The 144,179-nt window shown below is 46.6% G+C and overlaps 3 protein-coding genes across 4 annotated transcripts; 1 reads left to right on the top strand and 2 right to left on the bottom strand.

Annotated features, from left to right (window-relative positions):
* Nucleotides 1-3,277: 3,277 nt before the first annotated feature.
* Nucleotides 3,278-32,139, top strand: CUNH8orf74 (chromosome unknown C8orf74 homolog). Its single transcript, XM_040234815.1, has 4 exons — nt 3,278-3,325; nt 4,830-5,022; nt 30,773-31,176; nt 31,903-32,139. The coding sequence occupies exons 1-4, from the start codon at nt 3,278-3,280 to the stop codon at nt 32,137-32,139; spliced, it is 882 nt and encodes a 293-aa protein (XP_040090749.1).
* Nucleotides 32,140-53,303: 21,164 nt separating this feature from the next.
* Nucleotides 53,304-60,309, bottom strand: SOX7 (SRY-box transcription factor 7). Of its 2 annotated transcripts, XR_005719899.1 has the most exons (3): nt 60,009-60,309; nt 55,075-56,393; nt 53,304-54,912 (listed from the first exon to the last, which is right to left on the bottom strand). XR_005719899.1 is itself a non-coding variant. In XM_040234658.1 (2 exons), the coding sequence occupies exons 1-2, from the start codon at nt 60,244-60,246 to the stop codon at nt 55,462-55,464; spliced, it is 1,170 nt and encodes a 389-aa protein (XP_040090592.1). In that variant the 5' UTR covers nt 60,247-60,309; the 3' UTR covers nt 53,304-55,461. The 2 variants fall into 2 exon arrangements, 1 of the variants encoding a protein (XP_040090592.1); XM_040234658.1 differs by having other exon boundaries at nt 53,304-56,393.
* Nucleotides 60,310-76,426: 16,117 nt separating this feature from the next.
* On the bottom strand, nt 76,427-142,119 carry PINX1 (PIN2 (TERF1) interacting telomerase inhibitor 1). The gene is made up of 7 exons (XM_040234545.1): nt 141,946-142,119; nt 137,326-137,435; nt 134,952-135,044; nt 133,001-133,079; nt 124,959-125,051; nt 118,714-118,787; nt 76,427-77,283 (listed from the first exon to the last, which is right to left on the bottom strand). Exons 1-7 carry the CDS (start codon nt 141,962-141,964, stop codon nt 76,813-76,815), a joined length of 939 nt encoding a protein of 312 aa, XP_040090479.1. The 5' UTR covers nt 141,965-142,119; the 3' UTR covers nt 76,427-76,812.
* Nucleotides 142,120-144,179: the final 2,060 nt, after the last annotated feature.

Below are 144,179 nucleotides of genomic sequence, written 5' to 3'. Positions count from 1 at the left end.
AAGAAAGTCAAACTCATAGAAACAGAGAATAGGAAGTGTTACCAGGGGCCGGGGAGTGGGGGAGACAGGGAGAGGTTGGTAAAGGGTTCAGACTTTAAGTTGTATGATAAGTTCTGAGAGTCTAATGGTGACGGTAAAATAAAAAATAGAAAAATAAAACCAAGGTTGATGATGCTGATAAAGGATAAAAAAAGAAAAAATAATGGCCAAATCTGCCCTGAATCATTCAAGGATAGTCAAAAATCTCTTGGTGGTGATTATGTGTATTGTAGACTGAAGCAAGCAGTTAGGTCAGTTCTACTTGAGCACTAACTAGAGTCTATGAAGCCTGAATGTTCTGAACTTATCTAGAAGACTCTTGAAGTCTGCAGTAGCATTCAGTATGGCCAACTATGGTTTTCTTTTTTGGGGCTGCGCTGCACATGGATCTCAGTTCCCCTACCAGGGATCCAACCAGCACCCTCTGCAGTGGAAGCACAGAGTCTTACCCACTGCACCACTAGGGAAGCCCCATTATGACCAGTTATTAAGACCAAGCTTCCAGCAGTAGTTTTGTGATCTTATGCAAGATACATAATCGCACTAGGACCCAGTCTTCTCATATGTCAAATGGGAATGATAATCATTATTATATCTATCTCATGGAATTGTTGTGAGGATTAAAAGAGGTAATGCATTTAAAACTCCTGGAATATAACTTACATTATTTACTAACTAAAAACACTCTTTAGCATTGTTTGGTAATCCTATGAGATTTTTGTTTTGTTTCTATGACTAAACAGGCCTTTAGGATAAGTAAGCTGAGATATATATATTCATTCCACAAATGGTAAATAAAAAAGACACCTTAAAGGTTAATAAGTTCAAAGCCAGACCATGTGGCTTTTGTATGGATCTCTAGCAATATTCAAGGATGTCCATTTTAATAAAAGAACCCTGAAGGTGTTAGTCACTCATTCCTGTCTGATTCGTTGTGACCTCATGAACTGTACTCCGCCAGGCTCTTCTGTCCATGGGATTCTCCAGGCAAGAATACTGGAGTGGGTTGCTATGCCCTTCTCCAGGGGATCTTCCTGACTCAGGGGTTGAACTCTAGTCTCCCACATTGCAGGCAGATTCTTTACTCTTTGAGCCACAAAGGAAGCCTCCTGGGTGTCGGCAAAATGGGTCAAGTGCCTAGGTAGACTCTGTCCATAGCTTGTCTTCATTCTATCGATATCACTTTATGATGCTTCCAATTATTCACCTAACAAAAATTTACTGAGTGCCAGCTACCATCCAGGCTGTCCACTAGGCCCCAGGGCCCCAGGAGTGAAAAAGACATTGTCCACACCCTCAAGGGACAAGTAGGCTGGACAGGAAGGCATCCATTCAGTAGAAAGTTGAAATGTTACATCATAGCGTCATGATAAAGATAGCCACAGCCACTCAGCAATTTCCCTGGTGGTCCAGTGGCTAAGACTGCACACTCCCAATGCCAGGGGCCTGGGTTCAACCCCTGGTCAGGGAACTAGATCCCACATGCTGCATCTAAGAGTTACAGGCCGTAGCTAAGACCCAGTGAAGCCAAATAGATAAATATATATATATATATTTTTTAAGGTGAAATGCCACATCATAAGGTCATGATAAAGACAGTCACAGGCATTCAACATACAGTGGATCATACCACAGCATGTTAAGTGGTAAGTAAAAGTCATCAATAAGAGGAAATGCCCTCGTGCCTCACAACGTAGAGGAAACAGGCATCAAAACAAATCATCAAAAGGATTAAATGAACACTTACAAAGTGTGAAGTGCTGCCGATGATGCATTCAGGGCTATGGACCCTGTTACAGGGACCCGGAAATGTTTTCCTGGGAAAGAGATGATTAAGCTGAGACCCGAGGCACTTCAAGGATGAAGGCAGAGAGAGGTTAGAAGAGCTTCCAGGAAAAGAAGCAGTAAATGTAATGTTCTGGAAGGGGGAGAGGAAGGGGCTGGAGAAGAAAGAATGGCTCAAATTACAGAAGGCCTTGTAAGCCCCATGGAGTCTTCTATAAGGGGCTGCTCCACGAACAACCATGGAAGGTTTTGAAGCAAGAAACTGACATAGTCCATTTTTTTCCCCTCTATTGTAAATGTTTAATTGCATTTTGAAATTGTGTATCAGTAAAAATAATAAAGAATAGAATTTTTAAAGCATGGACAGTATGACCCTATTTTAAATTTTTAAAAAATGTTCAATTTTAATTAAGTTATTTCATATTATCTATCAATTATCTTTCCATCTATCTATATACTCATAGACAATTGCCTGAATATTTATGACATAGTTAATTTTTAAGTGCATGTGTATGTGTGTGTGCAGAGAGAGGGGACAATATAACTCACATAAAATACTCAGAGATCCTAGGTGAGTTGCCCACAGGGTCAAGGAAGGTAGAGTCCCATGGCCAAAGGGGATGATGGCTCTGTGTGGTTGGGACCTTTGGGAGCGCTCACGTCTGGCCAGGACCCCCTCTCAGCCCCCAAAGAGCCAAGGGAACTGGGCAGGTACCAGTGCGGGTGGCCCCAGGACCCGAGGGCTCAACCACCAACTCCCCACAGCATCCCAGGCTTTCCCCAGGACGCTCCTGTGCACGGAGTCAGGGCTTACAGGCAGGGAGGCAGGGGAAGCGGGGAGCAGGACTCGACCCGCGGGTCACCAGCTGGGCTTCCAGGAGAGAGCGAGGTGAGGCTAACCAGGAAAGAGACTGGATCCCCACGGGTCTCCACATGTGGGGGGTTTGGGCAGTACACAGGAACACCCCTGCGGAGCTGTATTCTGTACCCAAAACTGGGTTGCACAAAACCGAAAGTCACAATTCCACTGGCCAGTGCAGAAGTGGGTAGAAGCCAGATCCTGGAGGGACGAGAGTCAGTGAGGAAGCCAGCTTCTCTATGGAGAAAAATCCCCGACTATGGAAGGAAGGAGAAAAGTCGGGCTTGGGTTAGAAAGATGTAGCATCTGAGGGGCCATGTGTATGTGTACAGGAAAGCCTGAGAAGGCTCCCTGCCTGAAGGAGAACAACTTTCAAGGAGAGGGGCTAATAATAGGAAAGGGCTCCAGGTCGCTGAGCAGCTGTGGGGGGCTGAGACCCAGAGCCCACTGGAGAATAGGGACCAAAGGAGGGAAGCTGGGAGGGCCACCCCCAAGTGGGTCTTCATGACCTCACAAAGCAGGCATCCTCAGCCCAGCATTCCCGAAGCTCCAAGGCAGTCCTGGCTAGGTGTCCTAGCAACTGGATGCAGGGCCATGGCACTCTTAACAGCCCAAGGAGTGAAAAGAGTCTTCCAATCTCAGGTGAAGAGAACACACGACTTTTAAGAGAAAGTGTGCTCCGATTGGTCTAAGAGGGAGGGGTGTCCTCCCAGGGACCCCTGGACAGCTCTCCTGTCCCCGCGTGTCAGCTCAGAGGCCCGAGACAGACGGGTGTGTGCCCAGGGAATGTGTGTGCCAGGTGTGTGCCAGGCCAAAGTTGGCTCAGACTTTGGAGCTGGAGGGCTGTCTTCCAGGCCTGCGGTGACAGCCCCTGATGCAGCAGAGCCCGCATGGAAGGACAGAGGAGGTGGGCGTGGAGGTGCTGTGCCCGCCTACACTCCAGGGAGGGCCTGGGAGACCCCTGCAGCCGGTCACAGGGGTGCCACCTTCAGCGGAGCCCTCAGGCCCTGTGAGCCCATCAGGATCGCAGGCCAATGTGTGGAGGGAATATGTGTGTGGTTGTGGGTGTGGTGGGAGCTGGGGGGTCTGTGTCTTTTGGGCAGAGAAGGGGACAGATTTCAACGGTTGCTCAGAATCGTTTCTGAGGCCAAAATGCATGAGCAATGTGAACACCTGTGGACAGAGGAGAATCTAGCCTGCAGGGCCCGGGCCTCTGGTCCGTCCACAGAGGCTCTGCTGTAGAACGCAGGCAAGACCACCCTGGGCCAGCAGCGTGCACAGGTCAGCCTCTGACCGGCACTCTCGAGCTGATGGGAGGCAGCGGGCAAGGTGCCTCATGCTGAGGCTTCCTTCCCTGGCCCAGGACGGGTGCTTTCATCATCTTTCCTGGATTTTCCAGTCAGCTGTCCTTTCAGATGCTGACCTAGGGGTCCACAAGGGCTGTGGGGGAAGGGAGAGGATTCCCCGGGGCTGAGACAAGGCTCTGGGCTTCCTTCAAGCACTGCCATCACTTCCCCACTCCCCTCCCCGCAGGGGAGCAACACTCCTGTGTTCAGTGAATCCCCATTCATGCCACACCTTTTCTTACTCCCTCCTTGAAAGGGACTTGATTCTCCTACATGGGTTGGTGATCTCTAAGAAACTTTCTAGAAAGGCCAGGTGAACTCTCAAGTAAAACGAATTCTAACCTAAAGAAAGGAATAAAAGGTACCTTAACCAGTCTTAATGTCCTAGCTTTACCAAGCAAGATGCATTCCTTCTGCTAAAGCATTGCTTCATCAAGCTTCTTCTTGGCTAGTCGTTTACACTTTAGTATGAATTTCATGGTCACATCACTATCTCCAGAGCAGTCTCAGAGGGAAGTTAAATTTTGTTTGAGGGGAGAGGATCATACTAATTCAGGACTTGAGGGCTGCTGGTGGGGTAGAAACCTGGAGCTGCAGCTGCTAGGATGAAAACTCCCAGAGGAAGGAGCAGGGCTAGAAAGGTGAGGGAAAGCTGTCCAGAAATGAAAGACTAATTCTGCCCAAGTGTACCCCTAGTCCTGGTCACTCTTCAGGATCCGGGGGTGCAGTATGGGCTCCCAGTGATGATGATGTCCCGATTCCTCAGTCTCACCCTCCACCCCTCATATCACACCATGCAGAAACCAGAAGGTCGGGAGCACCTGCGGAGACTGCTGAATTGGGAAGAGTTTGACGAGCTCAGGGACTCCCGCAGAAGCATCCTGCTGGACACCCTCTATGAAAGCATCATCTTCGCTGTGGGCAAAGGCTTCCCATGGGGGGAGGTGGCACAGGTGGTCAAGTTCACGGAAGAGCTGCTCAAGGAAACCAAAGGTACAGGGCAGGCAGGGCAGGAGTCAGTGAGGCCTGGGGAGGGCTCACAGCCGTAGGGGCCCTCCAAAGAGCCTGGAGCTACTTGCTTTCTTTCCCTGGTGTTTAGCCTCTTCATATGGCCCCAAAGAGGGCCCTGTCCAGAATTTCTGGAAAGTGGAACAAACAGAATGCCCTTGCTGAGTCTTGTTCCTGATCACTCTGGTGGGAACTCACGCCAAGCTATTCACAAAACAACCAGGGGTGTTTGTTTTTTCGGTCAGTCATTTACACTTTAGTATGAACTACATTGGGTTTCCCTGGAGGCTCAGTGGTAAAGAATCCACCTGCCAATGCAAGAGACATAAGAGACACAGGTTCGATCCTTGAGTTGGGAAGACTCCTGCAGATGGAAGTTTCAAGCCAGTCCAATATTCTTGCCTGGGAAATCCCATGGACAGAGGAGCCTGGTGGGCTACAGTCCATGGGGTTGCAAAGAGTCAGTTACAACTTAGCAAATAAACAACAACAATGAATTTCGTCATTAAACCTATATCTCTGGGGCAGCTAGTTGAGAGTAGGGTCCAAGAGAAGTCAATTTTTGTTTTAGAAAAGAAAGAAGAAATAATAACTCAGAATTTTTGTTTTGGTCTTGCTTAACTTAAATGTGTCACTCTTCTGTTTAAAATTCTTCACTGAATTTCCATTGTACTCCTGAGACTGCAAATTGTTCCCAGTGTCCGTTTTTGCTCTGCTGAATGTCTTGGAGGAATCCTCTACAGATGTCAGCTTGCTGGCAGGGATGGGGGAACCAGAGTCAGGTTGTGGAAAGAGCATCTCTCCCACCCCTACCCTGTGCTGGGTTTCAGAAGAAGAGGGTAAGCATCTCTTGCTGTGATCCACAGCACGAGGCAGTGTGGCCACAACTTCCCACTCCTTGTCTGAGATGCAGATTCATTCATTAAGCAGATACATGGAGCATCCCCTCCATGACCACCATTGTAGTAATACTCAACCAAGAATCATCAGTAGTTGCTAAAGTCAGTGGCTGAATGCTTGATGCGAAATGGGATATTTACACGCTTACTCAGAGTCTCCCCACAATGTCATTACTGATGGTAAAGGGGAAAAGAATACTTTTAGGGTGAGGGAGCCTGGTGGACACCTCCTTAATCAATGTTCCATCAGTAAGAGGACACAGTTCACCATGCCACCCAATGGGATGCAAAAGAAGCAGCCAGCATCCTTCTGTGATGTTCTAGCAGAGACACAGGGCCTGACATCATCGGAAAAAACTTAAAATTAAGAGCACTACACAGTCCCTCTCCTGTAAGCTTCAAAGCACAGAGGGCATGAGAACCAAGGACAGACAGAGGAGCTGCTCCAAACTGAAAGACACTGAGGGAACGTGTCCACTAAACATGACCGGTGGACCCGATTTGGGTCCTTTTGCTGTAAAAAATGTCACGGGGACAACTGGAGAACCTTGGGTCAGGTCTGGGTATTGGACACTAGTGTGTTGAGGGTGATCTCTGGACTCTAGTGGTTGTGATTGTGAGTGTCCTTGTGTAGGAAATGGACACAAAAAGAGCCTGGTTGATGGGGCATTAAGTGGATCACTTGTTCTTTAAGTAGTTCAGGAAATTTTTCTTTGTGCTATTTTTTTCTAGCTTCATTGAGATATAATTGACATACAATATTGTATAAGGTATGCAACATGGTTTGATATATGTATATATTGTGAAATAATTAACACAATAAGTTTAATGAACACCACCTCACCTAGTTTTTTTTCTTGGGATGAGAATTTTTAAGGTCTACTCTCTTGGCAACGTTCAAATACACAATATGATATTGTTAATTATAGTCATCATGTTTCACATTATATCCTCAGGTCTTAGTTATCTTATAACTGGAAGTTTGTACCTTTGGCTGCCTTCACCTGTTTCACCCATGCACTAACCAATGGCTTCTAGCAACCACCTATCTTTACTATGTCCATGATGAAATTCAGGGTTTTTCTGATTCCACATGTAAGTAAAATTACCGTATTCGTCTTTTTCTTTATTTTTTTTAATTAAATTTTTATTTTTACTTTATTTTACTTTACAATACTGTATTGGTTTTGCCATACATTGACATGGATCCACCATGGGTGTACATGCGTTCCCAAACATGAACCCCCCTCCCCACCGTATTTGTCTTTCTCTGACTTTTCTCACTTGATACATAATGACCTCAAAGTTCGTCACGTTGTTACAAATGCTATGATTTCCTTCTTTTATGGCTGAATAATATTCATTTATGTATGTGCATACATGTATACTTATGTATGCAAATATGTATATATACCCACATATATAGAGTGTATATTCACATTTTCTTTATCCATTTGTCTGTCATTTGATGCATGGGTTATTTCTGTATCTTCTATATCTGTATCGGCATTACTGTGAATAATGCCACAGTGAATATGTGTAAGTGTTAGTCAATCATGTCCAGCTCTTTGTTACCCCATGGACTGTAGCCCACGAGGTGATTCTCCAGAATTTTCCAGGCAAGAATATTGGAGTGGGTAGTCACTCCCTTCTCCAGGGGATCTTCCTGATCCAGGAATCGAACCCAGGTCTCCTGCATTGCAGGCAGCTTCTTTACCATCTGGGCCACCAGGGAAGCCCACAGCAAACATGAGGGTCAGGCATCTCTTCGAGAGTGATTTCATTTCCTTTGAATATGTACCCGGAAATGGGACCACTGTATCGTGTGGCACCTTTATCTGTAATTTGTTGGAGAATAGATTCAAGGGATTAGATCCGATAGACAGAGTGCCTGACGATCTATGGACGGGGGTTCGTGACATTGTACAGGAGACAGGGATCAAGACCATCCCCAAGAAAAAGAAATGCAAAACAGCAAAATGGCTGTCTGAGGAGGCCTTATCAATAGCTGTGAAAGGACGAGAAGCGAAAAGCAAAGGAGAAAAGGAAAGATATACACATTTGAATGCAGAGTTCCAAGGAATAACAGGAGAGATAAGAAAGCCTTCCTCAGTGATCAGTGCAAAGAAATAGAGGGAAACAGTAGAATGGGAAATACTAGAGATCTCTTCAAGAAAATTAGAGATACCAAGGGAACATTTCATGCAAAGATGGGCTCAATAAAGGACAGAAACGGTATGCACCTAAGAGAAGCAGAAGATATTAAGAAGAGGTGGCAAGAATACACAGAAGAACTGTACAAAAAGATCTTCATGACCCAGATAATCACAATGGTGTGATCACTCATCTAGAGCCAGACATCCTGGAATGTGAAGTCAAGTGGACCTTAGGAAGCATCACTACGAACAAAGCTAGTGGAGGTGATGGAATTTCAGGTGAGCTATTTCAAATCCTGAAAGATGGTGCTGTGAAAGTGCTGCACTCAATATGCCAGCAAATTTGCAAAACTCAGCAGTGGGCACGGGACTGGAAAAGGGCAGTTTTCATCCCAATCCCAAAGAAAGGCAATGCCAAAGAACGTTCAAACTACCGCACATCGCACTCATCTCACATGCTAGTAAAGTAATGCTCAAAATTCTCCAAGCCAGGCTTCAACAGTACATGGATCAAGAAATTCCAGATGTTCAAGCTGGATTTAGAAAAGGCAGAGGACCAGAGATCTAATTGTCAACATCTGTTGGTTTATGAAAAAAGCAAGAGAGCTCCAGAAAAACATCTATTTCTGCTTTATTAACTATGCCGAAGACTTTGACTGTGTAGATCACAACAAACTCTGGAAAATTCTTCAAGAGATGGGGATACTAGACCACCTGACCTGCCTCCTGAGAAATGTATATGCAGGTCAAGAAGCAACAGTTAGAACTGGACATGAAAATGGACTGCTTCCAAATCAGGAAAGGAGTATGTCAAGGCTGTATATTGTCACCCTGCTTATTTAACTTATATGCAGAGTACATCATGAGAAACGCTGGGCTGAAGGAAGCTCATACTGGAATCTAGATTGCCAGGAGAAATATCACTAACCTCAGATATGCAGATGACACCACCCTTATGGCAGAAATCAAGGAAGAACTAAAGAGCCTCTTGATGAAAGTAAAAGAGGAGAGTGAAAAAGTTGGCTTAAAGCTCAACGTTCAGGAAACTAAGATCATGGCATCTGGTCCCATCACTTCATGACAAATAGATGGGGAAACAATGGACACAGTGGCTGACTTTATTTTGGGGGGCTCCAAAATCACCGCAGATGGTGACTGCAGCCATGAAATTAAAAGACACTTGCTCTTTGGAAGAAAAGATATGACCAACCTAGATAGTATATTCAAAAGCAGAGACATTACTTTGTCAACAAAGGTCCATCTTGTCAAAGCTATGGTTTTTCCAGTAGTTTTGTATGGATGTGAGAGTTGGACTATAAAGAAAGCTCAGTGTTAACGAATTGATGCTTTTGAACTGTGGTGTTGGAGGAGACTCTTGAGAGTCCCTTGGACTGCAAGGAAATCCAACCAATCCATCCTAAAGGAAATCACTCCTGGGTGTTCATTGGAAGAACTGATGCTGAAGCTGAAACTCCAATACTCTGGCCATCTGATGTGAAGAACTGACTCATTTGAAAAGACCCTGATGCTGGAAAGACTGAAGGTGGGAAGAGAAGGGGACGACAGAGGATTAAATGGTTGGATGGCATCACCAACTCAGTAGACATGAGTTTGAGTAAACTCCAGGAGTTGGTGATGGACAGGGAGCCCTGGTGTGCTGTGGTTCATGGGGTTGCAAAGAGTCGGACACAACTGAGCAACTGAACTGACTGAACTGACTGATGGTAGGTATGCTGAACAACTGTTCAGGTACTTGTTGGCCACCTGTATGTTTTGTTTGGGAAAAAGTATATTCAAGTACTTTCCCCATTTTTACTTGGATTATTTGAGTGTTTACTGTTGAGTTGTATGATTTCTCAATATATTTTGGGTGCTAACTCCTTATCAGACATATGATTTGCAAATATTTTTCCCATTCTGTAGGTTGCTTTTATTTATTTAAATATTTATTGTGATGATATTGGCTTTTTTTTTTTTTTGGCGGATCTTAGTTCCCCCGCCAGGAATCAAACCCATGCCCCTACATTGAAAGCACAGTCTTAACCACTGGACCACCAGGGAAGTCTCTTTAGGTGGCCCTTTTCATTTTGTTGATCATTTCTTTTACCGTGCAGAAGCTTTCAGTTTGATGAAGTCCCCCTTGTTGGTTTTTGCTCTTGTTGCCTTTACTTTTGGTGTCATACTCCAAAAATTATTTGTTAAGATTAATGTCAAGGGGCTTTCACCTGTTTTCTTTTAGGAGTTTTATGATTTCAGGTTGTACTATTTTTTAATAGACTTTCTTTTTAGAGTAGTTTTATGTTCCCAGTAAGATAGAGCAGGAGGTACAGAGATTCCCCACAGAAACCCTGCCTTCCCCAACCCACACTCACAGCATTTCCCATTATCAACACCCCCCTCCAGAGAGGGTACATGTGTTCTAATTGATGAACTGATATTGATACGTGATTATCACTTCAAGTTCATACTTTACATTACGGTTCGCACCTGGTGTTATTTCTCCCGGCAATCTTGATTCCAGCTTGTGCTTCCTCCAGCCCAGCGTTTCTCATGATGTACTCTGCATATAAGTTAAATAAGCAGGGTGACAATACACAGCCTTGACGTACTCCTTTTCCTATTTGGAACCAGTCTGTTGTTCCATGTCTAGTTCTAACTGTTGCTTCCTGACCTGCATACAGGTTTCTCAAGAGGCAGGTCAGGTGGTCTGGTATTCCCATCTCTTGAAGAATTTTCCAGTTTATTGTGATCCACACAGTCAAAGGCTTTGGCATAGTCAATAAAGCAGAAATAGATGTTTTTCTGGAACTCTCTTGCTTTTTCAGTGATCCAGCAGATGTTGGCAATTTTATATTTGGTATCTCTGCCTTTTCTAAAACCAGCTTGAACATCTGGAAGTTCATGGTTCACGTATTGCTGAAGCCTGGCTTAGAGAATTTTGAGCATTACTTTACTAGCATGTAAGATGAGTGCAATTGTAGTAGTAGTTTGAGCATTCTTTGGCATTGCCTTTCTTTGGGATTGGAATGAAAACTGACCTTTTCCAGTCCTGTGGCCACTGCTGAGTTTTCTAAATTTGCTGGCATATTGAGTGCAGCACTTTCACAGCATCATCTTTTAGGATTTGATGAAATTCAAATACTCAGATGACACCACCTTTGTGGCAGAAAGTGAAGAACTAAAGAGCCTCTTGATGAAAGTGAAAGAAGAGAGTGAAAAAGTTGGCTTAAAGCTCAACATTCAGAAAACTAAGATCATGGCATCTGGTCCCATCACTTCATGGCAAATAGATGGGGAAATAGTGGACGCAGTGGCTGACTTTATTTTTCTGGGCTCCAAAATCACTGCAGATGGTGATTGCAGCCATGAAATTAAAAAACGCTTACTGCTTGAAAGGAAAGTTATGACCAACCTAGACAGCATATTAAAAACCAGAGACATTACTTTGTCAACAAATGTCCGTCTAGTCAAGGCTATGGTTTTTCCAGTGGTCATGTATGGATGTGAGAGTTGGACTGTCAAGAAAGCTGAGCACCCAAGAATTGATGCTTTTGAACTGTGATGTTGGAGAAGACTCTTGAGAGTCCCTTGGACTGCAAGGAGATCCAACCAGTCCATCCTAAATGAGATCAGTCCTGGGTGTTCATTGGAAGGACTGATGTTGAAGCTGAAACTCCAATACTTTGGCCACTTGATGCGAAGAACTGACTCATTTGAAAAGACCCTGATGCTAGAAAGATTGAAGGCAGGAAGAGAAGGGGATGACAGAGGATGAGATGGTTGGATGGTATCACCAACTCGATGGACATGGGTTTGGGTGGACTCCGGGAGTTGGTGATGGACAGGGAGGCCTGGTGTGCTGCAGTTCTTGGAGTCGCAAAGAGTGGGACACGACTGAGCAACTGAACTGAACTGAACTGGTGTTATGCATTCTTGGGTTTTGACAAATATGTCGTGGCATGTATCCATCATTACAGTATCATAGAGAATGCTTTCACTACCCTAGGAATTCTCCAAGTCCAATCATCCTCCTTCCCTCCCCCTAACCAGTAGAAAGTAGATGTTTCCACTGCCTCTGTAGTTTTTGCCTTTTGTCATTTAGTTGGAATCCTACAGTTTGTCGCCTTTTCAGATTAACAACTTTCACAAGTAATACGCATTTTAGTTTCCTCCATGTCTTTACATGGCAGGATAGTTCATTTAAGGACTGACTAATATTCCATTGTCTGGATATATCACAGCTGATGTGTCCATTCACCTACTGAAGGATGTCTTGCACCTCAGCATCCATTCCTAGCCACTTTTCACCACCTCCTTGTCCACCACCCTTCCTAACCTATCTCCATCTCTCAACCAGTTCACTGCTTTCACATCGTGCATCCGTTCACCAAACCACACCGTGATTCTTTTCAGACACAAATAAAATCCCATCATTCCTCTACTTCAAGCCCACTCAGTGTTCCTACTGTACATCTTACGTGCACTTGCTTCAGCCCTTTCTTTTTATTTCTGGGGCTGTCAGGTGAGCACCCTTCCATGTCTGTCCTCCAGGCCAGCATTCCAACCCAGTGATCACAGCCCAAAGGCTGAAGCAAGACGTGTAGTGCTCAGGGGCTGCTTTCAGGGATCCTTAGGAAATTTCATCCCACCACAGACAACCCCCTGCCCTTTGGAGGCTTCTTGGCATCCCTCTGGATCCCACTCCCCGCTGCTCACCGCGATGCCTGGGTACCAGGTTCAGCCTTGTGGTTTGAGCTCTGCCGTGGCTCAAGGCCAGAACAAACACTGATGAGCAGGAGAAGAATGTCAGCCCCAAGCACGTGGGAACTCGGGCTCTTTCAAGTTTCCATCAGAGCCTTCCACAGGCTGAGCCCTTGAGAAACAGTCGACGATGATGCAAACCCAACTTCAAACCGAGGAGATTAGATCGCTCTGGCGCTTTCAGTATTTCTGGCTATTGCATACCTTGCCAATACACGATCTATCTACGTCTCTAGACTCCTAAACCTCAGAGTTACTAGGAGACTTAGTGATCAGAAAACTCAACTCTCCTTACTGAAGGGACTCCCCCTCAACAAGCCAGCAAGGCTTTCCTAGCTTCTGATGGCACTGTAAAGCAACAGGGAGCTCCTTCCTTCTGAGGAAGTTCATTCCTTTGTACAGCCACTCTCGTTATTAGAAATTCCCCCTCATAGTTACACCCTCCTCTCACAACTTCTATTAATACTCACATGCCCAAAGCCTGTCCTCTAGAAGCAGTGGGTGGGCCCTGCAAATACTTAACGGCCTTCATATACTCTGATCATCATGTCTTCACAAGTCGACTGGACAACCCCAAGTGCATTTTATCATTTTTATCATTCTTACCACGATGTCATTTCTATAGACCCTTCCACCCCATGGGTGTCCCCGGTGTCTCGGATGGTAAAGAATCTTCCTGCAATGCAGGAGACCTGGGTTTGATCCGTGGGTCAGGAAGATTCCCTGGTGAAGGGAATGGCTACCCACTCTAGTATTCTTACCTGGAGAATCCCATGGACAAAGGAGCCTGGCGGACTACAGTCCATGGGGTCACAAAGAGTTGGACAGGACTGAGTGACTAACACTTTCACTTTCCTTCCTCTACCTCTTCATCCTGCACCCTCTCTTGCTTCCCTTCTCTGAGCATCCTTGGGTTTGTTAATGTCTTTCTCAAAATATGGCATCCAGATCCCAACACAATACAACCTGAGATTTGATCGATGCAGTGATGAGGGATTTTATCATCATCCTTATCCTGGTGGTGATGCTCCTGTTTCTATAGCTTATGGGCACATTTACTTTGTCAGCATCAATGTCACGGTCATATTGGGCAGGCAGTGCACCACCCATGGTCGTGTTCCCCTTCCTGCCCTTGCACTTGGCGATATGGAATACACGTGCAGGACTTTACAATCATCCCCACTGATTCCATTTGTCACTGTTGACCCGTCTTTTCCTCCTTCTGGCAGCTTTTAAATCTTGATCCCGGGACATCCAGCTTACAAGATCTTCCTCTTACTTTTAAATCCGCTCAAAGTTTGTGAAACTTGGTTGTTACAAATATCAAGTAGGGACAAGCTCTTGGGAGGGCTCCCAGAACCTGAAATTGGACTCGTTGAAGCTATAATTCATCTGGAGGCTCTGAGCCCAGACAGAAGACTCAAATCCTAGTTCAGTCCCTTGTAGGATGCATGGTCCTAGGCAGCCACACCACCACTGAGCCTCTGATTACACATCAAAAGGAAAAAACAAAAAAGAGCACCCAATTCGTAGGATTGATGTTATGAAGATGAAGCCCCCAGCATGGCTCTTGGTGCATGGAGGGGCTCAGTGAGGACTGGCTCTTATTTTCAGGAGGGACCACAGGGACAAAGACCCAGAGACTCGAGGTGGGTGATGTGATTCTGAGATGTCCTGATCAAGCGCGGCCAGGCATGCTTCATGCAGAACCTGCTTCTCATCAGCCTCCAAACATACCGAAGTCGTCAGCCCTTTCTCAGGAGCAGCAGAGATGGCCCTGAGACCCTTTCTCCTCAGATGCATCAGAAGAAAAGCGGCAGGCCAATGGGCAGAGGACCTAGAGGTAAAGCAAACGGCAGACTCACCCCTGAAGTGGGGGTGCAAGGAAGGAGGCAGAAAAGACGGTCCCGGGTAACTGACCCACCAGGAGTGTCGACTTGGCTGGCTCCGGGCTTGGAGGGTGCAGACAGTGGGGTGCAGCAGGGAACCCCACAGGTGGGAGCCACCCTAAAACTCTGCCCCCTGAGCTGGGCCCATGCACTCGAGCCCTGCCACAGCACCAACCAGATGATATCTGCCACTCCAGAAGGCAGCCAGGCCAGCCCAGACATCAGCTATGTCCGTACTGCCTCCCAGAACCCCATCCCCAGGACACTCAAGGGCGTGAACAAGCACCTCAATCCTCCGAATCAGGGAGTGCCTTCCACCCCAGGGCACTCCTTCTCACTCTGCATCAGCTCCAGGCCCAAGGCCACACAGCAGAACCAGAAGGCACCGAACTCTTCAGTCCATAGACCTGGGTTTGAGTCCATCTCCAACATGTATTACTGTGCAACTTTGAAAACATCACTTTACCTCTCTGGGCTTGCAGTTCCTAATCTCTAAAATGAGGGCCATAAGAGTTCTAACTCACAGTGGGGTTGGAAAAAGACACAGGCCTGCAGAGGATGATAGTGTGACAGACAGGAAGTGCTTGGCAAAGGTCAGCCCCCCAACCAGGCGTGGAGGTGAAGCGGGTCACACAGCAGAGACTGGTGGTCCGGGACCAGAGGTTGTTGCACGCTTCCCCCCCCTCCCTACCCCTGAGAGTCGGGGGCTTGCTGCCTGGCCCATTTCTTGTCTCTTCCTTCCCTGCAGGCAGGGCTGCAGCTAGGTTCAAGTCAGGGGCCGGGGGAAGGGAGGTCCAGACTGGCCTGTGAGGCAGCTGCCCTGCCCTCAGTACACAGGCGAGGAGACCCCAGTGCTCACCACTCATTCCCCTTGTTAGGGGACCCAGGCCGTGAGGGGCAGGCAGTTCAGATTCCAGATGAGCTGTAGTCTTTCTCACCTCGTGCCTCATCTCATCTCCTGCCTGCCTCCTGCCCCCAGGCCTGGCCCACCCATCACAGGTTGTGGGTGCGAGATGCCAACAGCCAGGGTTCTCACTGGCTATCAGCTCACCTTCAAACTTCTGTTTCGGCTAAAGTCCACACTGGGCTGTCACTCTTCTTGGAAGGTAGCTTCTCTGCGGGTGATTTTGTTTGTTTGTTTTTGTTTAGTTAATCCGGGGCTGTGGTGGTTGAGTTCTGTTTGCAGACAAGGTAACAAAGTTGGCCGGCAGCCTCTAAGGAGGGTCATGTTTGCACAACAGTGATTCAGAGCTCCGCCAGGCTGGCCGCCAGCTCAGCTTATCTACAGGCCCAATCGGGGCCCCAGAACCGAGAGGGAAAGGGTGGCCCTTTATTCAAAAGCAGAAGCTGATTCCGCTCCGGCAAACGGCTCACCGGCATGTTCGGGTCTCAGCTCCAAGCCAGAAGAAAGAGTCCTTGTGTTGGCCTCTCCTCAACCAGGCTCCGGGAAGCCCCGGGCAGATCCTATCCTGCCGTGTCCTTGGGGCCCAGGGTGAAGTCACCACTCTCAGCGCAGAGGGACAGAAGCCTGCCAGCTCCGGCCCGGTGGGAGGAAATCGCAGGAAGTGGCAGATTTTGCACACTCTACCTCAGCTCCAGGAGAGGCGTGGGGAGAGATACTGGGGCATTTGGGGACCTCAGGGAGCTGCAGAGATGCAGGGTGCTGGGGAGACCCCAAGCTTCCTATCTCCAGTGGGCCCGTAGTAGCAGGAGAGGGGGAGCAGGGAGCAGCCTCCTCCGACTCAGGCTTCGCTCCGTGGGGAACTGAGGGCTGGAGGCACCCAAGCTCACCTGGGACCTGGGAACACCTGCCCTGCACCCCTGAAGTCACTTTGCAGCTTCTGCCTCTTGGCATCATCAACATCTGGTGAGCACTGGCCTCCTCTGCACATCTGGGCTGGGGAACACCTCTTTCCTGCTGACCTGGCCCCCAAATCATGAGTCTGGGAGGCAGTGGGCCTTGATGACCAGTCAGTGGAGGCAAGAGGCAACCAGGCAAGAGCCCAGTGAACTGTTCACGGCCCCGGCATCTGTGATCCCACCCACAGCCACTCCTGACTCTCCAGGAAATGTCATCCAGGCAGCTGTAGGGTTGCGGGAGGGGGCAGTGACTCCCTCAAGCTCCCTGCACGAATGCTCCCTCCCAGCGCACTCACAGCCATGCCCAGGAGCCACCCCACCAGCCCCTGAGCATCCACCCACGTGGGGGGAACCTCCAGTGACTCAGGACCAGCGCCGCAGAGAGCAGGTGCCCTCTGCCTTCCTGAGAGCCTGTCTGTCTAGCGGCTTTCTCCTGGGCAGCCCAAACACCACACCCCTCGGACTAAATCCTTGGAGACAACTTTGCTGATGGAGGATGGAAGTTCCCACAGAGGGCACTAATTGAGATCTTAGGAGACCATCTCTTGGGGCAAAGAGGCAACTCTTTTTTCTTTTAACTTTTTATTTTGTATTGGCATATAGTCGATTAACAATGTTGTGACAGTTTCAGGTGTACAGGGAAGGGACTCAGAAATACATACACGTGTATCCTTTCTCCCCCAACCCCCCTCCCATCCAGGCTGCCATGTAATGTTGAGCAGAGTTCCCTGTGCTCTATACACTAAGTTCTTGTTGGTTATCCATTTTAAATACAGCAGTGTGTACATGTCCATCTCAAACTCCCTATCAAAGGGGCAACTCTTATCCCAGAGATCTTCCCCTGGGTGTATTCGTTTGCTCAGGCTGCTATAACAAAGTTCCCCACACTGGGCGGCTTCAACGACAAAAGCGTATTTTCTCTAGTTCTGGAGGTTGGAAGTCCAACATCAAGGTGTGAGCAAGATTGCGTTCTTCCAAGGCCTCTAGGGCTTTGCGGATGGCCATCTCCTCACTATCTACCGCACGCGGCCTTTCTTATGTGTGTCTGTGCCCTAATCTCTTCTTGTAAACACATCAGTCATAGCCGATTAGGGCCACCCTCATGACCTCATTTAAACTTAATTACCTCTGTAAAGACCCTGTCTCCAAGTACAGTCATATTCTGGGGTCCTGGGGGGTGAGGACTTCCACGAATGGCTAGGGGTGGGGGAGACACTGAGTTAATACAGCCCACGATGCTGAGAGAGGTCACAGACCGCCAGGTGGGGCTGAACCAGTCAGCCAGCCAGAAATGAAGGTGCCACTGGAACATTTCCTGAGAGGCTGCACCTGCTGCAGAGGAAGGTACAGAAATCTCAGCGGTTTCACATGTAGCATCTGTCAGCCTCACTGTGACCTTGTGTCATAGACATTATTTGTTTCAATTGGAGTATAAGTGCTTTACAGTGTTGTGTTAGTTTCTGCTGTATAATGAAGTGAATCAGCTATATATATATATATATCCCCTCTTTCTTGAACCTCCCTCCCACCCACCCCTCCAGGTCATCACAGAGCACTGAGCTGAGTGCTCTGTAGCAGCTTCCCACTAGCTATATGTTTTACACATGGTAGTGTCTATAGTAAATCCTAATCTCCTTATTCATCCCACCCTACCTTTCCCCATCCCGAATCCACACGTCTAGTCTCTACGTCTGTGTCTCCATTCATGGCCTGCAAAAAGGTTCCTCTGTGCCGCTTTTCAAATTCCACACATGTGCGATATCTGTTTTCCTCTTTCTGACTGACTTCACTCTGTGTGACAGTCTCTAGTTCCATCCATGTCTCTACAAATGACCCAATTCCATCCCTCTTTATGGCTGAGTAGTATGCCATTATATATTTGTACTACATTTTCTTTATCCATTCATCTGTCAATGGGCATTTAGGTTGTCCCATGACTTGGCTGCTGTAAGTAGTGCTATGATGAACACTGGGGTGCGTGTGTCTTTTTGAATTATGGTTTTCTCGGGGTATATGTCCAGGAGTGAGACTGCACCCTCAGCATCAGCTGATGTGTTCTGGCATGGACGTGCTCCCTGTGTGGGGTGGGGGGTGGTACTATTGTCCTTGGGACCAGACTTCTGGCCCTTTGGAGTGATCCCCTGCCCTACCTCTAACTTCCCATGCCTTTCCTCCGTTGGTTGGACATTTTGGTTGGTCTCTGGGTCCCCCATTGGCAGAGAGGACAAAGAATGGTATGAAGTCACCAAATATTAGTCTTGGTACAGTGCCCTGTCCCTGAGACAGTGAGATTACATGATCATTTTCACCTTGGGGGTGATAAAGAGTAGGAGGATGAAGATCCAAAGTCAGTGGCCCTTCTCCAAACTTGAGGTGGCTGCAGGAGGCCCCCACCTCACCCTAGAATGTGGGACTGTGAGCTTGGTGGAGATCACCATGGCTGCTTAGAATCAAAAGGACCCTAAAAGTCACCTGATTCAAGCCTCCCTCCCTCCCACCACCACCACACACTCGTTATTCAGGACTTCTCTTCCCAGCTAACTGCCTGCTCACTCCTCCACTGATAAAGCTCTCACTTCTAGAAAGTTCTCCCTGCTGCTGAACTGAAATCTGTCTCTCTGAGGCTTCCATCTGATGGTTCCTGTTCTGACCTCTGAACCTTTCCAAATCAGCTTAATCCTTGCTCTGCTCACTCAGCCATCCTCCAGCCAGCACTGGCAGAGCTCTGCACCAGAGGGTGGAGAAGAGCAAGCATCCACTCGGCAGTCGTGATACCCAAGCTCTCCACATGGATCATCTCATTTAATGTTCACACCGAGCTCGGTTGGGTGGGTACTATTGTCCCCATTTCACAATGATGCAACTGAGGTTCAGAGAGGTTAGGTAACTTGCAAATCATCACACCGCGGAAAATAATACCAGTATTAACCTTGAGATTGCCTGGCACCAGAGTCTGTCCTTTCTGCCAAAGCTATTTAGCAGTAGCCAACTTCTCGAGGACTAGGGGTGAAGGATGGTGAAGGATGTATTTGCTGAGCAGAAAAGGCAAGAGGACCACTACGGACAAAGAGAAGAGCTTAGGCAAAAGTTCATAACAATCTTTAAAATACCTGATCCTGTGTTTGCTCCTTGAGTTGCAAGAAAGTGAACAGGGAAGAAATCTCTAAAAGGACAACAAAATTTTTCTAAATCTTAATGTATGGGTAGATTTTTCCTTTAATGTGGCTATTGGTTTTTCTTTAAGATAAACACAAAAATTTAGTGAATGGGGGGAAACATTAAGGCACTCACTCAAAAAATTAAACATAGAATTACCTATGTTCCAGCAATTCCACTCTGGGGCTACATCCAAAAGAAGTGAAAGCAGGGACTGGAACAGATATTTGTACACCCACGTTCATAGCAGCAGTGACCAGACAGTGGAAATAACCCATCAGCAGACGAATGGATAAACAAAATGTGGTCTATACATAAAATAGAATATTATTCAGCCTTTAAAAGAAAGGAAATTCTGATACAGGCTTCAGTATGGATGAACTTTAAGGACATTCTACTAAAGGAAAGAAACCAATCACAAAAAGACAAATACTATATGATTCCACTTATATAGGTCCCAAGAGCTGACTCACTGGAAAAGACTCTGATGCTGGGAGGGATGGGGGCAGGAGGAGAAGGGGACGACAGAGGATGAGATGGCTGGATGGCATCACGGACTCGATGGATGTGAGTCTGAGTGAACTCTGGGAGTTGGTGATGGACAGGGAGGCCTGGCGTGCTGCGATTCATGGGGTCGCAAAGAGTCGGACACGAATGAGCGACTGAACTGAACTGAACTGAGGGTGATCAAATCTGTAGAGACAGAAAATAGAAAAGGATTTGCGGGCGACTGTGAGCAGGGGAAATTGGGAGGTAGTGTTTAATGGATACAGAGTTTCAGTTTTGCAAGATGAAAAACGCCCTGGAGACGGGTGGTGGAGATCGTTCCACAACAATGACAATAAACTTAATGCCAGTGAACTGTACACATAAAAATGGTTACGAAGGCAAATTTTATGTTGTGTGTATTTTACCACAATAAAATTAAAATTAAGTTCTAGTGGAAGTACTTTAGTTCTGTGGAGTCCATGTCTTCTGTTCACCTTAAAAATACCCCAGTAGCGGAGGCATACTTCTTGGAGCTGTAGAACCTGGGTTTGAGTCCTGATTCTGCTTGCTACACTAAACCTCAATTTCCTCATCTGTTAAATGGCAGCAATTACTTCTTTCATATGTTGATTGTGACCAATGAAATAAATTGATGGATAATTAAATGCTTTAAACCTATAAAGTAGCACAGCCGTGCAGGCTGGTTGTATTATTATTTACTAAGAGCTGAATACTGGGCAGCAACTACATGTCCAGAGCTTTTTGGAAAGATCCTTTGGAAATGAGAAATCTAGTCCTTTCCAGCAGGTACTGAGAAGTTCACAATAGCAGGGAGAGAAGAGAACACTCCAGAGATCTGGGGAGAGCTGTGAACTGTTGGGTCCTCACTACATCGTCTGACCAGAAGGGTTGCCTCTTCTTCTGTTCTCTGCAACCCTCTAGCTGGAGACAGCCAACTCCCAGCCATCCTTTGCCCTTAGCAGCCGGTGTGGCCAGGAGAGAAAGCACATCAGCATCCCATGCCCCACCCCCAGCAAGGAAGAGAGAGTCTCCAGGTAAAGACCTAGGAGAGAGTGGATTGAGGAAAACCAGCCTCTAGGAGTCTGCGGAGTCCTTGGGGAAGATAGGTTTGTCCTGGAACAGCCCCCGGGGAGTGGGGATGCCTGGAATCGTCACGATGACGATGATGACAACCATACGATTTATAGAGTGCCACTGTGTACCAGGGCTTCCCAGGTGGCATTAGTGGCACAGAACACGCCTGCCGGTGCAGGAGACACAGGAGACATTGGTTCGATCCCTGGGTCGGGAAGAGCCCCTGGATGTGGGCATGGCAACCCACTCCAGTGTTCTTGCCTGGGAGAATCCCATGGACAGAGGAGCCTGGCAGGCTACAGTCCATAGGGTTGCAAAGAGCTGGACACAACTGAAGTGAAGTATGCAGGCACGCACTGTGTACCAAGCACGGTGGGAGCTCTGTCCCCTGTGCGCACATCTAACCCTATGAGTTAAATGCTTTTACTGCTTGCATTTTACAGATGAGAACACCGATGGCCATAGAGAGAGGCAAAATAACTCATGCAAGTAGTTAAGAAGCAGAAACAAGCTAGGAGCCCGCAACCACCTGAATTCCCAGTCTGTGCTCTTACAACCACGGAAAGTTCTGAGGCACAGCTCCAGCATCAAGGCCATCTCCAGGCCAGGGGCTGCCCTGGGCTCCCGGGTGGCCTCCTTGCGACTCTGCATGGTGGCTGAGAACAGACACGTGGCGGGCAAGGTGCAGTGTGACCGGATCCTGGGTACTGTGGTCTTGGCGTCCGTCAGGCTGCAGCCATCAGCATCCAGGCAAGACCCTCCACCAGCAAAAAAATGACACCTCCCTGAAGGTTCAGGTGGTGGTTAGCATTTTTAGAAGTAAATATTTTTTTTTAAAAAAGCATTGCACACTATTTTTTAGACAGAGTGCTATTGTACAGTCAAGACTACAGACAATGTAAGTGTAACATTCATGAACACTGGGAAACCAAAAAATTCAGGTGACTCACTTTATTGCAATGTTCACTTCATTGCAGCGGTCTGCAACTGAACTCTATAGACCTCCAAGATCTGTGCGTGTTTGCCTCCAATAAATCTAAGAAATATTGCACAGACTTAACCCTTTCTGGCCATTTGCTGAGCTTATTAGCATACTCTGCTGTGCTCATGAGCATATAAAGGACACCTGTTTAATTTCCCTGGCTCCAACCTATATTCAAGGCCACGCATTTCTATGGAATACCTGTTGCAAAACAACTTTTGGAAAACTGTGACCGAGAGCGTTGGACACTGTGGTCCAGTGGAAGGACACTGTGACCTTCCAGTGTCCATCTCCAGGGTTTACTAAGCAAGTCCAAGCCACTTCAATCTGGACGCTGAAAGAGGCCTCCCCAGGTCAGGCTGGGGTTGGAACTCTGGCTCTGCAACTCTCCAGCTGTGTGTGTGCATGCATGCTAAGTTGCTTCAGTAGTCGGGTTCAACTCTTTGCCACTCTGGACCGTAGCCCACTAGGCTCCTCTGTCCATGGGATTCTCCAGGCAAGAACACTGGAGTGAGTTTCTATGCCCTCCTCCAGGGGATCTTCCGGGCCCAGGGACTGAACTTGCGTTTCTTATGTCTCCTGCGTTGGAGGCAGGTTCTTTACCACTAGGGCCACCTGTGTGCCCTGCAGCATATCCCTTGACCTCTTGGAGCCTCAGTTTCTCTCGAAGGTAAAGTGGGGATGGTGGTTATACCTGCTCACCTTGCCGGGAGGCCTTGGGCAGAGCCTGAGATGACCCAGGGCATGCGGGCCAACAAAGGGAACTCCCTGAACAAGAGCCCTCTCTTGCCCAAAGAAAACACACACCCTCTTCCGAGCTGGCACCAGCACCCTGGGGTGGATGAGTTTGCCAGAACCTTTTCAAGGGCAGAAACGGGGCCGTTGGGGGCAGCATTCGGGACCCCAAATGGGGGTGGGGTGGAGGGTCCTGGCTTTCCTCCGCTTTCCCACTGTCCCAGGCTGCCCTGGCAGGAGCTCAGGTATTGGGAACTGTAAGCCAGGTCAGGCTGCAGCCTGACTGGTTTCCTCCCCTCGCAGCCAAGGTGGGGGCAACCAAACTGGTTTGTCGGGGCCACCAGTGGCACCTGGATTCTCCCCCTCATGCCCACCCAAAAGGAGCAGCTCCTCTTCTCCTTTCCCAACCCCCCCTTCCATGTGCTCCCCCTTGCCCAGCCCCAGATCCTACAGTCTGGGTGGGAGGAAGGGAGGGAGCCCAGCCTGCCTGGTCCAGGCCCCGCACCCCTTTGCCCTGATTCTGGAGCATCTAGGCTGTCATCCCACCCACGCTCTCCACAAGCTCCTCTTCCCACTCCCACCAGCTCCGCGCAGGTGCTGGCCTCCAGGCCCTTGGGGACCGTCTTCAGGAAGTTCCCAGCAGCCAATGCAAATGAAGCCAGCCACTCCCTGTAATTGAAGAGCAACTTGCAAGGACAGATCTGGCCGCCTGGCAGCCGGAGGCTTCTCCGGGAGACTTAATCCTTAGCTTTCTGAGTCATCAGGGGCTTCTCGGCTCGAGACAAAACGGAGGGTGGTCCAGGGGCCAAGCGTGTCTTGTAATCCAGCTTTGGACAACCTCTGCTAAAAACCAGAACTGGTCCAAAGAGTGTCTTGGGGCTGAAAGTTAGAATTCCGCCCAGGACAAGGCCCACGCTTGCGTTTCATGGCTGAGGTCATGGCCAAGACTGTGGAGGACATCTGCCAGGATGCCAGGCAGCTGGGACACCTGTGAGTGTTTGCACGACGGGGCCCAAGGACTTCTCACTTCAAACCTGGGCTCCGTGCTTGGCTGCTGGCCTGGCCGAATGGGACAGTGATGGCTGCCCTCATCGGGAGGGTGTGGGTGATCCCAGCTCCACGCAGGTACTGCCCGGCCAGACAGGAGGAGAGCAGAGCACCCTCCAGCAAGTTCAGCTCTGCAAAGCACAGAAAAACTTCCATAATTCACCTCCTCAAGTCCACAGGTGCCTCCACACAGGCCTGAAGTCCAGCTTTGAGCATCAGAAACCAATGACCTCACACTGCTACCCACCCTCTGGGACACATTCTCTGGCCTTCTCCATCATCCTCCACACACCATCCTTCAGAAATACCCTCCCAGCATCTCACTTCTCAACTTAAGGCCTCTGAGCGGCTTACATGCTGTCCTTCCATAATACCCACCCAGCGTCTCACTTCTCAAGTTAAGGCCTCTGAGTGGCCCGGGGCTCTCAGCTGAGATTCTTAACCTTCCCTTTAGGAATTTGACGTTTCTCTCTATGGACACTCTCCCCAGAAAAAAATATGCATGCAAAATTCCAGATGCAATTCTGGACCCCGGTCAGTACTGAGATCCTTCCTTGGATGTCCTCACGTTTCATGAATTCCAGTTCAAGAGCCCAGCTTCTGTGATGAAGTCCAATGCTCTCACATGATCTATACAGCTTGCCCTCTGCAGACTGAAGCCTTCAAGCCCTCTGTCCCCAAGCTCAGACCCTCAGACTTCAGTTTTGCTTCCCAAAAACTCCAAACCAGGTGTGGTCCCTTTACGCGTCCAGAGTGCACCCCACTTGCCTCTGGTCTCTGCTCTTGCTGACCCTCTGTCAGGACTGCCTATTCCCACCGACTCCCGCCAAACTCCTCCTCGTTGTCCCGCACTGGACTCCACAACCTCCCTGAAGGAAAGCTTCCCCCGCTCCTACACTCAGCATCCTGGGTGAGGACATTTCCCCTGTGTGAACATCTCTCCTGGTGCCTGGTTTTGCCCTAAGCCTGGGCACCTGCCCGCATGTTGCTTTTGCAGGAATCCTCAGTTCTTGCTGTCATTATGTCGTGTACACAAGTGCCATAAAAAAAGTACAGGGACTCCATTCTGGCAGTCCATTGGTTAAGACACCACGCCCCCACTTCAAGGAGCACGGGTTTGACACCTGGTTGGGGAACTAAGATCCCACATGCTGTGCAGTATTATGGTCAAAAAAGTAAAAAAGAATTAAACCAGAGACTGTCATTTTCTATCCATCCCTCCACAAAAGCAAAAAAAAAAGATTAGAACAGATGCACCGAATCCAAGCAGTGAAAACCTCATGTCTTTGCAGGAAGAGACCAGGCGCCAGATGTCAAGGTCTCTCGTCAGAGAAGAGTGTTATGGGGCTTTGGCTCCAGCCTTCTACCAGTTGGTCAACCCGTGATGGTCCCTGGGTATGAAAGTCTGAGTTCTCTGGCTCAATCTTCCTCATAACTCTGATGGAAGTCAGGCAGCAGTTCTCAAGCCAGACCCCATCCTGGAGTCAGTGGTTGTTTTTCTGAGATGGTTGGGAGTATGTGTATATGGGGAGGGAGGAGGTGCTGTATTTTTAGAAAGCTCTGGGTGGTGATGGAACCCAGGGCTCCCGCTGGTTCCTGGGGCACAGGTTCAGGGGTGAAGGGGACCCCAGGATCAGCAGCCAGCTTATTTCCTGGCACAAGAGACACTCCAAGGAATGCATGGGTCACTGGTCTCTGTGACACAGGTGGGAAGCTATGAGGCTCGATTAGAAACAGGAGGAAAGTGTGTTGCTCTGGAGCTGCCGGAGCTGTGTCTCCATCCACGTAGTTTTATCACTATCATTTCCCTGAGAAGCTGTCGTATTTATTTATTTTTCTGGGTGGTGGTTTGTTGTTTAGTTGCTAAGTCATATCCTACTCTTTTGCGACCCCATGGACTGTATCTCTCCAGGCTCCTCTGTCCATGGGATTCTCCAGGCAAGAATACTGCAGCGGGTTGCCATTTCCCTCTCTAGGGGATCTCCCCAACCCAGGGATCGAAACTGAGTCTCCTGACAAATCAAAATGCATCAATTTGTCAATAATTGAGAAATAAGTGCTGAAGTTACACCCCATGATTTCCTCATCCACTACCTTACAGAGTCACCACTCCAGTTTGTAGTGAGAACACTCAAGATAGACTCTTGTAGCACATTTCGAACACACAGAGTAGTGTTGTTAGCTGTGGGGACGTCCTCCGTGGCCCATCTCCAGTACTTTCTCGTCCTGTATAACTGAAGCTCTGTCCTTGACCTACAGCTCCACGCGTCCCCCTCTGCGTCTGCGAGTTCCACCTTTTCAGATTCCAAATACGAGTGAAATCGTGCAGTGTTTGTCCTTCTGTGTCTTGCTTATTTCATTTAGCAAAATGTCCTTCAGGCCCATCCATGTTGTTGAGAATGACAGAATTTCCTTCTTTTTAAGGCTGAGTAGTATTCCATTGTATGTGTGTGAATCACAGTTTATTTAACCATTCATCTGTCAACAGACCTGACCCGACACAGGCTGTTTCCATACCTTGGCTCTTCTGAATAACGTGGGGGTACAGCCCCAGCTTCAAGATCCTGGTTTCATTTCTTTGGATGTATATTCTGAAGTGGGATTGCTGGAGCCTTTTGAGAAGCCGTTTTAGAGATTTTTTTCCCCTAATTGTCCAACCTCATCAAATTTCAATAACATAGGTATCCTGTATGTCTGATCATATACTATATGTATATCTCCTTTATACATTATAAAGCTTACTCTTTATATTCAATGCAAGGTTAAAGATGAGTAAATAACATTTTAAAATTAAATTAAAAATTGAAAAATGATTAACATCAAACTTAATTGTACTTTCTGAGTGACTTTTAATGTAGCTTATTTATGTACCGAATTTGTAATTGTCAAATTATATAAGCAAAGAAAAAATTTATATAAATATATTGTGACAAGAGCAATGCAAACAATTCTTAAAATTCAAAACTGTTATTTTCCTGGGAAAACAGTGGGCAAAATTAATTCCTTAAAATTATTTTCAGTAAATTTAACTTTCAACTTTCGCTTAATACAGTGAGGTAACCAGTTGATAAGGGATGTGGGGTGGGTGGTCTAGGAGGCCTCTGTGAGAACCAGGGGCCCCACTGGCTGCTCTCTAGCCTGCCAGCCTCAAGTCCTCAGCATTCCCATTCCTCAGATGACCCACGTTTTCTCCAACCACTGGGCCTTTGTACATGCTGTTTCTCCTGTCTGCTTCCTCCTTTTCCACCTTTCTTTGCTCAGTGATTCCCTCTGACACAGCCCATCCCAGCCCCTTCCCCACTTCCTCAGGGACCTGCTCCCTGACTTCCTTGAGAAAGTCCCTCCTTTCTACGGTGCGCCCACCCAGCACTAAGTAGCCCTGAGCACAATTATACTGTGTGCGTTTCCCCCAGCACTTCACCACCTTCCTGGACCACAGATGAGTTCCTGACCCATGGAAGGAAGGCCCCCTAATGAATACTTGTTGAAGGGATAAGGGAATAGCTCCATTACTACATTCCATGTCACAGTTTGTCCATTTACTCACTAGATATGTATTGGCCCTCACTGAGCACAGAGCGCTGAGCTGGGGGCTGAGAAAAGAGAAGGGATGTCATCTGTCCACCTATCTCCTCTTCCCCAGACTGGAAGCTCTCTGAGGGCAGGGGTCACAGCAGAGGAACGTCCCCCCTGTGTCACATCCTCTTGGTGGCCCTCCTGCTCCTTAGGGGTCCCCAGGAAAAGGCTGTGAGTCAGGCAGGCCTCCATCCCCCTCCACACCCGACCATCGGTCCTGCCGCTCAAATCTGCCCTTGCTGCCCGTGCCTGCTGACCTGGCACCCTCAGGCCACGGCGACTCCTGCTGGACTGGGCCGAAGTCTCCCCGCAGGCCACTGCATGACCACGGTCTCCCTGGGCAGGCCCTGGGCTGCCTGGAGTACAAAGCCCTGGCTTCTAACACAGCACTCACAGCCCTCCCACCTGCCTTCCTCCCACCTCTCCACTCAACATGCGGTTTTCTGCTCCCCCGACAGGTGCCAACGACAACAAACGCAGTCTTGTATCCCCCCCGTGCCATGTGGTTCCTTGCCCCTTGGATCTTGCTCAGGCTGCACCCACGCCGTGCCTCCCCTGTAATCTTTCCTGGCTCAGTCCCACTCAGCTTCTGAGAGGTTGCTTAAGTCTCGTCCTCTCCAGGAGACCCCATATCCTCAACGGAGCATTCCCCGTCACCTGATTCTGTTCCTTTTTACACATGTGTCAATATCAGCTTGTGTATCTCTCCTGTGAGAACTCTGAAGGCAAGAGATGAGTCTAATAAAACATCCTAATGTTGCTAGAACTTAGCATACTACGACTACTACCAAGTCGCTTCAGTTGTGTCCGACTCTATGCGACCCCATAGACGGTAATTAATAGGCCCTCGGTAACAGCTTGACAAATTAATCGTGGATGGATAAGTGGATGGATGCACACGTATGGATGGAAGGATGGTTGGGTGGAGAGATGAATGACTGAATAATGAGTGAATGGATGGTAGACGAATGGAGAGATGGATGAACGGATGACGAGTGAACATTCGGATGGTGGACAGATGGATGGAGAGAGGGATGGATGAATGAAAAGACCTGTGCAGAGATGCAAAGATGTGGCCTGGAGAGTTTCCTCACAGTGCAGAAACAAACACTTCTTTTCCTATAGCATTCATTGACTACTGCCTTGCAGTGGGCCCTGTATAAGGCACTTGGACACACCATCCCATTTGATCCCCCTAACAATCCTATGAAGTAAACATGACTATTCCCCATTTTACATCTGGGGGAATGGTGGTCCAAGAGTCACAACTAGGAGGAGACAGACCTGTGTCCATCATCCAGGCCCAGGACCCTCCCCTACCCCATGCTGAGACAGGGTACTATCTTGGACCTTGGAGTTGCTGATTTGCCTTGAAAGGAAGGGAAAACACAGCCCACTAACCTTTAATTCTGCAGGATGGAGAGGCTCTCCCCCTTCCCCCAGGAGTTGCTGTTCAGTAGCTCAGTTGTGTCTGACTCTGTGACCCCATGGACTGGAGCACGCCTGGCTTCCCTGCCTTTCTCTATCTCTTGGAGTTTACACAAATTCATGTCCATTGAATGAGTGATGCCATCCAACCATCTCATCCTCTGTCACCCTCTTCTTCTGCCCTCAAATTTTCCTAGCATCAGGGTCTTTTCCAATGAGTTAGCTCTTTGTGTCAGGTGGCCAAAGTATTGGAGCTTCAGCTTCAGCAACAGTCTTTTCAATGAATATTCAGGGTTGATTTCCTTTGGAACAGATGGGCTTGATCTCCCCTGGGAGGCTGAAGCCCACATCCCAGTGACGCTTCACAGCACTTTCTACTGAGGCTCAAAGTGGAGCAGTGTTCCGTGTGCTAATGTTTCTGTAAAGCTCTGCTCTCTCAGACTCCGGGGAGAGTTAAGGTGAAAACACTCACGCAGAGCCAAGACTGAGGAGCCAAAGTGAAGGCAGAATCAGCTGGTGGGGAGGGCTTGAGGAAGAGCCCTATGGGCCGGGCAGAGACAGTCCCTCCTGAAGGCCCAGGGGCACTCTGGCAGGGGGGTGGTCACCGGTTGAGGGAGATCTGCAAGCAGGCTGGCCTCCACCCCAGGAGAAAAGCCAGGCTCCCTGTGTGCAGCACCTGGTCTCTGTCTTCATAGCCGGAGCTGTGGAATCCCCCTGTCTGTGCCCAAGCTCTTGTCCTGCAGAGCTGACACTGAGTCAGGGGGTGAGAGAGACACGGCTGAGCTCACGGTGCCCCTGCGGGTGGCATCTGTGTGAGGGTCCAGGGTCCTTCTCTGTCACTTGTCCTGTCCTCTCCCTGCCAGAGATCTGTCCACAGGGCACACACCTCACTCAGCAAGACCCTTTACTGAACCACCTCTGTCTTGAGATGCAATCATATGCTGGGGAGAGTCCTGCCCTCCTGACCACACTCTTACCCTGAGCCTCTGATGGAGTTGTGAGCAAGAGGCGTGAAAGGCGGACTTCTCTGGTGGTCCAGTGGTTAAGAATCTGTACTTCCATTGCAGGGGCCATGAGTTCAATCCCTGGTCAGGGAACTAAGATCCTGTATGCCACACAGTGCGGCTGAAAAGTAAACAAATTAAAAAGAGAGAGATGTGAAAGGAAGAAGATGGGAGAAGATGGTTTATCCTCCAAGGAGCATTGCTCAGTGCTACCCTCAGGGCTGATCTCTACATGGTCTAAACAATACTTGCCTAAGTCAGTGACCCAAGTGGCCAGTATAATGTCCCTGTCTCTGCAACCATCTCGCACTCCACTCACACTCCCTTTCTGAAGGGTCTGAAGTGGAAATAGCATAAAGCACAGCTGAAATAAGCCTTTAAAACAAGAGCTAAATGTCAAAATATAGGCAGGGAGTGGGATAATCATATAAGAAAAAAATAGGATAAATGTAAGTTACTGCATAAAATTGCCCCCTGAGCTTCCTGGGAGCCAAGGGAAAAAGGGAAACATGATACACTCCATGGCTTTCCCAACCTAAAAAATGGTGGCATACAACAGTTGGTAGGACATGGTCTCTGGGGTCAGCACACATTGATCAGCCATCCCGGCCGCTTTGGTCTGGTTCATACTTGCTACCAGGCCCTTCTGTGCCCCCAGGTTGCTCCATCACCGAGGCCGTGACAATCCTGGGAAACAAGCTCAGAGATTACCAGGGGCAGTTCAACACCACCCACCTGCTGGCCCTGTGCGACTACTTCCACAACACCTTCATCCGCCACTACAAACTCTACCAGTATGTCCTGGGCCAGGACCGGGATGTCAACCTGACTGCTACTAACCTGGAGGTGTGCACGCCGCCCCAGCCGCTCCCACTGGCCGAGGGCAAGGACCGGGAAGTCTGGAAGCATGAGCAGCAGCTGGAGGGGCTGAGCACGGCCGAGGTGCAGAAGCGGACCAACATGCTGCTGCTGAAGGGGGTCCTACACCTAGAGCAGCAGCACCTGCTGCAGGAGACATTCTCCAAGCTGCCTGGGCGGCAGCACCAGACTCTGAACAGAGAAGTGAGAGGGGCCCGTGGGGCAGGGGGAGGCTCTCCTGCCCCAGTCTACGTCCCTTCCCGCCAAGAGAACCTGTGGGTGGGACCCTGGGGTCCCGGGAGGGGACAGGGGGCGCAGGAGGGTGCAGGCTTTGTGCACATGTCTCATGAAAACTCATGTACACCCTCAGGTGTACAATTCATGTCCCCATTTTAGTGATGAGACGGCTGAGGCTCAGAGGGTTTAACTGATCGCCCAAGGTCCCCAAGCTGGCATGTGGATGAGTTTATATTTGGACTGAGGCCTGGTTGACCCCAAAGTCCAAGTTCTTTCTAGCACAGATTCCACCAGAGGAGCCCCCGGTTCCAAACCACCATAGACTCCCACAGTGCCCTGCTTGCCTACAGAGCTGGCATTCATGGAGGCCTGGGGGATGAAGGAAGGGCCATGGAGGTTTCTTCCTCTCCCCGCCTTCTGATCTTCTGCCAGGGCCTCCCACTGGCTGAACCCAGTCAGTAGCGACAGGTCAATGGAGCTGGTTGATGCACCTCTTAGAAGTCAGCCTCCTGGGGCATAGAGTAGGGTGGAGATGGACAGAGAGTAAGTCTGGGGAGCAGGGGATAGAAGGTCCCAGCACACTGAGAAAGGAGGCAGCTGGGTTGAGAAGTGGCACCTGTGGTGGGACTCTGCCTGCAGATGGCCTCAGCTTTCCCCAGACCCTGTTTACCAGCCACATTCTGTTTCTTGCAGGAGCTAGAGAAACTCATCAGTGAGGCCATTCATATCCAGATCGAGTGCCTCAAGGAGCTGTTGCAGTATGAGATACAGATAACCTTTGATATTTTGGACCTGAAACTTCAGAAGAAGACTCTAAACCTCAACGCTCCTATCCCTCCCTTGGTCCCCACTGCTGGTCAGTCAGGCCAAGATGGAACTCTTAAGTTGTCCAAAACCAACAAAGGGAAGAAAGCAAAAGCAAAGAAGTAGAAGGCCCCTGATGTCTGCGGTCTGAAAACTCTGATTGAGGAAGAGCCATTTTCAATTATGAAAGGATTATGTGAGGCGCTCAGCACCCAATAGGTCAGCGATTTCTAGTGATTAAAAGAAACACACAGAAGTCCTGGCTGCGTTACTTGCTGAATGTCTGTTTCATGTGTAACTGAGTTATGTGGGTGAAGGAGGTGGGGACAGGGAAGACACAACATATATTGCATGTTCTGTATCTTCTTGCTGGACACCATCTTTCGCCTCCTGAAAATCCAGTCCAGATAGATTTTCCCTGCAGGGTGGGAGAGGGCTGTCCCATGAGGCCAGTCAGACACCACTGGTGACTAAGTCTGAGCTCAGACAACAGACACGAACAACACAACAGCCCCGAGAAGGTCTCAACAGGTGAGAGGGAGGGTGGTCCTGTCCCTCGGGGAAGACCTGCAGCACCGTCAGGGCAACAGGTGCTGGGACCCCTTCCTCTCTGAGGATCTACCACGTGCAATCTGCTGCACCTATCGGCTTTCCAGCTGGAGGGCGCAGAGCCCACACCTCTGGAAAACACTTCCTTCTGTGAGAATCCATCTTGTTTAGCCTGAGACAGGGGAACGGGCACCATCCCGGAGGCCAGAGGCCCAGCGTTGCACCCAGCACTGTTTGCGTCTGTGACCTTGTCCGCGTCCTTTCTGTCTCTGAGCCCAGCGCTTCCTTCTGTCGGCCTGTAGGTCTAACACTAACACCCTCAGAGAGAGACGAATCACCCCCGAGAGCCCAAGCATAAAGCGCTCCAGAGGTGAGGTGACCATACACTCTGGTTGGTCTGGGACAGTCCTGGTTGACTTTTATTGCCCTGGAGTCCTGCCTGGTGGGTCATTGTTCAGTGGGGTGTTACTCAGAATCTCTATAAGAAGCCAGGACAAGACTGACACCCCTCCTCTTGGACTTCCAGCTCCTGCCAGCTTCCTGGTTTGTGAGTCACATGGGCAGTGAGTGAGTTTTCAGTAAACTTGAGGCTAAAACCGGAAGATGACAAGGCTTGACCTCTGTCTCCTTCCCAAGCTTTTCCTGCCTTGGTGTAACCCTCTCAAAGACAGCATGTGTGGCTCTCCCTGGGATGCTGGAATTCTGGAGGGTACAAGCAACTCAGGAGAGCTGACTCCTGCTCTGGGGTGGGCAAAGGGATGGACTGTTGCTGCTCTAGCCGGTGGTGTCTGGACTGTAAGAGTCACGAGGCCACCTGGCCACCGGAAGGCCAGTGGGGAAGCGGGAGTGGCAGGCGAAGGGTGTATTCGTGACGTGCAGGACCTCGAAGGCAGGAATCTTGTTGAAGGGCTCAGAGGCAGCAGTTGAAGCAGTCTTGCTGCAGCAACTTTGCCACTTACTGGAGGGTGTGAAGCTGCAACTGTTTATCTTGGTGTTTGCAACTGCATTTTCATTTTCCAATACACCTATAGCAGCGATGAGTTCAACAAGAAAGTGGGTGAGTTAGGAAAATGTAAGGATCTAGACTTCCTCTTTTTCAAGAAGGTTAATGCAAACGGTTCTCTGCATTTAGCAACCACCCTGAGAACCATACTGGTGTTAACTGAAAACAAGACAAAAATCTGCTCTAGTATCATCAGCATGTAACTCAAAAGACTGTCTAAAGTCCTGGCCAAACATTAATTCTGCATGTTTCTGACAGGGTGTGTTTTGGATGAGATTAACATTTGAATCTGCAGATGGAGTAAAGCAGATTGCCTTCCCTAATGTGGGTGGGCCTTGTCCAATCAGTTGAAGGCTTAATAAACCAAAACCCTGACCTCTTGAGTAAGAGCAAAATGATTGGAGGGATATAGAGGCTGGAAGAGGGGAGACCAGGAAGGAAGCTATTAAAATAATTCAAGCCAAGTATAATATTAACTATCAGGTATGTAGTACACAAATATTTAGTAAGTACCTACTGTGTGCTAGCAACTATTCTGAGCCTTGAGAACACTGCACCAAACAGTAAAAAAAAGAGCCCCTGCTCATGACATTTATAGTCTGGTGGGATGAGAGAAAGGCAATGAATTAACAAGCAAATATTTGATGTAACATGATGGCAAGTTACATGAGTTGAACATATGCTGTGTGCTAGGCACTCTCATAAGCACTTTATGTGTAGTGACATTTTATTTTCATGACAATCCTATGAAGTGGGTACTATTATTACCATCACCATTTTACAGATGAGAAAGCTGATGGGCAGGGGCTAAGAAACACCAGGGAGTCTAGACATAGATTGTATTCTTCACCTCCCCATTTTACTGCCTTTCAAGTATCAGTGGCCTGGCAATGGCAGGGGGTGGGGAGAAGTCCACAAGCAGGGGCCTTCCTCTCCCCAGACCAGACATCCGGAGTCCCTCAGCCTCCCTGCTCTCCTCCACTCCAACAGCTCCTGAGCACTCATTCTTTTGCGTCGTTCTGCACTCCTGGTACTCATTTGCAACTCCTGCCAGCCTACAACTCCTTTGAGAGCCAGGAGCTTCTTAGACCGTCACATGGTGTTAGGTACATTGTATGTGTGTAGACCTGAGAGCATTGCCAAAAACCACCCGTTCAGCAAAACACGGATGTGTGGATAGAGTAGAAAAAGAAAACCATGATGGGAGAGGTCCTTTAAAGGCACTCACACGGTGTTCTCTGTTTTAAAATGAGAGAACTGTTTTATCAGTAAGACATGGACTTTTCATTAATAGGTGATAAATCAAGTCCTCAACCTTCTTGGCCAGGATACTCAGACTGGAGCAGGGTCTCAGGCCCTGGTCATCCTCACAGAAACTCAGGTACAGGGCTAACAACAGAAATATTGACATTACTTTACAGGGACCTGGCACCTATTGGCTTACAAGGTAGCCCTACGCCTCAGTGCACACATACAGTTTTGACTGCCCAGATCAACAACTTCTTTGAAAAACTGGTCTCCGCTGCCTGCACCAACCAGAGGGTTCTGATGGAGGCTCTCAGCCTTAGTGCCTCCCTCCCCGGCCAAAGCAAGAGCACCTTCCACATGTGGACCAGTACTAGAACACCCTTGTGCTGGGCCACGGTGATTGGGCCAGGCATGGGCACATGACCCAAGCTAGATCAATCAAAATGTTCTATAATCACCCCACCTACCACACCTCCAGCCCTGGTGATTGATTCAGGTGTTTCTCCACTTAGAGCTGTCAGGGTTCCCTCCCTTTTGGCTATAAGGATTCTAGGAGACTGATATTCTAGCAGCTAAGATTCCAGGCTGAGAGAAGGAAGACACCACGCGAAGGGAAGCAGAAGAGACGGAAGAGAGGTTGCTCCTTAATCCAATCGCCTGGGAGGCAGCTCCGCCCTGTCAGTGAGCCAAGGAGCACACACCCATTACTTGATTGATGTCAGGAAGCTGGCAAGGCAGAGAATGCTTCTCCCATGACAGATGAAGAAACTGAGGCTCACACAGGTGAAATGATTACTCAAGGTCACTTGACTAATGAGGTGGGGGTGGAGGTTGAAGTTCATGACAGACGCATCCAGAGCTCCAGCCTCTAGAAGAGAGCTTTTGTCTTCTCTACTGTCTCAAAAGGCAGGGTCCCTATAGCCAAGACCACCACCCTGCCTGCATGTGTGATGGCTCCTGGGTTTAAGCCACACTTTTTGTTCTGGACTCTGAGCCAGACCACAGTATCCACTCTTAGATGGAAGACTATTCAGGGGCTAGGGGACAGAACCTGAATAGTCTCTTCTATGGGAACCTGGACTTTTAAAGTCACTCTGCTTATTTAACTTATATGCAGAGTACATCATGAGAAACGCTGGACTGGAAGAAGCACAAGCTGGAATCAAGATTGCTGGGAGAAATATCAATAACCTCAGATATGCAGATGACACCACCCTTATGGCAGAAAGTGAAGAGGAACTAAAAAGCCTCTTGATAAAAGTGAAAGAGGAGAGTGAGAAAATTGGCTTAAAGCTCAACATTCAGAAAACTAAGATCATGGCATCCAGTCCCATCACTTCATGGCAGATGGACAGGGAAACAGTGGAAACAGTGTCAGACTTAATTTTGGGGGGCTCCAAAATCAGTGCAGATGGTGACTGCAGCCATGAAATTAAAAGACACTTACTCCTTGGAAGGAAAGTTATGACCAACCTAGATAGTATATTGAAAAGCAGAAACATTACTTTGCCAACAAAGGTCCATCTAGTCAAGGCTATGGTTTTTCCTGTGGTCATGTATGGATGTGAGAGTTGGACTGTCAAGAAAGCTGAGTGCCGAAGAATTGATGCTTTTGAACTGTGGTGTTGGAGAAGACTCTTGAGAGTCCCCTGGACTGCAAGGAGATCCAACCAGTCCATCCTAAAGGAGATCAATCCTGGGTGTTCATTGGAAGGACTGATGCTGAAGCTGAAACTCCAGTACTTTGGCCACCTCATGCGAAGAGTTGACTCATTGGAAAAGACCCTGATGCTGGGAGGGATTGGGGGCAGGAGGAGAAGGGGACGACAGAGGATGAGATGGCTGGATGGCATCACTACTCAATGGATGTGAGTCTGAGTGAACTCCGGGAGTTGGTGATGGACAGGGAGGCCTGGTGTGCTGTGATTCATGGGGTCGCAAAGAGTCGGACACGACTGAGCGACTGAAATGAACTGAACTGAACTGGCCTGAGTTTATCCATCATTATCATTCCCTCTTCAGAAAACATTCACCCCAACAACAGTGTCATCATACCCTATTCAGTAATCTCTGCTATAAAATTCATTAAGTCCAAACTTCTGTCAACCATTCATTCTTTATTATTATAACTCCCTGTGATGGTACTTTTAAAATGTCCTCCGAAGGACCCCAGGACTTTCTGACATTTTCTGTAAAGTTCTTTCATACCAGCTCCAAAGGTTGAGGAAACAGAGACCAGCCCCAGTGCCCACATTTCTGAAACGAGGAGCAAGATAACAGTGGTAACCTTTCTGAAAGTGAAAGTGTTAGTCACTCAGTCGTGTCCGACTCTTTGTGACTCCATGGACTGTAGCCTGCCAGGCTCCTCTTTCCATGGGATTCTCCAGGCCAGAATACTGGAGAGGGTTGGCAGGCCCTCCTCCAGGGGATCTTCCCCACCCAGGGATCAAACCCGCATCTCTTATATGTCCTGCATTGGCAGGTGGGTTCTTTATCATCTGAGGATCCCGCCTACTCCAATCTTCTGAGAACTTGGCCGTGTAGTTCCCAGCCTAGGTTCCAAGGCAGAATGAGAGCAGAGACATAGTTTTCTGAACTTGCTACAATATTGACATGTGTACAGTACCATGTGTGACATAGATAGCTAGTGGGAAGCTGCTGTATGGTGCAGGAAGCTCAGCTGGGTGCTCTGTGATGACCTAGAGGGATGGGATGAGAGGTGGGAGGGAGATCCAAGAGGGAGGGTACCTATGTACACTTATGGCTAATTCACATGGTTGTACAGCCGAAACACAACATTGTAAAGCAACTATATTCCAATTGGGAAAAAAAAAGATGGTATTCTCCAGGCACCATCCTCCCAGAAGAGTTTCTTGGGAGGCTGTTCTTCCTGTGGATTTCAGATTTCCAGCACAATATGGAAATGCCACCTCCATGATCCCCGTGCAAAGGAAGTGGTACAGCTAGAAAGAGTCTCTTCTGTAAACCGGCCTTAAGCATTTGCTTCTGGAAGACTCCAAGTGCCTCTAACGTTTTTGTGAATAATTTAGGCCAGATAGGTGAACAAAAGCTTTGGAACTCCCCTAGCAAAAGGATAGAACTGTTGCTGAAAGGTGGACAGCGCTACTCAAGATTCTTTGCAAGAAGTACTAACGTGGGCCAGCAGCTACTGCCTCTAGGACAAAGCCAGTTGGACGTCTTAGTATCCTGAGGAGACGTGCTTTCAAACTCTGAACCAGGAGGTGGCTGGTGATCGGGACTCAAAGCCCAGAATTATCACCACCCTGCAGGTGCAACTGAGAGAAACTCACAGCTTCATGGAGTAGCCGCAGCGCATGCGCTAAGAAGGTCCCCAGCTGTTCAGCTTCTTCTACAGCCGTGTCATCCCAGACGTTTCTTGTGGGGCCACCTCTCATTCTCAGGGCCTCACCTCAGATTCCAGCCAAGCCTACAGTAAGTGCTCCATGCCAACTTTGTCCATTCCATACTGCCTGTCCTTACTCCAGTGTCTGCCAAATGTCCCCTGCTACCTTCCCGGGGACTTTGCGCCTGTCACAGCCTGAGGCACTGTCGGGAACCACGCACATCCTGGAAGTGCGGGGGGCCTATCATAGGACACTGCAGCCAATGTGGGGAGGGGGCCTGTGGCTAAATGCTTCTTCCTTTCATCTCTCAGGCAGACCATTCTGAGACACCATCTATGGGGCTCCTCAGAAGGTCCCATGGGATCAAGCACTAGTTGCCCACAGTAGTGGACAACTCAGAGACACACCTAAATATTGGCTTTCCCGCCTCTGTCTTCCCTCTTTGGGCTTCATTTCTTCTTTTTGAGGTCACTTCTCAAAGAAACTATATGCTACAAGCAAGCCTTTGTCTTAGGTTCTGGTTTTAAAAGGAACATAGGCTAAGACATGAATTTATCTATCTTTGGGTTCCCACATACCAGCACTCCCGGAGAACGAAATGGCTACCGGCTCCATTATTCTTGCCTGGAGAATTCCATGGACAGAGGAGCCTGGCAGGCTATAGTCCATGGGGTCACAAGAGTTGGACACTCCTGAGAAACTGAACCACCACCACCACCACCATACCAGCACTAGCTCTGAAGTTCCAGTGACTATTGCTGGGTAACAAACCATCTCCAAAATCAATGGCTTAAAATAACAACAATCAGGATCGTTCTATTTGGGCAGGGTTCACATGGACTGCTTGTCTCTGCTTCACCTGGAATCAGCTAAAATAGCTCAACTTGAGCTGAAGGAGTCACTTCAAAGATGCTTGACTTGCGTGGCTGGCAGGTATGTTCGTGCTGGTGGCTGGTTGGGAGCTCAGCTGAGACTGTTGACTCGGAGCCCTGACCTTCCATGTGGGTTCTCTGTATGGTTGCTTGGGCTTCCTCACAACATGGCCACCAGGTTCCAAGCGGTAGGAAATAGAAGGTGGCAACCCTCTTAAAGCAGAGCATCACTTCAACTGTGCTCTATTGCTCTATTGGTCAAAGCAGGGCTAGACCCAGCTCAGAATCAAGGGGGTGGGAAAACAGACGTGCCTTTCAGGGCAAGGAGTGACAAAGCATCCTTAACCAACTTTGATCTGCCACACTGACACAGAACACAGGGTAAATCAAGAGTTAAGTAAATTGCTAATTACAGAAGCAAATTCATTAATTAATGCTACCCACCAAAACTCAACAATTACTATCCCTTGCAACCCATATGGCTACTGTCATTCTATCTGAAATCTGAGAATAAACCACTACTTTTATTTGAGATAAGGAGGATTTTTTTTCCTCAGAGATGTGGAACAGCAGAGATGAAGGGATCCTAGGGGTACCCACTTTAGCCACCTTGCAATACAGCTGAGGAGAATGAGTAACAGGGAGAGAAAGGGAATTGCCCAAGGTCACCATTGTGATCTTTGGTGATGACCCCAACTCAGGGCTCAAATACCTGGAATGCTGGGTGGAAGGGTGCCAGAAAGGCTGCCTTCTCCCTGCCATCAAGTCTTTGTCCCCAGAAATCCCACACTCAGATCTATTGTGAACAGCTATTGAAAACTTTTCAAACGTGTAGCACAGGAGAGTCTGTGAAAGCGCTGAGGGTATCAACCCAGGGAAGGAGCTCAGACTGGAACGAAAAAGGCCTCCAGGAACAGCATTGCTTGCTCCATGTTCTTGACCATCACTGGCACACAACCCAGTCAAGCATGCTGGCTGCCACTCCATTCAAGCAGCATTTGTGGAACCCCTGGAATGAATGAGACACAGAGAAGACTTCAAAAAATAGCACAGTGAAGGTCATCTCTAACTTAAGACCAAGTAACTACCAGGCGCCAGACACCTTATTTCAATACCCTCATTTTACACATGAGAACACTGAAGTTCAGAGGAGTCAGAGAACTCAACTACTGCTCCCAAGCTAATAACTGACCTGCTGGGTTTTGAACCTAGGCCCCTCACACCTAACCCTAAGCGTCTACTCTTCTCCCTAAACCAGCCATCACAGCAATGCAACCCCTCCCCTCTTGGAGGCTGGAGCTAGAGGTGAGCCCCAAGGAGTTGGTACCCTGTCCATAGGGCGCTGTGTGACCATGAGTGACAGCCCACAGGCACACAGGTCAGGAGGGCACCAGAAGGGAGGCCTCAGCGACAGGTGGCGCTTGAGTAAGGGCTCCTGCTGGGAGGAGGGTGATGGTTAATGTGGGTGGCAGTGTCAGAGGAAAGGCTGGTTGGTGGATTCTGGAGCTCAGAATGTCTGTGTGTAGGGGGTTGCTGGGGGCCTCCTGGAGTCCAAGTTTAAAGGGAAATAAGGGAGCCTGTCTTGAAGCTGTATTTGCACAGTGACCCTATTGTATTTTGATTGCTGCGTACCCAGGCGCCGTCCACCAGGCCAGATTGGTGCACACCAGGGTTGGGAGGGACTGTGGAAAAGGGGCCCCAGTGTGAGTCGTGTCCCCAGATGGGCAGTAACAGAATGAAACCAAAAGAAAAGCGTGTATTTATTAAGCACCACCTTTGAGTCATTTAATGAGAACCTGGAATCTCGATCCACCCTCCCACCCAGTGAGGGGGGGGCCTCAGGATCCCTGTTCTTCCAGCTAAGGAAACTGAGGCTGGAGGAAGTGAATGACTCACCCCAGGCCCCACAGGCAGCAAGAGGGGGAGCCCTGCCCTCTGGGCACACTCTTCCCCGACATCAGGGAGACAGGAAGACCATGTCCTGCACAGTCACAGCCAAGCTGGACCGAGGGGACATGAACAGGAAAAGGTCACCCCAAAGTCACTGGGCCGTTTCTAGCAGAGGAGGCACCTCTAAGCCCAGGCACCCCTGGGCCTTTACCCTCCTTCCCAGGAAGACAGGTTTCCGCCCTGAGCAAGACGGTGCACGTCAGAGGCCGGGCGGCCGTGCTGGGCCCCGGGCCGGTTCCCAGCACTCAGGGCGGCCGGGCCAAGCTGCTGACTCACCGCGCAGCCATGAACAAGTCACTTCCCTCTGGGTGCCCGGCCTGGCCTTGCAAGTGGGCATCCTTGCAGCCTGCACCTGGGCCCTAGGGGCCTTCCCTTGAGAGCCAGCTGGCAGATGACTCGGGGGAGCAGGGATCACGTCATTTGAGAATAGACGTTCAGTTGCAAACAAAACCCACATTTATTTATTTAGCTCCCCAGCATGTGGGATCTTAGTTCCTGGACCAGGGATCGAAACTGCACCCCCTACATTGGAAGCATAGAGTCTTAACCACTGGACCACTGGGGAAGTCCCAGAACCCACATTTAGAAAGTGAACATGTGCCTCCTTAAGGATCTTTGTGGCAAGAAAGCCCCACACACTCTTTGAGCGATGGGAACATGCTCAGGAGAGAGTCCTGAGGTGGGATGGCTTCTGCAGAGGGGCCCCTGCTGAAGGCTGAGGTACCCCAAAGATTGGGGTTGTACACCTTTCCTCCTCAGTGTGACCAGCAGGTCAACTCTCTGGTCGAGGAAGTGGGTCCTTATACACGGCAGTTCAGGCTTCTTCAGCAAACTGTGGGGGCATTTGTGGGGTTCCGTAACATGGGGATCGGAAATGTGACTTCTAGAAGAGCCTACAACAGAGTTCATCGCCTGTTCAGAGGCCTGCACTGCTGCAGAAATGTATTCAGGCTACATTTTCACTTTTTACAAAAGCGAATTTACAAAACCATGTAATCCCAATATCCTAAAATAAAGTTTAAAAATACATGGGTAAACACATACATAAACCTAGGGGGAGAAAAGTCTAGAAGGACTACAACAAAAAATAATAAAAGGTTTTTAAATTAGGCCTGGAAAAGATAACTTACCAAGGGGCTAAATTTACTTCCAAAGAGAACCTACATCCTTATTACTATAGAATTAGCAGCCAACTCCTTACTTTGAAGGCTGAGCACCACAGAATTGATGCTTTTGAACTGTGGTGTTGGAGAAGACTCGAGAGTCCCTTGGACTGCAAGGAGATCCAACCAGTCCATCCTAAAGGAAATCAACCCTGAATATTCATTGGAAGGACTGACACTGAAGCTGAAGCTCTAATACTTTGGCCACCTGATGTGAAGAGCTGACTCACTGGAAAAGATCCTGATGCTGGGAAAGACTGAGGGCAGAACAAGACAGTGGCAGAGGATGAGATGGTTGGATGGCATCGTCGACTCAATGGACATGAGTTTGAACAAAATCTGGGACATAGTGAGGGATAGGGAAGCCTAGAGGGCTGCAGTCCATGGGGTCACAAACAGCTGGACACGACTGAGCAACTGAACAACAACAGCAACGGGAATCATTACAGTCAGCTGCCTGGATGGGCCCCATTGGGGTGGGAGGATAAGCGGTCCCCAAATCTTTTGTATCAGGCCTTGGAAAGTCATGATATGTGTGCATATGTGTGCAATACGTATTTATGTATAACTGATTATGTGCAATAGATGTGTGTACAGGTGTATATATACATGTACATAATACATATGTGTGTGTAATATATGTATATATATGAGTTTGTGTAATATATATCTGTATGTATCATCTCCTCACGTGTAGCACCAATTTTCTTCCTGACCTGCTCCTCTGGGGACATTACAAATAGCTTTCATTCATGACAGATGGCCAAGGGTGGGGTACAGACGGACTAAAAGGTGGCAGACGGCCAGTGCAGAATTAAAATTTTCCAGTGATCATCGAAAGGTGATTGTGGGACTTCCCTGGTGGTACAGTGGATAGGGATCTGCCTGCCAATGCAGGGGACACAGTTTCGATCCCTGGGTCAGGGCGATTCCACATGCTGAGGAGTAACGAAGCCCGTGCGCCACGATTACTGCCACTAGTTAAGCAGTAGGGAGCCTGCACGCTGCAACCAGTGAAGCCTGTGCTCCATGCCAAGAGGAGCCACCAGAATGAGCAGCCCACTGCACCCCAACTCCAGGGAGCCCCAGCAGCAACGAAGACCCAGCGCAGCCAAATTTAAAAAGAAGAGAGAGATTGCATTATGAATGTAAACCTCACCATCGACCATCTCCTGAGTTTCTATTTTTAATTACCTTAATCTGAAATCTCTCGACATAAGCGAGTACTGACCGATTTACAAGTAGAAAAGCCAAGTCCCAGAGAAAAATGAAGCAACTCGTCTAAGATCAAACACTGAGCAGAGGGCGGACCAGAAGTGTTTGAGCCCTGAGCAGCTTCTATGATCCAGCAGATGCTGATGGGGCATCTACTGTGTACCTGGCATGGATGGAGCAGGCCCCGTGGAATCAAAGATAAAGATGCCTTTCCCAGATAAATCCATTCCTAGACTAGTGGGAGGACACAGGCTGGAAAACAGATTGCATTATCACATGCTCGGTACTGCATGAGAGGCTGGTGGGAACATGCACACACTCTCTGGGGACGCGGGCTGGGAGAGGTGGGTCGGATGGGTGGAGAGTGCGTGGAAGAGGCTTTCTGAGAGGAGAAACATCCGAGCTGTGTCCTGAGACATGAGTAGGAGGAGTCCACCAAGTGAAGATGCGGGGAAGGGCGTTTCAGCCTGAGGGAACAGCCTAAGCAAAGGCATGGGGGAATGAGGAAACAAGCCTCATTTGGAAATCTGCTGTGCCCAGAACACAGAGTGCACTGTGGGCAGTAAGTCAGGGGAGAGGAGGCTGCCAGCTGGGTTGGAGCCTGAGCATCCCCCAGAGAGGTCTGGGCCTCACCTTGCTGGTGGTAGCAGGCAGGCAGAAGCTTGTCCCAAAGGGACATTTGCAGACGTTATGGGCCCCTCTGGCTGGCCTCAGGACCATACTCAAGTGACTGTGGGGAGGCCTGGGAGTGGACAGCACTTGTGGGCTAGGGAGGATGGAGTCCTGGAGTCCCCCTTGGCCATGGAGGGCCCAGTTGCAGCCTTCACTTGGTCCCGCCTGACGGGAGGGATGCTTCTGGGTATCAGGGTTACGTGAGGACCTACCAGCCTGGGCTCTGTCAGCAGAGGCCTCTTGCCTCATTTTGTCAGGCCAAACACCCTCTGTGGATAGGTAGATGGATCAGGTGACTTGGGCAAGGTGAGGCAGAGTTCCAAGGAGGTGGGGCCAAGGCCTGGTGACACATAGAACTGGGGCCCAGCCAGGTGTCTGGGGGCCTTAGGCCGTGGCCTGGTGACAAGGCTTGGCGAGAGCCCAAGGCAGCTGAGGCGAGAAGGAATGATGAGGAAGGATGTGTTCAGGGCCTGAATGTGGGAGCCACATCCCCAGCACAGATGTGTGCAGCTCAGGGAGACCCCATCCAGGGACCCCCCCGTGACTGCCACCTCCCTAGAGACCACTCCCAGGCTGAGGCCAGGAGTAGAGAGGAGGGGAACACCTCTTCTTCTTGCTCCTTTTCACAGGTTCAGAGAACTAGGGTACTCTAGCCTCTAGAAACTCTCAAGTCCAGATTCCTAATTTACATGGGCCCAGAGAGGGAAAGTAACTTGCCCAAGGTCACACAGCAGACAAGTGGCTGAGCCAGCTCTGCAGAGCATAAAATGGAAAGGCTTAGAATACAGTTTTCCTTCCTTCACCCACCTCTCCTATCTACAGGCCTCCCATGACCAGGCAACCCCAGATCAGGGGACGGCACAACCCAGGCAGCTCGTGTGGCCCTGCACCATCAGCCAGGCTGCCAGCCGACGAGCAGCCCAGAGAATTCCCCACCTTCCTCTCCGCTGCCCACCAGCTGTTCAGCGTCAGCTGTGGTGGGTGGACACTCACCCCAGGCACGGCCGAGAGACAGTCCATTCTCTGAGGCAGGAGCTGGGGAGGCACGTTTGTCTCCTGCTCCATGGGCGGGATCCAGCGACGGGACCTGACTCAGCCCTGCTTTGCCTCACCTGAGCATCAGCTCCACCTGTGAAAGGGTATAATCATACCTGCATCGGAAGGTTGCCATGGTCCCAGGAGACACCAAACGCAGGAGCGCTTTGCAGACAGTGCCCCCGAGTGTGAAGGGCAGAGTGCCGCCCACGTGTCCTCATGCGCGTGCCCACTAGGGTCTCCGCCAGTACCTACCTATGCACATGTTTTCTGCTAAGCAAGCGCATGTTCACCTGTACTGGGCATTAAATTCTCCCTTTGTGCATTTTAATGACCAAGAACTGGCTTCCTGATGAGGGTGGAGAGGGTACCTCTATCAGGGGCCTGGGGAGCAGGTCTGGGCTTGAGTGAGGAGGTGCACCTCAGTTTGGGGGCAGAGTGCCCAGAGCAGGGGGCCTGTGAGAAAGCCAGCTGCTGGGTTGGCAGCGGGGGGATGGGGGGGAGAGGAGGGGCGCAGTGCATGCCTGGATGTCGGCAGCCTACAGTCCTGGTGGGATCCCCATTGATGGCTGTGTGTCTGAGCAACCCCCTACCCTCTCCATTACTGGTGTCTCTGGGAAGCCCCCTCTCGCCTGCCTTGGGGTCCTAGGCATAATCCTTGCCCCCAACCTGGAGTCCCAGGTATCCTGGCTCCCAGGGAGTGAGACTGGGCCCAGGGACAGGATGATGGGAGCGAGATCAGAGAGGACGTTCTCTATGGGAGAGGAAAGCAGAGCAGGGGCAAGTCAGCTTGAGGTGACATTAATGAGCAGGCCCTCCTTCCCTCCCTCAGTGGGGATGGGCTGCTCTCTGAGAGCCAGCCCTTCTCAGGGGGGTGGTCACTGCCCATGCGGCTCCCCAAATCCCTGGGAGGGAGACCCTCTGCTCCTGTGTGGCTGCTGCTCCTCACCCTTCCAGTTAGAAGGGAGCAAGGCTCAGAGAGGGTCGAGATCTCACTCCAGCCACACAGCCCATTAGGGCAGAACAGGGCGGCAGCTGGGGCCCCGGGCAGCCCTGGCCCCTCCCTCTGCACCAGCCTGACGTCGGGCCTGCCAAGCCCACCACTGTCCGCCCTCTGCCCTCGGATGGCGGCCAGGTAGGAGGGGGCTGGTGCATGGACTGACACTGAAGAAATGGACCAGCTTTGCAGCCTGAGAGATCTGACAAACATGTAAAAAATTTACACTCCCTGCCCTCCTTGGAATGATTGACTTTGGAGCAGGAAGGCGTCCGCTCTCGAGGGACTTGGCCTCTGAGGCCCCAAGACAGGCCGGAGTCCCTGGGCCTGGAGCCTGAGTGCTCTGAAGGTGGGGACCTCTGGCCGTGCTGGCCCCAGCCCCGTTTCCTGTGGCTGCATCGGGACGGGGCGGGGGAGGAAGGCTCGGCCTGGGCTAGCTAATCTGGAGAAGTGATTTTCCTCCTCGGCCGGCCCCTCCCTGGGCAGGGCTCTGGGCGCGAAGGTAGCCTGGCCGTGGCTCCCAGGGAGGGGCCGGCTTATCAGGCAGGAAACACTGGGCTCAGGCCACATCCTCCTCCTCCTGGTCACAGCAGCTCCCAGGGGCAGGAAAACACTCGGCATCAGGCTGCTCCTCCACCCTCTCCAGGCCCCTCCTACAGCCCTTCGTCCTCCTCTCAGTCCCCCAACCACCAGGGAGGCAGACAATGCTGGGCTGTGATGGCCACTTCGCGGTTCTGCCCCGGCTTCCCAGACCCTCTGCCAACCCTGAACCACCTACTACCTTTTTGGGCGCCTGCAGCCTGGTCACAGGGGGCAGGCGGGGGTGGCAGAAACACAACAAAGGGGCCCAGGCTCCCAGAGACGTCCGGATTCTTCTGTGCCCCCTCCCCCATTCCCAGAAGGGACTGGGAGCCTAGGGCCATGTGCCCACCTCCCACCAGAGCACAGTGAAGCTCTTCCTTCCCAGGACACACATCCCCAGCCCCCCTCTCCTGGGTCAGCACCCGGAGGATGCAGGAATCCAGGAATCCAGACTTTTGGGAAGTCTCCTGGGCATGCCCACTCACAGGCTCCTGCATCCCCTACCGGCTGCATTCCGAGGAACACTTTGTCCCATCACTCGTGTCCTTGTTGTGCCACTAGCCAACCCCCCCAACCCCTGCTCAAGGGTGAGACCCCCCAATCCAGCAGAGAGGCCACGGGAGGTGGAGTTCTCCCCTAGCCCTGTCCCAGCCAGCCTCCTGGGCCAGCACTGCTGAGGATGCCTGACCAGGCTAGGTCCTGAGGGGTGGGGCCCCTCCTGGCCCCTCCCCTTCACAGCTCCGCACTCGAGGCCCTTCACCAGTTTCTGCTCCAAGCTGCTCCCTCTCAAGTGAATCCCTTGACCTCTCCTGGCCTCCAGTTCCTTTTTCATCAAATCTGGGGATTGACAACACGATAACAATTCCTGGGGTTCCCTGGTGGTCCAGTGGATAAGAATCTGCCTGCCAATGCAGGGGACACAGGTTCCTGGTCTAGGAAGATCCCACATGCCAAGGAGCCTATACGCCACAGCTACTGAGCCTGTGCTCTACAACAGGAGAAACCACCACCATGAGAAGCCTCTACACCGTAAGAGAGCAGTCCCCACACGCTGCAACTAGAGAAAGCCTGTGTGCAGCAACATGACCCAGTGCAGCCAAAAGTAAAAAAAAAAAAATTCTTCCAGGTCTGACCTCTGATTTTTTTCAAGGTCACAGAGCTAGGATGAGAATTCTTTCCAGTAAAATTGTACCTGCTTTGTTTACATGAGGACACCTAATTCGATTGATGGTCCACATTGGGACAAATCAATCTATCTTATTATACCCTGTCTTGCAGACCTTAAGGATGTTACACATGTTTTCCTGGACCTTCGCAGCACCCTGAGATGTGGCAGCTGGTGCTTCTACTTTTCAGGAAAGGGGATAAAGAAAAAGGAAGTCGTAAGGCTAGTCAAAATTGGAGCGGAGGAGCTTCACAGCTCTCTTGAGTTCTCTGATGTCACAAGGACAAGCCAGCATGCAGGGACACGTGTGGAGCATGTGGGCGGCTTGGGGCACCCATCCTCGTGGTGGGCCCCCCACCTGTGGAAGTCGACCACGTCTCTCAGGTCCCATCAACAGAACCTCTAAGACACAATGGCCCTGAGGCCCCTGCTGCAAAGATATTTCATTCATCAGAATCCACTGATTTTTCCAGAATCCAGGGGCTTATGTTCCTTGTTTTAAGGTTCCCCACTTTGTCCTAGAACTGTGCCTCCCCAAGGCCTCGTGGATGGATGGAAGGTGAGGGATCAGTGGAAGGACAGTGAGCAGAGCTAGGGGACTCACGTTTTGGCCCAGGTGTGACCCTCTGAGAGATGGCTGCACTCCATGCCTACACGCAGAACATCCCAGAAGTGCCCATTATAGAGTCCTCTCCCAGTCTTGGGTGATCCCCGCCTTCCTTGCCCATTTGTATAACAGGGGGACCTTCCTTGTCACTCCCACGCTAATCCCATGTCCCTCCGGTTCAAGGGAAGGTAGGCCTGAGAGGATCTGGAGGGAATCCAGGCTGCGGCGGGGTGTCTACATGGTCCCAGGAGGAAGAGAGGAAGAGCATGACCACCAGCCTCCAGGGGGAGGACCACTTGGGGACAAGTCCTGTTAATTTCTGCAGATGACATCAAGCACACATGGATTTAAACTGAGCAGGAGGGATTTAGGCGAGGTACAAAAAGGTACAAAATAAAACTTTTTAAAAACTTTCTGGCCGCACTGTGCAGCATACAGGATCTTGTTCCCTGTCTGGCAATTGAATCTGAGCCTCCTGGAGTGGAAACTCAGAGACTTCTCAAGTCAAGGATCTTCCTGAATCGCCAAGTCCTGAGAAAGAACTTTTTGATGATGGAACTCATTAGACTCTCTTAAGAGAGAAAACCCCCTTTCTGTAGAGAACTCAGATCAATTAGAAACCCGTCTGAAGAAGAATGGCTAAGACTCAGTCCTCAGTAAAGACAGGGAAATGGACTCAATGACCCAGATTGTCTCTGTCAATCCCAGCTTGGTGCCAGACAAGGAAACGGAGGGTTCCTCTCTGCAAGCCCCTCTCCCACACCGTGAGGTCTATTGTGCAGTCGGTCTCAGTGTGATAAACTGACAAACACGTGGCTCCAGGCTTTTTAATCTAGTACCAGCCTCCAGCTCTAAAAGTAATAAAAATTGCTTAAAGAGATCTGAAGTAGACAACAGCTATTCTGTACATGTGTATAAAGCCTTGCAATTTCTCACGAGCCCAGAAATTCACTAACTATCTGTTCTGGATGAGAGAACAGGTCCAGAGATTAGCCCAAGTTCCAATCAAAATCCAGGGATGGGGGGAGGTCACTCCTTCCCTGGTTCCCAGCTCTTTCCAGACCCTCTCCTGCTCCCTGGAGCTCTGAGCGCCCTGTGAATGCAGCCAGCTGCCCTGTGTCCTGGGGGACTCTGAGGACCAATTCGGTTCCCACACTGACCGAGGAAGCCTTTCTTCCAGAGAGTAAACTAATGCTTTGGGAAGGGTGTGCTGTCCACTGTGGTGACTGAGGAAAGGAATACCTCCAATGCGTCGGTGAAGCCGGCGGTAAGCTCATCACTGGTCCTCAGGAAGACGAGCTGCTGTGACAGGGGAAGGCCACTGGACATGGGCAGACTGGAATCCGGTAAAAACCGTCCTCAGGAGCCTGCCTTCTTCCTGGTAGGAGAGAGTTCATTCTGGGGACTGCTTGCATGGAGCCATTTTGTGCCTCGATGAAAAGCTGTCAACTCATAGCTCAGACGTGCGATACCTGACTGAATCTAGCCAAGGACAGAAACAAGTAAATGTGCACTGCCGTGCTATTTATAATGGCAAAAAATGAGAACAGAACAACTTAGTTATCTAGTACCAAGTCAATCAAGCCACATTCATACACTGAAGTACTGTGCTGTCATCAAAAGTGACAAACATGAAGACAGCTGTCAGTGTGGCAAAATTTCTATAATAGGATGTTGAAAGGATAGAACCAAATACCAATGGTATCTATATCTTGAATGCTTGAATACAGGACTGGGGAGTTGAGTATACAAAAGTGAACCAGTTATTATCAAGGTCATAGAGTGTGTAATTTTTCTTTTTTTCTAATATTTTTTTATGTTGATTTTTCAACTGCCCTTTTCAACACTCTTAGCAGAAAAATAAAGTTTAAGGATGTAAGAAAATGTCTATTTAATATTAATGACTAAAAATGCCTATCATAAAATACACATGTCTCTATAGAGCTAGACCAACAAAAAAGGACTGGTCTGAGTAAACAAACAAAATACACTGACATGTATAAAAAAAATTGCCAGGAATGTTGCTAAGTTGTAGACAATAGATGACTTTTTTTTTTTTACCTATGGTACTTTTTACTAAACTTTCTACAAAGACTATGTTTCTTTTGAAAATTGAAATATCAGTAGATTATGGGAAGAGTTGACTCACTGGAAAAGACTCTGATGCTGGGAGGGATTGGGGGCAGGAGGAGAAGGGGACGACAGAGGATGAGATGGCTGGATGGCATCACCGACTCGATGGACATGAGTTTGAGTGAACTCTGGGAGTTGGTGATGGACAGGGAGGTCTGGCGTGCTGCAATTCATGGGGTCGCCAAGAGTCGGACACGCCTGAGCGACTGAACTGAACTGATAGCTAGATAGGTGATAAATGGTTAAGTGGGTGGATGGATGGGTAGAAAGATGAAGTAAGTAAAGTAGGTGGATGGGTTCAATGGATGGATAGATGATACACAGATAAATATTTCGTTCCCTTCCTTCCTTCCTTCTGTCCAAATCCCTTTCACGGGGATGAAATCAACAGCAAAGCCTTTTCAAAAAGAAAGGTAGGAAGTTACAAATGCTAGAAATCATCTGCCCTCAGCTCTATTTTGGTACTCTAGGATGAGATGGGAGAGGAGATGCTTGGGTCCCCTGTGTCCACCTCCTGACTCATTTACTCCTGTAACAGGGGAGGCTATAAAGCCATGGCTGCATCACATTCTGTCTCAGAGCTCTGAGAACTGCACACACACGGGCTCCAGGGGCCGGGTTTCCAGAGGGATGAGTGAGGAGATTAGGGGCCCAGAAGATTTCACGTCTTTAGCACCAGGACTCACTGGAATACCTACAGGACTTCTCAGACGTTTACCTTATTCATTTATTCATCCACTTACTTGTTGAGCAGCTACTATTGTCTGCCCTGCTGGGGAAGACTCACACAAATGGATGACATCAACACCAGCTGTAAGAGCTAGATCCCATCAAGTTCCCGCTGGAGCTCAGAGAGTGACCTGCCCACCCCCACTACCCTCCAACCCCGGCCAGCACAAGTGGGAGTGTCTGAGCTGGATTTGGACAGTGGGTCAATGTCATCAGACAGGCCATGAAGGTGAGGGTCTGCCTTGTCGGGGAACAGTGCTGGGAAAAGCACAGAAGCGTGGGGAAAGAAAGCATTTTCAGAGAACACTAGGCTTTCCAGGCTGTGGGTACACTGTGGGGAAGGGGTAGGGGGTGGGGTGGACACAGTACCAGGGCCCCCCCTTGGATCCATGAACCTCGCGGGGTCCCTGGGGACCCTGTGTGCCATGGGCAACGCACAGGCACTGCAGGGTCTTAAGGAAGTGTGTGACGTGGTAACATTTGTGTTTTAGGAAAACAACCCATAAAACGGTGCACGCGCATCAATTCTCATCGGCCACAGCCAAACGTTACGCTTGTCCTGGGAGGGGCAGGCAGGAGAGCTGGGGAACTGGGAGGGGCGGCTAAAACTCTACAATACCCCTGGCTTCCGGGCATGGCCGTTTTACTCACAGCTGAGCAAAAGCGAGAAAGCTCCCTGTCACAGGCCAGTGTCCTGCCCTCCCGATGAAACACGCCCCTCTGGCCCCGTCCAGGGCCGGACACTGACGCATAGATACGGCCAGTGGACGTTGCAGGACAAGCTCTCCTGCCGGGTGATGACGCTGCAGGCGGCAACTGTTGGCTGGCCACAGTGGCGGGCCTAGGCAGCAAGGAATTCGGGTGTCATCTAATGCTAGCCTTGTCATTTCCCCTTTGTCCATCCTTTTCCCCTGGGATGTGAGAGGTAAAAACAGGCCGGATGTAATCCTATGTCTGGTGAGTCTCTATAAAATGCATGAGCCTTCTAACTGGGAGACTGTCAATGCCAGCGAATGTATTTGACAAAGTGCTGAAACTCCAGCCTCCACCAGTTGAGTAGGGTGACCCCAGGGTGCCACCTCCCTCCCTTGGCCTCAGTGTTCCTGACTGTGCAATGGGGTGGAGTGATGACGGGCCCCATCTGGGGCTGGGAATGAGAAACAGATCATAAAACTTGCTGTAAAACTCCCTACATCTATAAAGTGCTATTAAAGTAATGACGAGAGATTACGATCCAATTTGCAGAAAGAACATCTGCCCGATCGGACCCTCCCAAGACCCACTCCTTGGCCCAGAGGCCCTGGAAGAACACAGGGCTTCTATTGACATGAACAAGTTACAACGGCTTTCCCACAGAGAGGAGCCAGATGTAGTGAATGGCCTGGGGACTGAGGAATCATCGCTTTTTTCCGGACACTGTTTGGCTGGGATTTTCATCCTAAACCTTAACAAGATATTACATCCTTTAATTACCCACCCTTGTGTTGCCCTGTTTTCTCTGCAACATTCCAGGGAGCTTTGAGAGCGCATGATTCTTGTAAGACCACATCCCTAGATGCATAGGAGAGGACAATCTAAATAGTCTTCAAAAGATGATTTCAAAAAGAAGGGGAAAATGGAGTTTCCCCTTAAGGAAGCCTTAAGGAAGCCAATACTTGGGCCCCACTTTCCATCTTGAGACAGTCTGACAACCACTGCATTCCACCTTACAAGTGTGAAGTCATCCTTTCTGAGGAGAAAATTGTTTCACAACTAGGCTGTGAATTTGTCTTTTCTTTCAATATCAAGAAGAATGACACTGTTTCTAAGGTGTAAAATTAGGGTTTATCTCTACCGGAATTCATAAAATCAACCAATCAACCACTCCAACAAGATAAGTTTTTTAAAATAAAAAAGATGATGGAGAGAACATTTTGACCAAGACCGGAAGGAGAACTGGCATAATATCTATGCCTCACTTGAAAACCTTTTCCTTCACCAAACTGTATTTCAAATGACAGAATGGTCGTGGTACAAAAATGTTTATTTAAATTAAATATTTTAGGCAAACCAATATCTACAACCATTCCAAAGCATATATAGTTCCTACAGAAAATGGAACAGTTTAGCTTAATGTCTGTGATACTGTTTTATAAGATTATTAATACACATTCTGGACTGCACCAGTCATATTGTCGATTGTTTATTATTTATTACCAAAAGTCACATACAGTAATAGCATAAAGATTAATCATATCTTATAAGTGATTTTACAAGAGAATTCCTTGGAAGGAAAAAAAAAGGAGTTTCAACAATACAAAATATAAGGTGAAAATAATAGGAGAATATATAAAAACACTTACATATTTCATACAGGCAATAAAATGCTGAAATCATAAGACAACTGTCTTTTATGTCTGATAGGTATGTTCCTTCAATGGAGACTTGGAGGAAGGATGGAAATGTTTTTGGGATGGGGTCAGGGCTCAGAAATATTTTCTGAATCACAGTGCATTTCTATTCTTTGGGAAGTAAGTATAACAAAGGGAAGTTGCTTTGATGTGTTGGCTGAAGATGTTACCTGAAGAACCAGAGGGTTGGTGAGGAGAACAAAATCTCATTTCTGCCATAGGAATCACGCCTGGAATTTTAAAGTCAAGGGATCTTTGAATCAGTAGCCAATTCAGGGGTGGAGAAAGAACAGAAAAGAAGAGAAAAAGGAAAGTCCAGGAAAGGAAGATGGAAACAGAGCAAAGGAAGATCTTGTTGCATCTGCAGAAGGTAGCGCATGGTGAAATTTTGCTTAAGAAACCAGCACATTCAGATTGAAAGAAACTGATGCTACGGTGCTAAAACTCTTCCCAGCTCCCTGCTCTTTGGGTCATTAGGAACGGAAGGCTGACAAGAAGTTGCCAAGGTCAGCAAACGGTACCTGATTCAGGCTGAGCGTGAAGGTGTGTATGTTGTGTGTGTCTCACGCACACTGTAAATATTCAGGCATGTATTTTCTTTTGAAATGTATGAAAGTGAAAAGAAAGTGAAAGTCACTCAGTCCTGTCTGACTCTTTGCGACCCCATGGACTATAGAGTCCATGAAATTCTCCAGGCCAGAAATTGGAGTGGGTAGCCTTTCCCTTCTCCAGGGGATCTTCCCAACCCAGGGATCGAACCCAGGTCTCCCACATTGCAGGTGGATTCTTTACCAGCTGTCCAAAAACACTGGAGTGGGTAGTCTATCCCTTCTCCCGCAGATCATCCTGACCCAGAAATCAAACCAGGGTCTCCTGCATTGCAGGCAGATTCTTTACCAACTGAGCTATCAAAGAACTTGTCTTTAAAAAAAAAAAAAAAAAAGGTATGTTTTTTAAAAAGCAGCTTGAATTCAGTTTCGTTGTCAGTGATGCAGTTAACCCCGGCGTTAATTCCCCAAATCACGATGAGTGTTTTTTTTCTCAAACTCTTAAAGGGTCCTTTTGGAAGACTAGGATCATTCATATTGGAAGATGGTGACCAAGTGCAGCAGCCTGGCGTCCTTGGGCCTTAGCAGTGCGCGGAATCCTCACCAGGTTGCACATGAGTGAGTTCACTGAGGCCAGCTTCAGCTTCCTTTGGAGAGAATCCTAAATCGGAAAACCCTGGAGCGGAGGGTACCTAAGATACGGACTCTGTCCCTCACTCCGCAGATGGGGGGATGGGCTGGAAGGGGAGGCGAGGGGAGTCAGGTCTCCCCAGCCCCCGGAGACAGAACTGGGATTGGACCGCCAGTCCCCCGAATCTTAGCCCAGGGCTCTCCTCACCTGGAAGACCAAAGGTCAGGACGACAGGAGCCCTGCGGCTGTGTCAGAAGCGGCAGGGATGCGATTGTTGCTGGGCTTTTCCCGAATTTGTTTCCGGATTGAAGACTGGGAGGAGAGGTCAGTGAAAACTCTACCGGGAAATAGCGTCCTCAGCAACGACCGCGCCTGATTCCCAGGGTGGAGCCAATGGAAATTCTTTTGAAGGAATATACTCAGAACGCCGGCGCGGCGGGGCGGGGCGGCGGGCAAGGGGCGGGGGGAGGGACCCCGGACCCGCAGAGCCGGTCGTCGCGCGGCTCGTGGAAGTGCGTGCCCACCCCGGGGCGCTGCGCTCGGCGCGGGAAGGACCGGCGGCGGCGAGGCCGGGCCGGACGGGCCGCCCGGGCTCTATGACACGCTGTAGCTGTTGTAGTACGTGGCCGTGGCATCAGCCAGCACGGAAATGAGGCTGGTTTCTGTGGGGCCCGTCGGTGTCACCTGAGAGACCGCGCCCTGCCCGCTGAGGGCCCCGGCGGCAGAGTCTGGGTGGCCAGGAGTGTTCAAGTACTGGTCGAATTCATTGCGATCCATGTCCCCCAGGAGTTCCACCTGGCTCAGCTGATCCAGGGCGTCGAAGCCGGGATGCTCGGGAGGCGGGGAGAGCTGGCCCAGGTGGGCGTGCAGGTTGGAGTGGAGAGGCGGGTAGGCGGCCTGGGAGTAATAGGCCGGAGACGGGGGACACCCAGGCACGGTGGGCATCATAGAGACGCCCGAGGACTGACCGAGGGCCAGGGAGCCCAGGGGGTGGCCGCAGTGGAGGGGGTTGGGGGCGTACTCCGGGGAGTAGGGGGGCCCGGGCAGGTGGGCGATGCGGCGGGAGTGCGCATGGTCCTCCTGGCATGGGGAGGAGAAGAAGGTCTGCTCCGGCTCCAGCACGTCCAAGGGTGACATCTCCGGCGGGGTGGGCAGCCCGTAGGGGTACGCGTCCACGCTGCCCGGGGCGCCGCTGCCGCCGCCGCCGCCGCCGCCGGCCGAGCCGTCGTGGAAGCAGCCCCGCAGGCCGGGCAGCGCCGAGCCCGGAGAGTACTCACCCCGGTCCTCCTTCTCCCCCGGGGCCCCTCGGCCGCCGCCCCGCTTCTCGGGCAGGGAGTTCTGGTCGCGGGAGAGCGAGCTGAGCAGGAAGCCCGGGTCCACGCGCTTGCACAGGCGCTTGGCCTGCTTCTTCCGGCGCGGCCGGTACTTGTAGTTGGGGTAGTCCTGCATGTGCTGCAGCCGCAGCCGCTCCGCCTCGTCCACGTAGGGCCTCTTCTGGGACAGCGTCAGTGCCTTCCACGACTTTCCTGCTCACACAAGTCAGACAAGGCCGTGTCAGCCTCTGCGCAGCTCGGCTCGCGGCGCCCGGTGCACCTGTCTACCTGTCTCGACTGGGGCCGCCGAGCGTGGCACACGCCTGCTGCCTCGGGTTCCCCGTCCCTCCCCCCCACCGCAGTGCCCCCTCTTCACACAAGGCGCCCCACACTCCGCACCCTCTCCTCAGCCCACATCCTGCACGCGCAGTAAGGCCAAACCAGCCTCTCCCACTTGCATGCTTCAAGGCACTCATGCAAAAGACACACACACACACACACACACACACACACACACGATCATGGCACCTCTCCTATCAAAGCCACCAGACAACAGGAATGTATAAACAGTGTGAGATTCTCAGCGATGGGTGCACCTAAGCCAGTATCACCCACAGGACAAAAATATGCAGACTACATTGATTCGGGCTCCCTTTTACCTTCTGAGGGTCAGTTCTTATCATTCGCACATCCTAATGAAAACTCTGCCTTCCTAGGTTATCGCTGCCCTTCAGGAAGTGACGCTATATTATTTATTTGTGGCATACATCTATCACAGTCCTTGTGAGGGTACTCAGGATCAGTCAGCAGCTTCACAGATGGAGGTAAAATTACAAGATGCAAATTTCAGGATCTCACTTATGGCAACAGAGGATTAGCCCTTACCTCTGAAGGTCAAACAGAACCTTCAAGAAACACACACACACACACAACCCTTCATGACACAGACACACACACACAGACACACACACAACCCTTCATGCCACACACACACACACACACACACAACCCTTCATGCCACACACACACACAACCTTTCATGACACACACATACACACACACACGCGCGCTATGGCTTCTAACTGTCTGCTGTGACCACGGGAGAGGGCACCTTATCAGTCACTGACCCTCCATACAGAAGTAAACCCCTTACCTTCCCTGGATCTTTGTTTTCCCTGCAGTAAAAAACATACTGTGATGCTCCCCCAAAATGCTCTTCTGAAGAAGCATCCCACACTCGTGTGCCACTGGTGCACAAATGCTGCTCTCGTGTGCATTTTCCATTCATCCTTTTCACTTGTGTGATATTGCGTAATTAGTGTCTCTTTCTTTCTTAGAGCACATTGCCCATCCCGCTGCAGGTTTTCTAAAGGTCACTTCTGGACACCTTAGATGGTTACCTCCTAGGGTACGCTTGGGAACTCAAGTTCCCCTATGACTCTACCGTATCCTGAAGTTTGAGACAAACTAGCCCAGAGGGCAGCCCCCTGCCCCAAATCTTGGAAGGAAAGGGGCTGCATCTCCCACCCAGAGCCCTCGGCACAGGGCCAAGTCCAGAGCGATGTGTGAGGCTGCCCTTCATGGGGGTGCTGGCTGGCCCTGGGTGTCAGGTACACAGAGGGGGCTGGAGGAAGGTGATCATCCAGTACCATTTGGATGAAAGTATATAACACTATTTCAGTGAAGCTGTCAATTAATACAGTTAGCTCTCCTTTGAAAACACAACTTTAAAAGTGTCAGGAACTCCAATTTTAGTATATGTGCTGCCGAAGCGAGCACTGTCAGGAGCTCCAGATTTGGAGTTGGCCATTAGTTTCCAGCCCGTGGTTAAGGCCACAAGTTGTGGCAAGAGGCCCAAGACCCAGACACACCCACACCCTGACTGTGGACTGAATATAAAATGTGACTCAAAGTTTCTGAGTGTACCGAGATATTGTAGTATTCATAAAATATAGGTTCATTTTAAAAACCACTAAATGTATAACTGTCTTTACCTGCTTTCTCATTCATAACATATATGAGTGCTACTGTGTGAAGTTTTTAGAGTCAAAGATTGGAGAGCTAACAGTCAAAAAAGTCTGGGCTCTTGCATTCAGCCCTTTCCCTTTCCTAAGTCAGAAAGGAAAGGGCTGGGCAAGATCACGGGCTTGGGATGGAAATAGATCATCCTGCTGCCCCCTCCGCTTCAGCAGGTGTAGAAAATCCATATTTTTCAAAGCAACACTAGGTCAGTTTCCTTTGCCTAGTGACAGGGGCTGTGTGGTTAAGCAGGAAGGAATCCATATCTTTCCTGCAAATTGCACTGTAACCTCTAGAAGCCTAAGTGCCAACTACCAATAGGAATCAGCTCACAGGAGGCATTTGTCACCCAAGTCCCTTTGCCTGTCCTTTCCCTGGGAGCAGGCAGCCCCAAGCCTGCAAAGCTCTCCAAACTGAGTTTTCCCACCTTTGGCTGGGCCTGCTCTATCCTCCTCACAAGAGCTGTGCTTGGGCAACAGGCATAGCACCTAGGTCACACCAAAAAATTACATTTAGGGGCTCACTGAAAAAAAGTGTTTTCATTGCTTTAGAAATCTCAAGAAAAATATAAACTTTCTGCTTGAAGAAACTGTTTTATTATTATATATCTTAATATATTTGTCTTTATGCCAAAACATTATAAAGTATGATTTTAAGTATTTTTTATCTGGGACAGGGCTCGCTAAAACACACTGGCCCATTAACTCGTCCTGGGAACAGCTAGCCAGGGGGCTGGGCAGAGGGTGGGAGGCTCTTTGAAATCAGCACTCTATCAGCTGCTTTGAAAGGACAATCAAACTGCAAGAGGACCCTTTCTGCCAGAGGGCCTGTGGCTTTAGACAGCAAAAAGAGGGGTGTCAGGCCTCATTCTACCGATCTGGGGAAGGAGCCCCAAGCTCCAGCGGAAAAAGGAAAAAGAAAAGGCTCCAAGATGGGCCGGGTGGGGTTGCTGGGGGCAGGGCCAGCCTCGGGTGACCATACACTGTCCTTTTTTACAGGGCCTGGCGCCTGCTGGACACACAAAGTGCTTTGAAAGGTTCCCATCCGTCAAAGTGAATAAAAACTACCACGAAGGGCAAAGAGGTTAGGCGCTGGCTGGAGCTGATACAGTGCCCAGCTTCAGACAGTGGAGACGGAAGAAGCCCCTGACCTCCAGAACATCCTTTCTCTATTGGCCTGACTTGTCCCCAGCCCCGGTTCGGGGCTGGGACCACAGGGCAGCCCCGGAACTGGCCGGGTTCTCGGACATACCCGCACAGGCCGTCCTAGGCATCCGAATCAAATTTTCTACACTCCTGCGACTGGGAAAGAGGCTTGAATCAAGCCCATTTTGCTGTTGGCTTGATAATTAAGTTAAAGCAGGAATGCGCCACCGCCAGGTCTCTCTTCACGAATATTCGTTAATGAGAGGTACGACCTCCTGTGACTGTGCCCGTGGTGAAGTTCAGCGGATGATGGGTTTTCCTGCTCCCTTACACCCGACCTGTCCGTGCGCGCCAGGCCGCAGCTCAGACCCGCCCGTGCTCCAGGGCCCCTAACTCGGCTCCCGTCCCTTCCAGTGGGCCTCCCCGGCCAGCCCGGCGGGCCGTGCCAGTTCACTCTGGGCCTGGTCCACGCGTCCCTGCTCGGAATCCCAGTTCCCGCGCGCACACCCACGCTCGCCCAGATGCCCAACCTCGCGGGCACGGTGCGTCCCCCACGCCGAGTCTGTCCCACCCTCGCCCCGCGCGCCCTCACTACACCCGCCCGGCCTCCAGCCGCCAGACCCCCGCCCGCCGACTTCGGGCCGCGCCCCGCCCGCTCACTCACCCAGCATCTTGCTGAGCTCGGCGTTGTGCAGGTCCGGGTTCTGCACCGCCAGACGTTTCCTCTCGTCCTTGGCCCACACCATGAAGGCGTTCATGGGCCGCCGGATACGGCTCTCCGAGCCCTTGTCCCCCGGCGGGCGGGGGGCGGCCGGCGGCGACAGCCCGTCCGACAGCTCGGCTTCCAGGGCAGGGCACTCGAGACCCTCGGGCCACGGGTAAGTTCCTAGCAGCGAGGCCATGGCCGCACGGGGGTCGCCTCGCTTCGCGTCGTCGGGCCGGCGCTGACCTGGCCCTCGCACCGGTTGCGGCGTCCAACTTGGCCGGCAGCCGCGGCCCGGCCCCTTATTTATCAGCTTCGAGAGGCCGCGTCCTCCAATGACTCTCGAAGGCGGCGCGGCCCCTCCCTCCTTCAGGGCGCGGGCCCCCCCTGCGTCCCGGGCCGCCGCGTCCCCGCTCCGACCTGCCGGGAGGAGAGGCGGGAGGCGGGCCGCTTCCCCCGCGTGCGCCCGCCCCTGGCCCGCCCCTCCGCCTCCCAGGTGGTTCCCGGGGATCAGAGCCCCGAAGCCCCGAGGCTGCCCCTCGGCCCGCTAGCTCACAGAGCAGGTGCCTCCGGCTTGGGGGAGGGAGCCGCCGGAGATCGCGGGGCCGGGAGCGGGAGCCGGACTCCAGCCCCTCGTCCCGACTGGCCGCGGCCTCCCGGGGCCAGGTTCCGCCAGCTCCTGCCGTGCGTGGAATCCTACGAAGAATAGAAGCCAAACAGGTTTCGCTGGGAATGGCCGGGCACGAGTGACTTTTGGCCGTGACACCCGGCCTGTGAACTCTTCTTGATAGAGCACACTTCGTGCTTTTGTAAATGACCTGGGCGGCGACAATCTCCCCCACCCCCACCCCCAGCCGACTTGGGCAGCCAGAGAGACTGCAGGGGGGCTGGATCCCGTTTCGGGTTCTCTGTGGCACCCACTGGAGGGTCCCCTCGACGCTCAGCAGTTCCCTGGCTCTTCAGAGAGCGCGCCTGCGGCCTCAGTTCTCTCATTCACCCTGGCGGCTGTTGTCTCTCTTTTTATACATTTACCCCCACCCCACCCTGGTCTCTGGCGTCCCAGCCTCCAGCTCCCTCAGAGCAGAGTCCTTCTGTCCCTCCACCCCTGCTGTCTGACCATCCTAGACTTTGGCACAACCCGGGCTCCCGAGTTCCCCTCCTCCTGATTCCCCCCCCACCCCTTACCCCCCCCCGACGAGACTGGGCCTGCCCTCCACTGGAAGGCTTGCGGGCTGGAAGCTCAGGGCTCTCTCCACCGGGCATGGGAAGCCCTGCTCAGAGGACAGCTTCTCATCCTGCTTTATCGTGTGACTAGGGCTGTTCCTCACTTGAGCACTGGCACACAGTAGGTGGTCAGGAAAGGCCGAATAAGTGGGTGAATAAATGAGTGAGCAGATATGGCTCAGACACACGCTACTGCATAAAACAGGGAGTCTCGAGGAATCCAATCCTGGGATCGCATCCACAGTTTATTTACTGAGCAGCCATCCCGTCGGGCTCCGCCGAGGTGACCCTGAAAGCACTGGCATTGGGAGAGGGGACCATGGGTTTGGGTCTGGAGGCAGGACCTGTCTTCAGTTCTGGGTTACTTAATGCATGACTCAGGGCTCTTCTCCCAGTCCAAAATGGGGAGGAGGATAAGACTGACCTCACGGGGCTGTGTGTGAAAGTTGAAACTCCATACATACATGACGGTTGATGTTAATATAACTGCTCACATGCAGCCAGTAAATTCTAAGCCCGGACTTCAGGGTCCCTGCCTGCAGTGATTGAGTTCACAGGCGCCTCTGTGGGCAACATACTGTCCGGAAGCGGCGCCAGGGCTAAGACTTGCTAAGTGGAAGGAAAAATGCAACTTCTCGTTTTCAAGTCCCAGTTTCAGTCTACAACGCCCCGGATTTTGCAGACTGCCTAGTTTTCCTCCCTCCTCCAGCCAGGACCCAGAGTCAGCACCCCAGGCTCGAGCTCTGTGCCCGGGGCAGAGCGGGCGGAGCGGGCTAGCACTGGGGACCCGGAGGGATGGGGCTGATTTGCGTAGTGAACGTGTCGGTGGACTGCCCTATTTGGGGAAGCCTAGGCCGTCTCACTTTTCACTTTCTTGCATTGGAAAAGGAAATGGCAACCCACTCCAGTGTTCTTGCCTGGAGAATCCCAGGGACAGGGAGCCTGGTGGGCTGCCGTCTGTGGGGTCGCACAGAGTCGGACACGACTGAAGCGACTTAGCAGCAGCAGCAGCAGCAGGCCGTTTCCCCTGTTGAACTCCTCTGCCAGAAATCTCAGTTAAAATCCCTAGACCGGAATGCTCCGGGAACTTCGGGGGGCTACGGCCGTACCTGGCCAGGGGTGGCCCTCGTTGTGGAGAGAGAGAAGGGATCCCCGCAGGGGTATTTGCGCGGCAGCCCAGGACCCCTGGAAGGACTCTGCCCTTTCTAACTGCACTGCCTCTCCCGGACAGGACGATGGTCCGCAGGATCAGAAGCCTCTAGGGGACAGCGCCCCCTTCCCGGCCGCGGGAGTCCCCTTCCCCGCCTGCAGCCTCAGGCGCTCTCAGTGCGCGGTTCCGGAGCAGAGTGCACGCCGTCAAGCACCAGGTGAGGAGGATGCTCGGGCGCCGGGGAGCACAGAGCTGTCTAGAAGGATTCCAAAGCCCGACAGCAAGATGGAGAAAACGGCGAGGGTAGAGAGAACAGGTATTGCGGTTGTTGTCTACAGTAATAATTTCTGGCACTTCATCCGGAGAGAGCGCGAGAGCCTGGATTGTGCAGAACCCGGGGGTTAAACGCCGTGTTGCCAGCAGGGTCTCCGCCCCGAGCGCGTGAGCTGTGAGCACGCAGGAACTCGGGCTCTCTCGCTCTCTCCCTTTCTTTATTTCTTCATTGACTTGCATCTACTCATTGATTCACCTGGGCAACTTTATGCAAACGCGCCCTGGTGCAGGCGGCGCTCAGGGGTGCTGGGTAGCTGTGACCCCGGCTGCCTCTCAGACCTTCAGTACCTGAGCTCCGCATGGAGCTCAAGCGTCCCCAAAGCCCGGGGCTCAGAGGGCTGAGCGAGAGGAGCCGGGACTGGCGTCCTCCGAGGCATTCCCATACCTGTCTGGCCAGCGCTGGGGCCCAGGACCTGTCTGGCCAGTTGTTGGCGAGGTGGATTCAGGGCATCTATGCCAAGAAGGACTGAGATGTGTAAGTCTACGGTGCCGGGTCCTGCAGGTGCTTGGACCCGCCTCGGGATGGGATGGGGGTTCCCACAGCCGTGGAGAGTAGAGCCGAGGGTTTGCCATGTGACGATTCAGGGGGACAGTAGACCTGTCTGCTCACACACTGAGCCATACTCTTGCAGCGGGCATTGTGCGAACTCTCCCCTCTCTCAAATGACTTTTTTCCTTCTTCCCTTTTCTATTTCCTTTCCTCCTTTCCTGCTTCACTGCTCACCTCTTTCCCTTTCTAGTCTCCCCCTCTCTCCTCCTTCCCCTTTCTCCCGCTTCCCCTCTCTCCTTCCTCCTCTCTCCTCTCTCTCCCATCTCCCCTCCCTCTCCTCTTCCTTTAGGTTTGTAGCTCACTGAACAGCGTTTACAGGAACACAGGATTTGAAGTCAGAAATGGTTGCTTCAAGTTACTGTTGGTGTGATCATAGTTCATTCACCCGATCTCAGCCCGTTTCTTCGCCAGTAAAATGGGGATAATACAGGATTCCTGACATGGTGTATTTGAAAGAACCTCAGGCATCCAGTCCCGTCACATCATGGCAGATAGATGGGGAAACAGTGGAAACAGTGGCTGGCTTTGTTTTTCTGGGCTCCAAAATCACTGCAGATGGTGATTGCAGCCATGAAATTAAAAGACGCTTACTCCTTGGAAGGAAAGTTATGACCATCCTAGACAGCATATTAAAAAGCAGAGACATCACTTTGCCAACAAAGGTCCATCTAGTCAAGGCTATGGTTTTCCCAGTGGTCATGTACAGGTGTAAGAGTTGGACTATAAAGAAAGCTGAGCGCCAAAGAATTGATGCTTTTGAACTGTGATGTTGGAGAAGACTCTTGAGAGTCCCTTGGATTGCAGGGAGATCCAACCAATCCATCCTAAAGGAGATCAGTCCTGGGTGTTCATTGGAAGGACTGATGTTGAAGCTGAAACTCCAATACTTTGGCCACCTGATGCAAAGAGCTGACTCACTGGAAAAGACCCTGATGAGGGCAGGAGGAGAAGTGGACGACAGAGGATGAGATGGTTGGATGGAATCACTGACTCGATGGACATGAGTTTGGGTGGACTCTGGGAGTTGGTGATGGACAGGGAGGCCTGGCATGCTTCGGTTCATAGGGTCGCAAAGAGTCGGACACAACTGAGCGACTGAACAGAATTGAACGTGCACCTTAAATAACTGTGAAATGTTATACAATAATGAATGGATGGAACCTTAAATATAGAATTAATAGGGTTCAGCCCACAAAACTTTCCCCTTGAGAAGCTTTCCTGATTCTATTCCCAGCTGAAGAGTTTTGGTGATTCTAGAACGAGAGAGAAGGGAGGGGGCACACATTCTTGCCTCGAGGCAGCAGCCCTGGCTCCTGACCCTGGACTCTGCTTAGGACCACATGCTGGTTGGCCACACTGAGCTGGGGCTGCCACGGCTCCCAACCCTACTCTCTGCGGTTTTGTGCACGTGTCTTACCAGGGCTTTCTATCCCTCACACCAGGCTGGAGGTCAAAAGCATCATCACGAGGATGATCACCTTTGCTCACACTGATTTATCTTTACTCCACTGACAATCCTTGCAAAGGTCATTCCCAGCTCATCCTTGCCTCCATACAACCCTCTGAATTAGGCAGCCCAGATGGTAGCATTAATTCCCAGATAAGGCAGATGGCAGAGCAGAGACCTGAACACAGATCTCATCCTCAGGTCTCTACTCCTCAGTTCTGGGGCTCCCTTGTGTCGGATTCCAACTCAGATCAGAGCCCCACACCAGACAAGTGCTTCTCACCAGCACTGATGGTTAGTGCCAGTTCTGGTGCTTCTAATCAGAACATAAGTGCTTCTAACCTCTGCTTGTCTACCCTCTCCAGATGCATCACTCAAGTTCCACTGGACCTTTCCTCCTCCAAAGGGCACTTGAAATTCAAGGTAAGGTGAAAAGCAAATGGGTTAACCCTGTTGGCTACAGGGAAAGTGCATGCTGGAGAGGCTGGAGACCTGGTCCAGGCCTGCTGGCTGCCTTCTCCTTCCTCCTGCTCCCCGCCCCTCCCCGGCCCCAGGCCTGACTTCCCCCTAAGAAACAGAGTTCCTCTCTTTCAGCCAACAGAAATCTCTTCACAGTCAGAAGTTTAGGAGAAGTTCATCACGTTCTTGGATTTAGAATAATTTAGGGGGATTAAACCAGACAGCAGAGATGTGTGATATATCTGGAGGGTCACCTGAGCAGACACAGGACACCTGGCCAGACTTCCACAGCATCCTAGATGTGACGGCTGCTCTACAGGGCATTTACGGGAGGTGGGAGTAGGGTTTTCAGATGACAGTGCTCCTGAGTGTGGGTAGCAGAGACCCCTGGTAACATCAAAACCCTTGATGTTTGGATTTGAGAGTAGAGAAATCCCAGGGGTAGAGAAACTTGGGGTTTCCCAGATCAGACTCTCTGGTTACTACACAATGCCCCTGTACGTGTGTGTTTATCTCTGATCAGTCACGTCTCCCAGTGAATGGGGGACAGTTCCTGACTTAGAGCCAGAAGTCCAGTCCCATCTGTGCACATCTGAGCAAGTCTCTCAGCCAGCATACAGGGTGGAAAGCCCAGGGAAGCATACAGGTGGAGGCCCAGGGAACCGCTGAGGGGCTGGCCTGTGCTGCGTGCGTACCCAAGACAGCGCCCAGGTAAGCGGTGCTCATCCTGGGATCTGTGTTTGCCCCCTCCCTAGCACTGAGGGCCAGGAGAGTTCCATGTCAAGAACAGACATTTTCTATGTTAATTTTCTCTTGCTCCACTCTGAACAATGATCAGGTTTCCTTCTGTAAGGCGGCGTGCGTGTAGAATGACTGCGCTGAAATGATCTTTATTTTTTTAACGTTTATTTATTTATGTGTGTGTGTGTGCTGGTTGCACCGAGTCTACGTTGCAGCAAGCAGGGACCTTTAGTTGCAGCAGGCGAACTCGTAGTTGTGGCACGTGGGACCTAGTTCCCTGGCCAGGGATCGACTCCAGGTCCTCTGCATTGGGAGTGTGGAGTCTTGGCCACTGGACCACCAGGGAAAGTCCCTGAAATGATCTTTAATTGGTCAGAAGCTAAACTCTCAGACCAATTTAAATGGAAAACCAGCAAACGGCAAGGAAAACTAACAACTTGTTCGAGCAGCTATGTTTCCATCTCTTCAATCCTATTGTCTCTTCTTTCCAAATGTCTCAGAGGAAGAGAGGAACTGACTAGGGATGGCCTATAATTAATACAGAATGGGGAATATGTCTTTTCTGAGCCTATGTGTACACATGTCAGGATAATGAGTGACACGCTGAGGCAGGACTGATAGCAATCTCATCGCGGGGCACTCTGTCATCAGCCAGCAATGCTGGTGTGAGAAACCAAGGGTACTTCTTATTTGTTTGGCTCTAGGTGATTGCTTTACTGGGTGGATTTCAAGCTACCATGATTTTATGTTTTGTTTTTTAATCAGATGTTCACTGAGGTTCAGTGTACCCACAGAGAAGTGCACAGACGTGCGTGCTGGCGGAGATTTCCCAGGGACCACAGCTGCGTAAGCAGCGCTCACATCCTGTAAGAGAATGCGGTTTCCACTGCCACTAACTTTGAAACTCCTTTAGGGCAGGGACTGGGTAAAAAAAAAAAAAAAAAAATCAGTTAATCCAATTTATCCAAGACAGGAAAAGAGGAAAAAAGAAACAACAAACAAAAACATATGGGACAAATGGAAAACACAATAAGATGTTAGATTAAAACCCAACCATATCAACGATCACATTAAGCATTTATGACTGAGCTACTCCATTTAAAAGGCAGCAATTGTCAGATTGGATAAAAAGAAGCAAGACTCAACTGCATGGTGACTGTAAACAAATCCACTGTAAAGACACCCACAAAGATACAGATGAATTAAAAGTAAAAGAATGGGAATTCGGGTTTCTGGTTTGCCGTGCGAGAGGCTTAGAAGTTATCAGTCACATTCATGTTGTTTGCTCACTAAGTTATGTCCGAATCTTTGCAACCTCGTGGGCTGCAGTGTGCCAGGCTTACCTGTCCTTCACTATCTCCCGGAGTATGCGCAAATTCATGTCCACCGAGTCAGTAATGCCATCCAACCATCTGATCCTCTGCTGCCCCCTTCTCCTTTTGCCTTCAGTCTTTCCCAGCATCAGGGTCTTTTTCAGTGAGTCAGCTCTCTGTATCAGGTGGCCAAAGTCCTTCCAATGAGGATTCAGGGCTGATTTCCTCTAGGATTGACTGGTTTGATCTCTTTGCAGTCCAAGGGACTCTCAAGAGTCTTCTCCCACACCACAGTTCAAAAGCATCAGTTCTTCGGCGCTCAGCTTTCTTCATGGTCCACGTCTTACATCCATACATGACTACTGGAAAAACTATAGCTTTGACTACACAGATCTTTATTGGCAAAGTGATATCACTGCTTTTAAATACACTGTCTAGATTTGTCATAGCTTTTCTTCCAAGGAGCAAGCATCTTTTAATTTCATAGCTACAGTCACCGTCTGCAGTGATTTGGGAGCCCAAGAGTGTAAAATCAGTCACTGTTTCCACTCTTTCCCCTTCTATTTGCCTGAAGTGATGGGACCAGATGCTGTGATCTTAGTTTTTTGAATGTTGAGTTTTAAACCAGCCAAGTCATATTCTAACAATAAGAAAAAAAGATGAACAAACCAAAAATCAACAATCTTTTTAGATCCATCAGAGAATTAGGTCACAGGATGTGAGATAATAGAAAATATATATTGGTCTCTGCCTCTGGTTCCTGGCACAGAGTTCCCGAAGCCCTTGTAAATTCCTAAGTGATAAGAGCACTAGGGCGTCTTTTGTTCTGTTGAGGTGACTCTGGGTGGGCATCTGGACAGGGGCTGGTCACCAGAAAGACCAAAGCAGAATTAGCAGCTTGGAATGTTCAGCCCCACCCTCCATCCTCCTGAGAAGGGAAAGGGGCTGAAAATAGAGTTGACAATTGATCATCCCTACATGAAAAAACCTCCATAAAAATCCTAAAGTACAGTATTCAGAGAGCCTTCAAGATGGTGAACACAGCCACATCAGGAGGGTGATGTGCCCCCAGCTTCGGGAGACAGAAGTTCCTGTGCTGGGGACCCTCCCAGACCTATGTATCTCTTCATCTGGCTACTCATGGGTATCCTTTATCACATCCTTTAATAAACTGGTAAGCATAAGGAAGAGTTTCCCTGAGTTTTTGCAATTTGATCATACCCGAGGAGGGGGCTTATTGGAACCTCTGATCTGTAGTTTGTTGGTCAGAAGCAGGTGATAACCTGGGCTTGCAGCTGGGGTCTGAAGGGCGGCAGGGGACCCCAGGGGGCCAGTCTTTTGAGACTGAATCCTTAACCTATGGGGTTTGATGCTAACTCTGGGTAGACAGCGTCAGAAGTGAGTTAAATTGTAGAACACCCAGGTGGTATTGCAGAAAATTTCTTGGTGAAAAGCCACACATTTGGTGACCAGAAATTAAGTGTTTTGTGTGAGTTAGTAAAGGAGAGTCATAGGGAAGAAACATACAGTAGGGAAGAACTGGTCTGTTTGCGTCCCCCACCCCCTACCGCCCCGCCTCATTCAGGAGACAAAAACTGAGGTTTTGTCCAACCAAACACAGGACAAACTGACGCCCCTGGGACTGGAGAGACATATAGATGGATATGGAAGAATGGTCCTTTTACCAGCAGACAAACCCTGAGGATGAACCACCTCAGGAAGCAGCACCAGATTCCTTTTTATCCAGTACATCATGTCTGGCTTTCAACAAAAAGTTTACAAATTATACTAAAGGGCAAAACACACAGTTTGAAAAGAAGGAGCAAGTATCAGAGTAAATTCAGATATGGCAGGGATGTTGTGGTTATCAGACTGGGAATTTTAACTGTGATCAGTAATTCCCTGGTAGTCCACTAGTTAGGACTCCTCACTTCCACTGAAAAGGCATGGGTTCAGTCCCCTGATCTGGGAACTAAGGCCCCAAAAGCCTTGCAGTGTGGCCAAAAACCAGAGAAAAGTCTCTATGATTAAATGTGCTGAAGGTCTAGTGGAAAAACTACACAACATGCAAGAATAGATGGGTAATATAAGTAGGGAGATGGGAATTCCAGGAAAGAGTAAAAAAAGAGATGCTCAAAATCAAAACCACAGTCACAGGAGTGAAGAATGCCTTATGGGTCCACAGACTGCACACAGCTGAGCAGAGTCAGTGAGCCTGAGGACATGTCAATAAAAAGGCCCCAAACTGAAAAGCAAAGAGAAAAAAGAAAAAAGAAAGAAACAGTATATTCAAGAACAGTGATTCAAATACAAAAGCTGTGAAGTGTTAAGTCACTCAGCCATGTCTGACTCTTTGCAACCCCATGGACTGTAGCCCGCAGGCTCCTCTGTCCATGGGATTTCCCAGGCAAGAATACAACAGCGGGTTGCCATTTCTTTTTTCAAGGATCTTCCCGACCAAGGCTAACATGCCCAAATGGACTAAGTTATACCTTGAGCAAAATTAATTCAACTATTCAAAACAAAAATCAAATGTGGTACCCATCACCTTTCCAGGATCAAAAAAAGGGTTGGGCCTGGGGAGACACCATTTCAATGGCTAGTTTATGAATGAATGACCTTGGTCAAGGTACTTAGAAACTCTGAGCCTCTTTCTTCCTCTTCAAGACGGGGAATGTAATGCGGAGGCTCTTACGGTGTTGAGGAGAGAGGAATCGCTGTTCTCAGGGACAGATATTTGGAAGGGTCCTCTGGTTTGGAAGCCCGAGTACACTTGTTGCCACTCTGCTGGCACCGGCTCACACTGTGCACTCATCTTAGGTTGGCAGCACCTCACCCCATCATGGCAGGATGTTGTAATCCCTCCAGGCTGAATTACAACAACTTGCTCGACTCAGCCCACCAAAGAGACCCAGGGAGGGCAGGATCTGGAGTCTGTCCCCTGGGAAATCTGAGTCAATGTGACCACACCCGGCCTGCCTCAGGGCCCAGCCCAGAGCTCACCTCCCAGTGGGAGTGCTGAGCCCTCCTGGGACTCATGTCTTCAGGATGATCTGGCCACGCCTTCCTCTGCTGCACCCAGAGCTGGTCACCCACGAAGGGGTTCGGGAGCCCCAGTGACAGGGAGCTGGCTCTGCTGCCAGTACTTCCTCTTCTGAGGGGCCACCAGTGCCTTCCCATGACTGGGGTCCTTAATTCGTGTGGTGATTTAGTTGCTAAAGTGAAGTGAAAGTGATAAGTCACTCAATCATGTCCGAATCTTTGCGACCCCACGGACTATACAGTCCATGGAATTCTCCAGGACATCTTCCCAACCCAGGGAATGAACTCAGGTCTCTCACATTGCAGGCGGATTTTTTGCCAGCTGAGCCACCAGGGAAGCCTGATTTAGTTGCTAAGTTGTGTCCAACTCTTGCGACCCCATGGACTGTAACCCGCCAGGCTCCTCTGTCCATGGGATTTCCTGTAGGCAGCTTACTCTCATTTCTCCTCTTGGGCTTGGAGGAAGAGAGGAACAGCATTGAGGGTCTTCTCCAGGTGTTTCACTAAGTCCTTTTTTTCGTTTAATCCTACAACCACCACTGGAGGAAGGGATCCTTGAGAATGGGGCCCTGAGCTCCCAGTGGCAAGGTGACAAGGAAGGCATAGGGGTAAAGTGGGGAGAAGTTCGTGATCAAGCCCTCAGGCTGGGTGTGGAGGTCTCAGACATAGGGGCTCTCGTATTGAGAATTGGAAGGAATTACCAAGTTGGGGCTGTGGCTACAGCAGTGCAGCCCTGATTAAGCATCTTATTCTTGGGATGCACTTCCGGCCTTCAGAGTGTGGTCCCTGCTGTGGTCTCTTCATTTGCTTCTTCATTTAAGGGTCCTCCTGAACCTGCTGTGCACCAGGCACTGTCCTGGGCGCTCCAGGAATACAAAGATTAACTCTGCCCCCAGAGGCCCTCGACCTGAATGGGGAAAATGATACATCCCAAAGTTGTAACACAGCGCTTCCCAGGTGACTCTCGTGTAAAGAATCTGCCTGCCAATGCAAGAGACATGGGTGCTGTGCCTGGGTCGGGAAGATCCCCTGGAGAAGGAAATGGCAACCCACTCCAGTATTCTTGCCTGGAGAATCCCATGGACAGAGGAGCCTGGCGGGCTACAGTCCATGGGGTCTCATGCAGCCCCTCACCAGGGAAAGCCACAAGGGTGAGGGAGAAGGGCACTCTTCTGCCGGCCAAGGTGCTGGGCATCGCCCCTGAGTTCTCACACCTTCATTTCCCCCGGTTCTGAAGGCTGGATGAAATTGGGATCTGCATTCAGCTGTTTTCCATTTCCTTAACAAATGTTTGTTACTAGGATTTTTTGCTTGTTATTAATTATCTATTTATTTTGCTTTTGACTGTGCTGGGTTTTCGTGGCTTCGCGTAGGCTTTCTCTAGATTCCTTGAGCAGGGCTGTGCTCCAGTTGTGATGCCGACTTCTCATGCGGTGGCTTCTCTTGCTGCAGAGGACTGGCTACAGAGTGTGGGCTCAGGAGTTGCGGCACACGGGTTTAGTTGCCCTGTGGCATGTGGCTCATGCAATCTTCCCGAATCAGGGATCGAATCCATGTTCCCTGTGTTAGCAGGCGGATTCTCATCCACTGCGCCACCAGGGAAGTCCTGTTAATAGGCTTTTGTTCCATCTGGGTTCAAAGGGTGTCCCAGCTGTTAGGTGAAGTGAGGCTACCTGAAGGCCACCCCCCTCTAGTTCTTCCACACCTGGCTCCCTCAGCTGATGCGCAGGTGACAGGAGGGACAAGGGGAAGGGGAGGCTGAGATAGAAGCTGGGGCCTTTCTCACACTCCCCACTTACACAAAACACATTTTTAGATTACTCTGTATGGAGGAATGTGGCTTCCCAGGTGGCATAGTGGTAAAGAATCCACCTGCCAGCGCAGGAAATGCAGCTTCCATCCCTGGGTCGGGAAGATCCCCTGGAGGAGGATATGACGACCCACTCCAGTATCCTTGCCTGGGAAATCCCACAGACATAGGAGCCTGGTGGGCCACAGTCTCTGGGGTCACAAAGAGATACTACTGAGCACGCACACATACGGAGGAATGTGCATATAATTCTGCTTATTTATCACAGAGTTTAAAATGTTGTTAATAAGGGAGATTGTAGGAGAAAGTCACTCTTCAGGTTCAGGTCAAATGAGTCAGCAAAGAATTTCCCAAAGCTCACCACCCAACTTGATAACGCCCGCATAAAAGCTGAGGAAGGTACAGCACCATCAAGCCTGTGTAAACGTAGCCAGGTCTCAGGTATGGCCCACAGAGTGTGTCTGCGCATTCTCAATGACGCAAGTTGGTATGTCTTGAGGGTGGGTGGACCCTGTAGTGAATTTGTTTCTCTGTCCTGAACCGGCCTGGGCTCAGCCTGAGGTTGGGGCTCATTAGATGTTTTCAGAACTAATAAATGTCTTTCAGCAACCATGTACTTTTCTCTGAGGAAACGCGACATGGGACATACTAACAGAAAATTTAAGATGAAACTGATTACGAAATTCTTCCATTGGTCAAATAACTCACTGTACTGTAGTTTTCCTTAAAAGTTGACTACTTATGCAACGGTAAAGAAGACCCCTGCAACGTAGGACACATGGGTTTGATCCCTGGGTCTGGAAGATCTCCTGGAGAAGGAAATGGCAGCCCACTCCAGTATACTGGCCTGGAGAACCCCATGGACAGAGGAGCCTGGCGGGCTCCAGTCCATGAGGTCACAGAGTCGGACACAATTTAGTGATTAGACAGCAACGCTTACGCAAAAATTCAGCTCAGGTGGGAGGAAAGCACCCTGCAGCCACTCCTCGCTGGCAACCTAGATGCGCCCATTCCTACCTACCCTTTCCTACGCACCGCCTCTATCTGCATCCCCTGCTCAGACCCCCTCACAGCTTTGAGCATGACTTTTTTTTTTATTTTTTTTTTATTTTATTTTTTTTTTTTGAGCATGACTTTTGAGTGTGTTCAGGATTTCCTAACTGAACAGCATATTTTCCTCAAGGAGTCTAGTCATCCTCTTTATTAGGACACGATACCAATTTGCTCAGTAATAACTGAGCACTATAAAACCTGATATCAGAGCATCCAATCTGACCTGGCCAGCTCCACGAGCCAGTGCAACAGGCTCCAAACTGCAGTGGCTGCAGAACCTTCGAGACAAACTGGGTGACGGCGGGGAATTTCTTACTAGTAATTTCTTACTAAGCGTCTAAGAAAGGCGCTGCTGGCCGGACCAGAGGCTGCGATCGCTGGGGCAGACGGTGCTGACATATTTCTCTGATGTTGTTCCCAAAAGAGGCAGGTCCCGGCTTGTCCTGCCAGGGTCAGCCAGCAGGTGAGTAGAGAAGAGATATGCACTGTGGTATGAAACAAATGCTCGTTTTGGTTTCATCTTTCAGTAGCGTGAGTATTTTCTACAAATTGGAAGGAATTCCATCTTTGTTTCATAGACTGGCAAACGGATCTTAGGAAGCTGAGTTACACACATAATATCCCATCAACCTCTTGACCACGCTGGAAAAGAAAACCTATTGAGAACTTCTAACGTGCCATGAACCCAAAAGTATTTTCCGCAGTTGGTATAAACAATACTAACTCAAGTTAACTGTAACACTCTTTGCAGTTGGCCAGCTGCTTTCACGTACATTCTCATTTAAAAGTAACTAGGGCATGTGAAGAGCATCAGCCATAGAAAATCTTGCCAAGATCCCGCATGTCACACGGCCATGGCCACAAAAATTAAAAAAAAAAAAAAAAATTTTGCTAGGATAGGTGATGTCACAAGGGTGAGGACTAAATAAAAAATCATGGGTGTGTGGCCAGGGAAGAGAAGGGACTGGAGCATCACTGGTTCCCTGGGAGCAGCATCAACCTAGTGATAAAAATTGAAAGAGGTCCTTTTATAAAATACAGTTTACCCATAAAAGCAGATAACGATAATAGTTATCTTACTGGGTTGTTTGAAGACTAAATGAGTTGATTTATTTAAAGTGCTTGGAACAAGGCCGGGCACACAAGACCACATGTAGTAATAATTATTTTCTATTACAATTAACAGTAAAGGAAAGAAGGGCATTACTGACAACATTTAAGAACCCCTTAATGGCAGAAAGATTTTCCTGGGCACCTACGTTCCCCCTCTTAAAACTGAAGGATGCCAAAGAAAGCATTGACAGCTACAGTATTAATATATTTTCATCTAGTGAGATAACCTAAGGCAAAAAACATGGCTCATATATTAACTGTTTTTAAAGTATCATGCCTATGAAATTCAAGTGTCCAGAGAGCATGCACTTCATTGTTCCAAATTCCACCTTAGATCCAGAAAACTAAGTGACCTGAGAAAGAGATACTTCAGAAAAATGAAAGCTGAGCATTTCTAGAGAAAATCAAAGATTCTGTGTCAGAGCAAATGGTCACGCTGTCTGCTCTTTCCTGCGCGTGTGCCTTTTTCTCAGGCTACCCTCTCGATTATTAAAATCATTTGGTTCTTTCTGTGGCCCATTAAAATAATCATCACCGTCTACAGGTGCTCTGCGAGAGTCACACTTAACTGGTCTCGCGATGTCACTGCCTCGGGTTTCCAACTCCGAGAGCTCCCTGCAGCCCCTCCCTCCTCTGGTCTTCCCACCGCCCCCTGAACCCCAGATGACTGGTGTGCAGCTCCCTGCTCCCTAAATGCCCATTCGCTTCCTCCTCCTGCACAATATTCAGCATATTCTTCTGACTCTTTATTTTTATTGGTAAGGAAGTTAAAGTAAATAAAAGGCAAAAAAGAAACAAACCCACCCCAGTCTATATACATATAAAGATAATTATCTTTAGGTTTTCTACGTGGCCACTCCCTTCTGAAACTCTAGTTTCATGACAAGACAGGACAAGCAGAGATAACTTGGGCCTGTGCCTTCTGGGGAGAAAAGTGACTTTAAAAATCTTTGGTGCTTTATTATACTGGACCTTGCTTGGAATTCTGAATGCTGAGGGCCACAATAAACTCAGAAGCTAGACTTCATAAGAATTTTCCCTGTGGTATGTGTCTGTATACTTTAAAGCAGTTAGCATCATTCGGAGCCTTAGGAGACTAAAATCAAACATACTTCATGCACTTTTTGTGTTTTAAGATTCTCAGGGCCATGCTTCTTCATATATAATGTGTGACCCCAGGGGTTCAAGTCAAGGGCACGAGCTCATCAGGTGGTGGTTGAGTTTTCATTCCTCTTATCCAGGAGCATATCTACAAATCAGGTGGAAGGCAGCACACTGCCAGCCCACGTGCCACAGCTCCACGGCTCCAGACAGGTCTGCAGGATGGGGAGCAGGCATCCAGCAAGGGCTAAGAGGAAAACCGGGAGCTGAAAATAAGAGGGGAGCAGGGAAGAGGGAGTGCAAGGGTGAAAGGATGCAGAAGAGAAGAAAGCAGAGGTCAAGAGAACAAAGAGTGGAAGAGAGGAAACCACATGCTGGGCCTCAAAACCAGCTGCACTTTTCTTTTTCATTCTGTGTCCCAAAGAGGGTGTGATGGTGTCTGCTGTTTTCTGGGGAAACCCGCGTGTAGAGAGTTGAACCATCACACAGGCAGACACGCCAGGGTGTGTCAGGGCGGGTATAAACACAGGAGGTGACACCAGCTGGTGTGAGCAAGACTAAAGGTGTCTTTTACACTTTATGTGATATTCATTTATTAATATTACGGCAGTCTCAATCGCGATGAAATTAACTTCAGAAACTTAAGAGTCTCATTCTTTTGTTTTGTTTTGTTTAGCCTCCTGAGGATCTCCTGATGGTCAGAGGTGAAGAGGAGCCCTCTCTAGGGGATTTGTCCTCAGGGAACCCACCTGGATACGTGTCTGGCCACAGACTCCCGCTGAGGAGCCGCAAGAGGCCTCCTGTGAGAGCTGGGAAGTTAAACTGTGTCCACCGTCACCTCACTGCTTCCAATTTGTGGTCTTGGGGAAGAAGACCTCAAAATACATGGCTGTCACTGCTCAGTGGAAGAGAGAGCATTAAAGCAATTTCCGTATCACCACCACACCAGACCGAAACAACTCTCTGATTTGGGAATGTAATCATATAAAACCGACTTGGCAAAAATGCGGGGGCTGGCTATAGAACAAAAAGAACTCTCTGAATGCCTTTTAATCCTTTAATTAGACTGAGTCCTTCAGAAGTGAGCACAGTTCGTTGTTACTGAAGGAAACCAAGAGCAAATACAGACTGTGAGAGACACACATGTGTGTGTACATATAACGCTGTGCTCACATGAAGGTGAATAAACGTGCCAAAGGACTCAGAGTCCAGTAAGGAATTTGTCTGTGACAGCCATGATTTGGAACATTGAAAAGTTCTGGGAATAGGATTTGGGAAAACGTGGTGTGGGCGAGACGCGGCAGGGGCCAGGCATGTCGGAGGCGGCGCGCACACGGCTCCCTGGGTGAACCCGCCTGACGCCCGGCCAGGGGAGTCTGTCCCGGCAGCGCCTGACAGCGGGGAGCTGGGAGGCACTGCTCCAGAGAACCTATTTGGAGCCTTTCTTCTTTTTCTTCTTTTTCACTGGTGTCTCATCTAGCGCACTATCCACTGCTGCCTCAACTTGCTTTGGCCCCTTTTCCTTTTCTTTCCTGTTTTTGGCCTTTGGCGGGGAGTCCTGGTTGTCGAGTGGCCCCACGTGACCCTCTCCAGCCTCAGCAGAAACCCCAGGATTCTCGTCCCTGCAAGGGTCCCCCAGCTCACATTCCACTTGGTTTCTCTTCTTCTTGGCCTTAGGTTGGATGTCGTTTTCCATATTTTTATCTTTTGCCTCTTTCTTTCTTTTCTTCCCCCTTTTCCTTTCCACTGGGGTCTCTGAAGCCTCCGGCCCTGCAGCCATGCCTTGCGCTTTGCTCTTCCGCTCCGCCAAGCGCCTGGCAAAGTACTCGTGGATGGTGAAGGCACTGGTGGTCGTGGTGGAGGTGTCACTCTCCTCCACGGCAGACGGGCTGGGGTGGTCCTGGGGTGGGGAAGAGTGAAGAACGGTTATTTATCAGCTAATTATGCTTCACCACATCTAGGAGGCCTCCGCCCAGAGCCCCACACGCTTGGCAGCCCGGAGACCTGGCTAGGGGACCAGGTCGCCCCTTGTTTCCTCCTCCTTGCTGGGCAGAGCTGAGCTGCACACAGAACAAGGTGGCCAGATGCACCGGCTGAGGGCTCTACAGGGTGGGAGGCCGGACCGGAAGACGCCCTTCACAAGGTAGACGGCAAGTCTCTCGGTCGGAATTCTGAGTGAACAGCTCCAGGGCAACAACATGATAAATGGCAACAAAAGTCCTAGAGGCTCAGAAACAGAGACCCTGAAAGCCTGGAGCTTTGTGGTGCCATCAAGACACCTCCTTCGGCTCGCTGTGGATTCACAGGCTTTTGTGCCCTGACCCACAAGCTTAGAAACTGTGTATATGTAAACCCCAGAAGCCACGTGCCAGCCTGGACCTTGGTATGTCCAGGCACCTTCTTTTCCTGCTGGCAGCCGCTCGGGGGAAGAGGCGCCAGGGCTGGGAGATGGGAGACGTCCCCTCCCGCCCCTTGACTCTGCCATGACCTAGACACTCATGGCTGTGTCCGTCCTGCTTCTAAATGGAGGAATTACTCACTCGTAACCACCGGGATTAACTGCGGTTTACGTTTTAATTTTAAATAAATACTCCGGTTATAAAGCTTGAGAAGAGGAAAAAAAAAAAAACCCTAACTTAATAGGTTGGGAGAAAAAATGAAATGGCTGGTATCACACCATATAGGTTGTGGCTGGCTGGCAGTAAGGAGGTGAAAAAGTGTGTGTAAAAAAGGAAGCACCTTTGAGTGGAAGAATATAAGGTCTGTGTTTTAAGTAAAGTCAGTGTCTGGAATAATTTTGCTCACAGTCTTTTAAAGTAATCAAGCCATTAAGCAACTAAGCTAAACTTAGGTTTTCATAATTACCTGGGTTCTTCCTTCATATTCACTTATTCGCACAGGAAGAGATTGGTTGTCCGACACTTTACAGGCTGGAAAACAGTTTCTAAATAAATCCACTTCCGATTGGAGTCCACAAATTATTCTGAACTTGGTGGGCAAAATTGCTCGTGCAGCCAACTTTATTACAACCAACACATATAACTGAACCACATATTTTCTTGTTACAGCAGCACTCCAGACCCAGCCCAATGGCCTCCAGCCTGTAGCTTTGACTGACTCTATTATTTCAGTAGGCAATGGGGCTTTGAATGGCCATCGCCCCAGATAGCTGTCACCAAAGGTACCTTACCAACAACATCAAACTTATCCGATCAACACAAACCTAATTTTACTCCAGGGCTAAAACCACAAAATCATGTAGTCAGTTTTTTAAACTTCAAAAGGTCAAATGTAGAACACCTTTTACCAAGGTGGAATAAACCAACTGAGCGTTCTAAATGTTATCTATCAGTATTCGATTTTGCCTGGAAGCCCATGAAATAATTTTGAGGAAAATTTAAAAATAGCTGCACAGAAGCCAAAAACAAGGTCACTTTGTCTTTTGGTTCCTCAAATATTGAAAAAGATCTGAAGTTTTGCAGAACAGGATGAAAAATCTTAAGACTCTCTTGATCCCAGCCAATCCCAGTCTCATGGACAAGAAAGGTCATGCCTTCCATGAAGTAAGGGCACACAGCCACACACAGCAAGTCTGTATGAAGGCGGCCTGTTTATATAAAACAGGGCTCATTTAGCTTCACAGTATTAAAGGAGTTTATCTTATGTGGGCCAACTCCTCTGGAGCGTCTCTGTGTCTTAGGAGCTCAAATTCAAGTTATATCCTATGGCTCCTTACCTTGTTCACCCATTTATTACCTTCTGAATTCCTGCTTTTAACAGTTAAACCACAGGAACTAATTACTGGTATTAATCACACTTTTAGTTACTAGAAAATACAAGATCGTTTTTGAGTCACTTGTTGAATTCAGCGGGCCTTTCTAGGCCCAGAAAATAACTCTGCTCATAATCAACTCCTCTGGTGATAAGGATTTTGATAATCACGGGCCACTGCACACCAAGCTCAGCAGGGCATGGAGACAAGCCAGAGAGGTGCCAGCACCCAAATGCGATTGATCCCAAGGAGAGTACAGGTAAGACAATGACTTTCGGGGAGAGCTGGGGAATGCCAGGGGCAGCCTCCCACACTCCAAGAGTGTATGTGATTTAAAAACCATGGAAACGAAGGAGGTTCAGGTTGCAAATCTGAATGCTGTAGGAGCAAGGAAGGCCCTGGTCTCATATTTTATGATTTTACAAATCCGACACCCAATTTTACTGCAGTGATTACAATTCTTGTTTCTATATTCTCAGCGACAAATGTGAAAAATGTACACTTCTTCAAGAAAACTAATACTTTTCATATCTGGTCATTTCTTCAGAGTAAATAAGTACTGAGAAACGCACTAGATACTTTTTAGTACTGAAATAGAATCCACTCGCTTCTTCCCAGGTTTCCACTAAACACATAATGCAACCTCAAAAAGTAAATTCTGTAATACCAAATGTAACTTACACTACTTCATAAACTTTGAGAATCCCACTTTGCTAGCAGTGTTCTAAAAATGAGTAAAGTAAGTTTACAAATAACTGGAAAACTTCCTGTTCCATACAAAATACTAGCAAGGGAGGTCTGGCTAACTAATGATTTTACCAAATATTTGACTTAACCTCAGGGATTTAGGAAACCTCTTCTTTCAAAATTCCAATTCCTGCTATTAACTAATGGAGAGCCTTAGATAAATCCCATAACTTCTCTGGGTCTCAGTTACTAAGCAAGTCAAATAAGTAGATTAGATTCAGTTTGAAAGTCTAAAAGTCTCTGAACTCTGAAATGATCTTTGGGGCAGCCATTCCTCTGTGACACCGAGAGCAGAGGAGGAAGAGAGAGGCAGGACAAGCAAGCAGCAGGAAGAGCTCGGCTCAGAGAGGACTAGCACCCCAACTGCCAAATCAAGATGTAGAAGCGCTAGCAATGCACTTACAAGTCCATGCACAGAAAAACATTTTATACTAACCACCTGTAGGAACATATTTTATACCAATCATCTGCCAGAGAGCAGATCTAGTAATACCACTTAGGAGAGCAGAAGGGGCCAAATACTATTGGACTGAATAATTTGTAAGAATACATTTAAAAGAACTGACACTATGTATTAGAAGCTAAAATCAATAAAAGCAAGAAACTGGGGTTGACTATTAACTAGAATATGAATCTATTTTAAATATACTTCCTGGAAATCACGTTAATGTTTCTAGAAAAGGTGGTAAGAAGCTGTAACTTTTAAAATAACAATCCAATTTTGTACTTAAGGTTTTTTGTCTTTTCTAAAATTATTATTATTAATTTATTTATTTGGCTGCATATTGTCTTGGTTGTAGGCTTCCTAGGTGGCGCTAGTGGTAAAGAACCCACCTGCCAATGTAAGTAGACATAAGAGATGTGGGTTCAATCCCTGGGTCAGGAAGATCCCCTGGAAGAGGGCACGGCAACCCACTCCAGGATTCTTGCCTGGAGAATCCCATGGACTGAGGAGCCTGGCAGGCCGTAGTCCATAGGGTCGCACAGAGTTGGACACTGAAGCAACTTAGCACGCGCAGTCTTAATAGAGGCACGCAAAGTGTTAGTTGCAGCACGTGGGATCTAGTTCTCTGACCAGGGATCAAACCTGGACCCCCTGCATTGGGAGCGTGAAATCCCATGGACAGAGGAGACTGGCAGGCTACAGTCCGTGGGGTCACAAGGAGTCAGACACGACTGAGCGACTGAGCACACACACATACCGCAGTCACCTCAGGTGCCTGAGAGATGCCTGTCTCCTTTTCTCAGAAGAGGTTGTTCTTTACTTCTGTTAGGTACTCTCTCTAGAGGCTGGGCAGCTCAGTGAGCCTTGTGCTCAAGCTCTCCTGGGTTCCCTGTCCTCCGTGTCACTCAAACATATCTAATCAGATGGAATAACAGTAAAAGGACCAAATAAAGGATTCTCTTTATTATTCTCAGACAACTGTTGTTAGTAACGTTTGAGGCAGGGAAATATAGCAGTCTGGATGGAGAATTTAGAGAGATGTTTATGGCAGATGTACCTTAAACCTAAAATCTTACCACTTGTGATAAGCTTACAGTCCAGGATGAAGTTTAAAGGCAAAACTTAGCAACCTAGCCTTTCTCATGTGTCACTGCTGATCTTAAGTTATAAGATGATTGAAGCCTTTTGATTTCCACTCCAAGACACAGAGATCAGGGTGCAACAGTAATCCTTCAGTGAGCTTTTCTCACTGAAAGGAAAATCAGACACCAGAGGCCCAGGGTGGTAGACTCGGCAGTGGGGGCATGAGCTCTGAGTGCTGTGGCTTGTGATGAACAAAAGCTCACTTCCGCCCTGGCCTGTCATCAGCTTGTGCTGGATCAGTCTGGGAAGAGTTAAGAGAGCTTGGCAAGTGAGGAGTTTGAAAGAACACTTGGCATATTTTCTAAGCTTTCCAGTGGGACAGTTCTGACAAACACAAATTAATTATGTCTTGATGTCATCGTGGGAGGTAGAAATTGCACCCATCCACTTAAGACAGTGATGAATTCAGGTCAGAAGGGATTTCATGTCCCATCAAGAGGAGGGCAGAGCTGAGGTGAGGGCAGTGCCTGACTGCAGGGGCACGAAACACTTTGCCGGCAGAGAGGGCAGAGGATGCTGCTGGGGTCACCCATTGTGTTCGCTTCAGTGCTCTTCAGACCCTCCATATGCAGCCGTGGGCATCACTTCCTTAAAGATCAAGTACAAAAGTGCCTCCCCCCAGAAGCTGGTCCCTTGGGCAACAACCTCTCTTCTTTACTGTCTGTGACTAGCAATTCACTACTTTTACCTTCTGGTCTTCTACAGTCTGTTTTCTAAGCATCTTCCCATGGCAACTGTAAGTTCCCTGAAGGCAGGAACCACTCCTCTTCCATTTGTAGCACAGCCTCTCAAGAGCAAACACGTGGTGAGGACTCCAGGAAAGCACAACAGACAGCAACCCCGGGCAGATCAAGGCTGGGAAGCACTCCCACCACCCCCACTGCACCAGAAGCTCTGTGTTTGCTGGCTCAGATTCCCCTGCAAGCCAGGCAGGGCTAATGACTAGAAGGTGTGTGGAACAGTGGGAAGGAGAGAGCTGGCATTTTGAGGTGGCTGTTCTTCTCACAGGATGAAACCATGTTCCTTTAATCAGATGCCACCTTGCCTCTTGGGGCACTAGCACAGGTACATCCCAGAGCCTTTTTAATGTTATCAGCCGATTACTCCCTGTGGTCCTGAGCGATGCCCAGCTCGCCAAATGGTCCATTTGTGTCTCCTGTGGTCTGTTATTCCACTTGTTATCACACCACCTTCCAGAAGACTAGGTATTAATATATCAGCAAAATGAGGTGGTGTGTTGCAGGGGAACTATCACAGGCATGATGTGTGGTGAGCTGAACACAAGCAATAAAATAAACCTGTACGGGTTAACTGTTCTTGCCATCAAAAGAAGAGGCTGGAAAGCAAGAGAGTTCTAGGGTACATCAGAGGCAAAGGTAGGAGACGTTCTGAGAAGACAGTCGGGTCAAGTTCCACTAGAAGCCCCTCCTTGACAGCAGGGTGTTAAGGTGCAGCCTGCAGGCTGTCTTGAGCTGATCACACAACTGGCGAAGCTGCTGACTGCAGGCAGTCATCAAAATGGTTTGCCTCCAAAGGCTAAGCTCAGAAGTGACCAGCACGCTGCTTAGAAAACACGGATGGTGCAGCTCTGTCGACACCTCTTCTTTTGCCTTCTGTGGCATCTTTTTGGTTTCCACATGACTGAAAACAGTGTTTCACTGACAAAGAGCTATTTCTGCACTCACAAGAAGTTTACTCAAGTGTGAAATCTTGCGTTTTTTTTTTTTTTTCAAGATTATCATTTACTCACATCTGGAGTTAGGCTAAACATACAAAGTCTCAGGAAATAACCAGCCTTGTGGAATCTGCCTGGAAGACATAACCACTTTCAGGTGGGCAAATATCCTAAGAGTTAAAAACAAATACCAGACTCTACTGACCAGAGGGGCGGTTTGATTTGAAGAGGGGTTAAATATAAAAAAGCACAACGGGACTAGAATTACGCAGCACCTCTTAACTTTATGTGTGTGTGTAACGTGTATATGCTCATTCATACAGGTTCTAGGAATCCAGGGTCTGTGCAGGGGTTCCAGGAGGGCCCGAGTTCTCTCTCTCTTTTTTTTTTTTTTGCCACAGCACGCAACATGCAACATACAGACCTCAGTTCCCCAACCAGAGATCAAACCAGTGCCCCTTGCCCCCACGTTGGAAGTGCAGAGTCTTAAGCACTGGACCACCAGGGAAGTCTTCCGGAAGGCTCTGCCTAGAACAGGGCAAGCAGAGAACAGCCCAAGGGCCAAATCCAACCGCTGCAGATCTTTGCATACCTCACAAGCTAAGAACGCTTTTTACATTATAAACAGTTTGGGGGGAGGGGGAGGGGAATCAAAGGATGACTATTTCATGACATGTGAAAATTATGTGAATTTCAAACTTAAATAAAGTTTTGAATTTCATCAGAAAAAAAAAATTGTGGAAATGTGTTTTTTCTCCAGTATATAAGTAAACTAAGTAACTAAGCTAAATAAATACCTGCTCAATGAATGAATAAACTGATTGTGAAATATAATCTGCTATTTGGAAATGTTAGATGCACGTGAAGTACACACACACACACACACACACACACACACACACACACGCACCGAGTCGGAGGGCTTTGGGTTTTGATGAAGTTCTAATCTCAGTAAAGTAGTCTCTTGGTACTTTACTGAATTATACTGGTGAGTCCTAGAGAGGGCTGCTATTTGCCATTTGATTTCTGGCAGACAAGGAAGTTTGGTTATGAAGTGATCTGATGTTAAAGAGAACTCACAACCCCCTGTAGCCTCTCTAATGTTAAAATGCTGGAACACTGCCTGGAACCTACAGACTCAGAGAAATGAACTGGACATCTCAGAGAAGATAATGGGAACTGGAAGGGACAAAATATCTTGCTTTTCCCTGGACAACAGCAGTGAAATACAAATACTGCCAAATTCCTCATAGGAAGGTCAGTGCTAACAAAGCTGTTCATTTTGTTTTTCCACTTGCCTCATCAGCTGCTCGAATGACCACTCATTAAGAAAAGCCAACACAGACATAGCTTAAAAGGCTGGTTCTCGAGGACAACAACTCCTCTCAAGTAACTGACATCAGAGCTCCTGGTAAGAGTCATGCAGCCTCTGGGGAAAGAAGAAAGGAGCAGGTTTCCAGCCTCCCTGAAAGGTCTCAAGGCTTGGAAAGTTGCAGCGATCCGCGAGGCTACAGCTCACAACACACTGGCTGTTACAAGATAAGCAAGGCTGCTCCAGCTAGAAATGATCAATGTGACATAGGTCCCAACTGCTTTGAATGAAGCCTGAAAATAATCCGAGTTGACTGGCTTTAATAACTCTAGGTCAACTGGTTCCATTCCCTGCTCTTTGGAGGCAGGACAAATAGCTTTGATAAGCGGTTGCAGGCTAGCGCCAGCACCTCCAAAAGCAGACGCAGCAGCTAACAAAGGGTCCGTCTCTTCCTTCTTTACTCCACTGACTTGAAAATTGCTTAAGAATCATAAAGCTCAAATTTAGGCCTCTTACTATAGAAACCATAGCATCTTTCGAAGATGTTAGAGAATATGAACAGTTATTTGGAAGAGTCACCATTACTAAGAAGAGAAAGATAATTTAGGTGAACAAAGTTATTATTAAGTCCTCTCCCTCTGTTCTTGTGTATTTATAAAATTAATTATTATATAGGTGTCTTTTTAAATTTTTTATTGGAGTAGAGTTGATTTGCAATGTTATGTTAGTTTCTGGTGTACAGTGAAGTCAGTTTTATCTGTGTGTGCGTATCCACTGTTTTTTAGATTTTCTTCCCATATAGGTTATTACAGAGTACTGAATAAAATTTCCCGTGCTATACCATAGGTTATTATTATCTATTTTAAATATAGTAGTATGTATATGTCATTCCCAATCTCCCAATTTATCCCCTCCACCCCGTAACCACAAATTTGTTTTCTACATCTGTGATTCAACTTCTGTTCTGTAAATAAGTTCATGTGTACCATTTCCTTAGATTCTACATATAAGTGATGTCATTCTTGTCTTTCTCTGATTTACTTCACTCAGTATGACAATCTCTACTATAGACCTCTTTTAAATTGACCAGAAATTAAAATAGCAAATAAAAATTTTCTAAATTTGGAAATTTGGAGTAAATTTGGAAGGGCAAAATAATTCTGTGTTTAAAGGATATTTAAGGTGCCTCAGTGGTAAAGAGTCTTCCTGCCAATGCAAGAGATACAGGAGATGTGGGTTTGATCCTTCGGTTGGGAAGATCCCCTGGAGGAGGAAATGGCAGCCCACTCCAGTCTTCTTGCCTGGGACATCCCATGGACGGAGGAGCCTGGCGGGCTGCGGTCCACGAGGTTGCGAAGAGTCAGGCATGACAACACTCATGCACAAGTTAGTAAGAGTGAATTAGATGGAATTCTGAAGTCACTGAGTCATCAATAAAAGTGAATTATGCAAAAACAGAGACTGAGGGCCCAAAATGTGGCCATCCAGCCCTTCACGGAGCCGTTAGAGTGGCTGCTGTCGACTTGACCAGGCCTGGGGCCCAGAAAGGAGCTCCCACCTGGGGGAGACACACAGTTTTAAAAAAAGGGGGGCAGGATGGTCTGAGATCTCATGTAAGTGTTCTTACCACAATAATTTTTTTTTTAAATAACACATCAGGAGAATTTATTTTTTAGAATAGACAGAAACCAAACAAGAAAACTAACTACAACACAATTCCTTTCAACAAAACCTCTAACCAATTAAACTGAGATTACAATTCCAGAGAGTTCATAAAAAATAAATAAAATTATTACTGCTATTAAATATATAATCTTAGTTTCACATAAGCTATAATTTTATTTTATAAGCAAAAAATTATTAGAGAAAGAACAAGTAATATACTACCTCCCTATCTGCTCAGAACCCAAAAAGTTCCTAAAGCAAGAGGTGCTGCTTGTTTGTAGCCCCCTGACTGGCTCAACTCAATGCCTACAGCATAGCGCTTCCCAAACTATCAAAGGACAATCTTTTACTTTTTTTTCTTTTTTAAAATCTCCAATCTGTTGCGGACCAAGATTTTGGTTTAAAAGAAAATTTAAAATTACTAGGGAAGACAAAATTTCAAAACGACATATAAAACACAAGTTCCAATTTCTAAAAATTAATATCACACTATTATAAAAGTTTCTAAATGCTTACTCTCAATTTCTTGCCCTGTTACAGGCTGGCCATACTTTGAGTGGCACTGGTATTCAAAGGAAAGAAAGAAAGGGGCTGAGTTTGGTACAATAGAAATGGCAATGACCTAAGTGTCAAGAAATCTGTCCTTTTGGACCTCAAAGCAAATCGTTTGCAAAACAAGGCAGGAGGGCTACTCAGTGACTTTTTCAAACACGGTTTTAGCAGTGTGTGCCTTTCTCCAAGCAAAATCTTAAACGGAAGGTTAGTGTGTAACATCTGAGGGGGACTGTGGTCGAGGTGGCACTGGGGGAACCAGAGCTCAAATACCTCCTCCCCTTGTCCGGCCCCTGACAAACCCGGTGCTCTGTGGAATACAGTTTGAAAAGCAACAGCTATTGCTAAGGTCCATGACAATTTTAATGTTCACTGTAGCCTAGATAATTTCACAGCACTCAGTAACAGGAGACTAAGAAGCTTTCAAGAATAAAATTGGACATTTACCGTTACCTAATAAGTACAATTCTTAAGGTGTTACTAACTTTTGGAATTCCAACAATTGGCTGTTTGTGAGCACTGGCCCGTGACCAGTGTCTTCCAAAAGTGGTAGCAAAGTACCAAACCCGGTCTCTTCGATAGTGTAAAGTCTTAAGCTGCAAAGTAGACTCTGAGGGTCTAAGTGATTGAGGATGAAGTCAAGGCTGACTGACTACTACCTAGTGTGGCTCCAAAGAGGACCCAGAGGAGAAATGGTTAACGCGTAGACCTGCGCCGCCAATGTCCCGACAAGTCACTTCAGACTACAGCAAGAGGAGCAGAGCGCCACCTCACCAGCCACTAGCTGTGCTCTAACCCAAAGGAAGGTACCCCTGCATCCTATTTTCATTACAGCACAGGATGGAGATCTGGGAGAGAATGTTATTTCTGCTTTCCAGCCAGAGGGAGCAAAGGAAAAATGTATCAATATTTCATTCTTCTCCTCCAACACTGGGCCATCTATGTGTTGATTTCTTACTATCACAAAAGCTCTTAAACCTTTTGCTTGATCTGTCAACAAACAAAAAGCCAAATCTAATCCTTTCAGGCCAAACCTGGCAAAAGTCTAACCAAACAAAACCGCCCAGGGACTTGCAGCTCTGGCTGTTTCAGTAGCCCTTTCTTTCCCTCAGCCCTTGCTGCTTTTTCTTTCCTTCTGTTTTTTTTTTTTTTTCATTCGTGTCTTATTATGAAGTTATGTTTGTTGATCTGGAAGATGACACACATATTTAGTGGTACTAAAACAACCTTCAAAAAAGTGATGACCCACTTTCTCCTTTCTGGCCTTACAGAAAGTAGAGGCAGGCCCCTGAGCCCTGTTTGAAGTCAGGGCTGCCAGGAGATGGTCGGTTTATGTCTCTTGTCTAAGGACAGGAAAAGGACGCACTCTCGGCACCGTGTGCTGGAGAGAGATAAGACCAGAGATTTCTGTCCTCAGCACCTTATCAGCTCTTCCTGCTACTTTCCAGAGCAGAGAGCACCATGACTGGCAATAAACTAGCCTAAGCAGGGGCTGGGTGGCGGGCAGCTTGGGGATTGGAGGGAGGGAGGTAGGAAAGGGTGCAGAATGAAGAAAAGATGTGAGGTTTTTAATAAATCTCAAAATTGTTCGGTCCAAATAAAACTGTCTTTAAAAAAAGTTAAAAACACCCATATTTTACATCTCACTTTGCTAAAACTGCAGCAACAGAGGTAGACGTTTTTATAAGAACTTCCTCTCTGGTTGGAATGCACTACCACCTTCCTTGCTCTGAGCCCTGCCCCTAACTGCTTTGTGCTACTGGCTTCCGGGCACGTAGCAGGAGTCTGATCTGCCTGTCTGCCTGGCGGTGGGAGGGGCGCGATGAGGGGCACGCGGCAGGAGGCCTGTAAACTAGAGGCTGCAGATAGAATGGTTTCTGTAGGCACACGTGCCTCCACTTATTTGACTTTTAAGTTAATTTTTCTTGGAGTACAGCTGCTTTACACTGTTGTTTAAGTTTCTGCTGTACAGTAGGTGTGCCTTCATTTAGACAACCAGTGTTTTCTTTCGGGGATTATGTGCGAGCAGTAAGGACTGCATAGCCTGACCAGTGGGTAACAAGGTAAAGAAGAAAGATCTTGGAATCAGGCTCCATGCAAAAAGTCTGTGCAGAATTTAAATTACAGAAGTGAATAATTTACAACAGAAGAGAATAAAAATGGAGAATATAATCAGGAATCAGTGGACATATAACAAAAGTAAAATTTAAGAATGCAATTTCTAAAAATAAAATGAAGGCTTCCCTGGTGGGTCAGTGGTAAAGAACCTGCCTGCCAGTGCAGGAGATATGGGTTCTATCCCTGGTCCGGGAGGATCCCATGTGTCGTGGAGTAATTAAGCCCACGCACCACAACTACTGAGCCTGAACTTGAGTCCGGGAGCCACAACAAGCAAAGCCACTGCAATGAGAAGTCTATGCACCCCACTAGAGAATAGCCTCCACTCTCCACAACTAGAGAAAGCCTGTACACAGCAACGAAGACCAAGATGGCCAAAAATAAATAAACAAAATTCTAAAAAAATTAAATGAACTGGATTTTGCAACCAGTCAGTTGAATCATTTTACAGAACAAAATTCCAAACGACTCTGAAACACTGTAATTTGACTGTACATAACCTAATAGATATACCATAAAGGACAAAAAGAATTGGCCAAAAAAAGTTTTTTTTAAAACACCTCAACCTACTTTTTCTTTTTGATAATCAAGTTATTGATGTTATTCTGCGACTACTATATATTCAATGGGAAATAAGCAAATGGATAATGTGGCATTTAAATGCTTTTTATTTCTAGAATTGAGAAATTCCTAGATTTCTTACTGTGGCTAAATAAAAACAAAAGATTAATGACATTAAGTCTTGTGGTCCTGAATTTGAATGAGCAATGTGAATATAAACTCATGATATACTTTATCATTCAAAAAAGGTTGTGTCTTATTTAATCATCTGTCACTCAACAATGCTCTTGGATGGCAAGGAGAAACATCTGACTTAAGAAGAAAAAGGAATTGGAAGGGTCTGGATCAAGGGAACTATAAAGGAAGAAAGCAATTAAAATAACGTTACTCAGAAGAAGAATGATGAAATAACGAGAGACTATACTGCAGCGAGCTGACCATATACCTGGGGCCTCTTTATACATGGCCTGTTACACAGCACTGGCTAAACTATAAGATCCAGGTGGAGCCTAAATGATTGGAAAGTGGGCTCTGAAGTTCACTTGTAACTTCAACTCGAAGACAGCTGCTTTTATCCAATAATTTTAAGAAGGTGCCTCCAAGATATCAGCCTGATAGTCCTAGATTTTTCTTGGGATCTCTAAAAAGGAGTCTAAGATACATGGTAACCAATGATAATGTGTCGCACATCATGATTAATCCAATCCCAAGTAACTGGGGCCCATTAAAAAACAGAATAGTATGAAAGCCAAGCTTTTGCCTCCATAAGAATGTATTTAGCATGGTAACAAGGAGGAAGGGCTGGGATGAAAAAGGGGGTAATGATCTAAAATTAGATGACTGACTTAACTAAACGAATAATGTCACTGTTTTAAAAGGACATTACACATTTTTTAAAAAGAATTTCTTAGGATCACAAAGTAAGCAGGTAAACAGCATCTAATCTGAAACTTTAATAACTTTGGAATAAGAATTAGATGACTGTCTAAAACTGATACTCTATTATAGGCTTCCTTTTCTTTATTTACTTTAATAACTCTATTGATTGATTTTTGGCTGTGCTGGGTCTTCATTGCTGAGCACGGGCTTTCTCTAGTTGTGGGCAGTAGGGGCTACTCTCTAGTTGTGGTGTGCAGGCCTCTCGTTGCAGGGGCTTCTGCTGCTGTGGAGCACGGGCCCTAGACGCACAAGCCTCGGAAGCTGCGGCACGTGGGCTCATAGCTGCAGCTCCTGGGCTCTAGAGCACAGGCTCAGTAGTTGTGGCACACGGGCTTAGTTGCTCCGAGGCATGTGAGATCTTCCTGGACCAGGGATTGAACCTGTGTCTCCTGCACTGATAGGTGGATTTTTACTACTGAGCTTCCAGGGAGGCCTACAGGCTTCCTTTTAGAAAGAGCACCAACAAGAATGTTCTGATTGTACTTAGGGAAGGCAGCTTCCTCAGGTCAGCTTCTCTGTTTGAAACCCCATCTAATCTAGGTTACAGAAATCCAGACATAAAATGCATTTAAGCATTTAAATGCATTTAAGGCTATTTAAAGTTCAGGCCCACAAAATGTTTCAAAACTGGTCAACTAAAACTGAGACCCTCCATATGATTTTAAGAGTTGGAATGAGAATTACAAAAGGAGCCCTGGACAAATGTCAGGGGATGCAAGCGAGCAGGCTGGCTGTCACTATAGCTACTACATTGCTTAAAATGACTCTTTCTAATGCAGAAAACATCAGAAAGGCAACAGATGACAAAACAAAACCCAGCCACTTTGGCCTTGTGCTATTTGCAGAGACTGAGTGCTTTTGAAGAGGAAAAAAAGGCTGAGTGAATTTCCTGGCACCTCACTGGGTTTCAGTTAAGAAGTAGCAGAACTCTGACCAACAGAAGGGCCTGCCATCTTATGGTGGGGTGACAAGGGAGATTAGGACTGACAGACAGCCATCACCACGTTAAAACAGATAGCCAGTGGGAACCCGTGCAATGCACAGGGAGCTCAGCTCAGTGCTCTGTGATGCCCTAGAGAGGTGGGGTGCGGGGGACGGGTGGGAGGGCCAAGAGGGAGGAGACATACATATATGTATAGCTAATTCACCTTGCTGTTCAGCAGAAACTATCACAAAACTGTAAAGCAATTACACTCCGATTAAAATAATAGAATACCATTATCATACCAAAAAAAAAAAGAAAGAAAGACCTACCAGAACTCTGACTCCCAATAAACACAGAGAATTTATCATTTAAACCCTATGGAAGAAAACAATTATCCAGAAAATTCCTGTAAAGCTTTAGGTTAAAGATTTTCTGTTTTATTTATTTATTTATTTATTTATTATTTTTTTTTAGATTTTCTGTTTTAAACAGAATTTTTTGGCTGTTAAAAAGTAGATCCAGTGGAATTACTTACAATTACAATATAATGATGATAAGCATTGAGAATTCTATTAAACTACACTAAGAGTTCCTCGTGAAATCCTACTAATTTAGGGCTGAGTTTAAGCTTCCCACATTATCTCTATGGCCTGGCAAATTAACAAATCAGAATCCTCCTTAATACTTTCCATCCAAAGTCTACAGAAGACAAGATTCTTATGCTTCATCCAATAGTGTTTCAATGATCAATTCTCCAAATGACTTAATCCCAAAATAGTCCAAATTACAAACAGTGCCTAAGAGAAATACTTATTTAAACAACACTGAACAAGCCAGTGTTGAAACAGCAAATTTTAAATAACCAGTTTATGAATGCATGTTGTGGTCTACGACTCTCTATGGCCCTCTAAATATCCATATGTGGGTATACATTCTCCACGTGAGGATGGAGTCATGCATCCTAAAAGGAAGATGGCAATGTACTGTGGATAGCTCTTTCCTCCTTAGCGAAACAAGGAGCGATTTGTTGCCAGGGAAATCGAATTAAACACGAAAGGACTGGTTACCTAAAAGATTCTGGGCTGGTGCTATGGCTAGGAGATGAGGGGCTTTTGTGTGGCTAACCTGGGAGAACTAGGACATGCTGTGTGGAAAGATGAGACTGTCCATTTTACCACTGAAGACGCAGAGATTCCATGGGACACGCAACGTTCAGACTGTTCTTAGGCAAAGTAGCTTCCCTATTTATAGAAACAGAAACCTCACCAAATCCAGGTTACTGAAGTCAGACACATAAAACATGTCTAAGCACGTGTTGAAAAGCTACTTGGAGTTCATGGCACTGGTCATTTTTTTCACATTTTCATTAATCCCAAACACCCTGCAATGCTATAGAATTAGCCCTTCACCACTTGTTTCTTTGTCAACATACGTGAAGAGTCATTGAGAGGAATTAGCCAGCTGAGAACTTTGATGACCAGAGAAACGACTCCTTTCTCAGTTCCTCTGCTGTTCTGTAGTAACTAACCAGGTAAGTCTGTGATGTGACATCTGGTGCGAGAGGATGCCTAAGTCAGGTACAACGGATCACGTGCCGCCGTGGCAGGAGCCTTACATTTCAGGTGAGGGCCATTAAGCCTGATAATATCACCAGGACCAAGTCTGTGGATGGCGACACTTTCTCAAGTCAATGAAAAAGTGAAGAGGCCTTGATATTATTCCTTTTCTCTTCTCTTGCCTAGCTTGTAGTGTGACAACAGCTGTATCTGTAACAACAAGCAGTTTGTTTGGCACAGGTAAACAGTCACAGTAAAACATGGAAGCTGTGTGATTTTTCCTAGGCTAAAATCCCATGGACGGAGGAGCCTGGTGGGCTGCCGTCTATGGGGTCGCGTAGAGTCAGACACGACTGAAGCGACTTAGCAGCAGCAGCAGTGGATCCAGGACAGCGTGAGCAGACACATGCTCCCTGAAGGAAAGGAAAACACCCCCCAAACCTCTCAATTTGGCTATTGCTCAGGCAGAACACTTTCGGCTCTATTTGCAGAAAATTAAAATGAGCTCTGGCAGCAATGGCCGTGCTGCATCCCCAGACCTGCTCTTCAGGACTGAAGGATTCCTGGGTCAGTCCTCCTGGGAGCAGCCACCTGACCTAAGGTCACACTCCCATTCTTGGGGGACAGGGGCCTGGCCCTAGTGACTGCTCACTGCAGGGCCATGAAGGCCCAGCTCCTGCAAAGATCTGGAGGGATTCTGAGGAGGTCCTGGGGAGCCAGCTGAGGACTTGACTACATCATGGAGGCCCAGCTGCTCTCCCTGCCCGATCCTGTTTCCTCCCCCTGAGCACCCCTCAAAGCTAAGTCTCCATGCAGCACCTCGAAATATATTTCCTTCATGCTAATTAATGTCCATTTGAGAGTCTGCTTCCTGGGGAACCAGGCTTAATGGTGTCCCCATAGTTCAGAGCTCCACTTCTGTCCTTAGTAACTTAGCAGCTACAAGCCAATATGTTCATGCTACTGTTTTTGAGTTTTAAAGACCCCCCTGAGTAGACTCCTTGGTCTGAGTGAATTATTTCATGAGGCAACAGTGTGTGTGTGGGGGGGGGGTGGGTGGGGGGGTGGAGGTGCTATGGGGAGGCCAACGTGTGTGGTCTTGGATACAAAACTGCATAGATTTTGGCAGTTTACCTCTTACCTGAGGTTCCCCACAAACTATTATTTTTAACATGGAATTCTGCAAAATATAACATTTTTCAAGAACACACACATTGCGTTTTAACAGAAAGCCTATATTTGACATTATGCTTCATAATATTTATTTATGGACACTGGTACTTTGGAAGAGCTTATGATATTAACTACTGTCTTTCAGAATACACTGAGTCACGTGAAGGCAAGAACCATTCACCTGGTAAAGAGCCAGGCAAGTTGCTCCGTAATGATACAAGATGGGTGTCAGCAGGCACGGTGATTTATGCTGTAAAAGGATTCATTGTAGGACTTAAAAAGTGAATGTAGTCAATATATTAAAGGATGTTGGAGATGAAGTCAACAAGATCTAGCAGACGGAAAAAGCTTGTAGGACAAGGAACTCAAGGTTTCTTCAACAATAAAGTACAAGGAAAAGAGAGAGGAGGAATTAGAACCTATAGGTTATAAGAATCTAAAGACATTATCATTTAACTGCAATATACAAATCTTGCATAGGATTTGTATATAGGATCCTGATTCAAACACACACACTAACTAAAAAATTACAAGGCAACTGGGAACATTTTTGAATACTGACTGGCTCTAATGCCATTTAGAAACCGTGGTTCAATATTTAGGTATGGTAATGGTGCTGGGGTGGTGTGTTTAAGAGTCCTTATCTGTTAGAGAAGTATAATGAAATGCTAAAATCCGATAATAAGATAAAGTGATATGATGTCTAGGAACTGCTTCAATAACTGGAGAGAAAAGTGGGTGGAGTACAGCTGACACGATATTGGCCATTGAACTGATCTCTGAGAATTGAGCTGGGAATGGATAGGTAGGGACTCTGATTAGTCTGCATTTTTACATGTTAAGTTTTCCATAATAAAATGTTTTAAAAAGTGAATGCCGGTATACAAGGAGAATTGACCCTGGAGTAGAGTGAGTAACCCAAGGCATCTACTGGTGAGTGAAAGTGATCACTAACCAAGTGGCCTAACTGAAGCTGGTGGTTCCATTACCCTAAAAGACACACTTAGGACTCCAAGAAGGGAGAAGGCAGAGGGGAACCTGCCCGCGGCCGAGCGGTAATCCCACATGCGCGCTGACTCAGACAGGAACAGAGGCCAGCACGGCGGTGTGCTTCCCATGTGAGATCATGGATTGGCCACCGATAGTCACTACTAATGTTAGAACAGGGTTTTTCCCTGAAAGAGTCACAATTCCTCTTTGCTAGCAAAACAGGAACTGATTCTAACAGGAATATTATGTAATTCCAGGGAACTGAGGAGACTGGGAAAAGCAGGATGAGGGGGAGAGAAGAGCACAGGATGAAGGTGGAGGCGGGGAATGGAAACTGCCCGTGGGCTCGTGAAAGGGGCCCAGCCCAGGACAGCTTCCTGCCTGCCTCACCCCTTCCAGCCAGCTCCTTCAGTCTCTGGATTACCACGCAACTTTCAGGCCGTCATAACATGATAGGGGTGGGGGGATTTTTTTGGGGGGAGGGACATGATGGGGGAGTGAAAAAGCCTCTGTTCTCCATAGCTAACAAGCAGAACTGAGGGGATCCTAGGGAAAGAGAACAGTGGGCTAATGATGGGGAGGCAGGCCACTTTCACTGCAGAAAGAACAGTAGTCCAGTGGGGTGCCTTCAGGAATTGGCCAGGAAGTGTGGGGTCCGTAAGTAGCACGCTTCTCAGGCTCAGTGGCAGAGCTAAAATCACAAGCTCCCAAAGAGACATGTGCACATTTAAAAAAAGCTGCACCAAGGTGTTTACACTGTGATCCTGCTTTTGAGACACCAGGAGGTGGTAGACACCATCTCCAGCATGCCTACACTCCTCCGCACTCCGAGGTTTAATTAGGGTTATCTCTGGGTGTTTGGATCATGGCTTTCTTCCTTTTTCCTTACCCTCAATTTAACAAGAAAGTCTTTTTTTTGGCAACAGAGCATGGTGTATCTTAGTTCCCTGACCAGGGATCAAACCCACACCCTCTGCAGTGAAGGTGCAGAGTCTTAACTACCAGACCACCAGGGAAGTCCCTGGATCATGGCTTTTTTCTGCTTCTAAATACATACCTATAGGCAGTAGTTTTTCTACAGTGAATATTTACTGCTTTTATAATAAAGAGATCATTTGAAATTTACACACACACAAACAGGGAAAAAAAAAAAAACCCACAAGCTTAGGGCAGAGTGCTCTTTCCTCCAGGATAATCACACTTAGGGCAGACTGCTGTCATCTCAAGTGGCAGGTGTAACTTTGACTCTGAACTAATAACTCCAGGAGGCATTTTCTGAATTCCCTCTGCCCTCGCCCAGCCCCTTCCTGCATCCCTGCACCTCCAGGGGAAGTCCCTATGCCTCTCTTAAGGCCCCTCCCCCTCAAACCCACCAGCTTGTGTCTACAGGGACTCTGGGGAGACCCTAGGGAGAACGTCTTCAATCACATGAATTGACAGGAGAAAGGAGCCCAGTGACAAGGAAGGAGGATTAGCAGGAAGACGTGGCTCAAGGGAAGAGAGGCTTTGGGAGATGGGTCCACAGAAAAAGGACATCATGGCATCAGGTGAAAGGTGAGAAAAAACAATAGTAATACCAAGGAAATGAGAGGCAAAGTGAATGCATAGTGAGTGGGAAGAGAGAAACAAGTGTGACAGCAGGGAAGGCCCAGATTGACATGCACACATGCTGAGCTAGTACTTCTCTGCTTCGCTGATCAGTAGCCCAGATCTGCTCCGAGCTCAGTACTTCTCATCCCTGGGAACCACACTACCGTCCACTCGTGCAGCTGCCTAGCTGAGTCAGACCCCAAGTCCTGGGGCATCCACCCTGCCCTCTGGTATCACTCAAACCTGCTCCTTTCTCTCCAGCTTGGCCCAGGCTTTCCAGGCCCCTCTGGAACAACAGCCTCTCCACTGAGGGGTCTGTTTAGTCTTGCCCCCTCCCGCCTTCACTCTTCTTCCCATACCTCCTGCAGCCGAGGGATCTTTCTAAATTGCAGAAATGGTCATGCCCCTTCTGTGCTTCAGATCCCTCAGTTGCTCCAAGTGCATGCAGAGCTCCCGGTGCTGAGTTCCCAGTGCGTGTCTGCACAGGGTTCCCTGGATGCCTGTCTCTAGTATGCCTGCAATGAAGAGCGCCCAGCACACGTCAGACTCAGGAGTTGCTCATGATTAATGAAGGAAGTAAAGCAGATTCACAGTAAGACAGTCTTGGAATGGATTTACAAGGGATTTGCAAATGGCATGCCATATACAGACAAGAGACTCATGTAAAGTTTCGTGATATTTTTAGGACCTTCAGACTAACAGTTTATCAACAGGTGAACATAATAGGGAAAAAGCTTCCCTAACTAAGTGCTTCCAGGTGGGTTACCCAGGTGGCTCAATGGGTAAAGAACCTGCCTGAAATGCAGGAGACGCAGGAGATGTGGGTTCGATTCCTGTGTCAGGAAGATCCCCTGGAGGCGGGCACGGCAACCCACTCCAGTATTCTTGCCTGGAGAATCCGATGGACAGGTGAGCCTTGTGGTCCATGGTCCCTAGGTCACAAAGAGTCAGACACAACTGAAGCAACCCACCATGAACAGGGATAGGACAGGACTGCTCTAATGTGTGATGCGTGGGCCACAGTGTATATGACTCGGATTAGCGACAAACAGCATTCTGTGTTGTACGCACGTGTGTATACAGACATCACACATATACGATGTAGTCACAGCCTGTGATATTACTTATGTCGTGAGGTATATTCACTTCAGTTCAGTCGCTCAGTCGTGTCCAACTCTTTGTGACCTCATGAACCGCAGCACCCCAGGCCTCCCTGTCCATCATCAACATCTGGAGTCCACCCAAACCCATGTACCTTGAGTCCGTGATGCCATCCAACCATCTCATCCTCTGTTGTCCCCTTCTCCTCCTGCCCCCAATCCCTCCCAGCATCAGGGTATTTTCCAGTGAGTCAGCTCTTCACATCAGGTGGCCAAAGTACTGGAGTTTCAGCTTCAACATCAGTCCTTCCAGTGAACACCCAGGACTGATCTCCTTTAGGATGGACTGGTTGGATCTCCTTGCAGTCCAAGGAACTCTCAATTACATATAGTTATAATATATCATATGTACAACTGAACAAAACAAACCCCTTTTCACTGGAGACTCCCATCTGGCAGGCTACCCCAGGTCGCTGCCCACCTCTCCCCCAGGCAGGCATCTGCTGTGCCCAGGTGGACGCTCACCCTCCCCATGCACTCCCAGTCCCATGCCACACTGTCTTCCCCCCAGTCACGCTGCCCTGGCTGTGGCTCTCAGTGGATGTGTGCACGCACACCTCCAACCCTCGCACCATCTGCTGCGTGCCTACTGCATGCCAAGACTTTGCTAGAGGTGGAGATCTGCCTTGAGGAGTTTCTAGAAGCATAAGCTTGAGTAGTTCTGCCATCAAATGTGTATCCACTCTTGCCTGCATTCCCTAAACTATTTTAACAAGCAAGTGTCTATATAATCCTCTATTAGCTGGTCTGTAAAAATTGTCAAGCCAAATGATTATTTATGACACAAGAGTTTTCTGAGCCATGACTTTTGTTCCTGAGCCTGGTCTGTTCAAACGTCTTGCGCTAGAAGATTATTTTCCCACTCAAGAGCTTCTAATGGGCTAACGCTAAGGGAAGAACTCAGAGAGCCACTGGAACGGAGACACTTGCTTTAACTTTTATGGTCATTAGTTTTAATAACCAAACATAAAGGAGTCTATCTTCAAAAATAAAAGTAGAGTAAGTTTACAAGTCATTTAGCCTCGGGGACCTCTGTCAAAAAGCAGCAACATGAATACAGTTAATGAATGTTGTTATAACAAATCATGGTAACATGAGTCATTTCAGTGTGTTCCTTATTACCTGTGGAGATCTGACTTAAGATAAACTTAAAACAAATATTATTGCAATGAGTATCCATTAACATATTCAAACAAGAAGCAAGATAACTCAAACAGGGTGTGTGAAAGCTACGCTGTCCAGCATGGCTTTTGTACAAGAAAACTACATCCAAAGATTTAGGAATTTGAAAAAATGTAAACTGTTAAAAAGTGGATTTGCTAGTGGCCTAGCAGTTGTTTGTCAATTAATATAATAACTATCCTCGTTGACTTTTCCGTTCAGAAACAAGAATACGATGGAAGAACCGTGAGGGGGTATTTCTAGGAACGGTCTCATAAGAACCAAAGTTACCAGTGCTCACTGATTGGTAATTTGTCACCAATTAAAATCTGTAATTACAAATATATAGCTTCTGTAAACATTCACACATATACCTCCTTTAGCCAAGAAGAAAAGGAACTTTTGTTTTCTCACAGGAAGTAGCTTTGTTATATATTTGCTGAAGGCTGAAGCAATATGGCAAAGTAAAAAGCATCAGACCTTTTGCCTATTATTACTTTTGCTTTTGTTCAGCTGTGCTACATGTGGGATCTTAGTTCCTGATCGGGGATTGAACTTGTGCCCCCTGCAGTGGAAGCACAGAGTCGTAACAACTGGACCATCGAGGAAGTCCCTATTACTAGCTTTCAAATGAGTGGGAAAATAATGCATGCCTTCAAATTAGACTTTTAGAATTTAAAACTAAAATCCAACTGCACCAGTATTTTTAAGATGGCATTTTTTGTATTGTGACATCAAAAACAGAAAGTGCTCCGAATTCTTCCCAGGAAGAGAAAGACCATTTATTTACTGTATTTATTCAGGGCAAGCTTCCTCACGTGTGTCAGAATGGGAACTTTAACATCACTGTAGAAGAGAAACAGTGATAAAAGAGGTGGAAGTCAGAAAAAGCACATCACACATTTCCGAATATTTACAGACAGTCAATGTTCTGCCCATCAGAAAGTGGGCATTCATTTAGAAAATCAGAAAATTCAAGTTTCTTGATTTTAAAAGTGAAAAAGTCTAAAATTAATGCACTCAACAGCAACAACCACCACCACTTGGACGGGGGGTAAAGTGCTAATATCAAAGGGAAAAAATATCACCAGACTCACAGGGCTAAGGGTTATCAAGCTTCCTCCTCAGCCAAGTAAGCTCACAGAATTCTCCTGACCTGGTTACAAAGAACTTGGCTCACTCCCATATGCTGTCTTTCTTAGCTGCTATAATCAATGAGGTAGAAAGGGTCCTTTCTAATGGTGCCAACAAAAATTTTCAACAATCAATGTCACCTTAAGTAAAAGAAAGTCTTTACCTTGTAACACTACTTATTTAAAAAAGAAAAAAAAAAATCAAGACTCCCAAAGCATACCTAAATTGGTAAAGTTAAAATTAAGGTGATCCTACAGTTTTTAAAATTTGAGTCTATGATAGGGAGTTTCAAATATTATGACAGCCACAAAAAACAACCAAAAAGGCCCCTATCCACAAATATTACTTGACTCCTTTTCACACTGCCTACCATCCCTTCCTTTCCACTGAACATAGAATTTGTATGGGTGAATAAAATAAAGAGACTCCTTTAATTGCCAGTTGCAGTATAAGCAAAACTATTGTCCCCACAGAAGAAAGGTAAAGATACTGCATAAAGAGAACTAGCTGATGACTTGGGATGCCAAGTGGTAAAAGAGCTCAGAGATCTGGAGCAACAGTGGGCTCAGAAAAGAATGAGATGGAAGGGTTCTAATGCTGCAAAGCATATCTAATAACCACTGAACGCACGAAGCAGCTTGTTTGCACTGATAAGAAAGACTTCTACGGAACTGTATGCAAAAACTAGGTACTGGGCAGCCTGTGTAGGAGGGCTCCCATCTGAAGTCAGAGGACCCCAGGCAGGTGAGGGGCACAGATGTTGTCCCCCAGGCCAGACGGAGCTGCCGGCAATTTTGATTTGGTTAATTTCCACCAGAGTGAAGATAATCTGTAAGAAATCCGATGAGTCAGAACCTTCACACTTACATTACAGCCTCTATTCTGATATCCACTTGGCCATCAAATCATACTCCAGAGAACAGAACAGCAAAAGAAATGACAGTAATTCTCTGTTATACAGAAGAGCCAGTGAGCGAGGCATGCCTTGTCCACTGCCGTCCTATTTGTTTAGTTTTATCCTGGTAATAAATTTTCCTCTAAGCACACAATGTTGAGGATATAGCAAAGTCCTAGAAAACGAACTTGTTAACTTCAGAAAGATTATAAAAATCTGTTGCTCTGCCTACATTTCTTTATGGGTAATTTCTTCTTTTAGTGACCTCAACTTTCTGCAAGAGGCATAAACAGGTGGTTTTTCAAAAAGAGCTGTCCACAGTCAAATAAGTAATAGAAGCTTTGAAGACATACCATGTTCATAACCACATAAAGAATTTTAAGAATGCAGTAAAAAAAAAAAAAACTTGTTATGTAATTACACACTTCATCAGGTGTTTCCTAAATGTATTCAAATATGTGACATGACAATCACCAACTCCCATCCTCAAATATCTATTAACACAGTCTCGTGTTTTGAGGAACATCTCTGGGGGGAATCCCTCCCTTACAGCAATGTTGACAGTAAGAACCAACCACAAGAAACAGCACCACGGTGTGAACTGAAGCTGATCCAGTCTCTCTGACCCTCAGCACAGCTCCCCTAGGTCAATCTGCAGCACCGGGAGGCTGAACTACAGCACAGATGCTCCTGAGTTCAAATCAAAATCCCTGTTTTACGGCACAGGTCCTCACACTAGTTTGAATCCTCAACAAAGTAATAAAATCTCTGAATCTTCCTCATATTCAACACCTGCCCTGCCCACCTCTCAGAGTTGGTATCTCATGATGTAGAATGAAACAATATTGAGACTGTAAAAGCTAACCCAAAAGCGCCATAAAAAATAAGGCATTATTATTACTGTTGTTGTTGTAATGACCAGAACGACTCCTTGTCTAATAAAAAGGCTTCAGTTTAACAGCCTGGACCTTTTGTATTTAGCTCAGACCTGCCAGGGAGAGACTGAACCAGTCAATAGTGGTTCTACTGATCTCAATGAAAGTTTTGAACCCGTGGTTGGTTATAGCAGGCAATATAACTGCAATCCAAGTGACAACAACAGTAAAACTCACAACAACAGCAGAAACTTTCTAAAGACAAAAACAAGTTTAAGTCATGTAGATTATTGCAGTCTGAGAGTGTCAGCACACAAATATTTTATTCAAAATAAAAAGAGAACCTGAGTCAGAGATACAGGAAAGAAATCTAAATCATAGACGCCTGGGATCAAAGATATCTGACCTACTTCACTCTGTATAATAGGCTCCAGTTTCATCCACCTCATCAGAACTGATTCAAATGTATTCTTTTTTAATGGTTGAGTAATACTCCACTGTGTATATGTACCATAGCTTTCTTATCCATTCGTCTGCTGATGGACATCTAGGTTGCTTCCATGTCCTGGCTATTATAAACAGTGCTGTGATGAACATTGGGGTACACGTGTCTCTTTCAATTCTGGTTTCTTCAGTGTGTATGCCCAGCAGTGGGGTTGCTGGGTCATAAGGCAGTTCTATTTCCAGGTTTTTAAGGAATCTCCACACTGTTCTCCATAGTGGCTGTACTAGTTTGCATTCCCACCAACAGTGTAAGAGGGTTCCCTTTTCTCCACACCCTCTCCAGCATTTATTGCTTACAGACTTTTGGATCGCAGCCATTCTGACTGGCGTGAAATGGTACCTCATTGGGATGAGTTGGGAGAATGGCACTGAAATAATATCATATATGAAATGAGTCGGCAGTCTAGGTTCAATCCATGATACTGGATGCTTGGGGCTGGTGCACTGGGACGACCCAGAGGGATGGTACGGGGAGGGACAAGGGTTCAGGATGGGGAACACGTGTATACCTGTGGTGGATACATGTTGATGTATGGCAAAACCAATACAATATTGTAAAGTAATTAACCTCCAATTAAAATAAATAAATTTATATTAAAAAAAAAGATATCTGAAATTCACTTTTATTCCTAGCACTTCATCATCACGATAACAAGCTCCAAAGACATCTTTTGGTAATTTCTAACAATTTAAAGAAACAGTAAACTTGTAGCATACTTTCAGTCACAGAGAAATTCATAATTATTTGGTAATTATGAAATGGTACAATAGTAACTAATGTCCTTTCAGTTTCTGGTGGAGAGAAGAAATCTGCATTAACACATCAATGTCAGAAGAATCTCAGTCATCCTAAAATGTGTTAAAACTATAAATGATGAATTAAGCCAAAACAACAACTGCTAGTCTAATCTTTAGGTCTTAAAGTCTTTAATCAATTTTGAGTTTATTTTTGTATCTGATGTAAGAAAGTAATCCAGTTTGATTCTATTGCATACAGCTAACCAATTTTCTCAACACTATTCATGAGACTGTCTTTTCCAAAGTGTATAATATAATCTTGGCTCCTTTGTGATAAATTAATTGACCATATAAACATGGGTTTGCTTCTGGGCTCTATATTCTGTTCCACTGATCTATGTGTCTGTTTGTGCCAATACCATACTGGTTTTGATGACTACAGTGCTACAGTTTGTAGTATGGCTGAAATCAGGGAGAATGATACCTTCAGCCTTGTTCTTTTTTTTTTTTTTAAGATTGTTTTAGCCATTTGGGATCTTTTGTAGATACACAGAAATTTTAGGATTACTAGTTACAGTTCTGTATTTTGAGAGCAGTTGCATTCAATCTATAGATTGCTTTGGGTGGTATGAAGACTCTAACAATATTAATTCTTCCAATTCATGAGCACAGGATATCTTTCCATTTACTTGTATTGTCTTCAGCTTCTTTCAACAGTGTTTTATAGTTTTTAGACTATAGGTCTTTCACTTCCTTGGTTAAATTTGTTCTTGTTATAAAGTTCCTAGGTATTTTATTCTTATTCAGGCAATTATAAATGGGACTGTTTCTTAATTTCTCTTTCTCATTGCTCATTACTAGTGTATAGAAATGTAGGTTTCTGTATATTGATTAACTTCTAGAGCATGTGTGATCTGGGTAAAGCTTTCAGAGCCCACTGAAGTGTGTGCGTGTGTGTAGGACTGGAATACTGAGAGACGCGTAATGGTCAGCACCAAGGCCTTATTTAAAGATGGCTTTCAGGCCTTCCCACGTCCATTTGCCCCAAACATAACTGATGAATGAGGTAGTGTGGCTACGAAATTTTTTTTTTTACCAGCTTTTAAATAGCAGGTGGTTCAAAAAGGAAAAGTCAATATGAAGGTATACTTTGAATTGATATATATTTATAAAAGAAAACCATAAAATGCAAATTATTAAAGGAGAGAAAAAATAAAATTATTATCACTCAAGCTTGCAGCTGGGACTCCTGATTACGAAAAGTCAAAAGCTGTGCTGGGTGGGTATTTAGGAGAAGTCCTTTGGCAGTAAGCTGCTAGAAACTGAAACCCTTCCACATCACCATCAATTGCTTTGCAACTAATATGGTGCGGGTCCGGGGACTGCAAATAAGTCACTGCTCAGTAGCTCCCTGTAGTGTCAGCTTTTTTCAGAAAATAATGGTTTTCCCAAATTATGCACAAGAAACAATTATTCAATATTAGGAAAACAATCATCACTCCCCCCGGCCCCCACAAAGGCTTGCCTCAATGAGAAAACCCTCCCTTCTCCTCGGTTGTTAGTTTGGTTAGGGATTATCTGTGCTGAGTTACATATGTTGCCTGTACCTCACTTTCTACTCTAAGAAAAGTTGCCCCTTCCATCACACATGTATTGTTAGAAAGTGTTTTAATACCTAAAAACACTTTTACAGAAAAGAAATTAGACATGGGGACTACTCCTATTTTCTTAGAAAAATAAAGTGCAGCATGATGTTTAAGATTTAGTTGAATAAAACTACAGGATTTGAGAAAGGTTTTCTATTTGTCCATATTTTAAGTTTCAGTGCATTTGGAATCTATTCTACTATTTGGACAGAAGAAAAAAATTCAACAAATGGTAGGCCTAGATAAATGTATGACAGGCCTGTATTTATGTTTTATACTATTAGCTGCATTTGAACACGTTATCAATGCAAGACAGTCTCAGTAAAACTGACAGGACTTCAAAACGTGTGTTCACGCCTGAAGCATTTCAGTGTTGTTGCTTTCACGTCACAGGATAAACAGTTCCCTTCAGGCCCCAGAAGCCTGGCAGTTGCTGGGGAGATGAATGGGCCTGTCTGCTCTTGCTTTCCTTTTCTCCAGTCTGGCTCTGCTACCCACCTTACTCTGCGTTCTACAGCTGCTGTGAAAGATTCCAGGTCATTCCCAGCACATCTGCCTGGCTTATGGAAGTCCACCTTTGATGGGATCTGAAATGCACAGGTGAGTGGCTAGCCCAGAGGAAGCATGCAGGAAGAAACACAAATAGTTGAGCCAAAGCCAAATGGGCAAGCAGGCCACAGTTGTCTGGAGTCCCCCTCTGCCACTCTCAACTTGGGTGCAGTGAACAGAACAAGATGTCCCCACGCACCTGAGCACGCACAGGGGCCGAGCGATGAGAAGTCAGCTGACAGGGGCCAGAGGACAATGTTCAAGGAGTATGGATTTGAACATGGATCTTAGAAATGTTACTAGGAAAAGTAGGGTTTTTCCCCCCAAGTTAGGGTAACTTCCAACAAAGCTGAAGAGGGAACCTGTTCCAAACTGGAGTCTAGGTAGTCTTGGCTGGGCTATCTGTCACCACCTGCCTCCTGGAAAGCTGGCAAAATTCCTGCTGAAGGTCAGAGAACTCATAGGGCTGAGCTAAGACTCAGACCCAGGTCTGCAGCAAGCCTGTACCTCATCTACTAACCCACACCGTTCTTCCATTTGTCACCTCTGTTCTTTAAGATTTCCGTTCGTCTTAGTTTTAATTTAAATTACATTTTCTACTGACACTGTCACTGCCACAAAGTACCTGGGTGCAGGTACATTACCTAGTAAGAGTCTGTTACTTGGCACGGGCCTTAGGGTTTCGTGGCTGCTTTGACGCTGGGAATGTGTGAAGACAGTGGCCAACGTAAGGGTGACCTTGTCACTAAACTGGGCTCCCTGGTGGCTCAGATGGTAAAGAATCCGCCTGGAATGCAGGAGACCTGGGTTCAATCCCTGGCTTGGGAAGACACCCTGGAGAGGGGTCTGGCAACCCACTCTAGTATTCTTGCCTGGAGAATCCCATGGACAGAGGACCCTGGCAGGCTGCAGTGCGTGGGTTGCAAAGAGCCAGACACGACTGAGCGACCGACAACACAACACTGTCACGAAACTACATTGATGTGATCGGATGTCACTGTAGACTTCTATACGGTGTCAACAATTATACAATGTCAACGGGAATGATTTTCTGGCTCTCTTACTGTAAGCAGTTATGAGTAAACTGGATTTCTCTTGGTCATGGTTAACTGAAGCAATAGAATGGAGTTCATCTACACACGGTGGCTGAGAATAAAGTACAAATTCTTAAGATGACACGAGCCTCAAAAGGGAAGGCCACCACTCTCGTCCTTGCGCCCCAGAGCCTCCAGTCACACACTTACTCAGCAGAACCCACGTAACAAAGCATGTGGATGGTAAATCTGCCCAACTCTCCTCTCTGCACTCTGCCTATGCTGACGTGGTGGCCCTGCTGGATCCGTGGCAGAGGTCTGCTACATTTTAGCATCACAAGCTCAGCAAAATAGAGACAAATACATTTCATGTACATACTGCTACTAAAAACAGAATGCTAGAACACACAAAAACTTAAGTGAATTCTTCCTAATATCATGGATTAATCTGGCCTCATCCTACAGAGAGAGAAGTAAGGTGGGAATAAAGACTGAAGACTCACACAACTGCACCTCAAACTCAATTTCTCATGTGCTAAAGTAGAAGAAAATGAATATGATCCAGGTTCTTTGTTTGTACTTACTGCCTATCATTTGAAAGATAATGACACTCTTTACATTTGCTTTTTGTCTGAATGAGTCTCAAAAATGCTCTTTGTCTCTCTCTCTCTCTGTCACACACACACACACATACACACACACAATCTTATCCATATTGTCCAGATGAGGAAGCAGAAGCATAGGGCAATTAAGTAGCCAGATAACAGTGTAGTCCCTCAACCACAAGTGAAGAATGGAATCCTCTCACCTAGCCTGTGGTTGAGCTCAACCTCTACAGACTTCAGTTTCCTTTTCTGAAAGTCAAGGGGAGAACTAGATGGTCCCTTTCTGTTCTAAAACGCTACAACTTGCTCAAAGTCACACAGAGGACTGAGTGACAGAACGGGGATTTGCGCCTAAGTTTTCTGGCTTTTGAAACAATCAATACTCACTGAACTATGCCAAGCCCCTTCTAATAAATAGAACATCCATTGTCCTTCTAATCTGATCCTGGATGTTTTAAGCCTGTGATCAGTAACTCAAGAATCCTAACTACCAGCCAAACAAGTTTGACTAAAAGATAAAAGCATTTCTGTCATGGACCATGAAATCCACGGCTGGATTTCATCACAGCCCCACGAGAGACCCTGCTGATCATAGGCTAAGAGTGGTAAAGAAAACACCACATCTTACAAGGGAGCCACTGAAATGTAGCCAACTTACAACACTGTCCCTCCAACATGAAAAGGAAGTAAGAGACGTATTAAATGCCTGACAAGCCATGACTCTGTCCTATGAATAAGCTGAAAACGCACAGTGAAGATAAGGAAAGGAAGCCAAAGATGTCAGAGAAATGAGCAAATAAAGAGCTTGGGGAATGGGGGAGCAGAGGAACAAGTCATAAATCGGAGGAACTCCCCCCGCCCAGGAGCACACAGAACAGCTTCAGGAATAAGCTCAGGGAGCCAACGACACCTGAGTCCCCTGGGCTGGTGAGACAAACCTCTGAGACTTCACGCAGTGAGTAACTCACAAGACAAAGACAATTCCCTCTGAATTTTTCACTGCACATACAAGAAAACAACTTTCACTCGTGGAAAATGAAACATTGCTCAGTTGTGTCTGACTCTTTGTGACCCCATGGACTATACAGCCCATGGAATTTTCCAGGCCAGAATACTGGAGTGGGTAGCCTTTCCCTTCTCCAGGGGATCTTCCCAACCCAGGGATCGAATCCAGGTCTCCCGCATTCCAGGCGGAATCTTTACCAACTGAGCCACAAGTGAAGCCCGAGAATCTTGGAGTGGGTAGCCTTTCCCTTCTCCAGTGGATTTTCCTGACCCAGGAATTGAGCCAGAGTCTCCTGCACTTGTGGATCACTAATCAAATGTGGATATTGTAGGCCTGGAAAACCTCTGCATTCCACTCCTAAGTCTGATGATAAAACCACCATTTTTCGAACTTGTTCCCATTCTGGGACTAAAGTCTCTGCCAGACCCCAAATGATGACAAAAACCTAAGAGTTACCCTACACTCCAAGCAGGCACGAACAGACAGAGGAGAGTGGACCCAGGAGAAACCCAAGGACTCTGCTGTCTCTACACCTCATCTCTGTGCCTCGCCATCAGGATGATGAACTGTAAGGACGGACCACGGCCGAACTCTAGGTACCGGGGGAGGAAGTGCTCAGAGAACAGGCAAAGCACGTTCTGTGAAAGAATCAAAATATCTGTTCTCTGGTGGCATGCATCCTTCATCCACCTTTATTCCCTCTCTCCTCTGGCTTCCATCCTTGATTTCTATTAATATTAACATAGATGACAAGAAGACTTATTGGAAGGATTTAAGGGAGGAGCAAACTAGGACACATTAAGACAAAAATAAACTGGGCGCTAACAACTTTGCACTTGAAGAATGACCATGACATTCCGACCTACCAAGAAAATAATCCAACCATTCTTTGAGCAGAGTGAAGTAAACATTAAAGAATATTACAACTAGCGGGTTCTTTGGCAGATTTTATATTATGAAAACTTTCAGGTATATACAAAATCGATGCACTCCCAATACTTCTGTCAATGACTAGCAAGGTTTTGCCACGTCATTACTTCGTTCTTTTGTTCTTTGCTAATGTAATTTATTTATTTTTTTGCTAATGTAATTTTAAAAACAGTAACCAGAAGCTTAACAATTCTTAAGTACAGTTATCGATTAAGAAACAGGAAATTTAACCTGTAACTAAACGATACATTTGTATTTTAATACATGAGTATTAAAAAAAAAGTTCAATCTATCTAAGCATTTAATTATACCAACTAACTCACAGTTATCTAGTTGCTTAGTAAGCAACTATTAGAGACAGTGGGCTAGGGCCTATGAATGAGCAGAAGTCACGGCCACGGTCTAATGGGTAAATGAGTAAGACAGGGGCTCCCCAGGTGGTCTAGTGGTTGAGATCGCCTTCCAGTACAAGGGTGCAGGTTCTATCCCTGGCTGAGGACCTGATTCCACGGGACTCATGGCCAAGAAACCAAAACATTAAAAAAAAAACCCAGAAACAATATTGTAACAAATATAATGCAGACTTCAAAAATGGTCTGCGTGAAAAAAAAAATCCTAAAGTTAAAAAAAAAATTAAAGAGAGAAGTGAGACAGACATGATGCAAAGGAAAATGAAGAGGTAACTCGCTAAGGCAGCACACAGGGAGAGCAAATTCAAACGACTGTGGAGGTGGGTGAAGAGAGAGGCCGCGCGAGGAATCCCTTCCTGAAGGTGCAGCTGTGACACAGGCCCCTGAGGGCAGGACTCCCTGTCTGCCCTGACATGGCTGCATCACTAGTGCCCAGCAAAGAGGCATTTAGTCCAAATCTGCGGAACACATGAACGAGCCAGGACTTGAAGTCCAGTGCTTGCTCACCTGAACAACGGTGTGTGTCCCCTCTTCCTTCCTCGATGGCAGGAAACAGGACTAGAGCTGCACGAGAAGGACTCGGACAGGCGGAGCAGACCAGGCGAGGGCAATGAAAGTGGAGGCAGTGAAGCGGGGACACGAAGATGTGAGAGGACGGGAGCTGCCCGGGGCTGCAGGGGACCGTCCTTGGTGGGGGGCGCAGCGCTCTGCAGCTCGGAGAAGCAGGCGTTTGCACCAGCAACAGAGAGCAGGGCGAGCTGGTGGAGGGTCTGGTGCGCTGGTCAAAGGGAGTGAGTGAGTGAGTGTGTGCGTGTGTTGGGGGAATGTAGGCGATGACTGAGAAGATGCTAATACTACAAGAGAGAGATTTTGAGAGAATAGATGATAACAGGACACTCTGAAAAGAAGAAAAACTGGGGTCAGGGAGAATTTCTCCAGTTCTGAGAGAAATTCAGGGGCAATAATGACCAGGACCTCAGTAAACATGGAAATCCAGTAAGAATGCAGTAGCTATGTTAAACATACAAGATCAACAGAGTTGGTGATGTCTGACAGGATATGAAGGTTAAAGGAAAGAAACAAATCAAATATTAACCTCAAGTTCACGATCCAACTACGCAGGGTCAATAAGATCCACAATAATGAGAAAGATGCTTCGTGCTCTTAGGTTTTCCCCCATAACCTGGGGTACATGTTTCATCTACTCATTCTCACCTGGAGTGACCCCGCCGATGCCTCCATCTAAAACTCAGGCCCAGAGAAGTTAAAAGCTTAGCTTGGGGTCACAAGGGTGACCTGAGACTAAAGAGGAGACACTCTTGTCCCTGAGTTCATGACCCTTTCCACTTCAGCATCATGACTAGTGTCCACGCAGCTTTCCCAACAGAGCAATTATAATTCTGAGAAAGGCACGCCTGCAGCAGGCGAGGCCCCTGTCTTCCAGCAGAACGCCGTGCATTCTTTCTGCGGGAGAGGAAAACGGAGCCAGGGGCAGACACATGGCCCACGACCTCCTATGTGTGCACGGAGAACACACACAGAGGCGGCTGGCCAGCTACAGGAATCAGCCTAAGAGGCTTCCGCGCCGGGTTCACAGCAACAGCAGTGTACTTCTGGATGCTCAGAGTACTTTCTGCAATCTACTCACACACCGCTACGGGCTGAGTTGGGAACTGCACATTTCCATGACACACTGCAGACAACCTAGGAGCTCGGCAAATGAGTTGTGCTAAAATTCATAACAAAGGTGAATATTAGAGCTGATTCTTTACCAGCTGAGCCACGAGGGAAGCACAAGAATACTGGAGTAGGTAGCCCATCTCTTCTCCAGTGGATCTTTCCAACCCAGGAATCAAACCAGGGTCTCTCGCATTGCAGGAGGATTCTTTAGCAACTGAGTAATACAGGAGACCTGGGTTTGATCCCTGGGTTGGGAAGATCCCCTGGAGAAGGGAAAGGCTACCCACTCCAGTATTCTGGCCTAGAGAATTACAGTCCATGGGGTTGCAAAGGGTTGGACACGACTGAGTGACTTTCATTTTCACTTTTCTTTAGAGCCGAGGGAAAGAAGAGTAACAAAAAATACACAAACTCCTTCACTTTGAAGTGGGGGCTCTTCAGTCTTACCAGGTTCATGTTCTGAAGGTGGGAGTGGGAGATACTCAAGAGGATGGGGAGCAGGAAGAAGAAGTCCACAGGAGAGGCCAGGGACAACTTATAGTTTAGATTATTTCTAGACCAACCCTGTTTAAAGACACTTCATATGAGGAAGAAAATCTGAGTAGCAAATAAAGCAAGCTTTTGGTTTTTTGTTTTAGGATCGGAAAAATGCTGGGGCCAGGATATGAAAACACCTCTACCCAAGTCTTTTGAGATAGAACAGCTTATAATTTGGAACTGATAAATGAGGAAAAGGGTGGTTAAATTTTGAACAAAGGCTTTCTTTTGATGCAAAAGGGCTTTCTCTCAGTTTCTAACCTTCTTTCCTTTAGTAACTATTAGCTGAATGTCCCGATCCACTTACAGAATGAGGAACAGATATTTTTCCCCCCTAAAATAAAAATGTGTGAGGAGACACCAGGCTTGCTCTTTCAGGGAGACTGTGCTTGGGTGGCTCAGCTACGCAGACGCTCCGCTAGGCCGCAGCTGGAGGGCAGGCTGACAGCCACCCGAGCAGACAGAGCATGCGCACAGTGGCCTCCCGCCCCAGGTTTCCTCGGGGCAAGAGCGCCTTTCTGGAGAAGCTGAACCCACGGAAGAAAAGGCCTACAAGAATTCTGACCTCTGGGGGTTCCCTAAGGAAAAAGCCAACTCGCCATGACCACTCCACAGCACAACTCAGCTGCTGAGCAGCGCTGCCGAGGCAAACAGCTCTCAATCTGCTGCTCACTGACTTACAGCACAGAGCAAAGGAACATCAGACAGTGGGGAACTCCTCCAACACGAAAGAAACAAGTCAAAACTAAGAGAGAAAAGGAGCCCGGGGGACAAAGACAGAAAAACAACCTGTACATCTCATAATATCATGCATTCAGAGACAAGGGAATATGTATGGAATCCATGAAATAAGAACAAGATGCTATTTAAAGATAAATAAATAAAAGGGGACAATCAGGTGATGAAAAATAGCTCAGGGAAATTTAAAATATGAGAGCACAACTCAAAATTTTAATAGAAAAATTGGAAGATAAAAATCAAGAAAATCTCCCCAAAAGAACAAAATAGGAGACAAAAGATAAGAAAAATCTGAGGAATAACCCGATGTCCACCACTTACCTAATGATTCCAGATAAAAGAGAAAAAAAAAAATCAAAGAATAAAAAGTAACTTTTCAGAACTGATAGAATAACATGAATCTTCACACTGGGAGGCCTAGCAAGAGTTTGATGAATAAAAATATGCAACAATTGACATTTCCACAAGATTTTAGAAATCCAAGGATAAGAAGATTCTAATAACTCTTGAAGACAAAGTAAACAAAATAAATATCTGTCATGGAGAGAAATAAGAAGAGTACCAATGGATATCAGAAGACACTAGAGCAATACCCTCTAAATTCTGAAAGCAAATAATGTTCAGAATTCTATACCCACACAATCTGCCATGATATTCTGATAGAGATTTTCACAACTGCAGGCCTTCTCAGAAAGCCGCTGGAAGATGAGTGAGGAGACAGACATGGGACGCAGGCCAGAGCAGGTAACAGGAGCCAAGCGGAGTGGACCATCTACAGGGATAGGAACAAGGCAAATCCAGCAGCCGATTCAGAGTGAGCAGGCCGAGAGGGGCTGAGGAGGGTGGTGTCCTGGGGAAAACACCGAGCTGACAGACCATCAGACATAAATGACATGGCAGAAAGTTTTGTACACTGTGGCTAGTAGAGGGTGTGGGGAAAATTACACAGTTACACCCCACTCCGCCACCAGAAAACATCACAAATGTGTGAAAAGAAACATCTTTAGAGTACACTACTTGGCTTAGCAGGGAACACTATTTATAGTCATAAAAATATAAACACCAAACACTAAAATAACAGTATGATAAATAATAAGAATAATGCATCAGTATTTTGAGCAGTGAAAGGCCTAAATTCTAACCTACCAAAATAAAAGTCCAGATAACATCAGGAACTAACACATGAAAAAAGTCAATGTAAGATCTGTGCTTTAAATGTAAAGATAAATACTGTATAAGATACCATGTAAAAAATGAAGGTGCTGTAAGAAACAGGCTTAGGAGATAAACAGGTGAGGGGTATGACTGAGGAATGCTTTTTTTTTTGTGATGTTTCAGTTCACTTCAGTTCAGTTGCTCAGTCGTGTCCGACTCTTTGTGACCCCATGAATTGCAGCATGCCAAGCCTCCCTGTCCATCACCAACTCCCAGAGTTCACCCAAACTCATGTCCACCAAGTCAGTGATGCCACCCAGCCATCTCATCCTCTGTTGTTCCTTTCTCCTCCTGCCCCCAATCCCTCCCAGCATCAGAGTCTTTTCCAATGAGTCAACTCTTCGCATGAGGTGGCCAAAGTATTGGAGTTTCAGCTTCAGCATCAGTCCTTCCAATGAACACCCAGGACTGATCTCCTTTAGAATGGACTGGTTGGATCTCCTTGCAGTTCAAGGGACTCTCAAGAGTCTTCTCCAACACCACACTTCAAAAGCATCAATTCTTCGGCGCTCAGCTTTCTTCACAGTCCAACTCTCACATCCATACATGACCACTGGAAAAACCATAGCCTTTACTAGACGGACCTTTGTTGGCAAAGTAATGCCTCTGCTTTTGAATATGCTGTCTAGGTTGGTCATAACTTTCTTTCCAAGGAGTAAGCGTCTTTTAATTTCATGGCTGCAATCACCATCTGCAGTGATTTTGGAGCCCCCCAAAATAAAGTCTGACACTGTTTCCCCTGTTTCCCCATCTATTTCCCATGAAGTGATGGGACCAGATGCCATGATCTTCGTTTTCTGAATGTTGAGCTTTAAGCGAACTTTTTCACTCTCCTCTTTCACTTTCATCAAGAGGCTTTTTAGTTCCTCTTCACTTTCTGCCATAAGGGTGGTGTCATCGGCATATCTGTGGTTATCGATATTGTGATGTTTAGTGCAGCTTAATTTTTTAAATCTATGTGCATATATTACTTTGGAACCAGGATTCAAATTCAGACAGTATGGACCCAAAAATCTGGAGATCTTAACTTTGAAAGAAGGCAGGAAAATTTATAACCCATCAGTTATTTTGGAGACAGCTATCTGATTTTCCTTCACCTCCTAATAAGCCTAGACAATCAAAAGCAATCAGACTAACAGACACAAGTAAGGAGAAAGCATTTATTTTCTCATATCTAAAATCCTATATTTTTCTATCAACAACAGAAAACACAGCCTAAACAGCAAGAGCAGCAGAAAAGGAAAAGTTGGAAAAAATTGCAGTCACACAAACTATAGTTAAAAAATGACTAAGTTTCCTTGATATATGAATTTGTTGGAAAACCATTTATCAACAGCCTGTTTCTCTCCAGCAGAGTCCCTCAAGCCGAGAGCCATGTCATTCCCCTTTGACTGATTAATTAGCCAATCAGGGGACATTTTTCATTGTGAGGCATGATGGTTTATTCCAGCTAATGTTTGGTCTCTAATGGCAACATATTAAAGCCAACTCGGCTATTTTAGCCCTGTGGAGTGACCAAAAGGAAAGGATAGAAGATAAATCAAAAGAGCTCCCTTCAGTTTCCCTTCAGTCCTTAACAAAACCCCCAAGGAGCAAACGGCTGGAGGAAAGATCCTCTACCAATAAAGAGAAAAAAACAAAGAAAAGAAGGGTAGAAATGCCTTCAAGCCAAGGGGGATCCTTTCCTGCTTCTGAAGAGCAATAATTTATCCTCTGTTGATTAACAGACCACTGATAAAACAGGCACCAAAAAGTCAATACCTAGCTCTTTTTGCTTTTATCAAAAGCTGTGCTCAATAGAAAATCTCGCTCTGCAATGCTTCTTCCTCACTTAGAACGATTTCACCCGCACTCTGAATTAGACGCGGCCAGCAAGGAACCTGATTGAAGGCACTATTTATACACCTGCAGACAGGCAGCTGCCCACGGTGCTATACGTTTTCTAAGCTTCTTACCCTTCTCTGTGCCCTTGCCAGCAAAGCATGGAGAAGGGGAACTTGGAGTATCAGAGGAATACAAGCTCCTACAGAGGACAGATATGAGTATTCACATAGCCAGGAGACAGGAAGCACATCTTAGACACACTCAGTATATACTGCCAAACACACTCAACAAGACAGTCCAAGCAGCTAGTCTCCACTATGCAATTCCACTCTTGCATACATAACACTGCCCAGCTTCCTCACTTGCTGGTAAGTGAAGGATTACAAACTAGCAGTCTGTGTCCTGTGAGATCACCAACACCATCATCATGGTTATTATTTCGTGAATCTTGCACACTTTCAGACCAGGCTATGAGTTTCCCTGGTTCCCTGTCATCTTAAAGTCAGACTACTCACATTTCTAGTCACATGCCTGGACCCACTGGCACTTGAGATTGAGGCCTGGGAAGAGCTGTTACTCATGGTACATATTCTTTTTTGTGCATTGTCTATTCAGACTTCTGCCCTTTGGGCCCAGGTATGGGCCCATTAATTTTCTCTGTAGCTGTTTCTAACTTCTCCAGTAGTAGTGTTGCTGCTGCTGCTGCTGCTGCTAAGTCCCTTCATTCGTGTTCCACTCTGTGTGACCCCATAGACGGCAGCCCACCAGGCTCCCCCATCCCTGGGATTCTCCAGGCAAGAACACTGCGGTGGGTTGCCATTTCCTTCTCCAACGCATGAAAGTGAAAAGTGAAAGTGAAGTCGCTCAGTCGTGTCCGACTCCTAGCCACCGCATGGACTGCAGCGCACCAGGCTCCTCCGTCCATGGGATTTCCCAGGCAAGAGTACTGGAGCGGGGTGCCATTACCTTCTCCCAGTAGTAGTGTTAATGATGCCCTAGTCTGTGTTGTTCCCCCAAGGATTAAAGTATCCTTGATCAACAGCTGAATTCAATTCAACAAAAACTTCGTTGAGAACCTACTCCATGGCGGGCCTGGTTCTAGATGGTATGGAGTACAAAACTCCTGCCCTCATGGAGGTTCCAAGCTACTAAGGAAAGACAGATGGTATAAGCGAACTATTTAGTACCTCAGATGCTGATAACTGCTATGGAGAAAAGTAAAGCAAAGGAGAGGGGACGAGAGTATCACGGATTTTTGTTGTTGTTTGTATTTTCTGCTATAAATTAGGGTGTCAAGGAAGGCCACCTGAGGCGACATTTGCACAAAACTGTGAGTTGGGGACAAGCACTCCATGCAGGGGAGCCACCGAGTGCTGAGAGTCAAGGCGGGAGCCCCCTAAGGACTGGAGGGACTGGAGGCCAGAGCGACCAGGGCAGAGCCGCCGGGAGAACCAGCGAGCACGGCAGTGGCCGTGAGCGAGCCTGAGAGCCGGGAGGCGTGGTCACGCGGGACTTCCAGCCCCTCTGAGGACAGCCTGCCATTTCACCTCAACATTATTTCATTTCTTATTTAAACGCATCAAACAATTCAGACCCATCTCCTGGAAAAAGGATGTTAGTAGATAAAGTCAAAATTGCCCACATACCTGAAGATAAGGAAGAGCAATCGGAGTAACGGTCTCTCCTTTGTAGTCTAGGAAACTGTAAACCTTCAAGTCAAGTACCATTTCAAATGTGAGTATTTCGTGTGTTCGCTTTCTTCCAGAATCAGAGAACTTTAGACCCGGAAGTGCTCACAGGCACACAGTTCATGCTCACCTATTACAAGACTCCCTCCAGGAAGCCAGCCACGCGGCGCATCCTGCACGGCTGGTCCGCTCTGCCAGCCATGCTGTTTCCTTTCTCTGAGGAGGAATCTTCCTATGAATTTCACCCACCAGTTCTAATCTGTCCTCTGAAGTTTACCAAACCAATCTGTTCCTTTCCTAGAGGACCCCTGAAGCCATTCACACATTCAAAGTCAGGGTCTCTCTATAGTCCCCGCAGAATTTCCTAACTGCTCGTCTGCTAAGGCCCATGCAAAACTTGCTTTCCAGATCGCTTTGGCCCAACTGCCATGCTCTGAACACATTCTTATAAAATACAGCACCCAGTTCAAATACAGTCACCAGTGCAGAAAACACCCCCAACATGTGTTGCTTCCAGCTGCTCTTAAAGCACTCCAAGCCTGAACTCAGGACAGTTCTTATTTTGATGTAGGTCAAACTTGTGGTCAGTTTACATGTTCCCAGCCTCTAAGTTAATTCTCATTCAGATGAGTTCTCTTCAAAGATTCAATGAGATTTTACACATCTTCACAAAATTTGATCTATCTGGCTTTGGTCAAATGTCCCAGCTCAGAGATTATTGTGAATCTTGATTCAAAATCAATGGTCAACATGCTGATAAAAATTACTGAAGTCATCACTGCTGGCAAAAAAATACAGACCTAAAATGTGTTAATAGCTTGTTTGTGGGCTTAGTTTAATTTTACTGCTAACCAAAAGGTGCTTCCTTGTAAAACAACCTTAGCAAACTCTAGGCTGGGAAAGCAGTTCAACTCATGAATGGTGATGCCAGGTCTGGGTGAGGTGGGGGAGGTAGAGTAACAGACACTTGTAGGAGGAAGGGAAATTCAAATTCAAGAGTCCACATCTAGCAAACCACTTATAAAACACAACCCAATTCACAAAAAAGAACATGAAAATTCAGAACTAATGAGAAACAACCAACCAACCAGGGACTTCCGTGGTTGTCCAGTGGCTAAGACTCCAGGCTTCCAATGCAGGGGCCTGGGTTTCCATCCCTGGTCAGGGAACTAGATCCCACATGCTGCAACTAAAGATCTCATGTGAAATCAATCAATAATAATAATTCTTTTTTTTTTTTAATTTAACCAACCAAAAAAGAGAAGTCTGCTTGGAAGTTGGTTTTCAGATTTGACAATCAGCAAGAAATGGGAGACACTAAAAAACTATTTCCATTAGTTCCTATCTGGTTGAACTTCCTGATACTCCTTTTTTTTTTCCTTCTTTCAGTTTTTCCCTCCCCCACGTTCCCAGTTTCCTTCCGCTATCCAGCTTGTTTCCTGTTTCAGCCTTATCACTAGAGAAAATACTCCTAAACCACATAGAGGATCGAGAGTCTGCCCCCAGCATTCCTGCTGTTTCTCTAAACAACACGTCTCTGGCTCAGGCTTTTGGCAAAAGGTGTTCTTCCCTGAGGTTAGTCTAGTCCACACATCAGGAGGAAAAACAACCCAGATAATACACATTCTTTTTAAGGCTCCTTGTAATCTATCAACTGTTATTATCATCTATCAATTATTATTAAGAGGATCACATTTACCCTTTGTATGAAGCCTCTAAAAGTTTTTATTTTGGTAACTTTGTCTGGAAAGTAGCATTAGTAATAAACATAAATAGCTCTATACACAGTTGAAAATCAGTGTTGAGACACAATGTATCAATTGTAGGTGGTTTAATACCTCAGGGGTCCTCTTCTGTCTTTTTCCAAAAATGCAGTCAAGATCTGTTTGGCTCCGAGATGAGAGATCCTTCCCTAGAAATACATGACGCCTTCAGTAATACATTCTAGAATAAGGAGCACAAATATAAACTATGAAACTGGGTTTTGGAAACATATAAACAATTTTGTAAATGACCAACTTTCTCTTTTCCTTTCACAGACTTTTGTTGTTGTTCAGTTGCTAAGTCTTATCTGACTCCTTGCAAGTGCACGGACTGCAGCAGGTTGGGCTTCCTGTCCCTCACTGTCTCCCAGAGTTGGCTCAAATTCTTGTCCACTGAGTTAGTGATGCCATCCAACCATCTCATCCTCTGCTGCCCCCTTCTCCTTTTGACTTCAATCTTTTCCAGCATCAGAGTCACACTGTTTATAATCACTAAATACAATCAATTAAACTTAATTTCTGGGACTCTGGGTTCCCTTAGTAAACAGTAAAATTCCATTACTTCAAGGAGACAGGAGTTATACTCAATGAGGGTTACAAAATGCAGAATAAAAATATGCTGCTAAGATACATAGCTCCAAAACCCCACCTGTGCACAGGAATGAGAACATCCTGTATTGACACATACAAGCTCAATAATTAATTGAATGTATGAACTTTTTATAAATGCAAATAAAAATTGCTGCGTTAGGGTGAAAAGATTTCAGACTTTTTCTGTTTGTTTTTTTCACTGTAATAGTGCATCATTTTCATTAAAAGGATAAGTAATAAGTAGGAAATTAAATGGCTTCTGGCAAAAATGGTATCCTGAGGATCCTTGATTCTTATTAAAAACACTAAACTCTTTAACTTAATTTCAAACCCACAAACCAACTAATTTAAAATTCACTTCTATGGAATTTCCACTTCTACCGACAATACTGTGTGAGCAGCCAACCAAATCTATTCCCATTTGTCAACTTCATGGTAGATGTATATATAAAGTCTGGAAGCTCTGGGGGAGTGAGGCTCTGGGTTAGACACAGGAATCTGTGTTTTGAGTTGGAAGCCTGGGTTCCACTGTCACGAACTCAGTTATCTTCTTGGCTTCCTGCAGCAACCTGACTTGGCACAGCACTGTTGTGACCCAGAAGGGTTCCAGTTCACTGGCTACCGCTGGGGCATTCAAATATGATATTGCTCAGTGACTCCATGAAATTAAAAAAAAAAAACAAAAACCACACTGCAATGTAATGCAAAACCAGGTGCCAAAACCAGTCTCTGAGGCTGCTGTACCAGACTCATAAGTCCCGTCGGCACGACCTGTTCCCACCTGGAGGGCAGGCTCTGCACTGCTCTCACCTCTGCCTGAGTTGGAAATGAAGGAAGCTTCCTGGCTCTAGCTGGTTAGTCCATAGAGCCCAGACAGATGATCCCAGAGGAAGCCTACTCATGAGCAAAATGAAGCCTCCCAGACGGGAACGCAGACAACATACAGGAATAGTGGAGGAGAAAGCTGGCCATTGAGGGGCGACATGGGCAACCCTCAGGAGGCCTGAGGTCTGTTCTGAGCTTAGTCCTCAGTGTAACCCATTCCACACTGCAGAGAACATTCAGGGCGGCAGCTTCTATTTCAGAAAAAGGAGTTGTACTGGGATCAAAATATGTAGTGGCCACCCACCCCTAAGCTAGCTTCTGAAACGGAACAGACACCCTAAAAGAAATGCAAATGACAATCACTTTTACAACAACTCAACTAAAAAGAATGCTGGAGGGATTAGAAAGGCGGGGGGCGAACATGCAAGATCACAGTTCTAAAACAGGATACCAAAACATGAACACGCAGAGATGGAAAATGAAGCTAAAAATCAAAGGGAAAGCTGTCAAGCTAATAAGAGAATGTACCAATGAAAGTGCAAGTGTTTCTAAAGTTTTGGTGACGGGTTCTTGTATCAGAAATGCTTATCCTTTAGCAAAGTTCACTTAAGCAAATGTGGAAACCAGGACTGTTACAGGCCTTGCTCTGGATTTGATCTGGAAAACAAAACACAGAGAAGAATTAAGAGTCAGAGACCAAAGGAAAGGAACTTAAAGGTAGATGAAAATGTGAAGATGGAAGTGATATTGAAATAGTTATTAGTTAATGGTCCTGGTTGAATAGTTTATAAATGTTATAAAATTATGGCCAGTTTTGAATACAATGTGTATATTAAAAATGAGTTTGAAAGTTACTGGTCTCCATTCTCAATCATGGTCAAATCACAGCAAATACTGTTGATAAACTTCTCTCTTAGAGAAAAGGACATCAAAAAATTGAACAGAATAGGAAATATATGACATCTGCCTGGATTTGGTTTCTGTACCCACTAGTCTTCAACTGGCCACAATACTCCAAGAACCAAGGATAAAAGAGATTCCAGTAGCCAAGCTGATGTAACAAAATCATGAAAGGATGATCTGATTCTTTCAGAGAACAGCAATTTACTTATGATCATTTTAGCTGTTTTTCTAATAATGAGGACTTTCAGGTGTTCCCGTCTATCAATGTAGCAATTTGGAGAGAAGAACATGACCGCTACAGCCAGACTCACTTATAACACCAAGAAGTCCACATGGGCAGCAAGTAAAACTGTAAAAAACCAACACAAGAACTTAAGAATCATGGAGATGTAGAGCCTCTCTTAGTTTAAGGGCGAAAGTCATACAGAGCCCAACAAGTGAGCACTGTGTTATAACCAGAGCTCAAAAAGCTGAGTTTTTCAATTCACAGGAAAGGCACAAGGGAAAGGAAATGCAGGTTGAAAAATACACCAGTTAAAAAACACTGAAGTGTTACATAGGTAGCTAGCTTCACTTGTTTCAAAAATTTATTTGCATTCCCCAATCAAGAAGGATAAAACAGATAATATTATATTTTGACGGTTTTTTTGATGAAAACATATAGAACTGATAATAAGCCGAGGAATGGAAGATTAGGAAACTTCTCTGAAAGGGTAATAATGTGAGAAAATCAGGAACCCTGGAAGAATCAAAACAGGGGGTGAAATGAGATCCTCACACCTGATAATAAGACAGTTGGAATATTTTTTTAAAGCCTGCAATGGTGCTCCTTTACACTTAAATGTCCAAAGAGCCAGAAGCAGCAGAACACCCATCTCGAGCAGAGTCTGGCTGCAGGGAGCCAGCCTCGTCAGGACACTAAAGCAGTGTCAGACGAGCAGCTGACCATCGGGGCATGCGAGAGGAGCGCGAGTATTTTCCTTATTTAAGGAGCGAAGTATCACAGATTGTTACAGGAAAAAGAAGTCTAAATACAACGAAGCTGCACAAGTACTGTCTACACAACCTTCCACCCACTCAGCCACCACATGACTGGGAGCAAAAAGCCAGGCTCTCTGGACAACCTCTCCCTGTTAAATATTAAAAACATCAAAAGCAGCTTTGGAGAAATTGCCATCTTCCCTAATTTTCTTTTCTCTGCAGATACAGCCTCACCAAACGTTTTATAGATTAAAAGAAACTACCACTGAGTTTAGGCCCTTAAACGAATATGGATGCAATTAACATCTTGAAATTATGTAATAAATTATGTTGAATTTAAATTATAAACTTAGGATGAGAAAAAGGAATAATTATGTATCAGAACTAAAATGCTACAGCCAATATTTAAACAGTAACAAATTTTACAATACTGTTTGCTGCTGTAATCTCTCTGCAGTGAAATTTTTATCTTCATTTTTCACACCAAGCTAAATAAAATGCTACCTTCTCGTGTTTGGGGTTTCTGGACCACCGATGGAGCTACAATATGAACCCTCCTCATCCAATGAGTGAGTTACTGTAACTAAGAGCAGATCCCTGAGCTAAAATCCTTATCATCCATTATGCTGAACACCCATGATTTCCATATAATGGCATCATTTCTGATAAATTCTAAAAAAGAACCTATTTTAGAACTCAACAATGACTTAAAAAGATCTTTCATTTCACAAAAAAAAGGAAACTGAGGCTGACAGAAGGCAAGAGGTTAAGTGATTTGTCTGAGAGTCACAGCCAGAAGCCAGGTTCCTGTGACCTAAGATAGTCTGCCGTGGAGGAAACACAGTTTATCATTCGCATTCAGTGACAACAGCTGCTCTACAAGGGAGACTTCTTTCAATAAATTAAAGAACTTTAAAATAAACTTACACTGTGGACTGTTAAAATAGATGGCAACTGATTATTTCCTCACTCCCTGGATTTCTGCCTCCTTCTGTGTTTTCTGATTTCCACTCTGCTTTTCCCCTGTTTGCCCACTCAATCTTCTCTGTTACCTTTAAAATATATCTTGAATTATCTTCCCTGATTACCAATGCCTCCCTTCTCCCCAAACAAAGGTAATAAATAAGCAAACCTCATATTATTTTATTTTTAAGATTTTTTTTTAAAAGTCCTCAATTGAATTTGTTACAATATTGCTTCTGTTTTATGGTTTTTGGTCCTGAGGCATGTGGGATCCTAACTCCCTGACCAGGAAATGAACCTGCACGCCGTGCACTGGAAAGCGAAGTCTTAACCACTGGACCACCAGGGAAATCCCACAAACTTCATTTCAAAAGAGAGAAAAAGAAGGAAGAACACACCAAGCAGGCCGACAGGGTGAACTGGCAAGGGGATGGCCTAACTAGAAACAGAAAGACGACGCTCCCGGCATCCACAGATTAAAGTAGATCGAAGAGGTTTATTCCGGCTTCAGCAAATGCTTCAGGTGAAATCACGCGTGCAGGCCGCCATAAGAAGATTCTATTTGCAAAAGTGAAAGCTTAAAAGGCGGCCATGCTATCCAAAAGTCACAGGGCACTTTTCATTTCATTAGTTTGCTCAGCACCCTTCTGCTGTATCTATTTTTTTTCCCTATAGGGCCTAATGAAAAGGAAAGATATTTCAGGGATAGGGATGAAGTGACCATTTAGCCCCTCCTGAAAAGGACTGAGGGGCCACCAAGGACTGTTTTCTGTCCTGCAGCAGGTCAGGAGTGGAGAGGACCCTTGCTCAGAAGCCATACAGGAGAATGACAGAGAAGGTTCTATCCTGGGAGAAAGAGGAGGGGCTAACGGGATGAGCCAGATGACCATGCCTGCCAGGAGACGGAAGGGGGAAGCCCCAGTCTCTCTCTGCACACGTCCCCAAACTAATCAGCTCCACCATGAGCCCTCCCTCACGCCGAGCCCACTCTACCTTGTGGGGTCCTGCTCCAAATGAGAACCACCATGAACAGTTTAGAGCAGTGGAACTCCAGCTCCTACTGCCGTTCAGGGGGTTCTAGGAGTCAAGGAATTTCCAGTCATGTCAACAAGACTAAAGCAAAGAGATGTGCTTTTCCTGCCATATAGAGGTAGAAATATACATCCAGTCTTCCATAGATGGACCATCACAAGGTGACTAGATAACATAATTATCATCATACTTATACTTTTAGTATATAAATATAAGAAACAGGGGTTTGTACCTGAGAAGTGTGCTTAATACGTAACAATGGGAACTATCTGGGGGGTTGATGAAGCAAAGTTAAATGGTTTCTTTCCAATACAAGACTGCCACCTCCTGGTTAAAGAGGACAGCTGCACCCACGACTGACCACGTACAGCTCTGGAACCGGAGTAGGGAGGTGGCGATGGAGGAAGACAAGTTTTCTAACACTAACTTTGCAATGACCATGGAACAGTTAAGTTTGCACTATATGAAACAGAGAAACGGTGTGGAACAATAGAAGAGTCAACTCGGGAGTGAGATCTTTCATACTGGAGAACTCAATATAGAGACCACTTCATGAAAGTTTGTGAATCTCATATAGATTCTAAATGATTCTCTAAATGGGTCCATTTTAAAAGCTATTCAACACCAAAATTAAATTCTAAAAAAAGCTTAATGCAACTAAGAGAAATGTAACTAAAAGTACTGAGCGATAAATTTAGCCACATAAAAGCCTGTCTTCTCCTCTAAATATTAATAGCAAGTTAACTTCCGCGCTCAGCTTTGTCAGAGGACTTGCACGCAGTCTAAGGGCAAAGCTGGGGCCCACCTTGGCATGAGTGAGGCTGCGTCTGCACTCTAACAAGACCCCCAGTGACTCACAACAGTGCGGACACCTCAGCACTGCTCTGGATCAAGCCGGTCAGTGAGTCCTTCCTTTTCCATCTTGTACGTGAGACAAGTGATGCTGGTGAAGAGCTAAAAATGCTCTAAGAAACCCAGATGTGAACACAGAGATTTAAAACAAATAAAGAAACGTGGAATTTTACCTTTTGTGAATTTCATATAGTGAACACGGTTTTTGGAGATTTTGGACTTCTCTTCAAGACTGAAAGATTTCTTTTCTTTGTTGTCTGGGGAGTCTTTAAAAAAAAAAAAGGATGAAAAGCATTTCATTAAACTCTCCGCATTCCATTCTCAATCCCCTATGGTGACACGGTCTTGTCTAAATAAAATCCTTAGGAGCTTTATCATTTATTACTGAACTGTAACCAAAGATTAGAAATATTCTTAAACTGTGTACTACCCATCAGGCAAGGCTATTCTTCAGAAATTTATAACATCCTGGAGGAAGAGAAATGAAAATTTGTGTTCACACAAAACCCCCAGATGAATGTTCATGACAGTCTTATTTGTGATAATAAGATACTGGAAATAACCCAAAATTCCTTCAATGGGTGAATGGCTAAGCAAATTCTGGTACTCCCTTACATGGCAACAGTACTCCACGATAAAGAGGAAGGAGATACTGATACTGTGTGACAACCTGGATGGGACTTCACTGGTGGGCGACTGGCGGGCATTATGCTTAAGTGAAAAAAGTCACTCTGCATACTAAATGATCCACTCGGACATTCTGGAAAGGAAAAACTACAGAGATGGAGAACAGTGAAAGATTTAAAGGGGACAAAGATGAAAGTGGAGTTTGGAAGCTGGAGGGGTAAGGTGGGTACAAATACAGAAAGGCAGCATGAGGCAGCTCTTTTGTGGTGACAAAACAATTCCATATCTTGAATGTGGTGGTAGCTACATGAATCTATACATGTGATAAAACTGCATTGGAACTACATACACACAATTAAATGAAGGCTAAAAAAAACCCCCCCAAACTGGTGAAAGCTGAATAAGAACTGTGGTCTAGTTAACAGTCAACACCAGGGTCAATTTCCTAGTTTTGATATCACGCTATGGCTCTGTTGGATCTCATCGTTGGAGAAACTGGATGAAAGGTATTCAGGACTCTTTCTACAACTATTTCTGCAATTTCCTGTAAGCCTAAAATTGTTTCAAAATAAAAAGGTCTTTAGAAAGTGAGTAAAGGTAAGACAGACTAATGATAATCCAAAAACAGGTCAGAGATGAGATAAGAAGCAGAGCTGGCACTGCGCTGAGTCTGAGCCACCGCCTCAAACTCCAGATTTAGCTGGAGGCCCACCTTTCAGGGTAAAAACAACAATAAAAACAAATCACTGAGGAATGAAGCCATGTGGTTATATTCTTTTGACGAAAGAGGAAAATGTTGGGGAGAATGTAGTCCCTCACCTCAAATATCAAAGCAAGTAGATCTGGGGTAAGAGTGAGTGACAGGATTCTAACAAGCTGCCTATATGCCCTCATCTTTATCTATCTGTCAAATTCAAGTAGCAGAAAGACAACGTCATAAGTAGAAAAGACACTGAATTTTCCTATAGTTACGTCATAAGGAAACACATAAACATGAGATTAGAGAAAGGAGAAAAAAAGAAAGTTTCACCTTAATACTGAAGCAAAACAAGCTCATGCTTGTTTAACATGATTAAACATGTTAACTAACTGTAATTCTTCCCAGGAAATTACACAGTAAGTCTCCGGACAACATAAAGGTAGATGCTTCAACCTTTAGGTTAAGCACGGCTTAATCACATCAAAAGAGTCCGAAATGCAGTACTTGGATGCAATCTCAAAAACGACAGAATGATCTCTATTCGTTTCCAAGGCAAACCATTCAATATCACGGTAATCCAAGTCTATGCCCCAACCAGTAACACTGAAGAAGATGAAGTTTAACAGTTCTATGAAGACCTACAAGACCTCTTAGAACTAACACCCAAAAAAGATGTCCTTTTCATTATAGGGGACTGGAATGCAAAAGTAGGAAGTCAAGAAACACCTGGAGTAACAGGCAAATTTGGCCTTGGAATGCGGAATGAAGCAGGGCAAAGACTAATAGAGTTTTGCCAAGAAAATGCACTGGTCATAGCAAACACCCTCTTCCAATAACACAAGAGAAGACTCTACACATGGACATCACCAGATGGTCAACACTGAAATCAGACTGCTAATATTCTTTGCAGCCAAAGATGGAGAAGCTCTATACAGTCAACAAAAACAAGACCAGGAGCTGACTGTGGCTCAGATCACCTTACTGCCAAATTCAGACTTAAATTGAAGAAAGTAGGGAAAACCGCTAGACCATTCAGGTATGACCTAAATCAAATCCCTTATGATTATACAGTGGAAGTGAGAAATAGATTTAAGGGCCTAGATCTGATAGAGTGCCTGATGAACTATGGAATGAGGTTCGTGACATTGTACAGGAGACAGGGATCAAGACCATCCCCATGGAAAAGAAATGCAAGAAAGCAAAATGGCTGTCTGGGGAGGCCTTACAAATAGCTGTGAAAAGAAGAGAGGCAAAAAGCAAAGGAGAAAAGGAAAGATATAAGCATCTGAATGCAGAGTTCCAAAGAATAGCAAGAAGAGATAAGAAAGCCTTCTTCAGCAATCAATGCAAAGAAATAGAGGAAAACAACAGAATGGGAAAGACTAGAGATCTCTTCAAGAAAATTAGAGATACCAAGGAAACATTTCATGCAAAGATAGGCTCAATAAAGGAGAGAAATGGTATGGGCCTAACAGAAACAGAAGATATTAAGAAGAAGTGGCAAGAATACACAGAAGAACTGTACAAAAAAGATCTTCACGACCTGGATAATCACAATGGTGTGATCACTCATCTAGAGCCAGACATCCTGGAATGTGAAGTCAAGTGGGCCTTAGAAAGCATCACTATGAACAAAGCTAGTGGAGGTGATGGAATTCCAGTGGAGCTATTTCAAATCCTGGAAGATGATGCTGTGAAAGTGCTGCACTCAATATGCCAGCAAATTTGGAAAACTCAGCAGTGGCCACAGGACTGGAAAAGGGCAGTTTTCATCCCAATCCCAAAGAAAGGCAATGCCAAAGAATTGTCAAACTACCGCACAATTGCACTCATCTCACATGCTAGTAAAGTAACACTCAAAATTCTCCAAGCCAGGCTTCAGCAATACATGAACCGTGAACTTCCTAATGTTCAAGCTGGTTTTAGAAAAGGCAGAGGAACCAGAGATCAAATTGCCAACATCCGCTGGATCATGGAAAAAGCAAGAGAGTTCCAAAAAAACATCTATTTCTGCTTTAGTGACTATGCCAAAGCCTTTGACTGTGTGGATCACAATAAACTGTGGAAAATTCTGAGAGAGATGGGAATACCAGACCACCTAACCTGCCTCTTGAGAAATCTGTATGCAGGTCAGGAAGCAACAGTTAGAACTGGACATGGAACAACAGACTGGTTCCAAATAGGAAAAGGAGTACATCAAGGCTGTATATTGTCACCCTGCTTATTTAACTTATATGCGGAGCACATCATGAAAAGCACTGGACTGGAAGAAACACAAGCTGGAATCAAGATTGCCGGGAGAAATATCAATAACCTCAGATATACAGATGACACCACCCTTATGGCAGAAAGTGAAGAGGAACTAAAAAGCCTCTTGATGAAAGTGAAAGAGGAGAGTGAAAAAGTTGGCTTAAAGCTCAACATTCAGAAAACGAAGATCATGGCATCTGGTCCCATCACTTCATGGGAAATAGATGGGGAAACAGTGGAAAGAATGTCAGACTTAATTTTTTTAGGCTCCAAAATCACTGCAGATGGTGACTGCAGCCATGAAATTAAAAGACACTTACCCCTTGGAAGAAAAGTTATGACCAACCTAGATAAAAAGCAGAGACATTACTTTGCCAACAAAGGTCTGTCTAGTCAAGGCTATGGTTTTTCCTGTGGTCATATATGGATATGAGAGTTGGACTGTGAAGAAGGCTGAGGGCTGAAGAATTGATGCTTTTGAACTGTGGTGTTGGAGAAGACTCTTGAGAGTCCCTTGGACAGCAAGGAGATCCAACCAGTCCATTCTGAAGAGATCAACCCTGAGATTTCTTTGGAAGGAATGATGCTAAAGCTGAAACTCCAGTACTTTGGCCACCTCATGCAAAGAGTTGACTCATTGGCAAAGACTCTGATGCTGGGAGGATTGGGGGCAGGAGGAGAAGGGCACGACAGAGGATGAGATGGCTGGATGGCATCACTGACTCAATGGATGTGAGTCTGAGTGAACTCCGGGAGGTGGCGATGGACAGGGAGGCCTGGCGTGCTGCGATTCATGGGGTCGCAAGGAGTCGGACACAACTGAGCAACTGAATCACATCAACAGCCTGAAACATTCTCCAGGATCACTTCCCAAGAACAACTTGCACCTTCTTTCAAAGACATCCTACCTGTAAATTTCTCCTGCTCTCTTTGCAGGCAAAAAAATTCATATAGCACATTACACTCTCGATTTTGACGTTCCAAACACAAATCACCAAGCATCGTACCAGACTGAAGTAGTTTTTACCAATGGAAGGCTTAGTAAGTACTAGGTGTTGGGCTAAGCTTTCTATGCTTTCCTGCATTTCATCTCATAACCACCCTGGAAGATAGCTGCTATGATTATTAAACCAACATCACAGGACACTGAAGCCTGGAGGGCAGAGTAAGACCCACTGAGGAGGTGGCTCTGGGGCTGGGAGCCAGCAGATACGTGTGAGTGCACATCCTTAACTTGTGCCCTGTGACCCCGCAGAGCTGTGCTCACACTCGGGGGAGGTGAGAGCCTCCTGGGAGCCTCACCACCTCCCCAGAGCAAACCTGAGCCCTGGCGCGTCCTAGGGCACCAGCTCCTACCTGCCGGTCCACGCGCACGCTCCCCTAAAGCTGCTCTGTCCTGCGCAGACACATCACTCTGGTCCTCCTCCCACTTGACAGCAGAGGAGCACAGGTCTCCTTGCACCAGGATCAGTGAGGAACAAGCTGCAGAGCTGGTGTCAGGGAGGGGTCCTTTCATCAAAGCCAGTCCCCTCCCCACCCTATCTATCTCATCAAGAGAGGCAGTTCCAAAAAGGTTTTACCATTCTATCAACTATTAATCAAAACTTGCCTTTCCTGGTTTTAACTGTTGTTCAGTTACCCAGTCGTGTCCAACTCTTTGCGATCCCATGGACTACAGCACACCGGGCCTCCCTCTCCCTCACCATCTCCCGGAGTTTACCCAAGTTCAAATTCATTGCGTCGGTGATACTGTCCAGCTGTCTCATCCTCTGATGCCTTCTTTTCCTTCTGCCCTCAATCTTTCCTAGCATCAGGGGCTTTTCCAATGAGGTGTCTGTTTGCATCAGATGACCAAAATACTAGTTTGCTAGTTATAACCCACTAATTAGTAATGACAACTGAATCCAAAGGAAAAATATTTACATGTAGGCCTTGAGGTTACTAGAAATAAACCAAAAATTTACTTGTATTTGTTTTGTAGCAGAAAAACATGACAAGGTGATGAGTTTTTTAAAATTCAAGCAAAAAATATATTAATACAAAATATCATGGGGTATATGCAATAGAATTATTTCAGAGGAAAAGAAACTAGAAAATATAGTACTGCTGAGTATTAAAGGACTTGCTTTTCTATTTATAAACAGAAGACCATGGATATCAAACTGCTCTAGTATTAAATACCTACTGAACACATTTGGGACTGATGAAAAGCTCTTATTTTCAAAAGTTGATATTTTCCAAATAGGCCAGATACATATTCTTTGCAACTATTTAAAGCTATGATTAAAAACATTATAGACGTCAATTTAAAAATTGTGAGACAGTATCGGTTCAGTTCAGTTCAGTTGCTCAGTTGTATCCGACTCTTGGCGACCCCATGGACTGTAGCATCCCAGGCCTCCCTGTCCATCACCAACTCCCAGAGTTCACTCAAACTCACATCCATTGAGTCAGTGGTGCCATCCAACCATCTCATCCTCTGTCGTCCCCTTCTCCTCCTGCCCCCAATCTTTCCCAACATCAGGGTCTTTTCAAATGAGTCAGCTCTTCACATCAGGTGGCCAAAGTATTGGAGTTTCAGCTTCAACATCAGTCCTTCCAGTGAACACCCAGGATTGATCTCCTTTAGGATGGATTGGTTGGATCTCCTTGCAGTCCAAGGGACTCTCAAGCGTCTTCTCCAACACCGCAGTTCAAAAGCATCAATTCTTTGGTGGTCAGCTTTCTTCACTGTCCAACTCTCACATCCATACATGACTACTGGAAAAACCATAGCCTTGACTAGATGGACCTTTGTTGGCAAAGTAATGTCTCTGCTTTTTAATATGCTGTCTATGTTGGCCATAACTTTCCTTCCAAGGAGTAAGTGTCTTTTACTGTTTTTCAAATTGCCTCAGAGGCTCTGCGAGCAAAATAATTTGAAGATTCTTGTCCTTTGTGGGTGACAGGCTATCAGCATCCCAATTTATTTCCAAAAATATTTAAAATCACAAGGAACAAAATATCTGTTAGAAGTAAAAAGCATTTCTTAAAACCATGAGGTAAGTCCACCAAAAAGCCAAGCGGAGTCATAGTTAACTACTTGAGATAGGATAATTTTAAAAAATAAAAATTTAAAGACTATGGAGTTTTCTTGTGTCCCACTAAGAAATAAGGGTTATTTCTAAAATTTTTGCAAGATTCTATGAAGAAAATAGTTTGGAATCTGTTTAGTTGAAAGGCAAACTGTGTAATTAGGTAAGCAATCTTAAAGAACTAAAAATATTATAGCAGAAAAATAGGTTACTAGGTTATCCTGTCAGCTTTAATTCAAGTAATATGACCAAAAATTCATCTGGATGAAGATATTGTATTTACCAAAGATGATTTGGCAGAAAAATGATCTCAGCTCTCCAGGTCCCTGGCCAGGTTTTCCCTTAAAGGAATATTCTAAAGGCTTTTCAGTACTGGAACTGGCAGTTAGCAAGGCCTGGTTTGAATTGTACTGAGCTAAGGCTAAATGGCAACCCACTCCAGTGTTCTTGCCTGGAGAATCCCAGGGATGGGGGAGCCTGGTGGGCTGCCGTCTCTGGGGTCACACAGAGCTGGACACGACTGAAGCGACTTAGCAGCAGCAGCAGCAGCAAGGCTAATAATAGCACCGTACCTATCACAGGGAGACAGCACCCTCTAGTGGTCTTGAGGTAAGTCCACGGGTGGACGGAGTTGGGGCATTGTGCCCAGGGGACATTTGGCGATATCAGGAGATATTTTTGTCACAACTAGGGAGAGGGTGCAAATGGTGTCCAGTGGATAGCGGTCAAGGATGCTGCTAATCATCCTAAATGCAGAGGACGTGCCTCACAGCAAAGAATGATCTGGCCCAAAACATCAGCAGTGCCATGGCTGAGAAAGGCTTTACAAGCTCTTGCAATAATCCACAGGAAATATCAGCTACTCAGACCACATTGGTTACAGTGTAGGTGACAAGAGGAAGTCAGGGTCTGCATATATTTTAGAGGCAGAACCGACAACAGTTCTTTCACTGGAACAACTAGAAGGATGAAGCTGACATCAACTGAAATGGGGAAGATGGTGGGTAAAACAGGTTGTGGGGTATGCAGGTCCAACAGTTTACAGGGTGGGAGTTGGGGAGGTGCAGAATTGAGTTCCAGAAGTCAAGGAAGCCCTGATGAAGATACTGAGCAGGGGGCTCAATACAAGTCTGGGGTTCAGGAGAGAGGGTAAAGCAACAGAGAGAAGTGTGGCAATGGTCACCACATTCCCCTGGAGACTGGATGTCATAACAAGAACATGCAGATGAAAGATGAAAAAGGCCTGAACTGCAGGACCCCGGACATTGTAAGGCCGGGATAAGGGAACTGCAGCGGAGAATGGAAACTAAGTAAACTGATCTTGTCATTCTCAAACTCTTAATGGGGAGAAAAAGCCTCTGCTTATGACTACTGTTAATTCAATGTGAGTACTGAGAAATGTAAACAGAAATGACTGTTTGTGACAGCTACAATCAGTTAACTTTCAGATATGATACTAACAGTAAAAAAAAAAAAAAAGTTGATAAAAATATTTTATATTGAGATTCAGTTCAGTTCAGTCACTCAGTTGCATCTAATGGATAAAAAGCAAAGGTTTCTCCACCTGCTGTTTCCTGCCCATGGCAAGTGTTCAGCTGGGCCAGAAGCTGGTTAAAATCATCTTGATGAGCAATCCAGTTGTCCTGAAAAATACCAAAAAATCAATTACAGGCAAACCTGTTATCTACCTATGCTGAGATAAGATATAATTGGAATCAAGGAAATCTGTGAATGTTTAAATGTTTTACCAAAATATTACTTTATAAATTTGAAAGAAGAAATAGTAAAATTTGAACTGTAATTTATCTATTTGTTGTTGTGTCCAACTCTTTTGCAACCCCATGGACTGCAGACCACCAGGCTCCTCTGTCCATGGGGTTTCCCAGGCTAGCATACTGAAGTGGGTTGCCATCTTCTTCTCCAGGCGATCTTCTTGACCCAGAGATCAAATCTCAGTCTCCTGCCCTTACAGGCAAATTCTTTACTACTGAGCCACTGAGCATCTTGGAAGCTTAAGCCCTGATTTCAAATGTGGGTAACTTATCAAGTCAACTTATAGTCAAATAAACAGCAGGCAACCTTTGTGTTAAATATTAAAATAAAGCAAAACAAAAAAAATTTTTTTCACACTAAGAGAAAATTATGTAGGTTAAAGGAAAAAAACAGGGACAGATTTGAGGGCTCTTTGGTTTGCTTTTTTGAGCCTATATGCCAATTCTATTTGCTTACATCCATCCCAATTTGAGAAACCACCACTGGGGAAGGGTGGGGGAAGGGCTCCAAGTCCCCCAAATCAATTAGCACCCAATGATAAGGTGCTCAGTTAGTAACTTCTTCATAATAAAGAGAACCTGACTTTAAAACAGAATGAGCATCTCCAGAATAATATCAACTTGTAGGGAGCAGGGTTTCCCTTTAGGAATTTGCCTCATAGGTACTTTTCAAAGAATGCTTAAATACGTTACCTTTGAAAATGTTCAAGCCTATTGAATAGGCAATGCTTCTCCTAAAAAATTAAGTATATCTATATATCCACCTCTAAAAAACTACCTGCAAAAATCAACCTTATGTAAACTCTTTTTAAAAAATTGTCCACGGTGTGTTTATTAATCGATGAAAATACAGAAGATATTGCTACGCACTCCATCTACTAAATGTGTGCACTGTGAACCTTCTGAAGTACTGGTCTTGGGTTTTGTCAGATAGTTACAGCATTTGTTTCAGTTTTATTGAGACATAACTGACATAAAACATTATATTAGTGTTAGGTGTACACATGATGATTTGACAAATGTATAAACTCTTCCTTTAGTGGTTTAAGCTTTTAGCTGTTAGCCCAAACAATCTTAGCTGCTCCAGTCCACTACTCAGAGCAATTGAACAAAGCACAGTAATCCAGTTCACCTAAAGCAATTCTTCAGATTTTCTACCAGATTCTGTTGGCTGCAAAAATGTAAGAACAAAGCTTTTAGTTTAGATGCTTTCTAAAGTGAGCAACGATACTAAAAATGAAAGGCAGGGCAAGCCATGAACTTTTAATTACAGAGTCATATTTTCAAAGTGTTTACTAGGAAATGTGAATTATCTCAACTGCTGTACACCAACAGTCAGAAACAGACAATGGGACAAGAAAAGAACGGTACTCTCTTGCAGTATTTCCGAAACAAAATGCCACCAATTTTAGCAATATAAGCTAATATTCCAACAGAGGTCAAGATGAAAATTCCTCTCTGTCCTGAAGTGCAAAAAAACAAACAAACAAAAAAAAACCCACTTTTTGCAAAGTTCAGCAATAAGGCTACTTGGAATCTTTTATGCATAAGCAATAAGGCAAAATGCCTGCATGTTACATGATGCACAGAAGCTTAGTCACTGGCTTGTTATCCAAAACATGGACTGTACATTCTTGAACAGCTTAAAACTGATCAACCAATTTGACTGGATTTTTTTTTTTTTACACTGACAAAAATAACAACGATGCAAGGAAACCCCTCAGCAGACATACTGTTGCTTACTTCGTTATTGATAGTAGCTCCTAATCCCAGGTGGTTATTTTTGACTTGAACTTTAATATGATCAGTGGCTCCTTGCTCCTGAGCCCCCAAACCCTGTGGAGATTAAACATAAAGAGAGTTAGCATTTTCATCAGGTAGAAAAACAAATTACCTCTCTCTTCCTTCATTAACTGATTCATCACTCACATTAGGAGGCTTTACCCTTGTCCTCAAAGAGGACAGTCTAGTGGAGTCTTTCAAGATATGTCTCTAACACCAAGGATGCACTTACAGAGCCGTGCTGGGCTAAGTCGCTTCAGTCGCGTCCAACTCTTGGAGAACCTGTGGACTGTAGCCCCCCAGGCTCCTCTGCCTGTGGGATTCTCCAGGCGGGAATCCTGGAGTGGGTTGCCATGACCTCCTCCAGGGGATCTTTTGGCCCAGATATCAGATCTGTGTCTCTTATGTCACTGGCATGGGCAGGTGAGTTCTTTACCACTAGTTCCACCTGGGAAGCCCTGCTGCTGCTGCCGCTGCTAAGTCACTTCAGTCGTGTCCAACTCTGTGCGACCCCATGGACTATAGCCCACCAGGCTCCTCTGTCCATGGGATTTTCCAGGCGAGAGTACTGGAGTGGGTTGCCATTCCCTTCTCCAGGGGATCTTCCCGACCCAGGGATCGAACGTGGGTCTCCTGCACTGTAAGCAGACACTTTACCATCTGAGCCACCAGGGAATGCCAATTCTTCACCCTGAGGCTCGCTTTAAAAACCATGGAAACACCTAAAAGAACATGCCTTTTCTTGATGCGCAAAAGCAGGACGCCACTACCAAACCAACAAAGGCCCATCGGAGGCACTACAAGTCTGTGGCGCTTTCCATTAGATAATTCTACAAAACAGCCCTGAGGAAGGGGATCCCAAGTCCCCCGCCTCATTAACACTCATTTGTCCCCGAGCACCTAGTGTACTAAAAGTCACCCAAGGTGGCTCTAGTAGAGTGGATGGAGAAAAAAATAAGAGATATAAAGGGACCAGATATCAAGGACCTTGGACACTATGGGAGGAATTTGGATTCTACTGTTGTTTTTTGTTTTTGGCCATGCCCCATGGCTTGCAGGATCTTAGTTCCCCCTACAGGGACTGAACCCGTGCCCTTGACAGTGAAAGTGTGGAGTCCTAATCAAGGACTGCCATGGAATTTCCAGATTTTATTTCTTTAAAACAATGGGAAATCACTGAGCTTTTAAGCAAAGGAATGACATGATCTAATTTCTATATTTTAAAAGCTCACAATGGCTGCTGTAAGGCAAATGGACCAGAGAAGAAAAAGAAGGGAGGCAGGGAAGCAGCTGAGAGGCTGCTGTGCTGATCAGGACAGGCAGTGGTGGTGGTCGGTCCAGGACAGGGCCCGCAGAGAGGAATGATGACCGGAAGGGGAGGAAGTGAGTGAGGTGGTGGAACCAAGCACCACTGCCAGGTTTCTGGCTTAAGTAAATAAACCCTTGACAGGGTATATTTGCAAAATGAGGAAAACTTGATAAGAAAAAGATTTGGGAGGGATCAAAAAGTTTTATAATAAAAATAATCAACTTAAGATGCTAACTCAAGTAAAAATGCCAAGCAGGCTGATGAATTTATAACCTTGGAGCTCAAAGGACAGACTTGAATCTGAACTAGATATAGAAAAGTGACAACTCTCAGAATTTAGGTAATTCAAAGCATGGCATGGAATGAATGAGCTCACCCAAGCAGAGGACAGAAAAGGGCCTTCGGCTGAACCCCAAGGAATTCCAAAGCTCAAGAGTCTAGAGGAGGAAGAGCCAGCAACACATTTTGGGGTGGTTGGTAAAGCAGAGGGGAAAACCGGGACAGAGGGCAGTATTGTGGAAGCCAAGCAAGGGTAATCAATGACATCCAATGCCGCTAAGGGATAAAGTGATATGAGAACCAAAAAAGGATCCATTGGGTTTGGAAATAAGATCTTTAAAGACCTTGGCAAGAACCGTTTAAGTATAGAGATGTCAGCAGAAGCCCTATTTGAGTAAGGAATAAATGAAATGTGAGGAAAAGGAGAAAATGTGTAGTCTAGTTATAAGGGCGAATAAAACTGTACTCTAAGCAACATAAAACTCTGATGGTTAGGTGTGATTCCAGATGCAACCAACTAAAAGGCACTATCTACGAAAATCAGAGCAGGTTAAACGATAAACAAAGACAGCTGGCATTTATGTTCAATTCTAATTTTACTATCACAACGTCTTTAAAATTTAGTTATTTTTCCAAGATCACTTATTGATCCAAAATAAATTTCTCCTAGTCTCCTAAGAAAGATATAATCTCCTGATCTATAATCTCTCTGCATGGCTCCAATTCCTTGGCTCTTCTTCAAGATACCTTTCCTTTAGACCACCCCATCTTCTCTAGCATCCTCTGGCCAAACTTGGAGTCATCATTACTCCACGCAGTGTTTCTTGGATCCACAGCCCACTTCTGCTTCCGCCGACCTGTCAATGACAAAGTATCGCGTCAGCAGCTTATCTTTCAAACCAGGAAAATACCTCACAAACACACACATACCTATGGCATACATACAATACTTCTATAAATGCAACATACACTGTTTTATTAGATACAGATAACAGATTCGGCATCCACTGGGACACAGCATCAGCTTGGATCATTTATCCTGGTTTCCCCAAAAACTCTATAATCTGAACATACAAACTGATCTTGGAAAAGTGAAATAAAAATGTTTCCTCCAAATGTGACAAATCGAAATACATGATGTACCATCAATTGGGCCTTCCATTCAGCGATTGGCAGCAACATAAGGCACTGGTGACACCAAGGTCGCCATCACCAGTCAATACACACACGGTAAGTGCCAAATGCATCCATATACTCTCAGTTTCCACAGTAACCCAATGAGGGGAGGCAGTCTGATCTCTACTTTTCAGATGAGAAAATCGGAGGCCTTCAGGAGGCACATGCCTAATACCCCCAAGCAAGGACCAGAGTCTTTATACAAACCAAGGTCCTACCAACTCCAAAGCTTATATTCTTAATCCATAGCACACAAAACTGTCATGAAGTTGGGAAGAAACAACCTACAGGTACTAATTGCGACCTGCAGATAACTAATTTCACTGAAACAGCCTACAGCCACATGTGACCCCTTCTTTGAACTCACGCGATAAATTCCCTGTTTCTTTTCTTTGGCATTTATTTAACACTCGTCTGTATTACGGTTATTTATATCCATCTCTCATGTTTGTTATTCTGCCATAAGCTCTTTAAGGCTCACATCTATGTTCTTATTTGTCCTTATGCTTCATTACATTTGTCCAGCAGGCATTCAGGAAAAACATGATTGAATATATAAATGACCGAGAAACAAAAAAAAGGAGGGAAGGAAGAAGAAAGGCAACAAGAAAAGGGGAAAAGGGGGAAAAGGAAGATAACTGAATTGAGGAAACTGGTTTGAGTCCCTACAGTTGTTTTTGTTTTTTAACATATATACCTAACTGACCATTAGAAACTCAAACTTATCACTACACTTTTAAGGAAAATGACAGCAGAAAAAAGGGACTCCAGAAGTTTATTACACAAGCATATGAAACCCAAAAGTAAATGGTGGCCAAGGGGGAAATCTGGAGGTCAAATGTCATCATCATTTACCTGTTGCACCTATGGAAGCAGAGTACCAACAGCGGCTCATGCCTCAGCAGTGTCCTAATTGATTTACTGCACGTAAAACCAATACAGAGATTCTTAACCATTCACACTGTAGCAAAAATAGGTAAACCTTTACAGGCATGCAGGCAGAAAAAGACTACTTAAAAAGGAAAATGAGCTGGCCTCAGATGTATCCTGTTTCGCAGGGAAAGGGGGACACCAAAATGCTACTAAGTTGACTAAGTTACCACTTTACTTATCTTAGTAAATACACAGCTTCACGTCGCCTCTGCTAACGAACAGCATATGAGAGGAGCCTGGCTAACTAGGGCTCTCTCTGCAAGGCTGCTTCCGGGTGCATGTTGGAGCGCATGTCTCCAAACTAGCGTCAGCCAGGGGTCTCTGACTGGGGCATGTGTAAAAGAGACATGTTTGAGAATGACTGTGCCCATCTTCTGCAATAAAGACGGCATACAGTTTATGTCACAAACGCATATACTATAACGCTGGCACAAGAGACTGGAGAGTCAGCTGAGGTCAGCTTTTCTTCCCCAGGGAAATGGCAGGTATCTCCAACCAACAGAGTGCACACATATGCGCTCAGTCATGTCTGACTCTTTGCGACCCCATGGACTGTAGCCTGCCAGGCTCCTCTGTCCAGTGGATTTCCCAGGCAAGAATACTGGAGTAGGTTGCCATTTCCCTCTCCAGGCGATCTTCCCAACTCAAGGATCAAACCTGCATCTCTTGTGTCTCCTGCACTGCAGGCAGATTCTTTACCAGTGTACTACCTGGGAAGCAATGGAGTAGGGTAGTGTTTCCCAAGTAAGGATGTTAAATGCAGGGGAGGACTCAGGACAGAGTGTCTTGAATCTGCAGAATCACTCTTTGGGATGAAAGGGGTAACCATCCTCTAGCAGGGACTCCTCCTATATGGAGATCTAGCCAGATATTTTCAGGGTAACCCCAACAAACAACCCTGCACACAAGAGGTGCCAGGTCTGATCACTCCAAGCCCAGTACCACAAAGTTTATGCCAGGATTCAGCTTACCCTGAGAAGAGTTTTGAGTGCCAAGAGCCAGGGGCAGTTTTATCTTTTTTTCTTTTAGCCCAAAGACACTTTCAGATATTCAAGACCTCAAAAAATATATCCTCCACCCATGTATTCTTATTAAAACATTTTTTGAGACATAGATTAAGGCATAGATTAATCTTGAAATAGAGTCAAGATTAAGGAAACAGCAGCATAAAACTGTAATGCAGTGACCATTAAAATCCATTAATGATAGCACTGTCATTTGATTAGAGAATGTAATAATTGCAAGTGTCAAAAACTGGTCCTAATAAAATGTGGGTCTAAGACTCCAAATTAAATAAGGACTGAGAAGTGAGAGTGATAAATGAAATTTTTCTCTTATGTTTTGGTAGGATAGATTTCTTACCTTAAATAGGGGGAAATCAATAAAATATATTTGACAATTAGAGAAATGCAGGATAAAGGATATTTTTGAGAAACATAAAGAAAAATACTAGATTTTTAAAGCAGGAATAGATGCCTGGGAAGATAAAAGAGAACACAATCTAGTCCATATGGCAAGGGAAAACAAAGGAAACAGCGTACTTACTGAAGTGAAAATATTAACTTAAGGTTAATCAGTGGAAAAAAGTAGGTTATAAAACTGCATCTACAGAATTATTACAATTGTATAAACTATCAGAGAAAATAATTGCTGGGTAGTGAAATGGCGGGCTGGGATTTCGCTAATTTTCTATTTTCTCACTTCTAAAACAAGAACACCAGTCCTAAGTGTCTAATCACAGGGGATGCCACTAATTTAGTAAATCATACTAAAAGGCAACACAAAATATTGGGTTGGCCAAAGTATAGGGTATGGAAAAAACTTGAGTGAACTTTTTGGCCAACCCAATGTTATCTATTACTATGCCAAAGATATGAAAATCTGGAGACATGGGGTTGACGGGAGAACTGAAAATACTCTCTTGAAATCCTGCAGTCTGAATTACTGATGTCCACAGATGGCACCGTGCATCCGTATTTTGAACTATTTTCACATTCACCATCTCACTGACTTTTTTAAGACAACCTAGTGATGACCGTAATCAAAGATGTTTTTAACAGCCCCAGAGAAACTGATCATGGAAAGAGACATACATGAATAGCAGAACTAGGGCTAATGTTTCCACGTACATGCTGAACTAAGTGTACATCAGAGAATATTAAAACCAGAAGAGATTTAGCCATGCTGGTTATACAGATGAAGAGACAGAGCCCACAGGGTCACATTATACGCCGTTTTGTAAGTCCTTATTTAAAAAACAATAGTAGTCTGCTGACCCTAGTGACAAGAATGTAAAGAAACAGCGACAACTAGACCGATTTTGTCACTTTCCACCTCAGTGACTTGGGGTGAATTATTTTCCTCTGAATCTCAACTTCTGCCCCTGTAAAACCTGAATGGTGTCTTACCCACTTAGTTTCGTGCTCCCATTCCCCCACCTCTTTAGATGAGAGGATGCCGACAGCATTTATTTCTTGGAGTCCCTGTGTAGTTGCTGTTGGTCTGTTAAAACACACCGTTTCTGGTTCTCGTTCACTAAACACTTTCAAACGGACAGGCCGGCTTTTCAGTTCCAAAGCACGACTGCTCTCTGGTGGCCGGGAGCCTTAACTACAGGTGCCATTCAAAAGTTAAAAAGCCGCTCCAAAGGAAGGAAATTGACGAACTTCACAGAATAACAGTGAATGTCAAAGGCAAACCCAAGCACCGCGGGCGTTGCGGCCAACACTCCTCTCAAAGAAGACTGTTACTAATTCCAACTACCAAAGTCACAACCACCACGATTTTATTTAGAATCACTCATTAGTCCTGCCTCCCCTAAAAAACACTAACTTCCAGTGTTTACTGCTTCTAAGCTCTTGGCTTTTCTTTTTGTTGATTCAATACATCTTCAAGGACGGGCTTTCACTGCTGGCCCAACAACTTCCTTTTAGCCAGAGGACGCTGAGGCCTGGGGAAGTAAGAGTTCAGGTCCCCAAAACCAGAGTCCTGACCCCTCACTGGAACCCACCGCCCACGTGTCCAGGTTTGAGAGCGAGGACAAGCGTCCCAAGCGGACACTCGGTCTCATTAGCAGACCGGTAGCTAACTTTCGAGAAAGGCTGAGCTGGGAAATCTCCGCGGCAGCCAGGGAGAGCCGAGCTGGGCTTCCAGGACGCCGGCCCCCGGCCCCCTCCGGCCCACTGAGCGCCGCCGGCCACCGTGTCACCCGGAACCTTCCCCCTCGGGCCCGATCAAACTTCCGCGCCCAACACTCACGCTCAGCCAGCATCGACATGTCGCCGAGCCTGTGTCGCTGCGGATCTCGGGACCTGAACGACCGCAATTACCGCAGGGCAGACAAGAGAAGAAGCTGAAACTACCGGACTCGCACGCCGGGGAAACGGCAGTGGCGGCGGCGGGAGGCGCACTCTGATGACGTCAGCGAGGCGCGACTCGCTCCCGAAGCGCGCAGCGGCGAGTGGGTCGGGTGCGGGCAGCGTAGCAGTCTGTCTTTGGTAGGATACTGGGTAGACTAACGGTTTCCAAGGCTTGTTTTAACTTCAGCGTTCCGTGTGTCTGTGAAATATCTATGAGGAACATCCACTAAAAAGAACCGTTATTAAGTTTGGGTGCTTTTTTTTTTTTAATTACAGAATCTTGATATTTTTAAATTGTCAGCTGGAAGTTCTGGTGGTTCAGACGATAAAGAAAATGCCTGCAAAGCAGAAGACCGACTTCCATCCCTCGGTGGGGAAGATCCTCTGGAAAAGGGAATGGCTACCCACTCCAATATTCTTGCCTGAAGAATTCCATGAACAGAGCGGGGCTAGTCAGGGCATGGAGTCGCGAGGAGTTGGACTCCACTGAGCGACTAACACTTTAACTATTTTCCAGTAAGATACTGCACTTTTAAAAAGAGGGTGACCGCTTTAGTTCCAGTTTTTTAAGGAGTCTCCACATGCTAGCTAGTAAGGTAATGCTCAAAATTCTCCAAGCCAGGCTTCAGCAATACGTGAACCGTGAACTTCCAGATGTTCAAGCTGGTTTTAGAAAAGGTAGGGGAAACAGAGGTCAAATTGCCAACATCCGCTGGATCATCGAAAAAGCAAGAGAGTTCCAGAAAAAACATCTATTTCTGCTTTATTGACTATACCAAAGCCTTTGACTGTGTGGATCACAATAAACTGTAGAAAATTCTGAAAGAGATGGGAATACCAGACCACCTGACCTGCCTCTTGAGAAATCTGTATGCAGGTCAGGAAGCAACAGTTAGAACTGGACATGGAACAACAGACTGGTTCCAAATAGAAAAAGGAGTACGTCAAGGCTGTATATTGTCACCCTGCTTATTTAACTTCTATGCAGAGTACATCATGAGAAGCGCTGGACTGGAAGAAACACAAGCTGGAATCAAGATTGCTGGGAGAAATATTAGTAACCTCAGATATGCAGATGACACCACCCTTATGGCATAAAGTGAAGAGGAGCTAAAAAGCCTCTTGATGAAAGTGAAAGTGGAGAGTGAAAAAGTTGGCTTAAAGCTCAACATACAGAAAGCGAAGATCATGGCATCTGGTCCCATCACTTCATGGGAAATAGATGGGGAAACAGTAGAAACAGTGTCAGACTTTATTTTTTGGGCTCCAAAATCACTGCAGATGGTGATTGCAGCCATGAAATTAAAAGACACTTACTCCTTGGAAGAAAAGTTATGACCAACCTAGATAGCACATTCAAAAGCAGAGACATGACTTTGCCAACTAAGATCCATCTAGTCAAGGCTATGGTTTTTCCTGTGGTCATGTATGGATGTGAGAATTGGACTGTGAAGAAAGCTGAGTGCCGAAGAATTGATGCTTTTGAACTGTGGTGTTGGAGAAGACTCTTGAGAGTCCCTTGGACTGCAAGGAGATCAGCCCTGGGATTTCTTTGGAAGGAATGATGCTAAAGCTGAAACTCCAGTACTTTGGCCACCTCATGCAAAGAATTGACTCATTGGAAAAGACTCTGATGCTGGGAGGGATTGGGGGCAGGAGGAGAAGGGGAAGACAGAGGATGAGATGGCTGGATGGCATCACTGACTTGATGGACGTGAGTCTGAGTGAACTCCAGGAGTTGGTGATGGACAGGGAGGCCTGGCATGCTGCAATTCATGGGGTCGCAAAGAGTCGGACATGACTGAGGGACTGAACTGAACTGAAGGAGTCTCCACACTGTTCTCCATAGTGGGTATACTAGTTTGCATTCCCACCAACAATGTAAGAGGGTTCCCTTTTCTCCACACCCTCTCCAGCATTCATTGCTTGTAGACTTTTGGATCGCAGCCATTCTGACTGGCGTGTAATGGTACCACGTTGTAGTTTTGATTTGCATTTCTCTGATAATGAGTGATGTTGAGTGTCTTTTCATGTGTTTGTTAGCCATCTGTATGTCTTCTTTGGAGAAATGTCTGTTTAGTTCTTTGGCCCATTTTTTGATTGGGTCGTTTATTTTTCTGGAATTGAGCTGCA

Source organism: Oryx dammah, unplaced genomic scaffold, assembly GCF_014754425.2.
Source record: "Oryx dammah isolate SB20612 unplaced genomic scaffold, SCBI_Odam_1.1 HiC_scaffold_1, whole genome shotgun sequence".
Lineage (NCBI taxonomy): Eukaryota > Metazoa > Chordata > Mammalia > Artiodactyla > Bovidae > Oryx > Oryx dammah.
Note: the sequence above shows the minus strand (reverse complement) of the source record. Positions and strands in the feature narration are given on the sequence as shown.

Bases quoted from the DNA above. Each gene is read 5' to 3' on its own strand.
- CUNH8orf74 (XM_040234815.1), top strand. From the start codon at position 3,278: ATGGCACTCTTAACAGCCCAAGGAGTGAAAAGAGTCTTCCAATCTCAG. The intron at 3,326-4,829 runs GTGAAGAGAACA...CACACCATGCAG, and splicing joins AAAGAGTCTTCCAATCTCAG to AAACCAGAAGGTCGGGAGCA. The intron at 31,177-31,902 runs GTGAGAGGGGCC...TGTTTCTTGCAG, and splicing joins ACCAGACTCTGAACAGAGAA to GAGCTAGAGAAACTCATCAG.
- SOX7 (XM_040234658.1), bottom strand. From the start codon at position 60,246: ATGGCCTCGCTGCTAGGAACTTACCCGTGGCCCGAGGGTCTCGAGTGC. The intron at 56,394-60,008 runs GTGAGTGAGCGG...TTGTGTGAGCAG, and splicing joins CGAGCTCAGCAAGATGCTGG to GAAAGTCGTGGAAGGCACTG.
- PINX1 (XM_040234545.1), bottom strand. The intron at 125,052-133,000 runs GTGGAGAAACCT...TTTTTTTTAAAG, and splicing joins CCATGGGCAGGAAACAGCAG to ACTCCCCAGACAACAAAGAA. The intron at 77,284-118,713 runs GTATTAAACCAC...TCCCCACCCCAG, and splicing joins GACAGAAGAGGACCCCTGAG to GACCACCCCAGCCCGTCTGC.